Genomic DNA, 144,179 nt, shown 5'->3' on the forward strand with positions numbered 1-144,179 from the left:
CTCTCATCAAACAGGTTTGAGATTCTTACTCCCAGTGAGGGCGGGAGCGGGGACTGCAGGGAGGATGAGCAACCTGGCCACAGCACCGTGGAACAGGGGGCCATTCAAGAGGGGGGAGTAAAAAGAAATGTTGTAGTGGTAGGGGATAGTATCGTTAGGGGGATAGATAGGGTTCTCTGCAGTCGAGAGCGTGAGTCCCGAAGGCTGTGTTGCCTGCCCGGTGCCAGGGTTAAGGACATCTCCTCTGGGCTGGAATGAAACTTGGAGTAGGAGGGGGAGGATCCAGTTGTCGTGGTCCATGTTGGTACAAACGACGTAGATAGGACAAGGAATGAGGTTCTGTTAAGGGAGTATGAACAGCTAGGTGTCAAATTAAAAAACAGAACCTCAAGGGTAATAGAGCCACGAGCGAATTTGACTAGGATAAATAAAATTAGAGAGTTAAATGCGTGGCTCAAAGACTGGTGTGGGAGAAATGGGTTTTGCTTCTTGGGACACTGGCACCAGTACTGGGACAGGAGGGAGCTGTTCCATTGGGACAGACTTCACTTGGCCAGTGCTGGGACTAGAATCCTGGTGAATCATATAACGAGGGCTGTAGAGAGGACTTTAAACTAATTAGTGGGGGGGGAGGTTTCTAGAGAGCAAATAATAAAAATGACAATGGAGAAGGTCATAGACTTAGGTAGCAGTGGGAGAATTAAAAAACAGAGTGTGTCAGGAAGGGACAGAAGGTATGGAGTAAAAGGTAAAGTAGTAAAAGGGGAAAAAGCAGGAATTAAGTGTCATAAAACATATTTGAAAGTTCTTTATCTGAATGCACGTAGCATTCGTAACAAAATGGACAAGTTAATGGCACAAATAACTACATATGGGTATGATCTTGTGGCCCTTACAGAAACATGGCTGCAGGGTGACCATGACTGGGAATTAAACATACCAGGTTATTTAACAATCAAGAAGGACAGGCAGGAAGGAAGGGGAGGTGGGGTGGCTATGTTAATAAAGGAAGGAATCACTGTAATACAGAGAAATGATGTTGGGTCAAAGGATCAGGATAGTGAAACAGTTTGGGTGGAGATAAGGAATAATAAGGGAAAAAACACTAGTGGGCGTAGTCTATAGGCCTCCAAACAGTTGTAACTCTGTTGGACGGAGTATTAATCAGGAAATAGTTGAGGCTTGTAATAAGGGAACAGCTATAATTATGGGGGATTTTAACTATCATATTAACTGGACAAATCAAATTGGGCAGGGCTGCCTTGAGGATGAGTTCATTGAGTGTATTAGGGATGGGTTTCTTGAGCAGTATGTAACTGAACCGACCAGGGGGCAAGCAACCTTAGATTTGGTCCTGTGTAATGAGTCAGGATTAATTAAAAATGTCCTAGTAAAGGATCCCCTTGGAATGAGTGACCATAACATGGTTGAATTCCATATTCAATTAGAGGGTGAGAAGGTTGGATCTCAAACAAGCGTGCTGAGCTTGAATAAAGGAGACTATGAAGGTACGAGAGCGGAATTGATTAGAGTGGATTGGGAAAATATATTAAAGGGTAAGACGGTACATGATCAGTGGTGTACATTTAAGGAGTTATGTTACAACTTCCAAAAAAAATATATTCCACTGAGGAAAAAAGGGTGTAAAAGAAAAGATAGCCATCCGTGGCTAAGTAAAGTAATTAAGGATAGTATCCGACTAAAAACAAGGGCATATAAGGTAGCCAAATCTAGTGGGAGGATAGAAGGTTGGGAAGTCTTTAAAAGCTAGCAAAGAATAACAAAAAGATTGATTAAGAAAGGGAAGATAGATTATGAAAGTAAATTAGCAAAAAATATAAAAACAGATAGCAAAATTTTCTATAGTTATATAAAAAGAAAAAGGGTGGCTAAAGTAAATGTTGGTCCCTTAGAGGATGAGACCGGGAAATTAATGGTGGGAAACATGGAGATGGCAAAAACGCTGAACAAATATTTTGTATCAGTCTTTACGCTAGAGGACACTAAGAATATCCCAACACTGGAGAAACAGGGGGCTCTAGGAGGTGAGGAGCTAAATATGATTAAAATCACTAAGGAAGTGGTACTTGGTAAAATAATGGGACTCAAGGTGGATAAATCCCCTGGACCTGATGGCTTACATCCTAGGGTCTTGAGGGAAGTGGCAGGAGGGATTGTGGATGCATTGGTAATAATTTTCCAAAACTCCCTGGACTCCGCAAAGGTCCCAGCAGATTGGAAAACTGCTAATTTAACACCCTTAATTAAAAAGGGTAGTAGTCAGAAGGCTGGAAACTATAGACCTGTTAGCCTAACGTCTGTGGTTGGTAAAATTTTAGAGTCCATTATTAAGGAGACAGTAACGGGACATTTGGATAAACATAATTTAATAGGACAAAGTCAGCATGGTTTTATGAAGGGGAAGTCATGTTTGACAAATTTGCTGGAGTTCTTTGGGGAAGTAACATACAGGGTGGATAAAGGGGAACCAGTGGACGTAATGTATTTAGACTTCCAAAAGGCATTTGACAAGGTGCCACACAAAAGATTATTGCTCAAGATAAAAAATCACGGGATTGGGGGTAATATTCTGGCATGGGTGGAAGATTGGCTATCTAACAGAAAGCAGAGAGTTGGGATAAATGGTTCATTCTCAGACTGGCAATCAGTAACTAGTGGTGTTCCGCAGGGGTCAGTGCTGGGTCCCCAACTCTTTACAATCTATATAAATGATTTGGAGGAGGGGACCGAGTGTAACATATCCAAGTTTGCAGATGATACAAAGATGGGAGGGAAAGTAGTGAGTGAGGAGGACATAAAAAACCTGCAAAGGGACATAGACAGGCTAAGTAAGTGGGCAGAGATTTGGCAGATGGAATACAATTCTGGAAAGTGTGAGGTCATGCACTTTGGCAGGAAAAATCATAGAGCAAGTTATTATCTTAATGGCAAGAAACTGGAAAGTACTGTAGTACAAAGGGATCTGGGGGTCCTGGCGCACGAAACTCAAAAAGTTAGTATGCAGATGCAGCAAGTGATCAAGACGGCCAATTGAATGTTGGCTTTTATTGCTAGGGGAATAGAATATAAAAACAGGGAGGTATTGTTGCAGTTGTACAAGGTATTGGTGAGACTGCACCTGGAATACTGCATACAGTTTTGGTGTCCATACTTAAGAAAAGACATACTTGCTCTCGAGTCAGTACAAAGAAGGTTCACTCGGTTAATCCCGGGGATGAGGGGGTGGACATATGAGGAGAGGTTGAGTAGATTGGGACTGTACTCATTGGAGTTCAGAAGAATGAGAGGCGATCTTATTGAAACATAAGATTCTGAAGGGGCTTGATCGGGTGGATGCGGGGAGGATGTTCCCGATGATGGGTGAAACTAGAACTAGGGGGCATAGTCTTAGAATAAGGGGCTGCTCTTTCAAAACTGAGATGAGGAGGAACTACTTCACTCAGAGGGTGGTAGGTCCATGGAATATGCTGCCCCAAAAAGCTGTAGAAGCTACATCATTACATAAATTTAAAACAGAAATAGACAGTTTCCTAGAAGTAAAGGGAATTAAGGGTTACGGGGAGCGGGCAGGAATTTGGACATGAGTCTAGGTTCGGATCGGCCATGGCCCTGTGGGTAGCGGAGCGGGCCCAGGGGCCGTGTAGCCTGATCCTGCTCCTATTTCATGTGTCTAATTCTGTTAGATTCAGGAGATAGTTCTGTGATAGTAGATTGGCAGTTAGGATCAGATGAACCATGATCTTATTGAATGGCGGAGCAGGCTCGAGGGGCCGATTGGCCTACTCCTGCTCCTATTTCTTATGTTCTTATGTTCTTATTTCTTATGTTCTTATGTTCGAACCAGCTGGGTTTTTACAATAATCCAGTATTTTCACGGTCACCATGACTGATACTAGCTTCTTTCTTTTAATTCCAGATTTATTTAATGATTTTGAATTTAACCTCCTTAACTATCATGAGTGGGGTTTGAATTCATGTCACTGGATCATTAGTCCAGGCCTCATGATTACTCATCCAGTAACATAGCCACTATGCTACCATACCCAATTACCAGAGCATAATTGTACACCAGAACCATCTGTCATTGCACATATAAAACATCTCATCATCTGATAGTTCTTACTTGTGTTGTTGGTTGTTGATCAGCTGTTGCTGTGAAAATGAGAGGAGAGGCAATGATAGAGAATGTCAGAATTACACAATGCAGCACATACACACACACACGCATACATGCACACACACACACATACACACACGGACACACACACACACACACACACACACACACACACACAGATCAGTAGAACCTGACTGGAAATCAAATGATTTTGAACAAAATTACCTGCAAATATATGTTTATATTAAGTTTGTTTTAATTATCCAGCAATAATGATCAATGTAAATTAATGCAATTTAAGCTCCCTTACCATATATTGCATTGGCTCCACTGTGATTTCTGTAATAAGCGAGATGATATTTGAATTTAAAATTATGCACATTATGTTCTGAATAATCATCAATTCTATAGGAGTTAACATTCCCAGTACCTTTTCAGCCTCAGGATAACTGAAAGGAAAAGAAGAAAATTAATATCATTGTGAAATAATAACTTTGTGATGCTATTTCTTATTAAAATATCCAAGAATTGACCTTTGATGCATAAATGCATAGAGAGGACGGGAAGTTATTCTGGACAATATGTATCATAATGGATTATGGATATTTCCTCCTATTATTATTTCTGGTGAAATTGTAAGGGTATCCTAAAATAGTTGATTATAATAACACGCGATTCTGATTGAACTGGAACAGTTGACTAGCTGCATGAAAGCATTCAGTATATTGCTACTCATAGTGGCCAGAGTAATTCCCCTGCACTGTAGTGAAAGTGTAATATTTAAACAGGTTACCAGTGTGTTTTGTAAAGATACAGACCTTTGTTTTGCCAGATCAGTCGAATTGTAAGAATGATGATGGTTATAACCAGCAGCACCAGCGCACCTCCCAGTACAAGTCCCAGCTTAATATCCTCTCTCTTGTCATTCTGCTTTCTGCCTGAAATAAGGAGTTGAAGGCAGTATTATTAAATCTAAATCTGAAGACACTGAGGAAATGCGATTTTGCTTGCATTAAAACAAATAATAATAATAATAATAATAATCAACTTTATTGTCATTGTTAGTGCACAAGTGCAGTACAACGAAATGTAGGCTTGCGGCTCCCGAGAGTGTACATTTAGATTAAGACATTTAAACATTCAGCATACATTTGGCTTGTAATACATTAACATAAACATAATAAAGTGCATTGGCAGATGTGCAGGCTTTAGAGTTTATTTGTGGAGTTCAGTAGGATGACAGCCCTGGGAAAGAAGCTGTTCCTAAATCTGGTCGTACGGGTGCGAATGCATCTGTAGCGTCTCCCAGATGGCAGGGGGCGAACAGACTGTGGCTGGGGTGGGTAGGGTCTTTGATGATGGTCCGTGACCTCCGTAAACAGCGTTTCTGGTATATGTGCTCTATGGTCGGTAGCCGGGTGCCGGTAATGCGTTGGGCAGTTTTGACTACCCGCTGCAGGGCTTTCCGGTCATAGTAGCTACAGCTGCCATACCACACTGTGATACAGTTCATCAGGATGCTCTCTATTGTGCAGCGGTAAAAGTTAGAGAGGATCAGGGGTGACAGGTTACATCCCTTCAGCCTCCTTAGGAAATATAGGCGCTGCTGGGCCTTCTTCACCAAAGAGGAGGTATTGAGGGACCAGGAGAGGTCTTCCGTGATGTGGACTCCGAGGAACTTAAAGCTGTCCACCCTATCCACCACAGCCCCATGGATGTGGATGGGGGTGTGACTTCTGCCTTTAGCATGATTGTAAAAAGAAATATTACAATGGAAAGAGAATGATTGCTATGCTATTGTGCTACTATTGGCACTTCAATGAAAATAAGGACAATTTCAAGAAGCTTCCCTCAACCTCTATTGATTTTGTGCCATGTTCTCATTGCACTGAGCTCTCGATATTTCATTTTAATGGCGATTCTTCTACATTGAGCCCAGGGGGTGAAATTGGCTATTTGACCCTAAGCGGCATCACAACCCTGCTCAGCCAAGGCTTCTTCGGCAGCACCTCCCAAACCCGCTACCTCTACCACACATCTTCCTGACTTGGAAATATATCGGCCGTTCTTTTATTGTCGCTGGGTCAAAATCCTAGAACTCCCTAACAGCACTGTGGGAGCACCTTCACCGCACGTACTGCAGCGGTTCAAGAAGGCGGCTCACCAACACCTTCTCAAGGAGAATTAGTGATGGGTAATAAATGCTGGCCCACATCCCGGAACAAATATTTAAAGAAGTAGACACTTTGGGCAAGTGCATGATGGCAACACAGGAGGTATCGCATTGGACACCTGCTACAGACTGAGCCCCATATTCATTTCCACTGACTTGAATGGAACGGAATATCCGTCAAGCGGTATCGGGCAGCCGGTGCCAATCCGCCTGTTTTACGTCCAATTTCATCCCCTGATGCCAACAGAAGTACAAGCAACTTCCAGGAGGAAAATATTTGAGAATGAGGAGGGGGAGCGACTTGAGAAGGTATTCCCCATCCCCGATGCCCAGTATGCTGGGGTCAGCTAGCCAACCACAGTCCTGAAATTGAACCTGGAATAGAAAATTAGAACACGTGCTTTGTAAACGATTATATTTTAAGTTGCTACTTACGCCTCACTTCCAATTTGGTGCCATTTCCGTCTGTCGCTCGTACTCCCATTAAGGTTATCTGGCAGTAATAGGTGTCTGCGTCTTTCTCAGTCAAGTTGGAGATTTTAATGAAAACTATATTGCTGCCAAAGGACTCGTGGTCTGATTTCTGCAGCCGTCCTATATAAAACGGACTATCGTCCAGTTTGTACCCATTTGGTTTACCCCGTGTCCAGAGAGCTGAGCCGATGGAAGATAGATTTCCTTCAGAAGCCACGGCACAGTTCAGTGTCACCGACTCCCCCTCTGTCGCATTTATAAAGGGAGGGAACTGGTAAACGATGATGTTCGTCATCCCACCTGCTGAAAGGTAAAGCGGATAAGTCCTACACTCCACTGATCAGCATTTTTATTGGTAAAGGTAATTCTCATTCCACATGATATAGATTGATGCGCTATCAATTACTCATAAAAGACGGAGAGTTAGGAGAGTAACTAAAAGGCTTTTATTAGCAAAGAACAGAGCATGCCTCTCGTGGTTGACTGGGTTCCAAGAAGGCAGGGGCTGCAGAGCAATCACCTTTATACCTGGGCCTGTGGGTGGAGCCAGGGGCGGAGCCAGCAGAGACATGCTGAGGCATGAATAGGTACAACAGTGTGCAACAACAACAACAACGGTGAACAACAATAACAGTGGTTTACCACATTCACCCTTTGTTTAAAATTGAGTCCGGCGGGGTGAAGTGTACTAAAGGTTCGTGTAAGTAAGTCTATCAGGTGGCCTTGTATGCCGTCCTGATCGTTGTGGTGGCGGCGGTGATGGTGCAGCATCCAACGTTGAATCTGGCGTCTCATTGAGTGGTTGGGTGGTCAATGACGGGTCCTGGGGCTGCGGCATGCCGTCTAGCGGGGTTGGGTTGTGGGTAGTGGTGGATGGCAATGGTAGTGTTTCAGGGGCACCCGAAGGTGCGAGGTCTCGTATGGAGACTGTGTCCTCCCGCCCGTCCGGGTACGCTACGTAAGCGTACTGGGGGTAGGCGTGGGTAGTGGTGGGTGGCGAGGGAGGTGTTTCGGGAGCACCCGAAGGTGCGAGGTCTCGTATGGAGACTGTGTCCTCCCGCCCGTCCGGGTACACCACGTAAGCATACTGAGGGTTGGCATGGAGGAGGCTCACCCTCTCGACCAGGGGGTCTGTCTTATGGGACCTCACATGCTTCCGCAGTAGGACGGGTCCTGGAGAAGTCAGCCATGTCGGTAACGAGATCCCCGATGTGGACTTCGTGGGGAAGGAGAACATTCTCTCGTGAGGGGTAGCATTGGTGGCTGTACAGAGCAGTGACCGAATGGAATGGAGCGCCGCAGGGAGGACTTCCTGCCAGCGAGAGGTCGGAAGGCCCTTAGATTTCAAGTTTAAAAGGACTGCCTTCCAGACCGTCGCGTTCTCCCTTTCCACCTGGCCATTCCCCCGGGTGTTGTAGCTGGTGGTCCTGCTTGTAGCAATGCCTCTCGCGAGCAGGTACTGCCGAAGTTCATCGCTCATAAAGGATGAGCCCCTGTTGCTATGAATATAGCTAGGGAAACCGAACAAGGCAAAGAGGTCATTCAGACATTTAATGACCGTGGTACTGGTCATGTCTGAGCAAGGGATGGCAAACGGGAAACGGGAGTACTTGTCAATTATGTTGAGGAAGTACACATTGCGGTCGGAGGAGGGGAGGGGCCCTTTAAAATTGACGCTCAGCCGTTCAAAGGGGCGCGTGGCTTTGATCAGGCTTGCTCTGTCTGGCCTATAAAAATGCGGTTTGCACTCGGCACAGATTTGGCAGTTCCTGGTCATGGTCCTGACCTCCTTGATGGAGTAGGGCAAGTTACGGGATTTGATGAAGTGAAAAAACCTGGTGACCCCCGGGTGGCAGAGGTCATTGTGGAGGGTCTTCAGTCTATCAACCTGCGCGTTGGCGCATGTACCACGTGATAGGGCATCTGGGGGCTCATTGAGTTTCCCGGGCCGGTACAAGATATCGTAATTGTAGGTGGAGAGTTCGATTCTCCACCTCAAGATCTTGTCGTTCTTGATTTTGCCCCTCTGCTTATATTAAACATAAAAGCTACTGAACGCTGGTCAGTGAGCAGGGTAAATCGTTTTCCGGCCAGGTAATGCCTCCAATGTCGCACAGCTTCCACAATGGCCTGGGCCTCCTTTTCGACAGAGGAGTGTCGAATCTCGGGGCCCTGGAGGGTCCTTGAGAAAAAGGCCACGGGTCTCCCCGCCTGGTTAAGGGTTGCAGCTAGGGCAAAGTCGGATGCGTCGCTTTCCACTTGGAAAGTGATGGACTCATCCACTGCGTGCATCGTGGCCCTTGCAATATCTCTTTTTATGAGAGTGAAGGCTGCACAGGCCTCTGCTGCCAGGGGGAAGGAGGTGGACTTGATGAGGGGTCTGGCTTTGTCCGCATAGTTGGGCACCCACTGAGCATAGTACGAGAAAAACCCTAGGCATCTCTTCAGTGCTTTTTGGCAGTGGGGGAGGGGGAGCTCCATAAGGGGGCACATCCTGTCGGGGTCGGGGCCAATGACTCCGTTCTCCACTACACAGCCAAGGATGGCAAGGCACATGGTACGAAACATACACTTGTCCTTGTTGTATGTTAGGTTCAGCCGCTGGGCCGTACGGAGGAATTTCTCTAGATTAACATCATGGTCCTGCTGGTTGTGGCCGCAGATGGTGACGTTGTCTAGATAGGGGAAAGTGGCCTGGAGCGCGTTCTGGTCAACCATCCGGTCCATCTCCCGTTGGAAGACTGAAACCCCGTTGGTGACGCCGAAGGGAACTCTGAGGAAGTGGTAGAGACGACCGTCAGCTTCAAAAGCCGTGTACTGGCGGTCCTTAGCCCTGATGGGGAGCTGGTGGTATGCCGACTTCAGATCAATCGTCGAGAACACCCGGTATTGTGCTATCTGATTGACCATGTCAGATATGCGGGGGAGTGGGTATGCATCTAGCTGGGTGTAACGATTGATCGTCTGGCTGTCGTCAATAACTAGGCGCTGTTTTTCGCCAGTCTTCACTACCACCACTTGTGCTCGCCATGGGCTGGTGCTACTTTCAATAATCCCTTCCTTCAGGAGTCTCGCTACCTCGGATTTAATGAAGCTACTATCCCCGGCACTGTAACGCCTGCTTTTGGTAGCGATGGGCTTACAGTCGCGGGTGAGGTTAGCGAACAAGGAGGGGGGGGGACTTTAAGGGTGGAGAGGCTGCAAATGGTGCGCGGCGGGTGATTTAAAAGCTGCTGGCTGCAGACTGTGAGTGGGGGGAGGGGTCCGTCGTACGCTAATGTGACACTCTTAAGGTGGCACTGAAAATCCAACCCCAGTAGAATGGCAGCGCAGAGATGTGGCATGACCAGAAGTTTAAAATTTTTGTATTCTGTGCCCCGTACTGAAAGGGTCACTACACAGTAGCCAACGGCGTCCGCTGACTGGGCTTTGGAAGCCAAAGAGATCCGATGGCGCGTCGGCAGGACCGGGAGAGAGTAATTGCGCACCGTGTCGGGGTGGATAAAGCTCTCTGTGCTCCCGCTGTCAAAAAGGCAGGTAGTGGCGCGGCCGTTTACCGTAATGTCCATCATGGACCTGGACAGTTGATGAGGGAGAGATTGGTCCAGCGTCACGGAGGCCAGCGTATGGCCGAGCGAGTCGATGTGGTCGTCAGATGAGGCGGTGGTTGAGTCCGGGTCCCCTGTGGTTGAAGTTGGAGACGTCCAAGATGGCAGACAAAATGGCAGCGCCCATGATCCCGATCCCCATGCGGCTGGGGGAGCCCAAGATGGCGGACAAGATGGCTGCCCCCACGGTTCGCACGCGGCGCTGCTGGCGTTAGCGGTTTTACCTTTGCAGGCGCTGACATAGTGTCCTTTCTTCCCGCAGCCAGAGCAGGTAGCGTTTCTCGCCGGGCAGCGTGCTCTGGGGTGTTTTGCCTGGCCACAAAAATAGCATTTCTGTACCTTGGACATCGCAGCAGCAGTTGAAGGTGGCGGTCCCATGACCCAAGGTTGTGGCGTCCACGTTGCGGAGCGGTTAGGGGAGAAGGCGTCCATATTCCTGTGGGCCGCGTCGAGCGAGAGCGCGAGGGACACTGCCTTTCTCAGGTCCATTTCTCCCTTTTCCAACAGTCTCTGCCGGGAGTAGTCGGACCTTAGACCCGCAACGAAAGCATCTCGGATCAGTCCCTCCGTGTGTGCTGTGGCTGATACTTCTTTGCAATCGCAGTCTCGGCCGAGTATCCGTAGTGCCCGTAGGAAGGCCTCCACCGATTCCCCGGGCTGCTGTCTGCGGGATCTTAAGAGGTGCCTGGCATAGACCGTATTTACCGGGCATGCGTATTGCCCTTTTAGCAGATCGATAGCCGCCGCATAGGTCGTCGCGTCCTGGAATATTGTATCAACTTGGTGGCTCACCTTTGAGGCCAGGATTTCCAGCTTGTTTTCGTCCAGGGTCACAGTTGAGGCTTGCAGGTAGGCCTCGAAGCAACGCAGCCAATGCGCGAATTTGGTAGCCGAACCCGATTCTTGGGGGTCTAGGTCCAGGCATGTTGGTCTGAGGGCTCGCAGCAGCTCCTGCTGCTCAGCGTTTGGTGCAGCAGCCTGCCGCTCAGCGTTTGTTGTCGACATTTTGTTTTTGCTAATAAAATTGATGCGCTATCAATTACTCATAAAAGACGGAGAGTTAGGAGAGTAACTAAAAGGCTTTTGTTAGCAAAGAACAGAGCATGCCTCTCGTGGTTGACTGGGTTCCAAGAAGGCAGGGGGCTGCAGAGCAATCACCTTTATACCTGGGCCTGTGGGTGGAGCCAGGGGCGGAGCCAGCAGAGATATGTTGAGGCATGCATAGGTACAACAGTGTGCAACAACAACAACAACGGTGAACAACAATAACAGTGGTTTACCACATAGATACAGAGATAAAAAGTAAAGCAGCGAACACTGGAACCATGAAACACACTATATACACACACAGAAAGTGCTACACATATATAGCAAGTCAGCCAGGGTCGGAAAGGGAAAGACAGGCTAATGCTTGGCAGTGCTGCTCCGCCCCACTCCCTCCACTACCACTTGCCCAGAGTCACTCAGCAGCGGGGACTACACAACTGCCACAAAAAATCAAGAGCTGAACTAACACAATCCGATGGCAGATCGATTAGCTGAGTGATAGGACATCCATAGTTCCATTGTCCTCTTTCATTCAACAACTGTTTCGTAATTGCAGTTGTTTTCTACCAAAGTGGGACAAGAAGAGAGTATTGGGAGGAAAAAGAGTGAGAGAGCAATAGTAATAGGGGATTCTATTGTAAGGGGAATAGATAGGTGTTTCTGTGGCCGCAAACGTGACTCCAGGATAGTATGTTGCCTCCCTGGTGCAAGGGTCAAGGATGTCTCAGAGCAGCTGCAGAACATTTTGGAAGGGGAGGGTGAACATCCAGTTGTCGTGGTGCATATAGGTACCAACGTTATAGGTAAAAAAGGGGATGAGGTCCTAAAAGCTGAATATAGGGAGTTAGGAGATAAATTAAAAAATATGGCCTCAAAGGTAGTAATCTCAGGATTGCTACCAGTGCCAAGTGCTAGTCAGAGTAGAAATAGAAGGATATTTCAGATGAATATGTGGCTAGAGGAATGGTGCAAGGGGGAGGGATTCAAATTGCTGGGACATTGGAACCGGTTCTGGGGGAGGTGGGACCAGTACAACCAGACGGTTTGCACCTGGGCAGGACCGGGACCAATGCCCTAGGGGGAATGTTTGCTAGTGCTCCGGGGGAGGGTTTAAACTAAAATGGCAGGGGGTTGGGAACCTAAGCAGGGAGACCTCACAGCGTCGGCGGGAATCTCGAGCGGCAGAGCGGGGCTATAAAAGGCCCCAGAGACCAGGTAAGGCCTCATAGCATTGGCGGGAATCTCGAGCGGCAGAGTGGGGCTATAAAAGGCCCCAGAGACCAGGTAAGGCCTCACAGCGTCGGCAGGAATCTCGAGCGGCAGAGCGGGGATATAAAAGGCCCCAGAGACCAGGTAAGGCCTCACAGCATCGGCGGGAATCTCGAGCGGCAGAGCAGGGCTATAAAAGGCCCCAGAGACCAGGTAAGGCCTCACAGCGTCGGCGGGAATCTCGAGCGGCAGAGCGGGGCTATAAAAGGCCCCAGAGACCAGGTAAGGCCTCACAGCGTCGGCGGGAATCTCGAGCGGCAGAGCGGGGCTATAGAAGTCCCAGAGACCAGGTAAGGCGTACCAGTCTCCGAACTCAGAACTCAGAGGGAAGGAGAGAGGTAAAAAGTAATCCAAGTGTGACGTCACCAGAAAGCGGGTAAGTGATTGGTTGGTAAGTATTTCTCCCTTTTTAAGCTTAAATCTCTTTGGTTTATAGTTTCTAAGGTGTGATATTCACCATCTAGAATCGGGTCAGAGGGTATTTAAGAATAATATTAATAAATTTAATTAATTACATAGAATGGGAGATCAGGTGATGTGTTGCTGCTGCAATATGTGGGAGCTGGTGGACACCATTGATGCTCACGGTGATCACATTTGCAGTAAGTGTTGGCTGCTCGAGGAATTCCGGCTCCATGTTGAAGAGCTGGAGTCCGAGCTTCAAACACTGAGACACATCAAGGAGGGGGAGAGTTACCTGGACTTTGTGTATCATGAGGTCTTCACACCAATTAGATTAATTAATTCAGATGTAGTCCGTGGCCAGGGTCAGGATGGTGTGACTAGAAGTGAGGCAGGTACGGAGATCCAGGAGGTAGTGTTGGAGGAGCCGCAGCCCTTGCACTTGTCCAACAGGTTCGAGGCACTTACTCCCTGTGAGGATGGGAACAGGGACTGTGGGGAGGATGAGCAACCTGGCCACAGCACCGTGGAGTGGGGGGCCATTCAAGTGGGGGGAGTTAAAAGAAATGTTGTAGTGGTAGGGGATAGTATCGTTAGGGGGATAGATAGAGTTCTTTGCAGCCGAGAGCGAGAGTCCCGAAGGCTTTGTTGCCTGCCCGGTGCCAGGGTTAAGGACATCTCCTCTGGACTGGAGAGAAACTTGGAGTGGGAGGGGGAGGATCCAGTTGTCGTGGTCCATGTTGGTACCAACGACATAGATAGGACAAGGAAGGAGGTTCTGCTGAGGGAGTTTGAGCAGCTAGGGGCCAAGTTAAAAAGCAGAACCACAAGGGTAATAATCTCTGGATTATTACCTGAGCCACGAGTGAATTTGACTAGGACAAATAAAATTAGAGAGTTAAATGCATGGCTCAAAGACTGGTGTGGGAGAAATGAGTTTTGCTTCCTGGGACACTGGCACCAGTACTGGGGCAGGAGGGAGCTGGTCCATTGGGATGGGCTTCACTTGGCCAGTGCTGGGACTAGAGTCCTGGTGGATCATATAACTAGGGCTGTAGAGAGGGCTTTAAACTAACTAGTGGGGGGGAGGTTCCTAGAGAGCAAATAATAAAAATGCCAACAGAGAAGGTCATAGACTTAGGTAGCAGTGGGGAAATTAAAAACCAGAGCGTGTCAGGAAGGGGCAGAAGGTATGGAGTAAAAGGTAAAGTAATAAAAAGGGCAAAAGCAGGAACTAAGTGTCACAAAACATATTTGAAAGTTCTCTATCTGAATGCACGTAGCATTCGTAACAAAATAGATGAGTTAATAGCACAAATAACTACAAATGGTAATGATCTTGTGGCCATTACAGAAACATGGCTGCAGGGTGACAATGCCTGGGAATTAAACATACCAGGTTATTTAACGATCAGGAAGGACAGGCAGGAAGGAAGGGGAGGTGGGGTGGCTATGTTAATAAAGGAAGGAATCATTGTAATACAGAGAAATGATATTGGGTCAAAAGATCAGGATAATGAAACAGATTGGGTGGAGGTAAGGAATAATAAGGGGAAAAAAACACTACTGGGCATAGTCTATAGGCCTCCGAACAGTGGCAACTCTGTTGGACGGAGTATCAATCAGGAAATAGTTGAGGCTTGTAATAAGGGAACATCTATAATTATGGGGGATTTTAACTATCATATTAATTGGACAAATCAAATTGGGCAGGGCTGCCTTGAGGATGAGTTCATTGAGTGTATTAGGGATGGGTTTCTTGAGCAGTATGTAACTGAACCGACCAGGGGGCAAGCAACCTTAGATCTGGTCCTGTGTAACGAGACAGGATTAATTAAAAATGTCCTAGTAAAGGATCCCATTGGAATGAGTGACCATAACATGGTTGAATTCCATATTCAATTAGAGGGTGAGAAGGTTGGATCTCAAACAAGCGTGCTGAACTTGAATAAAGGAAACTATGAAGGTATGAGAGCGGAATTGAGTCGAGTGGATTGGGAAAATAGATTAAAGGGTAAGACGATACATGATCAGTGGTGTACATTTAAGGAGTTATTTTACAACTTCCAAAAAAAATATATTCCACTGAGAAGAAAAGGGTGTAAAAGAAAAGACAGCCATCCGTGGCTAAGTAAAGAAATAAAGGATAGTATTCGACTAAAAACAAGGGCATATAAGGTAGCCAAATCTAGTGGGATGATAGAGGATTGGGAAAACTTTAAAAGACAGCAAAAAATAACAAAAAGATTGATTAAGAAAGGGAAGATAGATTATGAAAGTAAATTAGCAAAAAATATAAAAACAGATAGTAAGAGTTTTTATAGTTATATAAAAAGAAAAAGGGTGGCTAAAGTAAATGTTGGTCCCTTAGAGGATGAGACCGGGAAATTAATGGTGGGAAATATGGAGATGGCAAAAACACTGAATGAATATTTTATATCAGTCTTTACAGTAGAAGACACTAAGAATATCCCAACACTGGACAAACAGGGGGCTATGGGGGGGAGGAGCTAAACACGATCAAAATCACTAAGGAAGTGGTACTCGGTAAAATAATGGGACTCAAGGCGGATAAATCACCTGGACCTGATGGCTTACATCCTAGGGTCTTGAGGGAAGTGGCGGTAGGGATTGTGGATGCATTGGTAATAATTTTCCAAAACTCCCTGGACTCGGCAAAGGTCCCGGCAGACTGGAAAACTGCTAATGTAACACCCTTATTTAAAAAGGGCAGTAGACAGAAGGCTGGAAACTATAGACCGGTTAGCCTAACATCTGTGGTAGGTAAAATTTTGGAGTCCATTATTAAGGAGACAGTAACAGGACATTTGGATAATCATCATTTAATAGGACAAAGTCAGCATGGTTTTATGAAGGGGAAGTCATGTTTGACAAATTTGCTGGAGTTCTTTGAGGAAGTAACATATAGGGTGGATAAAGGGGAACCAGTGGACGTAGTGTATTTAGACTTCCAAAAGGCATTTGACAAGGTGCCACACAAAAGATTATTGCTTAAGATAAAAAATCACGGGATTGGGGGTAATATTCTGGCATGGATAGAGGATTGGCTATCTAACAGAAGGCAGAGAGTTGGGATAAATGGTTCATTCTCAGACTGGCAATTAGTAACTAGTGGTGTTCCGCAGGGGTCAGTGCTGGGTCCCCAACTCTTTACAATCTATATTAATGATTTGGAGGAGGGGACCGAGTGTAACATATCAAAGTTTGCAGATGATACTAAGATGGGAGGGACAGTAGTGAGTGAGGAGGACATAAAAAACCTGCAAGGGGACATAGGCAGGCTAAGTAAGTGGGCAGAGATTTGGCAGATGGAATACAATACTGGAAAGTGTGAGGTTATGCACTTTGGCAGGAAAAATCGTAGAGCAAGTTATTATCTTAATGGCAAGAAACTGGAAAGTACTGAAGTACAAAGGGATCTGGGGGTCCTGGTGCACGAAACTCAAAAGGTTAGTATGCAGGTGCAGCAAGCGAATAAGAAGGCCAATGGAATGTTGGCTTTCATTGCTAGGGGGATAGAATATAAAAATAGGGAGGTATTGCTTCAGTTGTACAAGGTATTGGTGAGACCGCACCTGGAATATTGCATACAGTTTTGGTGTCCATACTTAAGAAAGGACATACTTGCTCTCGAGTCAGTACAAAGAAAGTTCACTCGGTTAATCCCGGGGATGAGGGGATGGACATATGAGGAGAGGTTGAGTAGATTGGGACTGTACTCATTGGAGTTCAGAAGAATGAGAGGCGATCTTATTGAAACATATAAGATTGTGAAGGGGTTGGATCAGATGGATGCGGGGAGGATGTTCCCAATGATGGGTGAAACTAGAACTAGGGGGCATAGTCTTAGAATAAGGGGCTGCTCTTTCAAAACTGAGATGAGGAGGAACTACTTCACTCAGAGGGTGGTAGGTCCATGGAATATGCTGCCCCAAAAAGCTGTAGAAGCTGCATCATTACATAAATTTAAAACAGAAATAGACAGTTTCCTAGAAGTAAAGGGAATTAAGGATTACGGGGAGCGGACAGGAATTTGGATATGAGTCTAGGTTCGGATCGGTCATGGCCCTGTGGGTAGCGGAGTGGGCCCAGGGGCCGTGTAGCCTGATCCTGCTCCTATTTCATGTGTCTAATTCTGTTAGATTCAGGAGATGGTTCTGTGATAGTGGATTGGCGGTTAGGATCAGATCAGCCATGATCTTATTGAATGGCGCAGCAGGCTCGAGGGGCCGATTGGCCTACTCCTGCTCCTATTTCTTATGTTCTTATGAAAGGCAAACAAGGATAGAAGCAAAAGACAGGAAGGAGAAAAACAAAGCTGGCAGTCAGAGAAATCAAGGGTTTAAATCAAACATGGCCACAGTAAATAATAATTCTAAATGTGTAAGAGTGTTAAAAAAACAAGCCTGAAGGCTTTGTGTCTTAATGCGAGGAACATTTGTAATAGGGTGGATGAATTCGCTGCCCAAATAGAGGTCAACGGATATGATATGATTGAGATTACGGAAACATGGCTCCAGGGTGACCAAGGCTGGGAACTCAACATCCAGGGGTATTCAATATTCAGGAAAGATAGCCAAAAAGGAAAAGGAGGTGGGGTAGCATTGCTGATTCAAGAGGGGATTAACACAATTGAAAGGAATGATATTAGCTCTGATGATGTGGAATCTGTATGGGTAGAATTGAGAAATACCAAGGGGCAGAAAACATTAGTGGGAGTGGTATACAGACCTCCAAACAGTAATGCAGAGGTTGGGGATGGCATTAAAAGGGAAATTAGAGATGCGTGCAATAAGGGCACAGCAGTTATCATGGGTGACTTTAATCTACATATAGATTGGGCTAACCAAATTAGTAACCGTACTGTGGAGGAGGAATTCCTGGAGTGTATACGGGATGGTTTCCTGGAACAATATGTCGAGGATCCAACTAGAGACCAGGCCACCTTAGACTGGGTATTATGTAATGAGAAAGGATTAATTAGCAATCTTGTTGTGTGAGGCCCCTTGGGTTGGAGCGATCATAAAATGATAGAATTCTTCATTAAGGTGGAGAGTGAAGTAGCTGACTCAGAGACTTGGGTCCTGAATATAAATAAAGGAAACTATGATGGTCATAGAGTCATAGAGTAATACAGCACGGATAGAGGCCCTTCGGCCCATCGTGTCCGCGCCGGCCATCAAGCCCTGTCTAATCTAATCCCATATTCCAGCATTTGGCCCGTAGCCTTGTATGCTATGGCATTTCAAGTGCACATCCAAATGCTTCTTAAATGTTGTGAGGGTTTCTGCCTCCACAACCCTTTCAGGCAGTGAGTTCCAGACTCCAACCACCCTCTGGGTGAAAAAGTTCTTTCTCAAATCCCCTCTAAACCTCCCGCCCTTTACCTTGAATCTATGCCCCCTAGTTATTGACCCCTCTACTAAGGGAAAAAGCTCCTCAGCATCCATCCTATCTATGCCCCTCATAATTTTGTACACCTCAATCATGTCCCCCCTCAGCCTCCTCAGCTCCAAGGAAAACAAACCCAACCTGCCCAGTCTCTCTTCATAGCTGAAGCGCTCCAGCCCTGGTAACATCCTGGTGAACCTCCTCTGCACCCTCTCTAACGCGATCACATCCTTCCTGTAGTGTGGCGACCAGAACTGCACACAATATTCCAGCTGTGGCCTAACCAGTGTTTTATACAGCTCCATCATAACCTCCTTGCTCTTATATTCAATGCCTCGGCTAATGAAGGCAAGTATCCCATATGCCTTTTTTACCACCTTATCCACCTGTTCCGCCGCCTTCAGGGATCTGTGTACTTGCACACCCAGATCCCTCTGACCCTCCGTCTTGCCTAGGGTCTTTCCATTCATTGTGTATTCCTTTGCCTTGTTAGTCCCCCCAAAGTGCATCACCTCGCACTTTTCCGGGTTAAATTCCATTTGCCACTGTTCCGCCCATCTGACCAACCCATCTATATCGTCCTGCAGACTGAGGCTACCCTCCTCGCTATTTACCACCCTACCAATTTTTGTATCATCCGCGAACTTACTGATCATACCCTTTACATTCATATCCAAGTCATTAATGTAGACCACAAACAGCAAGGGACCCAGCACCGATCCCTGTGGTACCCCACTGGCCACAGGCTTCCAGTCACAAAAACAACCTTCGACCATCACCCTCTGCCTTCTGCCACTAAGCCAGTTTTGTATCCAATGTGCCAAGGCACCCTGGATTCCATGGGCTCTTACCTTCTTGACCAGTCTCCTGTGCGGGACTTTATCGAAGGCCTTACTGAAATCCATGTATACCACATCCACTGCGTTACCCTCATCCACACACCTAGTCACCCCCTCAAAAAATTCAATCAAATTAGTCAGACATGATCTTCCCTTGACAAAGCCATGTTGACTATCCCTGATTAATCCTTGCCTCTCCAAGTGGAGACAAATTTTGTCCCTCAGGATTTTTTCCAATAATTTTCCTACCACTGATGTTAGGCTCACTGGCCTGTAGTTCCCCGGTTTTTCCCTACTACCCTTCTTGAATAATGGTACTACATTAGCGGTTCTCCAGTCCTCTGGCACATCCCCTGTGGCCAGAGAGGTCCTGAATATATGTGTTAGAGCCCCCGCAATCTCCTCCTTTGCCTCACACAGCAGCCTGGGATACATTTCATCCGGGCCTGGGGATTTATCCATTTTTAGGCCAGCTAAAACCGCCAATACCTCCTCCCGCTCGATGTTAATATGTTCGAGCATATCACAGTCCCCCCGCCCTATTTCTATGTCTACATCGTCCTTCTCCATAGTGAAAACAGATGCAAAAAATTCATTTAGAACCCCTCCTACATCTTCCGGCTCCACACACAGATTGCCACTTTTGTCCCTAATGGGCCCTATTTTTTCCCCAGTTATCCTCTTACCCTTAATATACTTATAAAACATCTTCGGATTTTCCTTTATTTTGCTTGCCAGTGTTATTTCATGGCCCCTCCTTGATCTCCTAATTTCTTTTTTAAGTATCCCCCTGCACTTTTTGTACTCCTCTAGGGCTTCCTCCGTCTTTAGCCTTTTGTATCTACCAAAAGCCCTCCTTTTTTTCCTAATCCATTCTCGTATATCCCCTGACATCCAAGGTTCCCTGTGGTTTTTGGAACCACCCTTGACCTTTACGGGAACATGTTGCCATTGTATGATCTCAATCTCCCTTCTGAAAGCCTCCCATTGCTCCGATGCAGATTTTCCTACAAGTAGCTGATCCCAGTCCATTTTGGCCAGATCCTGCCTTATCCTATTAAAATCGGCCTTCCCCCAATTTAGAACCTTTATTTCCGGCCCATCCCTGTCCTTTTCCATGGCCACCTTAAATCTTACCATATTATGGTCACTATCACCAAAGTGCTCACCTATTAGCACTTTTTCCACTTGGCCGGCCACATTCCCTAGAATTAGGTCCAGTACCGCCCCCTCTCTTGTAGGACTTTCTACATGCTGGCTCAAAAAGCTCTCCTGGATGCACTTTAAGAATTCTACACCCTCTGAGCCTTTCACACTCTGACTATCCCAGTTAATATTGGGGAAGTTGAAATCCCCCATTATTATTACCCTATTATTTGCACATTTCTCTGAGATTTGCCTACATATCTGTTCCTCTATCTCCCCCTGACTGTTTGGAGGCCTATAGTACACTCCCAGCAAAGTGCTTGCCCCCTTTTTGTTTTTAAGCTCCACCCATATGGCCTCATTAGAGGACCCTGCTAATATATCATCCCTCCTTACTGCAGTAATTGACTCCTTAATTAATATTGCGACACCCCCTCCTCTTATACCTCCCCCTCTGTCTCGCCTGAAGATTCTGTACCCCGGAATATTGAGCTGCCAGTCTTGCCCTTCCCTCAACCATGTCTCCGTGATAGCAACAATATCATACTCCCATGTGTTTATCAACACCTTCATTTCATCCACCTTATTCGCAAGACTCCTTGCATTAAAATAGATGCCATCCAGCCTTGCCCTTATATATTTGCCCTGTCTACCAAGCTGACTTGTTTTTTTCTCTATAATTGGCAGCACATCCCCCCCTATTTCAGCTCCCCTCTGTATCCCATCCCCCTGCCAAGTTAGTTTAAGCCCCCCCCAACAGTGCTAGCAAACCTCCCCGCAAGGATATTTGTCCCGCTCTGGTTCAGGTGCAACCCGTCCGACTTGTACAAGTCCCACCTTTCCCAGAAGCAGGCCCAGTGATCCAGGAAAGTAAAACCCTCCCCCCTACACCAACTCTTTAGCCACGCATTCATCTGCTCTATCCTCCCATTCCTATACTTACTAGCACATGGCACTGGGAGTAATCCAGAGATTACAACCTTTGAGGTCCTGCTCTTTAATCTGTTACCTAGCTCCCTAAATTCTTGATGCAGGACCTCATCCCTCTTTTTACCTATGTCGTTGGTACCAATGTGGACCACGACCATTGGCTGTTCACCCTCCCCCTCCAGAATGCCCTGCAGCCGCTCAGTGACATCCTTGACCCTGGCACCAGGGAGGCAACAAACCATCCTGGATTCACGTCTACGGCCACAGAAACGCCTATCTGTTCCCCTTACTATAGAATCCCCTACCACTATTGCTCTCCCACTCTTTTTCCCCCCTTCCTGGGCAGCAGGAGCACCCCCAGTGCCAGGAAGTTGGCTGCTGCTGCCTTCCCCTGGTGAGTCATCCCCCTCAACAGTATCCAAAGCGGTATACTTGTTTGAAAGGGGGATGCCCGCAGGGGTTCCCTGCACTACCTGCCTGCCTTTGTTGCTCCGCCTGATGGTCACCCCCTGTGCTGCCCTGCCCTGAGGCGTGAACAACTCGCTAAACGTGCTATCCACGAGCCTCTCAGCATCGTGCATGCTCCAAAATTCATCCACCTGCAGCTCGAGCGCCGCAATGCGGTCTGCAAGTAGCTGCAGCTGGATGCATTTCCCGCACACATGGTCGTCAGGGACACTGGCAGCTTCCCTGATTTCCCACATGGAGCAAGAGGAGCAGAACACGGGTCTGAGCTCTCCTCCCATGACTTACTCCTTTAATTAATTAAAAAATTTATTCAATACCCCAGTTACAGGTATACTCTAGGGCGCTTTATTTACCAACTGTCCCCACTACACCACAGAAATGTAACACCACAGAATTCAAGCTTGTATTGAAAAGAGAGAAATACTCACCAACCAATCACTTACCTGCTCCCTGGTGACGTCACACTTGGATTACTTTTTACCTCTCTCCTCTGCTGTTGATTTGGTATGCCTCTGCCTTGGCGCCGGTTTTTATACCGGGCTCACCTCCTCCGCTGCTGCTCTCCCCCGAACTGGTCGGGCCTCTGCCTTGGCGCTGGTTTTTATACCGGGCTCACCTCCTCCGCTGCTGCTCTCCCCCGAACTGGTCGGGCCTCTTCCTTGGCACCGGTTTTTATACCGGGCTCACCTCCTCCGCTGCTGCTCTCCCCCGAACTGGTCGGGCCTCTGCCTTGGCGCCGGTTTTTATACCGGGCTCACCTCCTCCGCTGCTGCTCTCCCCCGAACTGGTCGGGCCTCTGCCTTGGCGCCGGTTTTTATACCGGGCTCACCTCCTCCGCTGCTGCTCTCCCCCGAACTGGTCGGGCCTCTGCCTTGGCGCCGGTTTTTATACCGGGCTCACCTCCTCCGCTGCTGCTCTCCCCCGAACTGGTATGAGGTGCGAGTTGGGTAGGATTGATTGGGGAATGTTACTCAAAGGGTTGATGGTGGATAGGCATGGCAAACATTCAAAGATCACATGGATGAACTACAGAATTTGTTCATCCCTGTTTGGCATAAAAATAAAACAAAAAAGGTGACTCAATCATGGCTAACAAGGGAAATTAGGGATACCATAAGATCCAAGGAGAGGACATATAAATTGGCCAGAAAAAGCAGTAAACCCGAAGATTGCGAGCAGTTTAGGATTCAGCAAAGGAGGACAAAGGGATTAATTAAGAGGGGGAATATAGAGTATGAGAGTAAGCTTGCAGGGAACATAAAAACTGACTGTAAAAGCTTTTATAGATATGTGAAGAGAAAAAGATTGGTGAAGTCAAGCGTAGGTCCCTTGCAGTCAGAATCAGGGGAATTTATAATGGGGAACAAAGAAATGGCAGACCAATTAAATACATACTTTGGTTCTGTCTTCACAAAGGAGGACACAAACAACCTCCCAGAGATGTTGGGGAACATAGGGTCTAATGAGAGGGAGGAACTGAAAGAAATCAGTATTTGTAGAGAAATGGTGTTCGGGAAATTGAAGTGATTGAAGGCGGATAAATCCCCAGGGCCTGATAATCTACATCCTAGGGTACATAACGAAGTGGCCCTAGAAATAGTAGATGCATTGCTGGTCATCTTCCAAAATTCGATAGACTCTGGAACAGTTCCCATGGATTGGAGGGTAGCTAATGTTACCCCACTATTCAAAAAGGGTGGTAGAGAGAAAGCGGGGAATTATAGACTGGTAAGCCTGACATTGGTAGTGGGGAAAATGCTATAGTCCATTATAAAAGATGTAATAGCAGAGCACTTGGAAAGCACTGGCAAGATCGGACAAAGTCAACATGGATTTACAAAAGGTAAATCGTGCTTGACTAATCTACTGGAATTTTTTGAGGATGTAACTGGTAGAATAGATAAGGGAGAACCAGTGGATGTGGTGTATTTGGACTTTCAGAAGGCTTTTGATAAGGTCCCGCATAAGAGATTAGCGTGTAAAGTTAAGGCACATGGGATTGGGGGCAAGGTGCTGACTTGGATAGAGAACTGGTTGGCAGACAGGAAACAAAGTGTTGGAATAAACGGGTCTTTTTCCGAGTGGCAGGCAGTGACTAGTGGGTTACCACAGGGATCAGTCTTAGGACCCCAGCTATTCACAATATATATAAATGAACTAGACGAGGGAACTAGATGTAATATCTCCAAGTTTGCAGACAACACAAAGCTGGGTGGGCGTGTGTGCTGTGAGGAGGATGCCAAGAAACTCCAGTATGATTTGGACAGGTTGCGTGATTGGACAGATGCAGGCAGATGCAGTATAATGTGGATAAATGCGAGGTTATCCACTTTGGTGGCAAAAACAGGAAGGCAGATTATTATCTGAACAGCAATAAAATGGGAGAAGGGGAAGTGCAACAAGACCTGGGTGTCTTTGTGCAGCAGTCGCTGAAGGCAAGCATGCAGGTGCAGCAAGTGGTTAAGAAGGCAAATGGTATGTTGGCCTTTGTAGCGAGAGGGTTCGAGTACAGGAACAAGGATGTCTTGCTGCATTTGTACAGGGCCTTGGTGAGACCACACCTTGAGCATTGTGTGCAGTTTTGGTCGCTTTATCTGAGGAAGGATATGCTTGCCATGGAGGGAGTGCAGCGAAGATTCACCAGACTGTTACCTGGGATGGCAGAAATGATGTATGAGGAGAGATTGGGTCGATTGGGCTTATACTCATTGGAGTTTAGAAGAATGAGAGGGGATGTCATTGAAACGTATAAAATTCTAACAGGACTAGACAGACTAGATGTAGGAAGGATGCTCCCAATGGCGGGGGAGTCCAGAACCAGGGGCCACAGTCTAAGGATAAGGGGTAAGCCATTTAGGAATGAGATTAGGAGGAATTTCTTCAATCAGAGAGTGGTGAACCTGTGGAATTCTCTACCACAGAGGGCAGTGGAGGCCAGTTCATTAAATGTATCCAAGAAGGAGTTGGATATATTTCTTAAGGCTAAAGGGATCAAGGGAAATGGGAAGAAAGCAGGGACAGGGTACTGAATTTGGATGATCAGCCATAATCTCATTGAATGGCGGAGCAGGCTCGAGGGGCCAAATGGCCTACTCCTGCTCCTATCTTCTATGTTTCTATGTTTCTATGTGAGTCAGACAGACAGGAGAACAGAAAGGAGCAATGTAGAGAAGCAGAGTGAAGGGCCGAGAAAAAGGAATCGGAGCGAATGCTGAGACACCAATGAGTGAAGGTGGTTGAGGATCAGAGCGTGGAATTGAGAAAGGGATAGCAGGAGAGAAACAACAAGGCAGGGGGAAGGAAAGGGGAGAGGATGAGAAAGGATGAGAAAAAGGGGGAGAAGCCGTGAGATAGCTACAGGCAGTAGTACAACATTATTATTTTAATTTGGAGTCTGAACAACGCGGAAGATGAACGACTTGTTCTGAGACTGAGAAGTGGCCATTATTTGGATGCAATCAACTGGATTGGGAGAAAGATCCTGGTTTGGCGAGAACATTTTGTGGTGCATCTCAAGGAAAAGGCTCATATTGTGGGGATGTTGGCTGATGACTGCACGGTGTCCAGTTCCATTTTCAGCTCCCCAGATAATGAAGCAGCCCCTGCCCGCCTGCAGCAAGACCCGGAGAAATTCCAGGCTTGGGCTGATAAGTGGCAAGTAACATTCGCGCCACACAAGTGCCAGCACCGCCCACATCCCGTAAATGAATAAAAAAATCCGATTACGCAATAATAATCACACTTGCATTGATAAGAAAAGCTGAATTTGTACAGCGCCCTGCCATACCATCGCAACATATCAAAATGCTTTCAGTTACTTTCTGGAGCACAACCACTGTTGTTATGAAAGCGGGTGTAGCAGTCGCTTGCTGCCAGGAACCTCCAACAGACGGCTGAAATCGAATCAAGAGTTTCGCCTGGAATCTACCACTCCCGCCCTAACTTCGGCAGGAAAAATATACAGCCGATCTTCCACCAGCATTGAAGGTGGCAGGGCAGGTGAAGACAGCGGATACAAAAGCATGCGGGACCTGGGCTTCAGAAGTAGAGGCATAGAGACAAAAGCAAGGAAGCTATGATGAACATTTATAAAACACTGGTTCGCCTTCAACTGGAGTATTGTGTCCAATTCTGGGCACAACACTTTAGGAAGGATGTGAAGGCCTTAGACTGGGTGCAGAAAAGATTTACAAGAATGGTTCCACGGGTAAGGGACTTCAGTTATGTGGATAGACTGGAGAAGTTGGGGTTGTTCTCCTTAGAGCAAAGAAGGGTGAGAGGAGATCTGATCGAGCTGTTCAAATTCATGAGGGGTCTAGACAGAGTAGATAGAGAGAAACTGTTCCCATTGGCGGAAGGGTCGAGAACCAGAGGACACAGATTTAAGGTGATTGGCAAAAGAACTAAAGACATGAGGATTTTTTTTTATGGCGCGAGTGGTTAGGATCTGGAATGCAGTGCCTGAAAGGGTGGCGGAGGCAGACTCAATCGTGGCTTTCAAAAGGGAATTGGATAATTACCTGAAGGAAAAAATGCAGGGCTACGGTGAAAGGGCGGGGGAGTGGGACTAGCTGAAGTGCTCTTGCAGAGAGCCGGCACGGGCTCGATGGGCCGAATGGCCTCCTTCTGTGCTGTAACCATTCGATGATTCTATGATTCTAAAGCTACGGCGGGAGATCGGGAGAACCTGGCGGAAATTTTGCCCCATTTGCGCTCAAGTCTAGAACATAGTGTAACTGTGCTTAGAGGAGGATGGACCGGTGCTAAGCACAGTTGCACCGCGATTTCATAGTTAGTGCGACAATTGTAAGTAAGCTGCAGAAATAAAACATGTTAACAGACGGCACCCATTAGCGTTTTTTGTGGTCACCTCAAATTAAATAATTTCCAATTCGAAACTGGAAAAAAAGTTCAGTTTCTGCAAAAGGTACAATTTAAATCGACCCTGTTCTCTAGCCCGTGGACGTTATCCGTAACGGGCATAAACCAATTAACTCACCCGTGCATGTTGCAAAGAGAATCAGCTGCATTAAGGTGAGCTGTTGAGTTAACAGCATCTTCGGTGCACACGCGGAGAGGTTGGAAAAATGAGTCCAGGGGCGAGCAAAGTTAGAAAGGAGAGCGGCGTCGTCAGCACCAGCCACATAGAGGGTGAATGGAATTATTTTGCGGTCTCCATGCTGACAACACAGGATGCACACACTTCAGTGTTACACAGAATTAAATGGTGTTCGTCTTTAAAGCCGCATTTTTTGTTCTAGCGTTCGGGAATTGTATAAAAAAATACAGTGTTGATGGTGTCTGATAAGTACACAGCAGAAGAAATGAGAGTCTGGTCGCTAGTACCAAGTATACTTGCTGCACTAACCGCGATTCTAATCTTAGACTGCAGATACAACCTCCCCCCAAACTGCATCTTGCTCAGTGACGTTTGCCTTGAAGATGAAGAAAGTTGAGGAAAGAGACGATTAGTTGGTTTGCAGACTAGTTGGTCCTGCTAATAGTTGATCTGCTAATCCTGGTTCTGTGAATTCAGCAACAGTTGTGAGCAAGGTAACACTTATGACGGTCTGCTGGGGCAAGTCACCGCCATGTGTCAGCCGTGAACCATCTAGACAGGAACCCAGCTCCTGTACAGCAGTGCATAACTGTGGCAACTTTCCACCACTTCACTCCAAACCAAGAGGCAGATGGAATCATGTTGGATGGTGAGACCTGCTGTCGATTTTTTTTTCTTATAATACTCCTGTGAGGCGTCATGGGACGTTTTACTACTTTAAAGGCACTATATAAATACAAGTTGTTGTTGTCTGAATACAAATCAGTTACTGAGTATGGTAATTTTTAAAAATTCGTTTATGGGATGTGGGCATCGCTGTCAAGGCCTGCATTTATTGCCCATCCCTAATTGCCCTTGAGAAGGTGGTGGTGAGCCGCCTTCTTGAACCGCTGCAGTCCGTGTGGTGAAGGTACTCCCACAGTGCTGTTAGGGAGGGAGTTCCAGGATTTTGACCCAGCGACGGTGAAGGAACGGATGATATATTTCTAAGTTAGGATGGTATATGATTTGGAGGGTTACTTGGGGGGTGGTGGTGTTCCCACGTGCCTGCTGCCCACGTCCTTCTAGGTGGAAGAGGTCGCGGGTTTGGGAGGTGCTGCCGAAGAAGCCTTGGCGAATTGCTACAGTTCATTTTGTAGACGGTGCCCACTGCAGCCACAGTACGCTGGTGGTGGAGGGAGTGAATGTTTAAGGTGGTGGATGGGGTGCCAATCAAGCGGGCTGCTTTGTCCTGGATGGTGCCGAGCTTCTTGAGTGTTGTTGGAACTGCACTCATCCAGGCAAGTGGAGAGTAATTCATCACACTCCTGACTTGTGCCTTGTAGATGGTGGAAAGGCTTTGGGGAGTCAGGTGAGACACTCGCCACAGAATTGACCTGCTCTTGTAATCACAGAGAAATCAATATGAGCCATTCTTTGTCGTTTTCTGCAGGCACAGTCGATCTCCAGAACCCAATCGCTTATCTTACTTCTGTTTATCGATCTACCTTGATACAGACGGACGGATGATTGACACGTATAATTCAGTTGTAAGTTGTCAATCCTTTGTTTCCCTGTGTATATCTAAGCAGTAAAGCACACCTACAGCTCGCATGCAAAGCTACTAGCCAAAGGTATAGAGCAATTCATGATCACTCACCCGTCTGTTGGTGTCTGGACGCACAATTTAAATTTGCCAATCTTTTGTTATATTGTTAAGCTGCCGAGTACATGAATTTTCTGTATTCCTGTTTAAAAAACACCCGCAACTGAAACGCATGCAAATTTTCAGTAAAAACAGTATATTTTATGGTGTACTTTGGGTCAGCAGCTTGTTAGGAGAGCAGTGAGAAAAGATGTAATCACCAGACTCTGATTCTGATGTCGTTTCCCGAGAATGACGGACAAAAGTCTCCACTAACTGCGGTATATAAGGGTCCTATTGAAATTAACTTAGACAGTGCCTACAGAATAGCGCTGCCTATAGTTTAATATATAGGAACAGAACATTTACAATCACATTGAAATGCTGCATTAAAATAACTGATGTGAGGAAATGTACCCTGGTGTGCAGTTCCCAGGTTGGGGTTAAGACATTGCCACCAGTTAGTGACATTGTTCTAATTTCCAATGTACATGAATGAACGGTGCAGCAAAATAGATCTCATTCGGCAAAAACTGCTGATCTATATCTAATTACACAACTTGGTAATTTGTGAATTAGAATGCACAATATTGCAAGAGGAGAGAGTGAAACATCTGTCAATTCAGACAAATATGATGTAGCGAATTTTCGGGAAAAAACAGGCACTATAATAAAACTACTATTCTCAGTGGAGTAGTAGAGGACCAGAGCCATCTAAGAATAAAGATGCACCGTTTGTTTTAAAAAGCTAGAGCTGTATTAAACCATTAAACGGATGTCTGATTCTGGGATTTTTATATACTGAATAAAAATCTGTGATGAATCTGTACAAGCCTTTGGTTAGGAAACAGTTAGAGTGCTGAATCCAACGTCGAGTATAACTATAGGGAAAGAATGCTGAAGTAATGGAAAAGTTGCATCTGAGGTTCATGGGATTGTATATGGAATAAAACGATATACTCATGATGCGAGATTAAAAGCGGCTTGCATTCACCGGGGTAGAGAATATTAAGGGCGTTCTTAAAAACATGGGAGAAGGTTTTTTTTTTCAAGCAAAGTGTTATTGCGATGGTGAATGAGCGACCACACGTACATCTTGAAGCAAAGCCAATGTCACCATTCAGGAGAACTTTGTTGTACCGCTTGAAGAAACAATGAAAAAACAAACCTGTATTTAGAGAGAGCCACGTTAGGTCTTCTTAGGACATCCCAAAATGATTCACAATCAATTAATTATTTTTTGAAGTGCAATCATTGCTGTTATGAATTTCCACATAGTGAGGTCCCATTAATATGCGTCCGAATATACATCAGATCTGTTTCTGATGATGTCAGTTCGGGGATGAATGTTGGCCTGAGCCTAGAACAATGTAGTACTTTGCTGACGTGTCAGCCTAGATTATGGGTTTAATTCCTGCAATGGTTCTTGAACCTACAAAGAGTGGTATTCATTCAGGCGAAGAAACACATTATTAATGGGACAATCAGTTGGATTAGAGAAGATAGCTGTAATGTGGAACTGTCACTGGCGCAGGCATGGGAGACCAAATGGCCTTATTTTCCATTGCAATTTCTACAATTCTATGGAAAGAAGCAACGTCAACTGATGAACGTTTCCTGATAATTAAGATCTTGATGCCTGGGACCATTTTCGTTGCTTGGCTCTGTACTTTATCAAGGGAATAATTCAATAAGATCATGGCTGATCTTGGGCTCAAAGCCACTTCCCCGCCCGCTCCCCATAACCCTTCATTCCCTTATCTTGCAAAAATCTGTCTATCTCCACCTTAAATGTATTTATTGACCCAGCCTCCACGGCTCTCTGGGGCAGAGAATTCCACAGATTTACGACACTCTGAGAGAAGAAATTCCTCCTCATCTCAGTTCTAAAGGGGCGACCCTTTATTCTTTACGGCTTCAGGAATAGCTACTCAAAAATATGGAATAAATGGGAACTGTTCAAAAATATGGAATGGGGAATGAAGGAATTGAAATGAATGAATGGTTTTCATTTCCAAATTCTGTGCAATTAACAAGAATCTGGATCAGCTCTTGCATCACTGCTAGCGGCGGGGTGCGGTAGTGTGGTGGGTGTGTTGCTGGACTAGTAACCCAAAGGTCGGGAATAACAATTTCAGACAATGTGAGTTCAAATCACACTGTGGCAAAGTCAGACTTTGTATCCATTTTTTTAAACATCTGAAAATATAAAAGGTAGTATTAGTAAAAGTGACTATGAACCCAATTCTTTCACCAATGCCCTTCATGGAACGAGTCCTTACCTGGTTCAAATCCCACCATGAAGAATTTGAAGTCAGTTTTTTGTTCAATCTGAAAATAAAAATGTATCAGTAAAAGTGAGCTTGAAGCTGTTGTCATGCAGAAAAACCCAACTGGTTCACGAAAGTCCATTAGGAAATGAGTCCTTACCTGGCCTGGTCGATATATGACTCCAGCCCCACTCCAACGTGACACTTAACTGTGCTCTGAAATATCCTAACAAGCCACTCAGTTGTATCAAGCGACTACATTGCAGCAGGTCTATCACCACCCTCTCAAGGCAACCAGGGATGGGCACTAAAGGCGACGCCTGCATCCCGAGAATGATTTTTTGAGTTGCAGGTAGCAGAACTTGGTGTCTAATTGTATTTAGTTAGAGTTGATCTCTTTCGGTTTGATACTTTCTGGCTGATAGTGGGTTCAATGAGCGGAGAAAATTAGGAGTATTATAAATAACTAACACCCCCAGCAGAGCAGAGCCTGCACAGACTCGGTGTCAATGTGAGCTCAGTCACGTAATGCGGTAAATTAACCGCACGCACACGGCTCGGATTACAAGGCTTGCAGATATAAATAAGTTAGTGTGTGAGAAATACGTGAGAATCTAAACATCACCAACATTTCAATTCAGTCAAGTCGCTGGTCAACACGTTTGAAGATAAGCTGCCTTTACTGGATTTGTCCTGAAGTGGGACCAATTGTGAACGCAATATGATATTCACGATAAATTTCATTTCATTATTTTTAGTTATCTTTTCACCAACTTATATACAGATACCTATTTCGATACGCATTTGTATTTGCATCCACGGATGGAAATTTGCCGGCAAGATATTCACGATTTCCGTTAACCAACCCACTGGAAGTGAAATATTTGAGCGCAGAATCATTAAAAAAAAACTAGAAATTTACAACACAGAAGGAGGCCATTCGGCCCATCCTGTCCGTGCCGCCCGACAAAGAGCTATCCAGCCTAATCCCACTTTCTAGCACTTGGTCCGTAGCCTTGTAGGTTGCAGCACTTCAAGTGCATATCCAAGTACTTTTTAAAATGTGATGAGGGTTTCTGCCTCTACCACCCTTTAAGGCAGTGAGTTCCAGACCCCCACCACCCTCTGGGTGAACAAAGTTCTCCTCAACTCCCCTCTAATCCTTCTACCAATTACAGGTACCTGAATACATCACAACTGGGATGTTTCTGTTAAATTGGCAGAAAGAAATTTAACTGGACCAGCAACATAAATACCGTGGCAACAAGAGCAGGTCAGAGGCTGGGTATTCTGCGGCGAATGTCTCACCTCCTGACTCCCCAAAACCTTTCCACCATCTACAAGGAGTGTGATGAATTACTCTCCACTTGCCTGGATGAATGCAGCTCCAACAACACTCAGGAAGCTCGACACCATCCAGGACCAAGCAGCCCGCTTGATTGACACCCCATCCACCACCTTAACCATTCACTCCCTCCACCACCGGCGTACCGTGGTTGCAGTGTGTACCATCTACAAGATGCACTGCAGCAACTCGCCAAGACTTCTTCGGCAGCATCTCCCAACCCCGTGAACTCTTCCACCTAGAAGGACAAGGGCAGCAGACACAGGGGAACACCACCACCTCCAAGTTCCCCTCCAAGTCACACACCATCCTGACCTAGAAGTATATCACTGATCCTTCATCGTCGCTGGGTCAAAATCCTGGAACTCTCTCCCTAACAGCACTGTGGGAGTACCTTCACCACACGGACTGCAGTGGTTCAAGAAGGCGGCTCACCACCACCTTCTCAAGGGCAACTAGGGATGGGCAATAAATGTTGGCCTTGCCAGTGACGCCCACATCCCATATGCAAATTAAAAAAAAAGCATGTCAGTTTTGGGGGGGGGGGGGGGGTGACAAAGTGTTTTATTCCACGTCGCCAAATGTTAACCACACCCATATTAGCTTTCTAAAATGTAGGATGCAAATCGACTAGAAGAAGAATCATATTAGGCCGACTGACCAATACATGAAATCGCAGGAGTGTCACGTTCATTCGAGCTGGTAAAGTTCTGCATCGCTGAAATATTATACAGATTTCCGAATTCCCCGTTGCATTACGTTTAAATCAAACATTAAACTATGGAAATGGAAACTAGTTTTTGAGCCCTACCTTGACATGTTCTTTATTCGCTCAGAATCCTTGGTCCCTTTTGGCTGCAGCGCCACTCTCCAAAGCTGCATGTGCAATCGGGTGCAACTTTACCGCTGCTGACACTGTGAGGAGGGAGCGCCGAGTTATTGATCGCAGTCTCCGTTAAATAACAAGAAGGAGATCGAAATGGAAGTCCGAAGACCAATACATGTCTGACCACTGAGTGATGTTTCTACACTGGAGCACGCTCTGTACATGTTATGATCTCATTTTCAATGCAGTTTTTAAAAAAAGTTGACTGTTGATTTTATCACGGTGATCACTTTTGAATGCGCTCCAGTTCGTGTAAGGTCGAAGATGGGAGGCCGACCAGGATCTGCATCTCCCCACCTTCACCATGGTCCTTCCTTCCTCCGTTTCCCAGCCCTCAAGCACCCCCAATTTTTTTTGTTCATGGGATGGTGGGTGTCACTGTCAATGCTGGCATTTATTACCCATCCCTAATTGCCTTTGAGAAGGTGGTGGTGAGCTGCCTTCTTGAACCGCAGAGGACAGTTAAGGGTCAACCACTTTGCCGTGGGTCTGGAGACACATATTGGCCGTACTGGGTAAGGACGGCAGATTTCCTTCTCTAAAGGACATTAGTGAACCAAATGGGTTTTCACGACGGTCCGCTCGTTAACCATTAACTGATACTAGCTTTTTTAATCCAGATTTATTTAATTAACTGAATTTTAAATTCCATAGCTGCCGTGGTGGGATTTGAACTTCCATGTTTCTGGATCATTCATCCTGGCGGCTGGATTGGTTAGTCTAGTAATATCACCACTACGCTACCGTACCCCCTACTCAGCGTCAGTACCCATATCTGCTCACTTGCTCTGCCCCTGACTTCTACCCTCAACTATTATTCACTCGCCCTCTCCACACTTCATCCAATCAGCTTCATCCCTTTCCATGCACTCCTCGGCCCATCGCCCTCGCTCTGCCCCTCAGGCCCAGCCCAATGTCCACCTCAGATCCCATCACCTTCCCTTCACCAGCCTCGGAGTAAAGCCCCACTCCCTTGGCCCCCCTGTCCCGCCAGCAGCGTAACGTGAAAGTCCTCCATTCCTCTCCAGTCCCTCGAGGAGTCCCTTCTTCATCGGCGTGGTACCCAGCTCTGGGAGTAAACAATTTGGTTATTAAAAGGCCTAAAGCGCTTCCATTAGAACACAGTGCTATAAACACTTCGGGAAAAGAACGGAGGAGAATCACCAGGGGAGACGCGGGCATACAAGGGGGAGGAAGCGCGCAAAGACAGACATGTCACGGGCGAAGGACACGGGGAAGGGCAGGGCAGAAGGAAGTTACTTTGATGCAGGGATTTTTAGAAGAGGCGGAATGCCGGTGAAACCTCAGAATATGGAGCAGTGGCGCCACCTTGTGGAGGGTCCGCCTATTACTGCAGCGTGACTGGCAAAACCTGGCGCAGGACTTTGCATTTTCTATTGACAAAAAACTGGTACAAAAAAAGGTGGGACAGAAAATACCGCGATTCTGAGCATAGTGTGCACTTAACCCACTGTATTATAGATAGCTATACCAGCAGGATTTCACAGGTAGGTTACTTAATTTTTCACAGTATCTCAAAATAAAGAAGCAAAGACAATTTAAAAAATAGTGCAACTAAATTTAGAGAGCTTATCAAACTCATAGGCAACTGGACAGTAGAGGACAGATTCAATTCAGTATTGATAAGTTTAAAGCAATTATTGTGGATCAAGAAACTAAAGGAAGGAACATTTGTTAGATTCTACAATGGTACAGCACGATATTCAGGAAATAGATCTAGGCATTATAGAATGGATAAATCTTTGAAATCAAAAGCAAAAGTTTTAACTACAGTGATAAAAAGGGCAAATACTAGGTTGTAGTAGCAGAAAGACGGAGTGTAATTCTAAAGATCTGTATTATTGTATAAGGAACTGGCCATAGCTTATGCAGTGCTGCATGAAGTTCTTTACATCGGATTACATAGGATATACGGCACAGAAACAGGCCATTCGGCCAAACTAATCCATGCCGGCGTTTATGCTCCACCCGAGCCTCCTCCCGCCTTTCCTCACCTAACTCTATCAGCGTGACCCTCTATTCCCTTCTCCCTCATATGCTTGTCTAGCCTCCCCTTAAATGCATCGATACTATTCTCCTCAACCACTCCCTGTGGTAGCGAGTTCCACATTCTCACCACTCTCTGGGTAAAGAAGTTTCTTCTGAATTCCCTATTGGATTTCTTGGTGACTATCTTATATTGATGGCCTCTAGTTATGCTCTTCCCCACAAGTGGAAACACTCTCTCTGTATCCAGTCTATCAAAATCTTTCATAATTTTAAAGACCTCCATTAGGTCACCCCTCAGCTGCCTTTTTTCAAAAGAAAAGAGACCCAGCCTGTTCATCCTTCGCATTTCTGGTATCATCCTTGGAAATCTTCTCTGCACCCTCTCCAGTGCCTCTATATCTTTTTTTATAATATGGCGACAAGAACTGTACTCAGTACTCTAAGTGTGATCTAACCAAGCTTCGATACAAGTTTAGCATAACTTCCCTACCTTTCAATTCTATACCTCTAGAAATAAACCCTAGTGCTTGTTATGCTTTTTTTTATGGCTTTGCTAACCTGTGTCGCAACTTTTAGAGATTTTTGTACTTGTACTCCGAGATCCCTTTGTTCCTCTACCCCACCTAGACTTGCACCCTCCAAGTGAGAAGTGACCTCCCTATTCTTCCTACCAAAATGTAATACCTCACATTTATCTGTGTTGAACTTCATTTGACAATTATTTGCCCATTCTGCAAGTTTATTAATGTCCTCCTGTAATTTGTTGAAGTCCTCCACCCAATCTGGTGTCATCTGCAAATTTAGAAATTGTGTTTTTGATTCCAAAGTCTAATGATCATTCTGATTATCTAACCACAATAAAGATAATGGCCCAGAAATTCGGGTCTCCACGGGTTAGTACGCACGGGGTACTCACCCATAGGCCCAATGGAAGTGCCAGTTTCATGCATGCACTGCGCATGCGCAGGAAACCGGCACTTCCGTTCCCCTGAAAGAAGGGGTTCACAGCTGGAACGCATGCGCAGTAGAGGCTGCGCATGCGCCTCAAACTTGCGTTTTTTTTCCAGGTTTTCCCTGGAAGGTAAGTCTGCAGAAGTTAGACATTTAAAAATCAGTTGCAAAGCCTGCTTTTTACAAGGTAAGTGGTGAATTAATTAAAATTAAAACATTTTTTCCGCAGGTTTATTATTTTTAAATACTTTAAAGAAAGGTAAGTTTATTTTTAGCCCCGTTAGAAAATAAAATTATTTTTTTCAAAAATTTTAAATTATTGTTTAAAATAGGTATTTCGTGTAATTTATAGTTTATTTGAAAAATTCGTTTTTAAAACATTTATTTGAAGATTTAGTGATGTTTTGGGGCTTATAGTAATTATAGGTTTGACAGCTCTTCCTGTCAAACTTATGAATGAAGCATTTCCTGCTACCATTGGCTCCCCATGGCCCACGTGACCCCAGGGGATGCATCGAACTAACTGCGCCCCTGGGATACGCAAGCACCACACACCGGCAGTTGGAGGAGGCCCAGGATCAGAATTCCACGGGGCCCACAGCTCAACGGCCGGCTCGCAAGGTAAGTGCAGGTCGGAGGCTTGCACCCGCGGGAAGCCCCCGACCCGAACTTCTGGGTCATGGCGGAGCAGGCTCGAGGGGGCCAAGTGGCCTATTCCTGCTCCTATTTCTGATGTTCTTATGTTTTGCAATCTTAAACATTAAGTCCACTCATACAATCCCTTCCTGTGCAGCGGCAGACACAGTTCATGTATCGGCCTGCGGTGTTTTAAGACTGTGGCGCCGGCTCCCCTCACCGGAGGTGTTATAACACAAGGGAGAAGATGTGTGTTTCCACTGAAATCACAATCACAGACCTGCTTGTGACGCAAGTGAATGAATCTCGGCTTACATTGCACTTCATGCAGCAGCAGCAGGTTGGGTCGAGCAGACCCCGAAAGCAGCCTTGCCAGTTATTGGATGAACTGCTGGCTTGTGCATTGTAAACAGGGTTCTTCCAGACTGGGGCTCTGATCCCAGCCATGTGCCTCAGGCGTTGCAGCTTACATAGGATTACATAGAATGTACAGCACAGAAACAGGCCATTCGGCCCAACCAGCCCATGCGCAATTCCAGCCTCCACTCCTTTTCCCTCATCTAACGCTATCAGCATAGCCCTCCATTCCACTCTCCCTCATACGCTTATCTAGCCTCCCATTAATTGCATTTAGACATAGGAACATGGGAACACAGGAACAGGAGTCAGCCATTCAGCCCCTCGAGCCTGTTCCACCATTCAACGAGATCATGGCTGATCTGCGACCTAACTCCATCTACCCGCCTTTGGCCCATATCCCTCAATAGCTTTGGTTAACAGAAAGCTATGAATCTCTGATTTAAAATTAACAATTGACCCAGCATCAATTGCCATTTGCGGAAGAGAACTCCAAACTTCTACCACCCTTTGTGTGTTGGAGTGTTTCCGAACTTCACTCCTGAAAGGTCTGGCTCTAATTTTTAGACTATGTCCCCTAGTCCTAGAATCCCCAGCCAGCGGAGATAGTTTCTCTCTACCTACCATATCTGTTCCCCTTAATATCGTGAAAACTTCGATCAGCTCAACACTTAACCTTCTAAATTCCAGGGTATACAATCCTAATTTGTGTAACGATAGCAAAGGGTTCACCCGAAACGTTGACTCTATTTTCTCTCCACGGATGTTGCCTGGCCTGCTGAGTTTTTCCAGCATTTTTTGTTGTTATTCCTAATTTGTGTAATCTCTCTTCGTAACTTAACCCCTGGAGTCCGGGTATCATTCTGGTAAACCTACGCTGCACTCCCTCCAAGGCCAATATTTCCATCCTAAGGTGTGGTGCCCAGAACTGCCCACAGTACTCCAGGTGTGGTCTAACCAGGGCTTTGTATAGCTGCAGCATAACTTCTACTCCCTTGTATTATAGTCCTCTAGATATAAAGGCCAGCATTCCATTAGACTTTTTGATTATTTGCTGTACCTGTTCATGACATTTTAATGATCTATGTACCTGAACTCCGTAGACGATTCGCTTCAACCACTCCCTGTGGTAGCGAGTTCCATATTCGCACCACTCTCTGGGTAAAGGTGTCCCTTCTGGATTCCCTATTGAATTTCTTGGTGACTGTCTTATATTGATGGCCTCCAGTTTTACTCTGCCCCACAATTGGAAACACTCTGTGTGTCTACTCTATCAAAACCTTTCATAATGTTAAAGACCTCTATTAGGTCACCCCTCAGTCTTCTGTTTTTCAAGAGAAAAGTGATTCAGTCTGTACATCCTTTCCTGATTGGAACAACCTCGCATTTCATGGCTGCAGTATAAATACGCCATAAGCGGCCATATAAATGGATGGCTAGCCCGACCTTATTAATTAATTGCCACAATGGCCCGCAAACTTCACAGGCTCTGTGACTGCGCCTTGAGTCACGTCGGAGGCGACCGAACTACGGGTGCCACAGACGGGGTGATCTGCTAAGACACCCGCAGCTAAATAAGAAGCGTCACAATACGCGATAAAGATTCATACATTTGCAGCATTGCAACAAACTAAATTCCCCGGTGAACACAATTAAAATGGAACTATTTTTATATAGGCGCCATTCTCGAAAAACAATGAATTTCGCACCTTTTACTTTATCGGTACTAATGTTGGGATGATTATAAATTTGTAGGTTATCGTTTGACAGACGTGGAATGCAATACGGTCGGGTTCCAAATAAAAGCGCCTTTACTTTATAGGAGATCAGAGAGTGAGTCTCGCCGAATTCCAGTTTGCGAATTCACAACTGCAGTCGAGGGAGAGTCAGTGCCACTGAACTGAGCCGTGAATTAAGGCGGAAAAGTGCTGAGCGATCGGCGCTCCCCGTGGACACGAGGTGAAAGAAACGCTGGTGATTTGGGCAAAAGTCTGATTTCTAAAGGGCGGCTGGAAAACTCGGACATCAGTTCATTTAACAAGGTGAGAATTTTCTTTAAATCTCCGACCTGACGGAGTCTCAGACGCTCAGGTGGACTTCAAAGATCCCAGGGCCACTGTTGGAAGAAGAGCAGGGGAGTTCTCCCCGGTGTCCTGGGCTAACATTTATCCTCAACCAAGATCACTAAATCAACAGATGATCTGGTCATTATCACATTGCTGTTTGTGGGAGCTTGCTGTGCGCAAATTGGCGGCCGCATTTCCAACATTACAACAGCGACTACACTTCAAAAAGTGCTTCATTGGCTGTGAAGCGCTTTGGGACATCCTGAGGAGATGAAAAGCGCTTTTGAAATGCAAATCTTTCTTTTCTTTTCAGTGGGTAAAGTTGCTGGGAAAGGGATGGGGAAACGACAATGCAACCAGACAGCAAGCGAGGCGCATTAGGTAACTGGATTTTTCATATAGCTAATTCTGTTTTTATTTTGATGTGTGTGCGTGTGTGTGCGTGTGTGCATGTGTGTGTGCATGTGTGTTTGTATATGTATATAATACGTATGTTGATTTGAACATGCTAACCGGCTACAAACCTGTCGTTGTGGATCGAATGCCGGTTATAGAACCCGCCCAATTTTCAGTTCATTTTATGGTAAATATCGGTGCAATGGAACCCTGAAGCAGAGCAGCCGAATCCATAATCATTTCCTTCTCTCTGAACGTATCATTGCTAAGTAGAAAAAGTGTTTTCTTAGAGCCCCAAGTAAATACTGACATCAGTCGGTCATCTTTGGAAGAAGAAACATAGAAACACAGAAGATAGGAGCAGGAGTAGGCCATTCGGCCCTTCGAGCCTGCTCCGCCATTCAAAGAGATCATGGCTGATCATCCAAACCCTAGCACCCTGTCCCTACACCGACAGCCATCCCACCCAAGCCCTATACCCGTAACCCTGTAACCCCACGTATTTAATCCCCCGTAACACTAAGGGTCAATTTTTATCATCGCCAATCAACCTAACCCGCACATCTTTTTAATTTAATTTAAAACAATTTAGCTCCTGTTCTGTGGGAAGCACAGAGGTTTCTGGCAATTGTAATGGCAATACTCGCATGAGATGGCAGTGGCAAACTAACTATGTGCCTTTGTAAAGTGTGTGTGTGTCAATAGGTCACCCTTCTGAGTATGCTTCCTGTAATTGTACGGTTTAATTCATCATCGGGGACTCCTAGGAATTCGACGGGGCAAATACGCTCATAAGGAATTGTTCAGTTCAATATTTCTATCAAAATGGCTCAGGAAGTCTTTGAACAGATGCGTAAGAATCCATTAGTAACCCTTAGGACATTCAGCCTCCGATCTTCAGATAAGCATTCTCCAAGGTGGCCTCCGAGACACACGACAACACAAAATCATCGAGCAGAAACTGATAGCCACGTTCCGCACTCATGAGGACGGCCTCAACCGGGATCTTGGGTTCATGTCACGCTACATGTAACCCCACCAGACGTAGAGTCATCCAGACTCGAGTCATCGTTGGTTTCTTCTCTCTACACGGATGCGGCCGGACCTTCTGTGATTTCCAGCAAAAAATAGGTTTTTGTTTGTTTTTTGATTTTCATACAGACCCCAGCATCTGCAACATTTGACCCCTTGTGACCCCACCTCATTGTTCTTTGATGTAATGTTTTCCTGACTGACCTGTTTGGATACCATTCACACCTTTGATTGCTGTGATTATCTCTCTGCCGAGGTGTGATAAAGGGCAGTTAGAAAGATTACCTGTAATCATCTGGCATTATTCTCTGACTATATATGCTGTGCCTATGTGCATCTCTCCACTTCACCTGACGAAGGAGCAGCGCTCCGAAAGCTTGTGATTTCAAATAAAGCTGTTGGACTATAACCTGGTGTTGTGTGACTTCTCACATTTGTCCACCCCAGTCCAACACCAGATCTCCACATCTTAGTAACCCTGACCAATGCTTTCAAGATGTCGATACACAGTAGGGACCAGTGGAAATCGACCCATATTATTAAACCAGAATTATTGAAATGATTTTAATGGCATTTTTCACCACTTCTGTGAGGCGGAAAACATGTATCTGACTCCGATTGTTGGGTTAGATTTTACCTTTGCGTGCTCGTGTTAAACGGGTGATAGCCAATTGGCAGCCCACACTTTCCATCTCTCCTGATGTTGGTTTCCATTGACATGACCCATTTGGCCAAACCGCATAAAGTCAAGATCTATTCCAAAGCCAAGATCTACCCCCCCCCCATCTGATGTCAGGAAGTATATTTCTTAAAAGGTTAAGTAGTAGGCTAAACTGTGAGCTCTCCCCCCTCTTGTATTGTAGCCAATAGAACCGAAGACATGGGACAGGCGGTAAGAGAATTTTGTTAGTTTCGAACTTTCTAATTGAGAAACCAAGGTTAAAAAGAACAAGGGACAGGATGAGGCAAATCAAGTAATAATTAGACGAGGCCAGTCTTGTGTTGTAAAAGCCCGTAGAATGCGGGAAGATGGAGGGAGCTATTAGAAGTTCCACATTTTTGAAAACTTGGAGAAGAATGAGACAGTAGAGGAGAGAAGCAACAGCGTATAGCAGTGGCCTAATGGATAAGGCACTGACATCCTAAGCCAGGGATTGTGGGTTCGAATCCCATCTGGGGCAGTGTAGCATTTTAGTGGCTCAGTGTGTCGCAATCTCACCTCTCGCTCAGAAGGCCCCATTCCAGAAACTTGAGCACCAAATGCCGAGGCCGATGCTCCCGTACAGTACTGAGGGAGTGCTGCACTGTGGAGGTAGAATCATAGAATGGTTACAGCACGAACGAAGGCCATTCGGCCCATCGAGCCCGTGCCAGCTCTCTGTAAAAGCACTTCAGCTCGTCCCTTCCCCCGTAGCCCTGCAACTCCCTTTTGAAAGCCGTGATTGAATCTGCCTCCACCACCCTTTCAGGCAGTGCATTCCAGATCCTACCCACTCGCTGTGTAAAAAAGATTTTTCTTATGTCGCCTTTGGTTCTTTTGCCAATCACCTTAAATCTATGTGCTCTGCTTTTCGACCCTTCTGCCAATGGGAACAGTTTCTCTCTATCTACCCTGTCCAGACCCCTCCTGATTTTGCAATCATGGGTTTAACGTCTTTCGGATGAGACATTAAACCCAGGCCCCATCTGTCTCTCAGGTGGACATAAAAGATCCCATGGCACTATTTCAAAGAAGAACTGGGGAGTTATCCCCATGTCCTGGCCAATAATTTATCCCTTAACCAACATCACTAAAAAAAACAGATTATCTATCTAGTCATTATCACATTTGTGGGACCTTGCTGTGCGAAAATTGGTTGCCACGTTTGCGACATTACAACAGTGACTGCACTTCAAAAAGTACTTCATTGGCTGTAAAGCGCTTTGGGACATTAGGCGGTCGTGAACAGCGCTTTTTAAAAGCAAGTTTTTCTTTTTTAATGTCAATACAATGAATATTACGCAAACTAAGTTTGTATTCCCTAGCATTTAAAACGTTAAGGGATGATCTGATCGAAGTTTTCAGGATATTAAGGGGAACAGAGGGTAGATAGAGAGAAACTATTTCCGCTGGTTGGGGGTTCTAGAGCCAAACCTTTCAGGAGTGCAATTAGGAAAAACCTCAACAGACAAAGGGTGGTAGAGGTTTGGAACTCTCTTCTGCAAATGACAATTGATGCTCAATTGTTAATTATAAATCGGAGATTGATAGCTTTCTGGTAACCAAAGGTATTAAGGGATATGGGCCAAAGGCCATATGGTGTTAGGTCACAGACCAGCCATGATCTCATTGAATAGCGGAACAAGCTCAAGGGGCTGAAAGGTCTGCTCCTGTTCACATGTTCCGATGAAACTCTGAGTCTGCTGCCTAGATTTTTGTGCTTAAGTTTCTGGAGCAGGACCAACAAACAATCTTCTGACCCAGCGGTGAGAGTGCGACCGATTGAGCCACGGCTGACCTAAAAGCTTACCTCACCCGCGCTGGGACTCAAACCCAGAATCCCTGGCTTATCAGTTAGGCCACTGGGGCGATTATACGCATCGACCACTCTCCTCCACTCTCTCATTCTTCTCCAAGTTTTCAAGTACAAAATAACGAAAACTATTTCGACTGGATACCTAAAATTACAGGGAGGAATATAGCAACTAACAGAGCATTCAAAAAAGTAATCAGAACCTGAATACGTTTTGTTTGACGTTACAGTAATAACTTGTTAATTCCTTACTTTAAAGTAGAAAATAGCTAGGTTTTGGTCGGTAACACGAACGTCACAATGCATCAATATCAGATTAATTAAATTCTGTGGCTTTGTGTTTTTCTGAATGATTTATAGGATAATATTAATAAACAACAGCAGGTTAATATGCTGGCCAGTTTATAGCGTTAAATGGGCCAAATTAATTCGCTATTGGCCGTCAGCAGAGTTTCAAATGTACAACTGCTTGGAAATTTAATCAGTGCATATGTGTACTGAGGCCAAGTTATAAATAGCTGCATAAGTAAAAAGAAAAAGAATGCAACTCTGAAACAGAACCAAAAATGTTTGCAAACAGACAGCAGGCCAGTGACAGGAGGTGAACTTGAATCTGGGCAGGGGTGAAAAACAGGCGATGGTGGATCAGCCGCCCGTTATACTCCCCGCTGGATTATCCTTTCCAATGCTCGGGAGGCAAGTTGAAAATCTACCCCATAAATAGGTATTTCACATCATTCTGATCACGAACACTAGGCTGCCCTTGCAAAATTGTAAAGGTTATTGTTACAAGTACACAATACATGATTTTAAGTGTTACTTGCTCTTTGACCTCTAGTTACAAACAGCTGTCTCGTCGAACGAAGCTGACAATCGGCGTGATGTAGATTTGATCTAAATGTTAAATTATACATTACCGGGCTATCTTGCAATAATTTAAAATAAGTTGATCGAATAGTTAAATGAATGAAAATGTCTTCCTGTTTTTAAAGGATTCGATGCTGGGAGATCAGGTTACTTACAATGAACTTGAGAGGTTGAATCCTGCTCAAATCTACAAACAGTTAGTTGCACACCGGGAATAGTACCAGCACCCCTTCGAACAATGACTGCACCGACTAAAGTTCCATTTACAATTTCAGCGAGTAATGGTGTCTGCATCTATTGCTCCCTGTGGCAATGCACTCCACTCTCCAACAACCTTCTGCACCAGAACATTTCTCCCAACCTCTCTTGGTGACAATTTTAAATTGACGAGCCCTCGCCACTGAAACCACAACCGGTGGAAAGTCTTTTCCTATTTACCCTAGCAATACCCTACATGTTTTTTTTATAAAAACCTTTATTAAATCGATTCCTAACCATGTCAACTAGCCAATGGAAGGGAATATCGTGCCAGGCCTACAATGGACATAGAAACATAGAAAAACATAGAAACATAGGGGCAGGAGTCGGCCATTCGGCCATTCGAGCCTGCTCCGCCATTCAATATGATCATGGCTGATCCTCTATCTCAATACCATATTCCCGCTCTCTCCCCATGCCCCTTGATGACTTTTGTGTCTAGAAATCTATCTATCTCCTTCTTAAATATATTCAGTGACTTGGCCTCCACAGCCTTGTGTGGTAGAGAATTCCACAGGTTCACAACCCTCTGAGTGAAGAAATTTCTCCTCATCTCAGTCCTAAATGTCCTACCCCGTATCTTGAGATTGTGACCCCTCGTTCTAGAGCCCCCAGCCAGGGGAAACATCCTCCCTGCATCCAGCCTGTCTAGCCCTGTCAGAATTTTATACTTTTCAATGAGATCCCCTCTCATTCTTCTATACTCTAGTGAACTCTAGACGAACAATTCTATATCGTCTGTTGTGTACAATCGCTATAAATTCAACTTACCCCCATTGAATGATGAATTAATGTTCACTTGACATTGTTCAGCGTGTATACAATAATCACCAACACAAGGTGAATGGAATGGACTATACACGCGGCTAGTCTGAACTAGTGAACTTGACTGGATTCTCATACTTTTTAAAACAGCTTCACAGCCTCATTACTACAATATAAATAACCTCGGGGACCCCACGTTGAATTATAGTTTATCGGCTCAACATAGGATTGTTTATGGTAACCTCACTAAACCCGTTTTATTGAGGCCCATGCCATTTCAATAGAAACGCGCACAGATTGAACACGGCCTGCAAACCGTGATTAAAATAAATCGAAATACATCATTCTTGAATTATTTATTCACTCGATGGCTGCACCATGTGACCCACCTGTTCCCAAATTATATCGGTAATGGTGACTATTTGTCATTATTGGACTTTGTCTTTGAAACGGGCTTGAGTAAGTTGAGCCACCTTTTAGAATTCTCCTAGCTAGTTGGTGGAGTGGGTAACCACAAGTACCTTTTTGTTGCACCAATAAAGGACAAAGGCGGGTGATGCTAATGTTGCTCGAAGTTGCGACATAGACCATAAAATACACAAACCAAGCACTGGGGTTTATTTCTAGAGGAATAGAATTGAAAAGTAGGAAAGTTATGCTAAACTTGTGTCGAACCTTGGTTACACCACACTTGGAGTGCTGCGTACAATTCTGGTCGTCATAGTATAAAAAGGATATAGAGGCCCCGGAGAGGGTGCAGAGAAGATTTACAAGGATGATTCCAGAAATGCGAGGGTATACATATCAGGAAAGGATGAACAGGCTGGGTCTCTTTCTATTGAAATAAGAAGGCTGTGGGGTGAGCTAATAGAAGTTTTAAAATTATGAAAGGTTTTTGATAGAGTTGATATACAGAGAATGTTTCCACTTGTGGGGAAGAGCATAACTAAAGGCCATCAATATAAGATAGTCACCAAGAAATCCAATAGGGAATTCAGAAGAAGCTTCTTTACCCAGAGAGTGGTGAGAGTGTGGAACTCGCTACCACAGGGAGTGGTTGAAGCGAATAGTACAGACGCATTTAAGGGGAGGCTAGACAAGCATATGAGGGAGAAGGGAATAGATGGTTATACTGATAGATTTAGATGAGGAAAGATGGGGGAGGATCATGTGGAGCATAAACACCATCATGGACTGGTTGGGCTGAATGGCCTGTTTCTGGGCCGTATTTCCTATGTAATCCTATGTATTCTTAATGGAAGGAAGCAGGAGGCAAATGCAACCAAATGGGCAACTATTCTCCACCCCTGGACACAAAGCACACTGTGGCTTTATATTATAGAATTAGTACAACACGGACATTCAAGTGAATTATTTACGTGGCATTATTATAAATTTACAAAATGTATGGTCAAATAAGATATGTTGGCATTAAAACAGAAAATGCTGGAAATACTGGCAGAGGTTATGGTCAGAAACTGTTGAACTGGAAGTTACTGAAAACATCCACTATAAGCCATTCTGAGGGGGGAGGGTGAACAGCCAGAGGCCATGTCCCATATCGGTACCAATGACATTGGTAGAAAGAGGGATGAGGTCCTGCAGGCAGATTTAGGGAGCTAGGAAAGAGATTAAAAAGCATGACCTCAAAGGTAGTAATCTCGGGATAACTCCTGGTGCCACGTGCTAGTGAGTACAGGAATAGGAGGATAGAGCAGTTGAATACGAGGCTAGAGAGATAGTGCAGAAGGGAGGGCTTGAGATTCCTGAGGCATTGGGACCGTTTCTGGGGGAGTTGGGACCTGTACAAGCCTCACATGTTGCACGTTAACAGGACCGGCAACAATATCCTTGGGGCGGGGTGGGGGTCGGGGGTGGGGGGCGGGTGGGGTGGATGGCAGACTGCTAGTGCTGTTGGGGAGAGTTTAAACTAGCTTGGCAGGGGAATGGGAACCTGAGAGTAGATTCAGTAGGGAGAGAAGAAAAGCTGGAAATGGAAGGCAGAAAATTAGTAAGCAAGTTTGGAAGGCAGAGGAAACAAAGGCTAGAAAATAGACAACAAGGGACCTTGGCAGTGCTAAATGGTATATACTTCAAGACAAGGAGTCTATGAAATAAATCAGATGAGCTGAGGGCACAGATACCTGCCCAGGAATGTCCTATCCTCAAAAAGCAGGACAAATCTAATCTGTCCAATTACCGCCCCATCAGTCTGCTCTCAATCATCAGCAAAGTGATGGAAGGTGGCATCAACAGTGCTCTCAAGCGGCACTTACTCACCAATAACCTGCTCACTGATGCCCAGTTTGGGTTCGGCCATTATCATTAGGCTCCTGGCTTCATTACAGCCTTGGTTCAAATATGGACAAAGGAGCTGAATTTCAGAGGTGAGGTGAGAGTGACTGCCCTTGACATCAAGGCAGCATTTGACCGGGTTTAGTATCAAGGTGTCCTAGTAAAACTGATGTCAATGGGAATCGGGGGGAAAACTCTCCACTGGCTGGAGTCATACCGAGTGCAAAGGAAGATGGTTGTGGTGGTTGACAGTCAATCATTACATTCCCAGGACTTTGCCGCAGGAGTTCTTCAGGGCAGTATCCTAGGCGCAACCATCTTCAGCTGCTTCATCAATGACCTTTCCTCCAACAGAAGGTCTGAAATGGGGATGTTCATTGATGACTGCACAGTGTTCAGCGCCATTCATAACTCCTCAGATAATGAAGCAGTCCATGCTCGCATGTAACAAGACCTGGACGGCGTTTAGGCTTGGGCTGATATGTGGCAGTTAACATTCACGCCAAACTTGTGCCAGGCAATGACTATCTCCAACAAGCGAGCAGCAGAGAGCAGCGAGGAGGAGCCCGGCTTAAAAACCGGCGGCAGTTGCGAGGCCCGACCACTCGGAGCAGCAGAGAGCAGCGAGGAGGAGCCCGGCTTAAAAACCGGCGGCAGTTGCGAGGCCCGACCACTCGGAGCAGCAGAGAGCAGCGAGGAGGAGCCCGGCTTAAAAACCGGCGGCAGTTGCGAGGCCCGACCACTCGGAGCAGCAGAGAGCAGCGAGGAGGAGCCCGGCTTAAAAACCGGCGGCAGTTGCGAGGCCCGACCACTCGGAGCAGCAGAGAGCAGCGAGGAGGAGCCCGGCTTAAAAACCGGCGGCAGTTGCGAGGCCCGACCACTCGGAGCAGCAGAGAGCAGCGAGGAGGAGCCCGGCTTAAAAACCGGCGGCAGTTGCGAGGCCCGACCACTCGGAGCAGCAGAGAGCAGCGAGGAGGAGCCCGGCTTAAAAACCGGCGGCAGTTGCGAGGCGTACCAAATCAACAGCAGAGGAGAGGGGTAAATAGTAATCAGTGTGTGACGTCACCAGGGAGCAGCTGGTGCAGTCGGGAGAGCAGGAGGCCAGTAACTCTTATATAGGTGGAGCTGTTGCTAAACCCGAAACACTACAGTGTAGTGTCTCCCACCCTTCCACCTCCTCTAACCTTTTAGGGGTTAGGGGAAGTTGAAAAGGTAGGTTCAATTTATTTTATTTCAGGAGCCTAACCTAGGTGGAAAAGGTTCCAGGACAGGAGGCGGCAGTGAAAATACAACACCAGAAAACAGGTAGGTGACTGGTTGGTGAGTACTTTCACAAACTTATTCTAAGTAGAATTCAATAATTAAGCTAAATCGTAGTAAATAAAAAGGTATTGTAAGGGTTAAGTCATGGAAGGGCAGCTCAGACCCGTGTCATGCTCCTCCTGTGCCATGTGGGAAATCAGGGACACTGTCCCTGACAACTATGTGTGCAAGAAGTGTGTCCAGCTGCAGCTCCTAGCAGACCGCATGGCGGCGCTGGAGCTGCGAATGGACTCACTCTGGAGCATACGCGATGCTGAGGATGTTGTGGATAGCACATTCAGTGAGTTGGTCACACCGCAGGTAAAGGCTAGCTCAGACAGTAAATGGGTGACCAAAAGGCAGGGTAAAGGCAGGAAGGTAGTGCAGGAGTCACCTGCGGTCATCTCCCTCCAAAACAGGTTTACCGTTTTGGGTACTGTTGGGGGAGATGACTTATCAGGGGAAGGCACCAGCAGCCAGGTTCAGGGCACCATGACTGGCTCTGCTGCACAGAAGGGCGGGAAAAAGAGGGATAGGGCTATAGTGATAGGGGATTCAATTGTAAGGGGGATAGATAGGAGTTTCTGTGGCCGAGACCGAGACTCCAAGATGGTATGTTGCCTCCCTGGTGCAAGGGTCAAGGATGTCTCGGAGCGGGTGCAGAGCATTCTGAAGGGGGAGGGGGATCAGCCAGTTGTCGTGGTACATGTAGGTACCAACGATGTAGGTAAAAAGAGGGAGGAGGTCCTACAAGCTGAATTTAGGGAGTTAGGAGCTAAATTGAAAAGTAGGACCTCAAAGGTAGTAATCTCTGGATTGCTACCAGTGCCACGAGCTAATAAGTTTAGAGAGAGTAAGATAGATAAGCTAAATACGTGGCTTGAGCAGTGGTGCAAGGGAGAGGGATTTAAATTCTTGAGGCATTGGAACCAGTACTTGGGGAGGAGTGACCTGTACCAAGGGGACGGTCTACACCTGAACTGTGAGGGAGCCGATGTCCTCGGGGTAATATTTTCTAGGGCGGTTCGGGAGGATTTAAACTAATTTGGCAGGGGGATGGGAACCTAGGTAGTGGAAAAGAGGGAAGTCATATGAAGTCAGAAATAGATGGTAGAAAGGTGAGAAGCAATAAGCAAAGGAGAGAAACACAAAGGGCCAAACTAATTCATAATGAGAGTGTGAAAAAAGCAAGCCTGAAGGCTTTGTATCTTAATGCTAGAAGCATTAGGAACAAGGTGGATGAATTAGTTGTGGAAATAGAGGTAAACAAGTATGATTTGATTGGGATTACAGAAACGTGGCTGCAGGGTGGGCAAGGCTGGGAACTTAACATCCAGGGATATACAATATTTAGGAAGGATCGGCAAAAAGGTAGGGGAGGTGGGGTAGCATTGCTGGTAAAGGAGGGGATTAATGCAATGGAAAGGAAGGATATTAACTCGGATGAAACAGAATCTGTATGGGTAGAAATGAGAAATAGCAAGGGGAGGAAAACGTTAGTGGGTGTGATATATAGGCCTCCAAATAGTAATATGGAGGTGAGGGAAGGCATAAAAAGGGAAATTAGAGAAGCGTGCGATAAGAGCACAGCTGTCATCATGGGTGACTTTAATTTACATATTGATTGGACTACCCAAATTAGTAAAAATTCTGAGGAGGAGGAATTCCTGGAATGTTTTCGGGACGGTTATCTGGACCAATATGTCGAGGAGCCGACTCGAGATCAGGCCATTTTAGACTGGGTATTGTGCAATGAGAAGGGACTTATCAGCAATCTTCTTGTACGAGGCCCCTTGGGTCAGAGCGATCATAATATGATCGAGCTCTCAGTCGAGATGGAGAGTGAGGAAATTGAATCAGAGACTAAGGTCCAGAACTTAAATAAAGGGAATTACGAGGGTATGAGACGGGAATTGGGTAAGATTGATTGGGTGGTGTTTCTGGGGGGATTGACAGTGGATAGACAATGGCAAGCATTCAAAGATAGAATGGAAGAATTCCAGAACATGTTTATACCGGTTTGGCATAAAAATAAACCTAAAAAGGTGACTCAACCGTGGATAACGAGGGAAATTAGGGACAGCATAAAATCAAAAAAAAGGGCATATCAACTGGCAAAAAAAAGCACCAGACCGGAAGATTGGGGGCAGTACAGGATACAGCAAAAGAGGACAAAGGGATTAATCAGGAAGGGGAAAATAGAATACGAAAGTAAACTTGCAGCAAACATAAAGACAGACTGCAAAAGCTTTTATCGGTATATCAGGAGGAAAAGACTGGTAAAATCCCAAGTCGGTCCCTTGCAGTCCGATTCGGGAGAATATATAATGGAGAATAAGGAAATGGCAGACCAATTAAACTCATACTTTGGTTCTGTATTCACAAAGGAGGACACAAATAACCTCCCAGGAATATCGGCAAACATAGGGACTAATGAGAGGGAGGAGCTGACAGAAATTAGTATCTCTAGGGATATGGTGTTGGGTAAGTTGAGGGGACTGAAGGCCGACAAATCCCCGGGGCCTGATAAACTACATCCTAGGGTACTTAAGGAGGTGGCCCTGGAGATAGCAGATGCTCTAAGGATCATCTTCCGGAACTCCATTGACTCGGGAACAGTACCCGTGGATTGGAGGGTAGCTAATGTTACCCCAATATTTAAAAAGGGGGGTAGAGAGAAAGCAGGGAATTATAGACCAGTAAGCCTTACATCGGTTGTGGGCAAAATGCTAGAGTCCATTATTAAGGATAAAATAGCGGAGCACTTGACAAATGGGGAAAGGATCGGACAGAGTCAACATGGATTTACAAAGGGTAAATCGTGTTTGACTAATCTGCTGGAATTTTTTGAGGAAGTAACTGGTAAAATAGATGGGGGAGAGCCAGTGGATGTGGTGTACCTTGACTTCCAGAAAGCCTTCGATAAGGTTCCACACAAAAGATTATCATGCAAAATTAAGGCTCATGGGATTGGGGGCAAAGTATTAACGTGGATAGAGAACTGGCTGGCGGATAGAAAACAGAGAGTTGGAATAAACGGCTCGTTTTCGGAGTGGCAGGCAGTGACCAGCGGGGTGCCACAAGGATCTGTCCTGGGACCCCAGCTGTTCACAATATATATAAATGATCTGGATCAGGGAATTGGATGCAATATTTCCAAATTCGCTGACGACACTAAACTAGGAGGAGGGGTGGGCTCTGATGAGGATGTCAGGAGGCTACAGTGCGATTTGGACAGGTTGGGGGAATGGGCGGATACGTGGCAGATGCACTATAATGTGGATAAATGCGAGGTTATCCACTTTGGGGGTAAAAACAGGAGGGTAGATTATTATCTAAATGGCAATAGATTGGGAGATGGGGAAGTGCAGAGGGACCTGGGTGTTCTTGTGCACCAGTCACTGAAGGAGAGCATGCAGGTGCAACAGGCGATTAAGAAGGCAAATGGTATGTTGGCCTTCATATCAAGGGGGTTCGAGTATAGGAATAGGGATACCTTACTACAGCTGTACAAGGTGCTGGTGAGACCGCATCTGGAGTATTGTGTACAGTTTTGGTCGCCCCATCTGCGGAAGGATGTTCTTGCCATGGAAAGAGTGCAACGGCGATTCACCAGGCTGATACCTGGAATGGCGGGAATGACCTACGAAGAGAGATTAAATAGTTTGGGCTTGTACTCACTGGAGTTTAGAAGATTGAGAGGGGATCTCATCGAAACATATAAAATTATGGCAGGCCTGGACAGGCTGAATTCAGAGAGAATGTTTCCAATGGCCGGGGAGCACAGAACCAGGGGCCACAGTCTAAAAATAGCGGGCAAATCATTTAAAACAGAGATGAGGAAGAATTTCTTCACTCAAAGAGTGGTGAGCCTGTGGAATTCCCTGCCACAGAGGGCTGTGAAGGCTAATTCAATAAATATTTTCAAGAGAGAATTGGATATATTTCTGAAGGCTAAGGGGATTAAGGGTTACGGAGAAAAGGCGGGGACGGGGTACTGAACTGGTAAGATCAGCTATGATCTCAGACGAAGATCAGCCATGATCTCATTGAATGGCGGAGCAGGCTCGAAGGGCCGAATGGCCTACTCCTGTTCCTATCTCTATGTTTCTATGTCTAAGCACCACCCCTTGACATTCAATGGTATTACCATCGCCGAATCCCCACCAATCAATATCCTGGGGGTCACTATTGACCAGAAACTTATCTGGACCAGCCACATAAATACTGTGGCAAATAGAGCAGGTCAGAGAGCTAGGCAACAGTTCATCGAATAGCTCGCAGCCCATGGTCTCTGGAACCTCTCAGACACAGGCGACGTCGTCTTCATTCTGTTCCTTTACTTTCGCAGTAGTTCTGTGGGAAGTTATTCTTTTAGTATCGGGGTTTTAAACCTTTTCTTATGAACAGATCTTTTGGCCAGTGTCCATGTAATGTCTTTAACAAAATCACCTTTTTTCATAGACTCTAATGGTTAAAATACCATTGTCATTCAGACTAAGGGTAGCATCTTGGCCACGTCTGGCTCCGGTAATTTTCAGACAACGCTACCCTGTTTCATTGTTATGCTGTTTATAGTTCTTCACCCTATTGGAATTTATCTTATCTCTCTTATTCTATCTTCCCTGGTACAAGCAGCATATTGCCTGATACCAAGGGGCCCGTGTCAGAGCTGTCTCCCATACCTTGACGGTGTTCAGACTATCTCACTTTGATCTCCCAAGTGGATACTTTAACTCCCAAGATCTCTCTCACTTTACAACTTTTACATTAATTATCTTTCAAATATCTTTGCAATTAGTTTTGTTAAGCGAACTCTAATTCCTACTTAGCATTATAATATGTTATTAGTATTATAATATGTGATTTAACAACTTGACCTTCACTCGCAGTGTGTGGCTGTTTGCTATCTGAGCTTAGTCAAAACTGCTTTTTAACCGTCTTGTGGCTACATTCGAACAGTCTTTAGCATTTCCATACTCACAGAGAATCATGGGTAAGATTAATAGGTCAATGGCTACACTTGAATTTATACGTATATGATTCCCATCTACTAAGATTCTCTAATACCAGTCTTTCGTACACTCTCAAACCCACTAGCAAATTCTATCATATTGTGATCACTGTTAGCTAGCTGTTCCCTCACGTTTAGATTATTGACTAATTCAGTTTCTTTATTCATTACTAAATCTAAGATGGCTAGCTTCTCGTTAGTTCAAGAACATATTGTTCTAGATAACTTTCCAGAATACACTGAAGAAATTCGCTGCCTTTGGGATTCGAGCTTTTTTGCTTTGTCCAGTCTGTGTGAAAATTAAAATCCCCCATTATAACTACCCTGTTCTTGCAATAGACTTTTCTGATCTCCTCGCTTATGTATCCTGCTGCTTTATCACTGCTATCTGGAGGTCTATGAACAACTCCTGTCCAGCTTGTAGCCAGCTCTCAGTGACGGCCACAACGTCAGGTTTGTTTAACTGAATTTGCGCTTCTAATTCACTTGTTTTATTTCTTATGCTACATGCATTAGCGTATAGAACTTCTAATTTGGGAAAAGACCATTTCCTGCCCTTATGCCCTGATGTTTTCAACACATGTTGTAACATCACATTCCTTTTTATCACTTCTGCTGTATTTTGAACAGTTAGTTTGTTAATATTTCCTATATTTTTTCTGAACTTGAAGTATGTATATTACTTCTGACACTATTGATGACCTGGACTTTGCTCTCATCACTTTATAAAATATTTTAAATCTTTAGGCTATTTTTATTTCTGTCTGAGCCCTCCTCCCCCCCAAGCAACAACGTCTGCTAAATTGTAGTGTTGAATGTAAAGACATCACAGTTTATTACTGTGGATAAAGTGGATATTTACCAACTGCACCCGTTTATAAATCCACTTTAGTACCATTATAGTAGGACCCTCAAGGTTTCTTATCAGAAGGACTTCTACGCCTTTTATTCACAATATGGCCACAGGGTGGAGTAAGGTTTAGCCTCGCGAAGGTTCTGTTTTAACCCATTCAATGTCCTTTCTCAGATACCAAGACAGATTAGGCGGGGAGAGGGGGGTGTGGGGGAGGGGGGAGGAGGGTGATGGTTCAGCCATGGCAGTTACCTCCGAAAGCAAATGCGAGCACTCCTGTCTCTTCTGAAAAAACACTCAGACTGAATGATTTCTACTTATAAATAGTGGATAATCAAATTTTATTAGTTAAAAGCAGACAAATTCCGGTTAGCTCAAATGTAAATTGATAAATGAGGAAAGATTTCAGCAGTTCAACAGTACTAGCGAAAACTGAACTCATTCTGGTGTCAGGGCGGAGGGGGTGGGGAAAGGGGCTGTGGTGCAAAGGTAACTAACATAAGAACATGAGAACTATAAGATTTCCAGCATCCGCAGTATTTCGCTTTTGTAAGAACATAAGACGTAGGAGCAGGAGTAGGTCATTTGACCTCTCGAGACTACACCGCCATTCAATAAGATCATGGCTGATCTGATCTTGGCCTCAACTCCACTTCCCTGCCCGCTGCCCATAACCTTTGACTCCCTTACCATTCAAAAATCTGTCTATCTCAATCTGAAATGTATTCAATGACCCAGCCTCCACAGCTCTATGGGGAAGAGAATTCCAAAGATTCACGACCCTCTGAGAGAAGAAATTCCTCCTCATTTCAAAAGGGTGCCCCCTTATTCTGAAATTATGCCCCCTAGTTCTAAATTCCCCCACGAGTATCATAAGATTTAGATTAGCAATGGAGAGGAGCAAGGAACAATCTAGAGTGGAACTTCTAAAGTGGAATATGGCTTACTTCAACGGGATGTGAAAGGGTCTAGCCAGGGTAAAATGGAACCAAAGACTGACAGGAAAAACCATAACAGAGCAATGGGTGATCTTTACGGAGGAGATTTTCCAAGTACAGGCTAGGAGCATACCAACAAGAGTGAAGGGAAAGGGAACAAAAGCAATGGTTCCTTGGATGACGAAGGAGATAGAGAAGATGATGAAACAAAAAAGAGGGTTTATGCTGCATGTCAGGAGAATTCTTCAAGGGAGAACCAAACCAAGTACAACAAGTTGAGAGGTGATGTAAAGATGAAAATAAGATTGGCAAAGAGAGAATATGAGAGTAGAGTGGCGGTTAACACAAAAGGGAACCAAAAAATCTTCTACCGGCATGTAAACTGTAAGCGGGTAGAAAGAGGCCGGGTGGAGCCTATTAGAGACAAAGAAGGTGATATATGCTTAGAGGCACAGGGCAAGGGTAGAATACTCAATGAGTACTTTGTATCGGTGTTTAGTAAGGAGGTGGATGCTGACAAAATATCAGTAGAAGTGGAAAAGGTAGAAGCAATGGAAGGGCTGAAAATTGATAGGATGTACTAGAAAGGCTGGGTATGCTTAGAGTGGACAGGTCCCCTGGTCCAGGTGGCGTGCATCCCAGATTGCTAAGGGAATTGGGGAGGAGATAGCAGAAAGGCTTGCCATATTTTTCCAATCTTCCCTAGATATGGGGTAGGTGCCTGAGGATTGGAAAGTGGCAAATGTGAAATCATTGTTCAAGAAAGGGTGTAAGGACAATCCTAGCAACTACAGGCTGGTCAGTTTAACATCAGTGGTGGGTAAAGTTTTAGAAACAATAATCAAAAAAAAATTAACAGGCACTTGGAGAGGTTTAAGCTAATTAAGGAGAGCGAACGCGGCTCTGCAAAAGGCAAATTGTGTTTGACTAATCTAATTGAATTTTTTGATGAAGTAACAGGGAGAATTGATGAAGGGAATGTAATGAGTGTTGTCTACATCGATTTTAGGAAGGCATTTGATAAAGTACCACATAGAAGGCTGGTTACCAAATTATAGGGGACCCTCGGTCCACTTATAGAAGTGACTGGTCACATTGAATCTGAGAAAATGTCAAGTGCAAAATTGAAATATTTGTGACTCATACTTGAGAGAAGAGCTATGGTAAATCTGGCACACAGAGCTAAGAAGATTAAATATTTTAATGTGCATAACAAACGGGAACCAGTTAATAGTAAGTAGCATATTTACATTTTGGGACACATTTTTCCTGACAACTATCTGTTACCGACAATGTAAACACACCGAGAATATTTCTTAATTCCTATTTCTAGGAATACGGCAAACACATTTTAAGAACGCATATGTAGGATCAGGGTTTTGAGGCCTTTCAGATTTCTTCTCACAACTTCATCTGATGGTGGCGTACTCCACATGATGTACCTGCATGTCCATTCTCCTCGTCTTCCCCTCTTGGTTTCTGTTCACTTTGGTGTAATGCAGGGAAACTGCCTCGTCACTGCCATGATTGGAATGTACATAATAATTATTGCAATCGGATTTAAATTATTTTAAATTCCGAACGCATATAAATACAACACCACCAATTTGCATATTTATTGTGTACTTAAAGCAGAAAAACGTTCCAAGGCACTTGAGCGATGAGTAATCAGAAAAAGGACACAGAGTTAAAACTAGATGTTGGAGATAAAGTCTGACAGCATAAGGAGGGGTCGAGATATGTGGTGGATGAGTAGAGCGGTAATTAGCATAAATATGGAAGCTGAATTCATAGATTCGATGATGCCAACTCGGAGAAGGATATAGACGAGGGAGCAAAGGATGGATCCTTTGGAGGCTCCCAAGCTAATGGCTGTGGGTGGAAAATATGCCGTTTCTGGAGATGCTCTGGTTCAAATTAGTAGCATTAATTTACAGCTAAGCAAAAGCAGTGCCATGGAGTTGGGCAATAGATACGAGACATTGGAGGGGTATTGTGTGTTTGGTGTTTAAAAGTTTACAGAGAGGACATGCAGAACAAGGATGGATAACATACCATGGCCACAGTAGCAGGGAATGCCACTTGGTCAGGGTCGTTTCAGTGTTGTGGCAGAGGCAGAAACCTGATCCGAAGGGAAATGGGTACATATCTGGGAGGCGATAGCACTCTAAGAACCTTGGAGGGGAAAGGAAGGTTCAAGATATGACATTACCTGGATAGGACAGACAGGTCAAAGATACCCTGCAGCAGCTCAGCAAGGCTTTTTCAATAGCATCTCCCAAACCCGTGACAAGGGCAGTAGGCGCATGGGAACAGCACGACATCCAAGTTCCCCTCCAAGTCACACACCATCCTGACGTGGAAATATATCGCCATTCCTGGGCCAAAACATTGGAACTCCCTACTTAACAGCACTGTGGGAATGCCTTCACCACATGGACTGCAACCGTTCAAGAAGGTAGCATCTCACCCACACCTTCTCAAGGACAATTAGGAATGGGCAATAAATGCTGGCTTTGCCAGCGACGCCCACATCCTGTGAATTTATAAAAAAAAGGTGGGATCTTGAAAACGGGTAAAGGCTGCAGCTTTGAAAGGCAGGTCGGCAGCCCCTGTGTAAATTTACCCATTCACAATATTGGCCGTTGGGTGATCAGTGGCTTGATGGGAAAGAGGTTCAAGGGAACAGAAAGTAGGTCTCATGGATGAGATAAATTTGGAGGGGATTTGAGGATAAGGGCAGATACTAGTGAGAAGCCAAGTTTCAGGACAATGGTGGCGAGGGAACTGGGGGACATTTGTCTTAGTGGACAAGGGGAAGACAGAAGCAGCGAGGCAGCTGAATAGGTGATCTCTATCTTCGAGAGCAAGAAATACGTGAGTTCCTCGCACTGATTGTTAGAGATGAGAGAGACGGTGGTCAAAGTTGTTTAAGGTAGTAGAGAAAATGAGCCTGCTGTTTTTGCTACCTTCCAGGATGGTCCTAGAGCAGCGGACGGTTGCTGCAGAGGAAAGCGAAGCTTGGAAGAGATTAATGCGGCTTACCAGATTTGGGAATGGGTGGCTTATCCGGTTGGGTGCCCCTTGGACTGAAAGAAGCGAAGATGGGGGTCATACGAGGGGGATGAACTTGAATGAGTTATTGTTACGATTGTACTGGGAAGAATAGTACCAAATGCTATCCATTGTGGGAATCCAGTATTTCCAGGTCAGCTATAATTTAATAGGCTGCAGGATGAATTTTCCTCTATGCTGCTTGTACAACGGCTCTACACACAAAGCTCAGGAAAAAAAACCTTACACTCCATATCTGAACTTTTCTACTCTCGCATCTTATGACATCTGTGACTGAGATTATCAATTTAATACCAAATTGTGTTTTTTGGGACGGTTTTGGTGCTGTGGTTTGATGTCCATTGGGAAGTTTTGAAGCATTACAGCCAACAGAGAGAGGAGCCTCTCAGCCCACTCTGGAGTGGAATTCAGGTCTTAATGCAGGTGGCACCGCATCTGCTTATACACTAATTTTAATTGTCATTATATATCTGGTTTCATTTTATTGGCAATTATAAGCACATCTGTAAAACATACGTAACAGGGGAAAACCTTCACAAGCACATATAAGATATTGAACATACATATCGAACAGAGCCATTCCATTGCCGTAGATAGCGAATTAATTTTTTTATTCATTCACGGGATGTGGAAATTGCTGGCAAGGCCAGCATTGATTGTTCATCCCCCATTGCCTTCGAGAAGGTGGTGGTGAACCACCTTCTTGAATACAACCGAGTAGCTTGCGAGGTTATCGCAGTGGGCTGTTATGTGTCAACCACATTGCTGTGGGTCTGGAGTCACAAAGGCCAGACATTCTTCCCCAAAGGACATTAGTGAACCAGATGGGTTTTTATGACAATCCAGTATTTTCATGGTCACCATGACTGAAATGATCTTCTTTCATTTCCAGATTTATTTAACGATTTTGAATTTAAATTCCTCAATTGCCATAGTGGGATTTGAACTCATGTCTCATTGAACATTAGCCCAGAGTCTCTGAATTACTAGTCCAGTAACACAACCACGATGCTACCGTAGCCAATTACCATAGATTTATTGTACACCTGAACCATCTGCCATTGCACATCTCATCATCTGATAGTTCTTACTTGTGTTGTTGGCTGTAGATCGGCTGTTGCTGTGAAAATGAGAGGAGAGACAATGATAGAGAATGTGTCAGAATTACACAATGCAACACACACACACACATAAACACTTACACACACTTACAAACATACATACTCAGATAGACATACACACACACCTACAAATATTTTTTTTAATCCGCTTTATGCAATGTGGGCGTCGCTGGCAAGGCCAGCCTTTATTGCCCATCCCTAACGCCCCTTGAGAAGGTGGTGGTGAGCCGCATTCTTCAACCGCTGCAGTCCTTGTGGTGATTGTAATCTCACGGTGCTGTTAGGTAGGGAGTTCCAGGATTCTGACCCAGCGACGATGAAGGATCTGCGATATCGTTCACAGTCAGGAATGTGTGTGACTTGGAGCGCAACTTGGAGGTGGTGGTGTTCCCATTCGTCTGCTGCCCTCATCCTTCTAGGTGGTAGAGGTCGTGGGTTTGGGCGGTGGCCACAAAACAACCTTGGCAAGTTGCTGCAGTGCATCTTGTAGACGGTACTCACTGCAGCCACGGTACGCTGGTGGTGGAGGGAGTGAATGTTTAAGGTGGTGGATGGGGGGCCAATCAAGCGGGCTGCTTTGTCCTTGATGGTGTCGAGCTTCTTGAGTGTTGTTGGAGCTGCACTCATCCAGGCAAGTGGATAGTATTTCATCACACTCCTGACTTGTGCCTTGTAGATGGTGGCACAGACACACACACACACACACACACACACACACACACACACACACATCAGTAGAAGCTGACTGGAAATCAAATGATTATGAATAAAATAATTTGCAAATGTATTTTTATATTTAGTTTGTTTTAATTAACCAGCAAGAATGATCAATGTAAATTAATGCAATTAAAGCTCCCTTACCATATATTATATTGGCTCCACTGTGATTTCTGTAATAAGCGAGATGATATTTTAATTTAAAATTATGCACATTATGTTCTGAATAATTATCAATTCTACAGGAGTTAACATTCCCCGTACCTTTTCAGCCTCTGGATAACTGAAAGGAAAAGAAGAAAATTAATATCATTGTTGTAAAATAATGACTTTGTGATGCTATTTCTTATTAAAATGTTGTAGGTTTGACCTTTGATACATAAATGAATAGCGAGGATAGGAAGTTATTCTGGACAATATGTGCATCGGTATCACAATGGATTATGGATATTCCCTCCTTTTATTATTTCTGGTGAAATCGTAAGGGTGTCCTAAAATAGTTGATCATAATAACCCGATTCCGGTTGCACTGGAATAGTTGTCTTGCTCCACGAAAGCATTCACTATGTTGCTACTCATAGTGGCCAGAATAATAGCCCCGCACTGTAGTGAAAGTGTAATATTTAAACAGGTTACCAGTGTGTTTTGTAAAGAAACAGACCTTTGTTTTGCCAGATCAGAATTATGATGGTTATACCCAGCAACGCCAGCGCACCTCTCAGTACAAGTTGCAGCATAACGCCCTCTCTCTTTTCATTCTGTATTCTGCCTGAAGACGCTGAGGAAAAACGATTTTGCTTGCATTAAAACAAATAGCATGATTGTTAAAAGGAGTATTACAATGGGAGGAGAATGATTGCTCGGCTATTGCGCTACTATTGGCACTTCAATGATAATAAGGACAATTTCAAGAAGCTTCCCCCAACCTCTATTGATCTTGTCATGTTCTCATTGCACTGAGCTCCCAATATAACATTTTAATGGCGATTCTTCAAAGTTGAGCCCAGATGGTGTGATTAGCTATTTAATATAAGCGGCATCACAACCCTGCTCAGCCAAGGCATCTTCAGCAGCACCTCTCAAACCCGCAACCTCTACCACCTAGAGGGACAAGGGCAGCAGGCGCATGGGAGCAGCACCACCTCCAAGTTCCCCTCCAAGTCACACACACCATCCTAACTTGGAAATATATCAGCCGTTCCTTCATCGTTGCTGGGTCAAAATCCTGGAACTCCCGCGGACTGCAGCGGTTCAAGAAGGTGGCTCACCACCACCTTCTCAAGGACAATTAGGGATGGGCAATAAATGCTGGCCCACATCCCGGAACAAATACATGAAAAAGTTGACACCTTGGGCAAGGGCGTGATGGCAACACAGGAGGCAAGGCATCGGACACCTGTTATAGACTCAGCCCCATGTTCATTTCCACTGACTTGAATGGAACGGAATATCCGGCAAGCGGTATAACGGGCAGCCGACACAAATCCACCTGTTTTACGTCCAATTTCATCGCCTGATGCCCACAGAAGTACAATCAATTTCCAGGAGGATTATATATGAGAATGAGGAGGGGGAGCGAGATGAGATGGTATTCCCCATCCCCGGTGCCCAGTATGCTGGGGTCAGCTAGCCACTCACAGTCCTGAAATTGAACCAGGGATCGCCCTGCTCTGTGTGAATAGAAAATTAGAACACGTGCTTTGTACACGATTATATTTAAAGTTGCTACTTACGTCTCACTTCCAATTTGGTGCCATTTCCGGCTCTCACTCCTACTCCCATTAAGGCTATCCGGCAGTAATAGGTGTCTGCGTCTTTCTCAGTCAAGTTGGAGATTTTTATGAAAATTATATTGTTGGCAAACGACTCGCGGTCCGATGTCTGCAGCCGTCCTATATAAAACGGACTATCGTCCAATATGTACCCATTTGGTTTACCCCGTGTCCAGAGAGCTGAGCCGATCGAAGGCATCTTTCTTTCAGAAGCCACGGCACAGTTCAGTGTCACAGACTCCCCCTCTGTCGCATTTATAAAGGGAGGGAACTGGTAAACGGTGATGTTCGTCGTCCCACCTGCTGAAAGGTAAAGCGGATAAGTACCACACTCCATTGATCGGCATTTTTGTCGGTAAAGGTAATTCTCATTCCACATGATATAGATACAGACATTAAAAGTAAAGCAGCGAACACTGGAACCGTGAAACACACTATATATACACACAGAAAGTGCTACAAATATAGAACAAGTCAGCCAGGGTCGGAAAGCGAAAGACAGGCTAATAGTTGGCTGTCCTGCTCCGCCTCGCTGCCCCCACTACCACTTGCCCAGCGTCACCCAGCAGCGGGCAATACACACCAGCCGCAGAAAATGAAGAGCTGAACTAATACAATCCGATTGCAGATCGATTACCTGAGCAATAGGATATCCATAGTTCCATTGTCCTCTTTCATTCAACAACTGTTTGGTAATTGCAGTTGCTTTCTACCAAAGCGGGACAAGGAGAGAGTGTTGTGAGTCAGACAGACAGGAGAACAGAAAGGAGCAATGTAGAGAAACAGAGTGAAGGGCCGAGAAAAAGGAATCGGAGCGAATGTTGAGACACCAATGAGAGAAGGTGGTTGAGGATCAGAGCGTGGAATTGAGAAAGGAATAGCAGGAGAGAAACAACAAGGCAGAGGGAAGGAAAGGGGAGAGGATGAGAAAGGATGAGAAAATGGGGGCGAAGCTGTGAGATAGCTACAGGCAGTAGTACAACATTATTGCTTTAATTTGGAGTCTGAACAACGCGGAAGATGAACGACTTGTTCTGAGACTGAGAAGTGGCCATTATTCGGAAGCAATCAACCAGATTGGGAGAAAGATCCTGGTTTGGCGAGAACATTTTGTGGAGCATCTCAAGGAAAAGACTCATACTGTGGGGATGTTGGCTGATGACTGCATGGTGCTCAGTTCCATTCGCAGCTCCCCAGATAATGAAGCAGCCCCTGCCCGCCTGCAGCAAGACCCGGAGAAATTCCAGGCTTGGGCTGATAAGTGGCAAGTAACATTCGCGCCACACAAGTGTCAGCGCCGCCCACATCCCGTGAATGAATTAAAAAACCCGATTGTGCAATAATAATCACACTTGCATTGATAAGAAAGGCTGAATTTGTACAGCGCCCTGCCATATCGTCGCAACATATCAAAATGCTTTCAGTTACTTTCTGGAGCACAACCACTGTTGTTATGAAAGCAGGTGTAGCAGTCGCTTGCTGCCAGGAACCTCCAATAGACGGCTGAAATCGAATCAAGAGTTTCGCCTGGAATCTACCATCTCCCGCCCTAACTTCGGCGGGAAAAAAATACAGCCGATCTTCCACCAGCATTGAAGGTGGCAGGGCTGGTTCAGACAGCGGATACAAAAGCATGCGGGACCTGGGCTTCAGAAGTAGATGCATAGAGTACAAAAACAAGGAAGTTATGATTAACCTTTATAAAACACTGTTTCGGCCACAACTGGAGTATTGTGTCCAATTCTGGGCACCGCACTTTAGGAAGGATGTGAAGGCCTTAGAGAGTTTGCACATTCTCCCCGTGTTTGCGTGGGTTTTCTCCGGGTGCTCCGGTTTCCTCCCATCCCCGTGTTTGCGTGGGTTTTCTCCGGGTGATCCGGTTTCCTCCCACAGTCCAAAGATGTGCGGGTTAGGTTGATTGGCTATGATAAATTGACCCTTAGTGTTAGGGGGATTAAATACGTGGGGTTACAGGGATCGGGTGGGATATGTGTTGGTGTAGGGGTTACGGGGATCGGGTGGGATGTGTGTCGGTGCAGGCTCGATGGGCCGAAATGGCCTCTATCTGCACTGTGGGGTTTCTGTGATTCTGTGAGGCTGCAGAAAAGATTTACGAGAATGTTTCCAGGGATGAGGGACTTCAGTTACGTGGATAGGCTGGAGAAGCTGGGATTGTTCTCCTTAGAGCAGAAAAGGGTGAGAGGAGATTTGCTCGAGGTGTTCAAATACATGAGGGGTATAATCAGAGAAACTGTTCCCCTTTGCGGAAGGGTCGAGAACCAGAGGACACAGATTTAAGGTGATTGGCAAAAGAACCAAAGACATGAGGAATTTTTTTCTTTTGCGCAGCGAGTGGTTAGGATCTGGAATGCACTGTCTGAAAGGGTGGTGGAGGCAGACTCAATCGTGGCTTTCAAAAGGGAGTTGGATAAGTACCTGAAGGGAAAAAATGCAGGGCTACAGGGAAAGGGCGGGGGAGAGGGACTAGCTGAAGTGCTCTTGCAGAGAGCCGGCACGGGCTCGATGGGCCGAATGGCCTCCTTCTGTGCTGTAACCATTCGATGATTCTATGATTCTAAAGCTACGGCGGGAGATCGGGAGAACCTGGCGGAAATTTTGCCCCATTTGCGCTCAAGTCTAGAACATAGTGTAACTGTGCTTAGAGGAGGATGGACCGGTGCTAAGCACAGTTGCACCGCGATTTCATAGTTAGTGCGACAATTGTAAGTAAGCTGCAGAAATAAAACATGTTAACATCGGCACTCATTAGCGTTTTTTGTGGTTACCTCAAATTAAATCATTTCCAATTCGAAACTGGAAAAAAAAGTCCAGTTTCTGCAAAAGTTACAATTTAAATCGACCCTGTTCTCTAGCCTGTGGACGTTATCCGTAACGGTTATAAACCAATTAACTCACCCGTGCATGTTGCAAAGAGAATCAGCTGCATTAAGGTGAGCTGTTGAGTTAACAGCATCTTCGGTGCACACGCGGAGAGGTTGGAAAAAATGACTCCAGGGGCGAGCAAAGTTAGAAAGGAGAGCGGCGTCGTCAGCACCAGCCACATAAAGGGCGAATGGAATTATCTTGTGGTCTCCATGTTGACAACACAGGATGCATACACCTCAGTGTTACACAGAATTAAATGGTGTTCGTCTTTAAAGCCGCATTTTTGCTTCTAGCGTTCGGGATTTGTATAAAAAAATACAGCGTTGATGCTGTCTGATAAGTACACAGCAGAAGAAATGAAAGTCTGGTCGCTAGTACCAAGTATCCTTGCTGCACTAACCGCGGTTCTAATCTTAGACTGCAGATACAACCTACCCCCAAACTGCATCTTGCTCAGTGACGTTTGCCTTGAGGGTGAAGAAAGTTGAGGAAAGAATCGACTAGTTGGTTTGCAGACTAGTTGGTCCTGCTAATAGTTGATTCTGCTAATCCTGGTTCTGTGAATTCAGCAACAGTTGTGAGCAAGGTAACACTTATGGTGGTCTGCTGGGGCAAGCTACCGCCATGTGTCAGCCGTGAACCATCTAGACAGGAACCCAGCTCCTGTACAGCAGTGCATAACTGTGGCAACTTTCCACCACTTCACTCCAAACCCAGAGGCAGATGGAGTCATATTGGATGCTGAGACGAGCTGTCGATTTTTTTTTGCCTGATAATACTCCTGTGAAGCGCATTGGGACGTTTAACTACGTTAAAGGCACTATAGAAATAAAAGTTGTTGTTGTCTGAATACAAATCAGCTACTGAGTATGGTGTTTTTTAAAATTCGTTCATGGGATGTGGGCGTCGCTGTCAAGGCCAGCATTTATTGCCCATCCCTAATTGCCCTTGTGAAGGTGGTGGTGAGCTGCCTTCTTGAACCCCTGCAGTCCGTGTGGTGAAGGTACTCCCACAGTGCTGGGAGTTCCAGGATTTTGACCCAGCGACGATGAAGGAACGGACGATATATTTCCAAGTCAGGATGGTGTGTGATTTGGAGGGTTTCTTGGGGGTGGTGGTGTTCCTGTGCGCCTGCTGCCCTTGTCCTTCTAGGTGGAAGATTTTGGGAAGTGCTGCCGAAGAAGCCTTGGCGAATTGCTACAGTTCATTTTGTAGACAGTACCCACTGCAGCCACAGTACGCTGGTGGTGGAGGGGGTGAATGTTTAAGGGGTGGGGTGCCAATCAAGCGGGCTGCTTTGTCCTGGATGGTGTCGAGCTTCTTGAGTGTTGTTGGAGCTGCACTCATCCAGGCAAGTGGAGAGTATTCCATCACACTCGTTACTTGAGCCTTGTAGATGGTGGAAAGGTTTTGGGGAGTCAGGAGGTGAAACTCTCGCCACAGAATACCTAGCCTATGACCTGCTCTTGTAATAATCACAGAGAAATCAATATGAGCCATTCTTTGTCGTTTTCTGATGGCACAGCCGATCTCCAGAACCCAATCGCTTATCTTACTTCTGTTTATCGATCTACCTTGATACAGACGGACGGATGATTGACACGTATAATTCAGTTGTAAGTTGTCAATCCTTTGTTCCCCTGTGTATATCTAAGCAATAATGCACACCTACAGCTCGCATGCAAAGCTACTAGTCAAAGGTATAGAGCAATTCATGATCACTCACCCGCCTGTTGGTGTCTGGACGCACAATTTAAATTTGCCAATCTTTTGTTCTATTGTTATGCTGCCGAGTAGATGAATTTTCTGTATTCCTGTTTAAAAAACACCCGCAACTGAAACGCATGCAAATTTTCAGTAAAAACAGTATATTTTATGGTGTACTTTGGGTCAGCAGCTTGTTAGGAGAGCAGTGAGAAAAGGTGTAATCACCAGACTCTGATTCTGATGTCGTTTCCCGAGAATGACGGACAAAAGTCTCCACTAACTGCGGTATATAAGGGTCCTATTGAAATTAACTTAGACAGTGCCCACAGAATAGCGCTGCCTATAGTTTAATATATAGGAACAGCAAATTGACAATCACATTGAAATGCTTCATTAAATTAACCGATGTGAGAAAATGTACCCTGGTGTGTAGTTCCCAGGTTGGGTTTAAGACATTGCCACCAGTTAGTGACATTTGCAATGTACATGAATGAACGGTGCAGCAAAATAGAACTCATTCTGCTAAAACTGCTGATCTATATCTAATTGCACACCTTGGCAAATTGTGAAAGAGAATGCACAATATTGCAAGAGGAGAGAGTGAAACATCTGTCAATTCAGACAAATATGATGTAGCTAACTTTCGGGAAAAAACAGGCAATATAATAAAACTACTATTCTCAGTGGAGTAGTAGAGGACCAGAGCCATCTAAGAATAAAGATACGCCGTTTGTTTTAAAAAGCTAGAGCTGTATTAAACCATTAAACGGATGTCTGATTCTGGGCTTTTCATATACTGAATAAAAATCTGTGATAAATCTGTACAAGGCTTTGGTTAGGAAACAATTAGAATGCTGAGTCCAACGTCGAGTATAACTTTACAGAAAGAATGCTGAAGTAATGGAAAAGTTGCATCTGAGATTCATGGGATTGTATATGGAATGAAACGATATACTCATGATGCGAGATTAAAAGCGGCTTGCATTCACCGGGGTAGAGAATATTAAGGGGGTTCTTAAAAACATGGGAGAATGGTTTGTTTTTTTACAAGCAAAGTGTTATTGCGATGGTGAATGAGCGACCACACGTACATCTTGAAGAAAAGCCAATGTTACCATTCAGGAGAACTTTGTTGTACCGCTTGAAGAAACAATGAAAAAACAAACCTGTATTTAGAGAGAGCCATGTTAGGTCTTCTTAGGACATCCCAAAATGATTCACAATCAATTAATTATTTTTTGAAGTGCAATCGTTGCTGTTATGAATTTCCACATGGTGAGGTCTCATTAATATGCATCCGAATATACATCAGATCTGTTTTTTGATGATATCAGTTCGGAGATGAATGTTGGCCTGAGCCTAGAACAATGCAGCACTTTGCTGACGTGTCAGCCTAGATTATGGGTTTAATTCCTGCAGTGGTTCTTGAACCTACAAAGAGTGGTATTAATTAAGGTGAAGAAACACATTATTAACGGGAGCATCAGTGGGATTAGAGAATTAGCTGTAATGTGGAACTGTCACTGGCGCAGGCATGAGAGACCAAATGGCCTTATTTTCCACTGTAATTTCTACAATTCTATTGAAAGAAACAACGTCAACTGATGAACATTTCCTGATAATTAAGATCTTGATGCCTGGGACCATTTTCGTTGCTTGGCTCTGTACTTTATCAAGGGTATAATATCTTTATTGTGGTTAGATAATCAGAATAATCATTAGACTTTGGAATCAAAAACACAATTTCTAAATTTGCAGATGACACCAGATTGGGTGGGGATACTCAATACTGAGGAGGACTGCAACAAATTACAGGAGGACATTAATACACTTGCAGAATGGGCAAATCATTTGCAAATGAAGTTCAACACAGATAAATGTGAGGTATTACATTTTAGTAGGAAGAATAGGGAGGTCACTTATTACTTGGAGCTGCAAGTCTAGGTGGGGTAAAGGAACAAATGGAGCTCAGAGTACAAATACACAAATCTCTAAAAGTTGTGACACAGGTTAACAAGGCCATAAAAAAAGCAAACCAAGTACTAGGGTTTATTTCTAGAAGTATAGAATTGAAAAGTAGGGAAGTTATGCTAAACCTGTATTGGTTAGACCACACTTAGAGTACTGTGTACAGTTCTGGTCGCCATATTATGAAAATGATATAGAGGCACTGGAGAGGGAGCAGAGAAGATTTCCAAGGATGATACCAGAAATGCGAGGGTATACATAGCAGGAAAGGATGAACAGGCTGGGTCTCTTTTCTTTTGAAAAAGGAAGGCTCAGTGGTGACCTAATGGAGGTCTTTAAAATTCTGAAATGTTTTGATAGAGTGGATACAGAGAGAATGTTTCCTCTTGTGGGGAAGAGCATAACTAGAGGCCATCAATATAAGATAGTCACCAAGAAATCCAATAGGGAATTCAGAAGAAACTTCGTTACCCAAAGAGTGGTGAGAATGTGGAACTCGCTACCACAGGGAGTGGTTGAAGCGAATAGTATCGATGCATTTAAGGGGAGGCTGGACAAGCATATGAGGGAGAAGGGAATAGAGGGTTAAGCTGATAGATTTAGATGAGGAAAGACGGGAGGAGGCTCGTGTGGTGCATAAACGCTGCCACGGACTGGTTGGGCCGAATGGCCTGTTTCTGTGCCGTATATCCTATGTAATCCTATGTAAAGAACTTCATGCAGCACTGCCTAAGCTATGGCCAGTTCCTTATACAATAATACAGATCTTTAGAATTACACTCCGTCTTTCTGCTACTACAACCTAGTATTTGCCCTTTTTATCACTGTAGTTAAAGCTTTTGCTTTTGATTTCATAGATTTATCCATTCTATAATGCCTAGATCTATTTCCTGAATATCGTGCTCTACCATTGTAGGATCTAACAAATGTTCCTTCCTTTAGTTTCTTGATCCACAGTAATTGCTTTACACCTATCAATACTGAATTGAATCTGTCCTATGCCGTCCAGTTGCCTATGAGTTTGATGAGCTCTCTAAAGTTAGTTGCACTATTTTTAAAATTGTCTTTGCTGCCTTATTTTGATATACTGCGAAAGATCAAGTAACCTACCAGTGAAATCCTGCTGGTATAGCTATCTATAATACAGTGGGTTAAGTGCACACTATGCTCAGAATCGCGGTATTTTCTGTTCCACCTTTTTTTGTACCAGTTTTTTGTCAACAGACAATGCAAAAGTCCTGTGCCAGGTTTTGCCAGTCACGCTGCAGTAATAGGCGGACCCTCCACAAGGTGGCGCCACTGCTCCTCATTCTGAGGTTTCACCGGCATTCCGCCTCTTCTAAAAATCCCTGCATTAAAGTGACTTCCTTCTGCCCTGCCCTTCCCCGTGTCCTTCGGCCGTGACATGTCTGTCTTTGCGCGCTTCCTCCCCCTTGTATGCCCGCGTCTCCCCTGGTGATTCTCCTCCGCTCTTTTCCCGAAGTGTTTATAGCACTGTGTTCTAATGGAAGCGCTTTAAGCCTTTTAATAACCAAATTCTTCACTCCCAGAGCTGGGTAACACGCCGATGAAGAAGGGACTCCTCGAGGGGCTGGAGAGGAATGGAGGACTTTCATGTTACGCTGCTGGCGGGTGAGGGGGGCCAAGGGAGTGGGGCTTTACTCCGAGGCTGGTGAAGGGTAGGTGATGGGATCTGAGCAGGACATTGGGCTGGGCCTGAGGGGCAGAGCGAGGGCGATGGGCCGAGGAGTGTATGGAAAGGGTTGAAGCTGATTGGATGATGTGTGGAGAGGGCGAGTGAATAATAGTTGAGGTTAGCAAGTGACCGGATATGGGTACTGACGCTGAGTAGGGGGTACGGCAGCGTAGTGGTGATATTACTCGACCAGCAGCCCAACGGCGGGGATCCAGAAGTATAAAAGTTCAAATCCCACCACAGCAGCTGTGAATTTAACATTCAGTTAATTAAATAAATCTGGATTTAAAAAACTTGCATCAGTTAATGGTTAACAAGCGGACTGTCGTAAAAACCCATTTGGTTCACTAATGTCCTTTAGAGAAGGAAACCTGCCCTCCTTACCCAGTACGGCCAATATGTGTCTCCAGACCCACAGCAAAGTGGTTGACCCTTAACTGTCCTCTGCGGTTCAAGAAGGCAGCTCACCACCACCTTCTCAAAGGGAATTAGGGATGGGTGACACCCACCATCCCATGAACAAAAAAAATTGGGTGTGCTTGAGGGCTGGGAAACGGAGGAAAGAAGGACCATTTGAAGGTGGGGAGATGCAGCACCTGGTCGGCCTCCCATCTTCGACCTTACACGAACTGGAGCGCATTCAAAAGTGATCACCGTGATAAAATCAACAGTCTACTTTTTTTTTAAACTGCATTGAAAATGAGATCATAAAATGTACAGAGCGTGCTCCAGTGTAGAAACATCACTCAGTGGTCAGACATGCATTGGTCTTCGGACTTCCATTTTGATCTCCTTCTTGTTATTTAATGGAGACTGCGATCAATAACTCGGCGCTCCCTCCTCACAGTGTCAGCAGCGGTAAAGTTGCACCCGATTGCACATGCAGCTTTGGAGAGTGGCGCTGCAGCCGAAAGGGACCAAGGATTCGGAGCGCATAAAGAACTTGTCAAGGTAGGGCTCAAAAACGAGTTTCCATTTCCATAGTTTAATTTTTGATTTAAACGTAATGCAACGGGCAATTTGGAAATCTGTATAATATTTCAGCGATGCAGAACTTTACCAGCTCGAATGAACGTGACACTCCTGCGATTTCATGTATTGGTCAGTCGGCGTAATGTGATTCTTCTTCTAGTCGATTTGCATCCTACATTTTAGAAAGTAATATGGGTGTGGTTAATATTTGGCGACGTGGAATAAAACACTTTGACATCCCCCCGTACCAAAAAAACGGACACTTTGCCCATCCCTAAGTGCCCTTGAGAAGGTAGTGGTGAACCGCCGTCTTGAACCGCTGCAGTCCGTGTGGTGAAGGTGCTCCCACAGTGCTGTTAAGGAGAGAGTTACAGGATTTTGACACAACGACGATGAAGGATCGGTGATATACTTCTAAGTCAGGATGGTGCGTGACTTGGAGGGGAACTTGGAGGTGGTGGTGTTCCCTTGCGTCTGCTGCCCTTGTCCTTCTAGGTGGAAGAGGTCACGGGTTTGGGAGATGCTGCAGAAGAAGTCTTGGCAAGTTGCTGCAGTGCATCTTGTAGATGGTACACACTGCAGCCACGGTACGCCGGTGGTGGAGGGAGTGAATGTTTAAGGTGGTGGATGGGGTGTCCTGGATGGCGTCGAGCTTCCTGAGTGTTGTTGGAGCTGCACTCTTCCAGGCAAGGGAAGAGTAATTCATCACACTCCTGAATATGTGCCTTGTAGATGGTGGAAAGTTTTTGGGCAGTCAGGAGGTGAGACATTCGCTGCAGAATACCCAGCCTCTGACCTGCACTTTGTAATGTATATAGCTTTAAGGGGGGGAACTATGTTTTACAGCTCACGTATACTGCAGTACCAGCAGTGACCACACCTGTCTATAACACTGAGTAGTAATCTGTACAGATCAGTTGCAGTGCGAGCCATGTTGAGTAAACACCTGCTGTACCATTCTCCACAGTCTGTGTCTCATTATACACGGACGTAACATTGGCGACGAGGCAGGTTCGAACCTACCTGCAACTCTGCATCACCTCCCGGGGATTCGTTCCTGGAGATCAGTGGATTGGAGGTCAAGGCCAGAGACTCGGGCGTCGACCACGGGCAACCGCCTAGTCATCCAGCAGAGACTCGAGAATTGCGGGGGAGGCTGATGAGAGCCAGGCTTGGCTTTCCAGTCGAGGTGATCCAGCGAAACGGGCTGGCAACATGTAGTGCGCAGACCCTTCCTGGACAGCGGCGGGCTGGAGCCCGACCGAGCGGCACAGCAAAGGGCTGAGCAGCGTCGACGGGGGACAGAGAGAGAGGGCAGAGCGCACAGGGCGCAGCTGGTGTTCAGGGGCCGAGCAGCGTCGGAGAGAAGGAGAGAGAGATGCGCAGAAACCTGCGAGGCGCCGCCATTTCCACGAGGACTGCCGAGAGCGGAGATGGCAGCAGCGCAGGAGAAGTGCGTGAAACCTACAGGGCACCGCCATTGCCATGAGAACCGCCGGGAGCAGCGTCGGCAGCAGCGGAGGAGGAAGGAAAGCACGGGAGACGCCATTTTAAGCCATTGGGAGATGCCATTTTAAACCACACCCAAAATGCCGAAGAGTGGCAGTATCACCGCATTTGACAATGAAGTCGAAGATTGGACTACATATGTCGAACGAATAGAGGTGTACTGCAAGGCAAATGTGGTGTCAGATGACAAGAAAGCGTCGGTATTGTTAAATTTAATGGGTGCAAAGACGTATGGTTTATTACGAAATCTAGTAACCCCAACGAAGCCAATGGAAAAGAGTTTTGAAGACATAGTAATGATACTAAAGGAACATTTAAACCCCACACCGCTGCTGATAGCAGAAAGATTCAAGTTTCACAAATGGAACCAGCATAAGGATGAAAGCAATGCTGATTATTTAACAGAATTGCGCAAACGATCGAAATACTGCCAGTTTGGAGCAGGACTGGCAGATACCTTAAGGGACAAGTTTGTGTGTGGGCTTCAAAGTGAAGGAACCCAGAAACGGCTTTTATCTGAAAAGGACCTTACGCTGGAAAAGGCTTTCAGCATTGCGGTATCATATGAAGCAGCAGCACGGGGCACTGCAGAGATACAACAGAGACCACAAGAATATGGCACAAACGAAATGTCATATGGAACAGAGAAGTGCTATCGCTGTGGCAGAACAACACACGACCAGAATGATTGCTAGTTCAAAGACAAAGTGTGACTGTCTGTGTGGAGTTTGCACATTCTCCCCGTGTTTGCGTGGGTTTCCTCCGGGTGCTCCGGTTTCCTCCCACAGTCCAAAGATGTGCAGGATAGGATGATTGGCTATGATAAATTGACCCTTAGTGTTAGGGGGATTAAATACGTGGGGTTACGGGGATAGGGTGGGATATATGTTGGTGTAGGGGTTACGGGGATTGGGTGGGATATGTGTCGGTGCAGGCTCGATGGGCCGAAATGGCCTCTATCTGCATTGTGGGGTTTCTGTGATTCTGTGATTCTGTGAGTCTGCAGGTCGGGAAAGAAAACCAGCAATAAGAAACCGACCAAGGGAAAGTACAAGAAGGTACATAAGATAACGGAGAATAGTTCAGATGAACAGAAGGGTGATAACGACGCCGAAAGCAGGGAACTGAGTTGTCTGAAACTACATAAAGTGATCACAACGGAGGATCACTGAACCATTTGGGTCACTCTCAAGATAGCAGGAGTCCAGGTAAAGATGGAATTGGACACAGGATCAGCCCTAACAGTCATAAACCGACGGGACTACGAGCGGCTTTTCTCACACATACCCTTGAGAGACACAAAAATTATTTTGAAGACGTACACGGGGCAAAACGTCTACCCCAAAGGAAAAATAAGGGTGACCGTTATATATAACAATGAGGAAACACCAAATCTAGACCTGTATGTATTGCAAGATGGAGGACCACCATTACTGGGACGTGAATGGATCCAGAAAATACAACTGGATTGGCATTCCATACAGGCACTGACTGTGGCTGACAAAAAGGATGACGACATCACACCTGGGCGACTGTCAAAGATACTAACTGACATGAAAGAAGTGTTCCAGCAAGGACTCGGAACACCAAAAGGCATGACAGCAACAATTAAAATTGAAGAAAACGCAAGCCCAAAATTTTTTAAGGCCAGACCTTATGCGATCCGCCCAGCCGTCGAAGCAGAGCTGGAGAGTCTGGAACGTTCAGGTGTACTGTCCAAGGTAGACTGGAGTGAGTGGGCTACACCCATCGTCCCTGTGATGAAAAAGTCGTTGAGCAGCACACCTGGGGAACCAAGGAAGGTTCGCATCTGTGGGGGCTTTAAGGTATCAGTGAACCCGGTCCTTCGTACCGTACAATATCCACTTCCGCGGATTGAACATATTTTCGCCTCGCTGTCTGGAGGGAAACGCTTCACTAAGATTGATCTGGCCCAGGCGTATCTGCAAATGGAGGCAGAAGAAGCATCAAAAAAATACCTCACAATCAACACCCATAAAGGTCTCTACCAATACAACCGGCTGGTATTCGGGATAGCATCAGCTCCGGCTATTTGGCAGAGGGCAATGGAACAAGTCCTGCAAGGTATCCCAGGGACCCAGTGTTATTTGGACGACACCCTGGTCACGGGCGAAAATGACAGTGATCACCTTGACAACCTGGAGCAGGTGCTCACTAGATTGCAGGAATATGGGCTCCGAGCTAACCGCCCCAAATGCGAGTTTTTTTAGAAAACGAATCTCGTATTGTGGCCACATTATCGATAAAGAGGGGTTACATAAGTCACCACAGAAGATTGAGGCAGTAGTCAAGGCTCCAGCACCGGAAAATTTGTCACAACTGAGGTCGTTCCTCGGGCTGGTAAACTACTACCATAAGTTCTTGCCAAATTTGTCTACAATTCTACATCCAATGAACACCTTACTGCAAACTGGGGTGCCATGGAAGTGGAGTGACGAATGTAGATGAGCTTTCCAGAAGAGCAAAACACTAATCATATCGAAAGAGGTATTGTCCCATTACAACCCAGCATTACCAGTTCAGTTGGCATGTGATGCGTCACCCTATGGCATTGGAGCGGTGCTGTCGCACAAAGGCTCAGAGAGACCAATAGCCTTTGCGTCACGATCACTAACCTCAGCCGAGCGTAACTATGCCCGGATTGACAGGGAGGCCCTCAGCCTAGTGTGGGGAGTGAAAAAGTTCAATAACTATCTGCACGGGCAGAAATTCACCTTGCTGACTGATCACCAGCCTCTTGTCTCCATTTTTAATCCGAAGAAGGGCGTTCCGGTGATGACTGCGCAATGACTACAAAGATGGTCACTTTTTCTAGGGGTGCACCACTATGAGATTGAATATAACGGCACAAAACAGCATGGAAATGCTGATGAGCTATCACGCCTGCCACTGCCGACTGCGGAGGAAGCACCAGCAGTGGATCCTGTCGAAATATTTCATTCGACTACTGTTGAATACCTACCGGTAACTAACGCTTGTATCGAAAAGGAAACCCGAAATGACCCAACACTGTCTCGGGTATATGATTTGACGGTGAAGGGATGGCCAGCACATGGCGACTCACTGTTGCCAGCATTCTCGACAAGGAGAGAACAGCTGTCAGTGTGCCGGGGGACCTTGATGTGTGGATCCCGAGTGGTAATTCCACCCAAGTTAAGGGATAGAGTGCTCAATGAGCTTCATGAGGGTCATCTGGTAGGGGTAAAAATGAAAAGCCTAGCCAGGGCTTATGTGTGGTGGCGGAATCGATAAACAAATCGAGGACCTGACGAAGAGCTGCTCAGGATGCCAGAAAGTCCAAAATGTACCACCACAGGCCCCTCTACACCCATGGGAGTGGCCCTCATCTCCATGGCAATGGGTGCATATTGATTTTGCTGGTCCATTCATGGACTCAATGTTTTTAATAGCTGTGGATGCGCACTCGAAATGGCCTGAGGTCATCAAAATGTCCTCCACCACCACAGAGAAAACTACTGCAGTCCTACGGACCATTTTTGCCAGGAAAGGCTTGCCAGAACAGATTTGCTCTGACAACGGACCACAGTTTGTGTCCGAAGAGTTCCAGAGGTTTTTGAAGAAGAATGGGGTAAGGCATTACACATCCGCCCCGTATCATCCAGCCACAAATGGATTGGCTGAGAGGTTGGTACAAACCTTTAAGAAGGCAATAAAGGCTATGTACAATGACAACATTCCGCTGCAGCACAAGGTGGACAATTTCCTGTTCGCCTACCGGAATGCGACACATGCAGTCACCAACCAGGCCCCAGCCATGATGTTCTTTAACCGAAGGTTAAGATCTCGCCTGGATTTGCTCAGACCAAACATACGAAGAGATGTTGAGAGTAAGCAATTCCAGCACATCCATGAGAAGCCAACAAGGTGCTTCAATGTAGGGCAACCAGTCTTGGCCCGCGACTACTGAACAGAAAAATGGCAGTCAGGAACGATATGCACATGGCATGGGCCACTAATGTACACAGTGGACGTTGCGGAGAGCATCGTGAGACACCATGCTGACCAGATCCTAAAGTCACAGGAACAAGTCAACCCCATGCCTCGCCCATACGTACCTGGTGATGAACCCGACATACAGGTCGCAACTACCCCAGAAACAGTAGCATCGGAAGCTGATGAACCAACCGACGACAGGGGGCCAGAATCGCCTCCATACCAAGAGCAAGACACTCGGGAAAGGCACTATCCAGAAAGGATCAGGAAGCCTCCCCAAAGACTGAATATATAAATAGGCTATTTTCAGCTAATGTTGCATGTTAAAAGTGTTAATTGTAATTAGTTTGATATTTAATTGTTAAATGAGTGTTATGGTGCTGTTAATCTAAAAGGGGAGGAATTGTAATGTATATACCTTTAAGGGGGGAACTATGTTTTACAGCTCATGTATACTGCAGTACCGGCAGTGACCACACCTGTATATAACACTGAGTAGTAATCTGGACAGATCAGTTGCAGTGTGAGCTACGTTGAGTAAACACCTGTTGTACCATTCTCCGCAGTCTGTGTCTCATTATACACAGACGTAACACTCTTGTTGCCACAGTATTTATGTGGCTGGCCCAGTTAAATTTCTTTGTGCCAATTTAATGGAAAAAACCCAGTTGTGATATATTCAGGTACCTGTAATTGGTAGAAGGATTAGAGGGGAGTTGAGGAGAACTTTGTTCACCCAGAGGGTGGTGGGGGTCTGGAACTCGTTGCCTTAAAGGGTGGTAGAGGCAGAAACCCACATCACATTTTAAAAAGCACTTGGCTATGCACGACAAGGCTACGGACCAAGATCTAGAAAGTGGGATTAGACTGGATAGCCCTTTGTCGGCCGGCATGGTCAGGATGGGCTGAATGGCCTCCTTCTGTGCTGTAAACTTTTAGTTTTTTTTAATGATTCTGCGCTCAAATATCATTGTATTTCACTTGCAGCGGGCTGGTTAACGGAAATCGTGAATATGTTGCCGGCAAATTTCCATCTGTGCATGCAAATACAAATGTGTGTGGAAATAGGTATCTGTATATAAGTTGGTGAAAAGATAACTAAAATAATGAAATGAAATTTATTGTGAATATCGTATTGCGTTCACAATTGGTCCCACTTCAGGACAAGTCCAGTAAAGGCAGCTTATCTTGAAACGTGTTGAGCAATGAATTGACTGAATTGAAATGTTGGTGATGTTTAGATTCTCACGTACTTCTCAGACATTAACTTATTTATGTCTGCAAACCTTGTAAACCGAGCCGTGTGCATGCGGTTAATTTACCGCGTTACGTGCCTGAGCTCACATTGACACCGAGTCTGTGCAGGCTCTGCTCTGCTGGGGATGTTAGTTATTTATAATACTCTTAATTTTCTCTGCTCATTGAAACCACTATCAGCCGGAAAGTATCAAACCGAAAGAGCTCAACTATTACTAAATACAATTGTACACCAAGTTCTGCTACCTGCAACTCAAAAAATCATTCCTGGGATGCAGGCGTTGCCTTTAGTGCCCATCCTTGGTTGCCTTGAGAGGGTGGTGATAGACCTGCTCATTGACCTGCTGCAATGTAGTAACTTGATATAACTGAGTGGCTTGTTCGGGTACTTCAGAGCAGTTAAGTGTCACGTTGGAGTGGGGCTGGAGTCATATATCGACCAGGCCAGGTATGGCCTCATTTCCTCAAGGACTGTCGTGTGCCAGTTGTTTTTTTTTATGACAACAGTTTCAAGCTCACTTTTATTGATGCATTTTTATTTTCAGATTGAACAAAAAACTGAATTCAGATTCTTCATGGTGGGATTTGAACCAGGTAAGGACTCCTTTCATGAAGGACATTGATGAATTGTACAAGTCGGATGGGTTGCACCTGAACCAGAGCGGGACAAATATCCTTGTGGGGAGGTTTGCTAGCACTGTTCGGGAGTGTTTAAACTAAAATGGCAGGGGGTTGGGAACCTGAGCAGGGAGACAGAGGAAAGGAAAACAGGGATAAAAGCAAAAGATAGCAAGGAGAAAAATAAAAGTGGCAGTCAGCGAAATCAACGGTTTAAATCAAACATGGCCACAGTAAATAATAATTCTAATAGGTCTAAGAGCATTAAAAAAACAAGCCTGGAGGCTTTGTGTCTTAATGCGAGGAGCATTTGTAATAAGGTGGATGAATTGGCTGCGCAAATAGAGGTAAACGAATATGATTTGGTTGGGATTACGGAAACATGGCTCAAGGAAGGCCAAGACTGGGAACTCAACTTCCAGGGGTACTCGATATTCAGGAAAGATAGGCAAAAAGGAAATGGAGGTGGGGTAGCATTACTGGTTAAAGAAGGGATTAATACAATTGCAATGAAGGATAGTAGCTCTGATGATGTGGAATCTGTATGGGTAGAACTGAGAAATACTTAGGGGAAAAAAACATTAGTGGGAGTGTTTTATAGACCTCCAAACAGTAAGGCGGAGGTTGGGGATGGCATTAAAAGGGAAATTAAAGAAGCGTACAATAAGGGCACAGCTGTCATCATGGGTGACTTTAATCTACATATAGATTGGGCCAACCAAATTAGTAACAATAATGTGGAGGCGGAATTCCTGGAGTGTTTACGGGATGGTTTCCTGGACCAATATGTCGAGGAACCAACCAGAGATCAGGCCATCTTAGACTGGGTATTATGTACCAAGAAAGGATTAATTAGCAATCTTGTTGTACGAGGCCCCTTGGGTTGGAGCGATCACAATATGATCGAATTCTTCATTAAGATGGAGAATGAAGTAGCTGACTCAGAGACAAGGGTCCTCAGTTTAAATAAAGGAAACTACGATGGTCTGAGGAGCGAGTTGGGTAGGATTGATTGGGGAATGGCACTCAAAGGGTTGACGGTGGATGGGCAATGGCAAACATTCAAAGACCAAATGGATGAGCTACAGAATTTGTTCGTCCCAGTTTGGCATAATAATAAAACAAAAAAGTGACTCAACCATGGCTAGCAAGGGAAATTAGGGATAGCATAAGATCCAAGGAGAGGACATATAAATTGGCTAGAAAAAGCAATAATTCTGAGGATTGGGAGCAGTTTAGCAGTCAACAAAGGACGACAAAGAGATTAATTAAGAAAGGGAAAATAGAATATGAGAGTAAGCTATCAGGGAACATAAAAACTGACTGTAAAAGCTTTTATAGATATGTGAAGAGAAAAAGATTCGTGAAGTCAAGCGTAGGTGCCTTACAGTCAGAATCAGCGGAATTTATAATGGGAAACAAGGAAATGGCACACCAACTAAGTACATACTTTGGTTCTCTCTTCACAAAGGAGGACACAAATAACGACCCAGAGATGCCGGGGAACATAGGGTCTAATGAGAGGGAGGAACTGAAAGAAATCAGTATTTGTAGGGAAATGGTGTTAGGAAAATTGATGGGACTGAAGGCCGATAAATCCCCAGGGCCTGATGGTCTACATCCCAGGGTACTTAAGGAAGTGGCCCGAGAGTTAGTAAATGCATTGCTGGTCATCTTCCAGAACTCGATAGACTCTGGAACAGTACCCATGGATTGGAGGGTAGCTAATGTTACCGCACTATTCAAAAAAGGTGGTAGAGAAAAAGCAGGGAATTATAGACCAGTAAGCCTGACATCGGTAGTGGGGAAAATGCTAGAGTCTATTATAAAAGAAGTAATAGCAGAGCACTTGGAAAGCAGTGACAGGATCAGACAAAGTCAACATGGATTTACAAAAGGTAAATCATGCTTGACTAATCTACTGGAATTTTTTGAGGATGTAACTGGTAAAATAGTTAAGGGAGAACCAGTGGATGTGGTGTATTTGGACTTTCAGAAGGCTTTCGATAAGGTCGCACATAAGAGATTAGCGTGCAAAATTAAGACACATGGGATTGGGGGCAAGGTATTGACTTGGATAGAGAACTCATTGGCGGACAGAAAGCAAAAAGTTGGAATAAACGGGTCATTTTCCGAGTGGCAGGCAGTGACTAGTGGGGTACCGCAAGGGTCGGTCCTAGGACCCCAGCTGTTCACAATATATATTAATGATCTGGACGAGGGAATTGGATGTAAGATCTCCAAATTTGCAGATGACACAAAGCTGGGTGGGAGGGTAAGCTGTGAGGAGGATTTCGTGAAACTCCAGTACGATTTGGACAAGTTGGGTGATTGGGCAGAAACATGGCAAATGCACTATAATGTGAATAAATGTGAGGTTATCCACTTTGGTGGCAAAAACAGGAAGGCAGATTATTATTTGAATGGCAATAGATTGGGAGCAGGGGAAGTGCAAAGAGACTTGGGTGTTATTGTGCACCAGTCGCTGGAGGTAAGCATGCAGGTGCAGCAGGCCGTTAAGAAGACAAATGGTATGTTGGCCTTCGTAGCAAGAGGGTTCGAGTACAAGAACAGGGATGTCTTGCTGCAGTTGTACAGGGCCTTGGTGAGACCACACCTTGAGTATTGTGCGCAGTTTTGGTCGCCTTACCTGAGGAAGGACGTTCTTGCCATGGAGGGAGTGCAGCGAAGATTCACCAGGCTGATACCTGGGATGGCAGGAATGACGTATGAGGAGAGATTGTGTCGATTGGGCTTATACTCACTGGAGTTTAGAAGATTGAGAGGGGAACTCATCGAAACCTATAAAATTCTGTCAGGTCTGGAAAGACTAGATGCAGAAAGGATGTTTCTGATGGCCGGGGAGTCCAGAACCAGGGGTCATAGTCTAAGGATAAGGGGTAAGCCATTTAGGACTGAAATGAGGAGGAATTTCTTCACCCAGAGAGTGGTGAACCTGTGGAATTCTCTGCCACAGAGGGTGGTGGAGGCCAATTCATTAAATATATTCAAGAAAGAGTTGGATATATTTCTTGAGGCAAAAGGGATCAAGGGATCAAGGGATATGGGGAGAAGACAGGGACAGGGTACTGAATTTGGATGATCAGCCTTGATCTCATTGAATGGTGGAGCAGGCTCGAAGGGCCAAATGGCCTACTCCTGCTCCTATCTTCTGTGTTTCTATGTTTCTATGTAATTGGGTTCATAGTCACTTTTACTGATACTACCGTTTATATTTTCAGATGTTTAAAAAAGTGGATATAAAGTATCTCTTTGCCACAGTGTGATTTAAACTCACATTGTCTGAAATTGTTATCCCAAACTTTGGGTTAATAGTCCAGCAACATAACCACCACACTACCGTACCTCGCTGCTAGCAATGATGGGAGAGCTTACCCCTTATCCTTAGACTATGACCCCTGGTTCTGGACTCCCTGGCCATCAGAAACATCCTTTCTGCATCTAGCCTGTCCAGACCTGACAGAATTTTATAGGTTTCGATGAGATCCCCTCTCAATCTTCTAAACTCCAGTGAGTATAAGCCCAATCGACACAATCTCTCCTTGTTAAGTGCACAGAATTTGGAAATAAAAACCATTCGTTCATTTTAATTCCTTCATTTCCCATTCCATATTTTTGAACATTTCCCATTTATTCCATATTTTTGAACAGCTCTTCCTAAAGCCCTAAAGAATAAAGGGTCGCCTTTTAGAACTGAGATGAGGAGGAATTTCTTCTCTCAGAGGGTCGTAAATCTGTAGAATTCTCTGCCCCAGAGAGCCGTGGACACTGGGTGATTAAATACATTTAAGTAGACAGATTTTTGCAAGATAAGGGAGTGAAGGCTTATGTGGAGCGGGCAGGAAAGTGGCTTTGAGCCCAAGATCAGCCATGATCTTATTGCATGGCGGAGCAGGCTCGAGGGGCCAAGTGGCCTATTCCTGCTCCTATTTCTTATGTTCTTATGTTTCGCAATCTTAAGCATTCAGTCCAAACACACAATTCTTTCCTGTGCAGCGGCAGAAACAGTTCATGTAACGGCCTGCGGTGTTTTAATACTGTGGTGCCGGCTCCCCTCACCGTAGGTGCTATAACACAAGGGAGAAGATGTGTGTTTCTCCTGAAATCACAACCATAGACCTGCTTGTGACGCAAGTGAACGTATCTCGGTTTACATTGCACATCATGCAGCATCAGCAGGTTGGGTTGAGCAGGCCCCGAAATCAGCCTCACCGGTTATTGGATGGACTGCTGGCTTGTGCATTGTAAACAGGGTTCTTCCAGACTGGGACTCTGATCCCAGCTATGTGCCTCAGGCGTTGCAGCTTTCAAAGGATTACATAGAATGTACAGCACAGAAACAGGCCATTCGGCCCAACCAGCCCATGCGCTACTCGAGCCTCCTCCCATCTTTCCTCATCTAATCTATCAGCATAGCCCTCCATTCCACTCTCCCTGATATGCTTATCTAGCCTCCCATTAATTGCGTTAGACATAGGAACATGGGAAGACAGGAACAGGAGTCAGCCATTCAGCCCCTCGAGCCTGTTGCACCATTCAATGAGATCGTGGCTGATCTGTGACCCAACTCCATCTACCCGCCTTTGGCCCATATTCCTCAATACCTTTGGTTAACAGAAAGCTATCAATCTCCGATTTAAAATTAACAATTGACCCAGCATCAATTGCCATTTGTGGAAGAGAGCTCCAAACTTCTACCATCCTTTGTGTGTTAGAGTGTTTCCGAGCTTCACTCCTGAAAGGACTGGCTCTAATTTTTAGAGTATGTCCTCTAGTCCTAGAATCCCCAGCCAGTGGATATGGTTTCTCTCTATCTACCATATCTGGTCCCCTTAATATCATGAAAACTTCGATCATCTCATCCCTTGACCTTCTAAATTCTAGGGAATACAACCCTAGTTTGTGTAATCTCTCCTCATAACTTAACCCCTGGAGTCTGGGTATCATTCTGGTACACCTATGCTGCACTCCCTCCAAGGCCAATATTTCCGTCCTAAGGTGTGGAACCCAGAACTGCTCACAGTACTCCAGGTGTGGTCTAAACAGGGCTTTGTATAGCGGCAGCAAAACTTCTACCCCCTTGTATTCTAGTCCTCTAGATAGAAAGTCCAGCCTTCCATTAGCGTTTTTGATTATTTTCTGTACCTGTTCATGACATTTTAATGATCTGTTTACTTGAACTCCATAGACGATTCACTTCAATCATTCCCTGTGGTGGCGAGTTTCATATTCGCACCACTCTCTGGGTAAAGGTGTCCCTTCTCGATTCCCTATTGAATTTCTTGGTGACTATCTTATATTGATGGCCTCTAGTTTTACTCTGCCCCACAATTGGAAACACTCTGTGTGTCTACTCTAACAAAACCTTTTGTAATGTTAAAGACCTCTATTAGGTCACCCGTCAGTCTTCTGTTTTTCAAGAGAAAAGTGATTAAGCCTGTTCATCTTTTCCTGATAGCCATGGTGTGGAGATGCCAGTGTTGGACTGGGGTGGACAAATGTAAGAAGTCACACAACACCAGGTTATAGTCCAACAGTTTTATTTGAAATCAGAAGCTTTCAGAGCGCTGATCCTTCGTCAGGTGAAGTGGAGAGATGCATAAAGACACAGCTTCTATAGTCAGAGAATAATGCCAGATGATTACAGGTAATCTTTCTAACTGCCATTTATCACACCTCGGCAGAGAGATAATCACAGCAATCAAAGGTGTGAATGGTGTCCAAACAGGTTAGTCAGGAAAACATTACATCAAAGAACAATGAGGTGGCGTCACAAGGGGTCAAATGTTGCAGATGCTGGGGTCTGTATGAAAAACAAAAAACAGACAAAAAAACATTTTTTTTGCTGGAAATCACAGCAGGTTCGGCCGCATCTGTGCAGAGAGAACAAGCCAATTATGACTCGAGTCTGGATGTGAGGGGGGCATCTTTTAACTGGTTTAAGGTAATTTACCTGGTCTTGCAGCCTTTGCCTGCACTCTGACCAATTCCAATCTTTTACCTGGTTTACGGTAATTCACCTGGTCAGGTAGCCTGCTGCTATACTGTAAACCAATTTCCAATAAACCAATTTTCAAACAGCGGTTTCGAATCGCTACCCCACCTTCCAGTTATGACTGAAGGACTTATAATTAATGATATTAAAACGGACACGTGGTTTGGATGAGAGAAAAAATCAAGTTTTATTAACTAAATGAACTACAATCAAATTATAAACTATACCACACGAACACAGTAATTACAGTAAAATTGCTTAAATGGGGGAATGCAGATGGTAAAAACGAGGGATTAAATGGCTACAATGTTAATTAAACAATCTTAGCAATATCCCTTTAATTACCATCCCCTAACTCCTTACTAGGTTGCTTTGCTGAGGAGTCAGAAACTCTGCTCACATGTGGTCCAACGAAGTGAGAGGGAGAGAGAGAGAGAAGCTCACCTGTGGTCCGAGGAAGTAAAAAAACAGAACGATAGCTTCTCAGGACCTATCTTATATACCTGATGAGCCCCCTGCTGTTTGCCTGTCTGGAAAATTCACGCCCAAAATGTTCCCATACACAGAAGAAACACTGATGATTGGTTGATTCAAAGTGGTTGGAATGGGTTAGTGTGTCTGCACTGTGGGGCCGAAATGTTCCCGCCCACATCCGGAGCTCACCTGGGCTAAAACAAAAGGGAATGCAACAGCCCTATTGTCCAGAATGATGGGTGATTTAAACCCATTCAATGCTTAAACTGTTCCCATTCAAAATCCGTTCCATGGTTTTAGTCTATCATTGTCTGTGAATGCTTTGAATGGCTGTGTAAACAGAAGCAGTTAAAATAGATTGTCCTGCGGTTATTCTCAAGTGGGCTAATCTCTTAAGTAAATAAGCAACTTCAAGTGCTTCTGAAGGGAACCTCCCTTTGATTGGCAGGTCTGAATCACAGCCACTTTTTCACACAGACAACTCGAGTTGCTTCTTTGTCCTTTTGCCATGCTTCTTCTGCCATTTTAAAGCCTTTTGTGATTGCCCAAACACCAGGGAACAATTATTCATAAAAGTACTGTCTTAAGGTGTGTGAATATTTCCACGAATTCCTCAATTCCATTGTTGTCCATGCCATTTTCAGAACACTCTGCAATTTGCACAGTTCGAAACTCAAAGGGTACCATTTTAATCTTAAAGTCCTGGTGTTGAGACAATTCAGGTCACGCAATTCTTCATCCACGATGTGGACCAATATTTTTCAATCTTCAGGGAAATAGGGGATTTTGCGAAACCCCTACAGATGACCCTACATCAGGTGGCGTTACATGTAGCGTGACATGAACCCAAATCCCGGTTGAGGCCATCCTCATGAGTGCGGAACTTGGCTATCAGTTTCTGCTCTACGATTTTGCGTTGGCGTGTGTCTCGAAGGCTGCCTTGGAGAATGCATACCCGAAGATCGGAGGCTGAATGTCCTTGACTGCTGAAGTGTTCCCCGACTGGGAGGGAACACTCCTGCCTGGCGATTGTTGCATGGTGTCCATTCATCCATTGTCGCAGTGTCTGCATGGTCTCGCCGATGTACCATGCTCCAGGGCATCCTTTCCTGCAACATATGAGGTAGACAACGTTGGCCGAGTCACATGAGTATGTACCATGTACCTGGTGGGTGGTATCCTCATGTGTGATGATGGTATCTGTGTTGATGATTTGGCATGTCTTGCAGAGGTTGCCGTGGCAGGGTTGTGTGGTGTTGTGGTCGCTGTTCTCCTGAAAGCTGGGTAATTTGCTGCGAACGATGTTCTGTTTGATGTTAGGCGGCTGTTTGAAGGTGAGTAGTGGAGGCATGGGGATGGCCTTAGCGAGGTGTTTGTCGTCATCGATGACATGTTGAAGGCTGTGAAGAACATGGCATAGTTTCTCCGCTCCGGGGAAGTACTGGACGATGAAGGGTACTCTGTTGGTTGTGTCCCGTGTTTGTCTTCTGAGGAGGTCTATGCAATTTTTTGCTGTGGCCCGTCGGAACTGTCGATCGACGAGTCGAGCGTCATATCCCGTTCTTACGAGGGCATCTTTCAGCGTCTGTAGGTGTCCATCACGTTCCTCCTCATCTGAGCAGATCCTGTGTATTTGCAGGGCTTCTCCATAGGGGATGGCTTCTTTAACGTGGTTAGTGTGGAAGCTGGAGAACCTAACCACGTTAAAGAAGCCATCCCCTATGGACAAGCCCTGTGAATACACAGGATCTGCTCAGACGAGGAGGAATGCGATGGATACCTACAGATGCTGAAAGATGCACTCGTCAGAACAGGATATGACACTCGACTTATCGATCGACAGTTCCGACGGGCCACAGCAAAAAATCGCATAGACCTCCTCAGAAGACAAACACGGGACACAACCATCAGTGTACCCTTCGTCGTCCAGTACTTCCCTGGAGCAGAGAAACTACGCCATGTTCTTCGCAGCCTTCAATATGTCATCGATGACAACGAACACCTCGCTAAGGCCATCCCCACACCTCCACTACTCGACTTCAAACAGCCGCCTAACCTCAAACAGACCATCGTTCGCAGCAAATTACCCAGCTTTCAGGAGAACAGCGACCACGGCACCACTCAACCCTGCCACGGCAACCTCTGCAAGACATGGTAGATGATCAACACAGATACCATCATCACACATGAGGGCACCACCCACCAGGTACATGCTACTTACTCATGTGACTCGGCCAACATTGTCTACCTCATACTTTGCAGGAAAGAATGCCCCGGAGCATGGTACATCGGCGAGACCATGCAGACACTGCGACAATGGATGAACAGACACCGCACAAGAATCGCTAGGCAGGAGTGTTCCCTCCCAGTCGGGGAACACTTCAGCAGTCAAGGACATTCAGCCTCCGATCTTCAGGTAAGCATTCTCCAAGGCGGCCTTTGAGACACACGACAACGCAAAGTCGTAGAGCAGAAACTGATAGTCAAGTTCCGCACTCATGAGGATGGCCTCAACCAGGATCTTGGGTTCATGTCACGCTACATGTAATGCCACCTGACGTAGGGTCATCCAGACTCGAGCCGTCATTGCCTTGTTCTCTCTACACAGATGCGGCCGGACCTGCTGTGATTTCCAGCAAAAAAAATGTTTTTTTGTCTGTTTTTTGTTTTTCATACAGACCCCAGCATCTGCAACATTTGACCCCTTGTGACCCCACCTCATTGTTCTTTGATGTAATGTTTTCCTGACTAACCTGTTTGGATACCATTCACACCTTTGATTGCTGTGATTATCTCTCTGCCGAGGTGTGATAAATGGCAGTTAGAAAGATTACCTGTAATCATCTGGCATTATTCTCTGACTATATAAGCTGTGTCTTTATGCATTTCTCCACTTCACCTGACGAAGGAGCAGCGCTCCGAAAGCTTGTGATTTCAAATAAAACTGTTGGACTATAACCTGGTGTTGTGTGACTTCTTCCATTTTTTCCTGATAGGTACCACCTCGCATTTCATAGCTGCAGTATAAATATGCCATAAGCGGCCATATAAATGGATGGCTAGCCTGATCTTCTTAATTAATTGCCACAATGGCCCGCCAACAATTCCCCAATGAACACAATTAAAAGTGAACTATTTTATATAGGCTCCACTCATGAAAACCAATTAATTTCGCACCTTTTACTTTATTGGTACTAATGTTGGGATGATAATAAATTTGTAGGTTATCGTTTGTTTGACTTGGTCGGGTTCCAAATAAAAGCGCCTTTAGTTTATAGGAGATCAGAGAGTGAGTCTCGCGAATTCCAGTTTGCGAATTCACAACTGCAGTAGAGGGAGAGTCAGTGCCAGTGAACTGAGCCGTGAAATAAGGCGGAAAAGGGCTCACCGATCGGCGGTCCCCGTGGACACGAGGTGATAGAAACGCTGGTGATTTGGGCAAAAGTCTGATTTCTAAATTGCGGCTGGAAATCTCGGACATCAGTTCATTTAACAAGGTGAGAATTTTCATTAAAATCTCCGACCTGACGGAGTCTCAGACGCTCAGGTGGACTTAAAAGATCCCAGGCCCACTGTTGGAAGAAGAGCAGGGGAGTTCTCCCCGGTGTCCTGGGCTAACATTTATCCTCAACCAACATCACTAAATCAGCAGATGATCTGGTCATTATCACATTGCTGCTTGTGGGAGCTTGCTGTGCGCAAACTGGCGGCCGCATTTCCAGCATTACAACAGCGTCTCCACTTCAAAAAGTGCCTCATTGGCTGTAAAGTGCTTTGGGACATCCTGAGATGAAAAGCGCTATATAAATGCAAATCTTTCTTTTCTTTTCAGTGCGTAAAGTTGCTGGGAAAGGGATGGGGAGACGACAATGCAACCAGACAGCAAGTGAGGCGCATTAGGTAACTGGATTTTTCATATTTCTGTTTTTATTCTGATGTGTGTGTGCGTGTTTGTGTGTTCATGTGTGTGCATGTGTGTGTGTGCATGTGTGTTTGTGTATATATGTATATAATATGTATGTTGATTTCAACATGCTATCACGCTACAAACCTGTCGTTGCGGATCGAGTGCCAGTTATAAAACCCGCCCAATTTTCATTTCATTTTATGGTAAATATCGGTGCAATGGAGCCCTGAAGCAGAGCAGGCGAATCCATAACCATTTCCTTCTCCTGAACGTATCGTTGCTAAGTAGAAAAAGGTGTTTTCTTAGAGCCCCAAGTAAATACTGACATCAGTCGGTCATCTTTGGAAGAGGAAGTAAGCAAACAACTTAACTCCTGTTCTGTGGGAAGCACAGAGGTTTCTGGCAGTTGTAGTCGCAATACTCGCATGCAGATGGCAGTGGCAAACTATGTGCATTTGTAAAGTGTGTGTGTGTATGTGTGTGTGTGTGTGTCAATAGGTCATATTTCTGAGTATGCGTCCTGTAATTGTATGGTTCAATTCACCATCGGGGAATCCTAAGAATTTGACGGGGCAAATAAGCTCATAAGGAGTTGTTCAGTTCAATATTTCTATCAATTCTTTGAACAGATGCTTAAGAATCCCCTAGTAACCCTGACCAATGCTTTCAAGATGTCGATACACAGTAGGGACCAGAGGAAATCGACCCATATTATTAAACCAGAATTATTGAAATTATTTTAATGGCATTTTTTCACAACTTCTGTGAGGCGGAAAACATATATCTGACTCCGATTGTCGGGTTAGATTTTAACTTTGCGCGCTCGTGTTAAACGGGCGATAGCCAATTGGTAGCCCGCTTTCCATCTCTCCCGATGTTGGTTTCCATTGACATGACCCGTTTGGCGAAACCGCACAAAGTCAAGATCTATTCCAAAGACAAAATCTACCCCCCCCCCTCATCTGATGTCAGGAAGTATATTTCTTAAAAGGTTAAGTAGTAGGTTGAACTGTGAGCTCTGCCCCCTCTTGTATTGTAGCCCATAGAACCGAAGACATGGGACAGGCGGTAAGAAAATTTTGTTAGTTTCTAACTTTCTAACTGAGAAACCAAGGTTAAAAGAAGCAAGGGACAGGATGAGGCAAATCAAATAATAATTAGACGAGGCCAATCTTGTGCTTTAAAAGCCCGAATAATACGGGAAGACAGAGGAAGCTATTAGAAGTACCACATTTTTGAAAACTTGGAGAATCATGAGATAGTAGAGGAGAGGAACGTGGGCGTGTGGTAGCCCCAGTGGCCTAATGGATAAGGCTGCGGATTGTGGGTTCGAATCCCATCTGGGGTGGTGTAACGTTTTAGTGTCAGCCGTGGCTCAGTGTGTATCATTCTCACTTCTCGGTCAGAAGGCCCCATTCCAGAAACTTGACACAAAATGCCTAGGCTGATGCTCCAGTGCAGTACTGAGGGAGTGCTGCGCTGTGGAGGTAGAGTCATAGAATGGTTACAGTACGAAAGAAGGCGATTCGGCCCATCGAGCCCGTGCCAGCTCTCTGTAAGAGCACTTCAGCTGGTCCCTTCCCCCGTAGCCCTGCAAATTTCTTTCCTTCAGATACTTATCCAACTCCCTTTTGAAAGCCATGATTGAATCTGCCTCCATCACTCTTTCAGGCAGTGCATTCCAGATCCTACCCACTCACTGCGTAAAAAAGATTTTTCTTACGTCGCCTTTGCTTCTTATGCCAATCACCTTAAATCTATGTGCTCTGGTTTTCGACCCTTCTGCCAATAGGAACAGTTTCTCTCTATCTACCCTGTCCAGACCCCTCATGATTTTGCAATCATGGGTTTAACGTCTTTCGGATGAGACGTTAAACCCAGGCCCCGTCTGTCCTCTCAGGAGGACATAAAAGATCCCATGGCACTATTTTCAAGAAGAACTGGGGAGTTCTCCCCGGTGTTCTGGCCAATAATTTATCCCTCAACCAACATCACAACAAAAAACAGATTATCTATCTAGTCATTTGTGGCACCTTGCTGTGCGAAAATTGGGCCACGTTTGCTACATTACAACAGTGACTGCACTTCAAAAAGTACTTCATTGGCTGTAAAGCGCTTTGGGACATCACGGGGTCGTGAACAGCGCGTTTTAAATGCACATTTTTCTTTTTTAATTTCAATACAATGATTATTACACAAACTAATGTTGTATTCCCTAGCATTTAAAACGTTAAGGGATGATCTGATCGAAGTTTTCAGGATATTAAGGGGAACAGAGGGTAGATAGAGAGAAACTATTTCCGCTGGTTGGGGGTTCCAGAGCCAAACCTTTCAGGAATGCAATTAGGAAAAACTTCAACAGACAAAGGGTGGTAGAGGTTTGGAACTCTCTTCTGCAAATGACAATTTCTGGAGCGGGACCAACAAACAATTTTCTGACCCAGAGGTGAGAGTGCGAACGATTGAGCCACGGCTGACCTCAAATTTTACCTCATCCCAGCTGGAACTCGAACCCAGAAATCTTGGTTTAGAAAGCTAGTGTTTTATCCATTAGGCCACCGGGGCCACTATATGTACTGACCACTCTCCTCCACTCTCTCATTCTTCTCCAAGTTTACAAGTACAAAGTAACGACAACTATTTCGACTGGATACCTAAAATTACAGGGAGGAATATAGCAACTAACAGAGCGTTTAAAAGAGTAATCTGAACCTGAATACGTTTTGTTTGACGTTACAGTAATAACTTCTTAATTCCTTACTTTAAAGTAGAAAATAGCTAGGTTTTGGTCGGTAACACGAACGTCACAATGCATCAATATCAGATTAATTAAATTCTGTGGCTTTGTGTTTTTCTGAATGATTTATAGGATAATATTAATATACAACAGCAGGTTAATATGCTGGCCAGTTTATAGTGTTAAATGGGCTAAATGAATTCGCTATTGGCCGTCAGCAGGGTTTCAAATGTACAACTGCTTGGAAATTTAATCAGCGCATATGTGCACTAAGCCCAAGTTATAAATAACAGCATAAGTGGAAAGAAGAAGAATGCAACTCTGAAACAGAACCAAAACAAATTGCAAACACACAGCAGGCCAGTGTCACGAGGCGAAATTGAACTTGGGCATGGTTGAAAAACGGGCGGTGGTGGATCAGCCGCCCGTTATACCCGCGCTGGATTATCCTTTACAATGCTCGGGAGGCAAGTTAGAAATCTACCTCATAAATAGATATTTCACATCATTCTGATCACGAACACTAGGCTGCCCTTACAAAATTGTAAAGGTTATTGTTACAAGTACACAATACATGATTGTAAGCGTTACTTGCTCTTTGACCTCGAGTTACAAACAGCTGTCTCGTCGAACGAAGCTGACAATCGGCGTGATGTAGATTTTATCTAAATGTTAAATTATACATTACCGGGCTATCTTGCAATAACTTAAAATAAGTTGTTCGAAAAGTTAAATGAATGAAAATGTCTTCATGTTTTTAAAGGATTCGATGCTGGGACATCAGGTTGCTTACAATGAACTGGTGAGAGGTTGAATCCTACGTAAACCTACAGTCAGTTGTACATCGGGAATAGTACCAGCACCCCTTCAAACAATGACTGCGCCGACTAAAGTTCCATTCACAATTTCAGCGAGTAATGGTGTCTGCATCTATTGCTCCCTGTGGCAATGCACTCCACTCTGCAACAATTTTCTGCACCAGAACATTTCTCCCAGCCTCTCTTGGTGACAATTTTAAATTGACGAGCCCTCGCCACTGAAACCACAACCGACGGAAAGTATTTTCCTATTTACCCTAGCAATACCCTACATAGTTTTTCAAAAACCTTTATTAAATCGATTCCTAACCTTGTCAACTAGCCAGAGGAAGGGAATATCCGGCCGGGCCTACAATGGTCATAAAGACATAGAAAAACATAGAAAAATATGAGCAGGAGTAGGCCATTCGGCCCGTCGAGCCTGCTCTGCCATTCAATATGATCAAAGCTGATCCTCTATCTCAATACCATATTCCTGCTCTTTCCCCATACCCCTTGATGCATGTTGTGTCTAGAAATCTATCTAACTCCTTCTGAAATATATTCAGTGACTTGGCCTCCACAGCCTTCTGTGGTAGAGAATTCTACAGGTTCACAACCCTCTGAGTGAAGAAATTTCTCCTGATGTCAGTCCTAAACGTCCTACCCTGTATCCTGAGACATGGGACCCCTCGTTCTAGACCCCCCAGCCAGGGAGAACATCTTCCCTGCATCCAGTCTGTCTAACCCTGTCAGAATTTTATACGTTTCAATGAGATCCCCTCTCATTCTTCTAAACTCTAGTGAACTCTAGATGATCAATTCTATATCGTCTATTATACACAATCACTATAAATTCAATTTGCCCCCGTTGAATGATGAATTAATGTTCACTTGACATTTTTCAGCGCGTATACAATAATCACCAACACAAGACATAAGATGAACAGAATGGTCTCCACACCTGGCAAGTCTGAACTCGTTTTCTTGACTAGGTTCTCATACTTTTTAAAACAGCTTCGCAGCCTCATTACTACAAAATAATTAACCTTGGGGAGCCCATGTTGAATGATAGTTTATCAGCTCAACATAGGTTTGTTTACGATAACCTCATTATGAAGGGATAATTACAAGTCCTAGCCATGTCTCGGGCTACCCCAGATCAGGCGTATTCCCCAGATGTTCACCTTCTACTTAAGTTCGAGATAGCCGAATTGCATAAGATGCTTAAATGGGTCCAAAGGTTCAGGCTATCTCTCCCTAAAGGAAAGGAATGACTGAAGATGTTACCATCCTCCAGATAGCACTTTTAATGAGTTTAACTAGACTGTAACCTTCTGGATATTATGTGGGTCCGGAATACCCCCCAGAATTCTGCAACTCCTTACAAAAGAGTGTACAGAAATTGGGTTTGCGAGTTTATACAGAAATACTCTTTGAGACAATTCTAAAAATATATAGTTTTCTTTAAGAGCCGACATTCAGTTAATAGCTGTTAAATCAGTCGCAACATTAACAATTCAAAATACAAATAGCTTACACTTCTTATTTCTCAGAGATCCTTATTCTCAAATCTTTACTTCGTTACATTTCTACATTTCTTACTTATTTCTAAATCCAGATTATCCACCAAAATCAATTACTTTGATTACCCGAGACTCAAAGTTAAAAACTTACAGATGGTGTCTGTAAAGTTGAGAAATGCTTGGCCCGTTCAACGAGTTCTGACTTTCTGTTTGAAACGCTCTTATTTTTATACCCTTTTTGCAGTGGTTCATTCTTTGAAGTTCTCTGCTGATGTCAGCTAATTCTCTTTTTTGAATGCTTTCTATCTTACTGTCAATTCAACTATTGCATGCATAATTATGTCTCTACCTTTAGGTGTTCCAAAACCCATCATAAAAACAATATGACAGCAATGGTTTCTGCTTGATGCCATTCTTATAAAATTCTTTCACTAGTTCTTAATATTGGCTTTACTGGTTTTAGCAGACGTGGAGTCTCATTACTGCTCCAAGTTCAATACAAACACAATGTAATTGCTTGGTGCATCTATTCAAGTCATATCTTCAAAGTGTTTTTGTTGGTATCATATTTACTATGTATATATTAAAGACACTTTGACTGAGTGTTTACTTGTTTTCTGGCCATCTCGATTGGTTGCATATTTAATCGTGTTTCCTGTCTTCCAAGTTTAAAATAAAAACTATTTGACCAGCAGGTGATTCTTTTACTTGATGTCATCTCTTCAAAGGCACGTGCCTCTTTTAATGTTTGTGTTTCTGTTCAACATGTTAGATTATAACACCTTAAACTGGGTCTTCCATTGTGTTATTCCCAAACTCCTGACCTTTTGGAAGCGCCAAACTGCCATTTCAATAGGGTAATTATTTTAGTATATTTAACTAATTCCCATTTCAAAGCTTGTTTGGTTATTACAACTTTGTTATCAAATCATCCCATCTCAGAAGCCCGTGTCTCCGAGGCTTTCCAGACTTTTAAACCCAGTTTCTCGTGTATTAAGAATGTCAGAAATCTGCATAGGATGGTGTATTTTTCTGAGTTATGGCTTATTCCCTCACAATTGAACCCATTGTATTGAGGCCCATACCACGGGCTTGGGCGAGCTGATCCACTTTTTAAAAATCTCCTGGCTAGTTGGTGGAGTGGGTAACCACAAGAACTCTTTGTTGCACCAATAAAGGACAAAGGCAGGTGATTCTAACATTGCTAAATGTTGCGACACAGGCCATAAAAGGCAAAACAAGCACTAGGGTTTATTTCTAGAGGGATAGAATTGAAAAGTTGTGAAGTTATGCAGAACTTGTATCGAACATTGTTGAGACCACACTTGGAGTAATGTGTACAGTTCTGGTCACCATATTCTAAAAAGGATATAGAGGCACTGGACATGGTGCAGAGAAGGTTTACAAGGAAGATTTAGAAATTTAGAAATTCTACACTGTATTCCAATATCCAGGTCATTTATATAATTTTTAAAAATGTATGCAATATTCCGAGACATGCAAAATTAGGGCAGTAATATTATGGGATTTCAAATTCCCTAATATTAACTGGCATAAAATTAGTGTGAAAGGTAAAGAGGGAGCAGAATTCTTAAAATGCATTTAGGAGAACTTTCTTAGCCAGTACGTAGCAAGCCCAACAAGAGAGGGCGTCATCCTGGACCTTGTTTTAAGAAATGAAGTTGGGCATGTGGAAAGGGTATCAGTGGGAGAGCATATTGGTGGTATTGATCATAATTCAGTTAGATTTAGCGTAGTTATGGAAATGGATAAGGTTTGACCAGGAGTAAAAGTTCTCAATTGGGGAAAAGCTAATTTTACTAAGCTGAGATGTGATTTAGCCAAAGTGGACTGGAGACAGAAACTTGAAAGTAAATCAGTGTCGGAGCAGTGGGAGGCATTCAAGGAGCAGATAGTATGTGTGTTCTGCCTTATAATTGCAGGAGTTACGTGTTGTTGCGGCCAGCAGGTGGCAGTAAATGGAAATGGCCAGTAGGGTCACTCAACAGGAAGTAGTATAATGATAGCAAAACAAAGAGGCCACACCAGCATGGAGCGTGCTGCAAGTTAATCTGTTGTAATCCTACATTGTTACGCCTTTGAAAGCATTGCCTGTGAGTTCAATGGTTTCATTACATATTCATGTTTAAATGTTAGTTATATCTCATGTATGTAACAAGGTGCATTTCTTTCTTTTTTCTTTCTCAGTTTTACTCCAACCCAATGCAACTGATTTGTATTGTTTCATTGACCTCATGCAAGTCTGGCATTATTAAACACTGGAGCTTGGACGCTACATCCTGACTCCCATGTTGTTATTGAAAGGAGTTTGGCTGGCTGTCTAACTGTGTACAGACACATACATGTAGGGAGGATGGTACAGTAAAAAGGCACATCGTCAGCTGGCGCAACAAGCAACAGTGGCAGTGCAGCATGGTGCAGCCATGGACGGCAAGAGCTTCCAAGATGAGCAGAGATCTGTGACCAGCTCAAGAAGTACACGCTCATCTAGATCATCAACAGCCAGTGTCGCAGCAGCTATAGCATGTGCTAAAGCTAAAGCGGCACAGGCTCGCGTGACCTTTGCTAAAAAGGAACTGGCTGTGAAGAAAGAGAAGGTCCGACTACAAGCAGAGGCTGCTACATTGGACGCCACGCTGGAGGCACTACACATTGAGAAAGAAGCAGCTGCCGCTACTGCTGAGGCGGAGATATGGGAAGTGGCACTAGAAGCAGTGGTGGGAGAGCACCGCAGCATTGCTCGTCCTGCATCACCTCAAAGCGCTGAGAGGCGGACAAGCAACTATGTCCAGGAGCAGGCTAGGATAAGCACAGACATCTCCTCCTTCCCAAACTTTGAACCATTGCACGAGAACACGGAATCACCATCACCAGCCCAACATGAGGTCACTCAGGTGAATCATTCATGCTACACTGATGACGACCCCTTCCTTGTTATTGATGACTGGTCACACGAAGGAGAATTTGCAACGCTCCCGAAGAAACCCGTGCCTCAATCCGCCGCTCCCAACCACTTGGAAGTTACTCATGCCAAAATTCCACACATCAAAAAAGAACCCTTTTCAAAGGCTAGAACAGGTCACCGGGCATGGCAGTAGTCTCCCATCCAATTGCAGCCCTTCCAATGCGATCATACTCTAGCAACCCATGCACAGACTCCTAATATGACAGGCATTGCCCAATATTTGGCACGTAGAGAACTTGTATTCACAGGTCTCACAAAATTAGATGACAAGCCAGAGAGTTTTAGAGCATGGCAGTCATTCTTCCTTAATGCCACTGGCGGCTTGAGCCTGAGTGCTAGTGAGGAGTTGGATTTATTGTCATCATGGCTGGGCAAAGAATCGTCAGAACATGCCCGTAGGATCCGGTTTGTGTACACAAATGACCCAAGCACAGCCCTTAGAATGGTCTGGGCAAGACTCAGGGGCCTAGAAATTCAGTATAGCCACTTTTGGGGCGGTAAAGTCGGGCGGGCGCTAAAGTTTGCGCCCACCGGAAAGTGGAGGCCACTTCACCGATATTCAGTAGCTTTGGCCAAGGAGTTTGCTCGAGCGCTAAAACTGGCGTTGCACCCCTATCTTTAGGCGCTAAGCCGGCGGTGCAGACTGATACCGCCAAGGCCGGGCGCAGCGCAGGTGCGGTCATGTTTTGATTGACAGCAGACACCCTGGCGCCGGCCAGCTCTTAAAGGGGGAAGGGTCGACTTGGTCTGCTGCCACGCCCTGGATACTGCAGCCCTCCAGCTAGGCCTAAACACTGCTGCTGGAGAGAAATAGCGCCAGCAACGATGCAGAGGGCCCATGAGCGAGCGCAGCGCTTCTCTGCCCATGATTTGAAGGTGCTGCTTAGGGGTTTGGAGAAGAGAAGAGATATCTTGTGCCCGGACAGTGGCAAGAAGGCTCCCAAGAGGCTGTACAGGAGAGCCTGGAGGGAAATCGCCCAGAGGGTCACAGGCAACAGCGATGTCCCCAGGACCAGTGACCAATGCCGGAAAAAGTTTAACGACCTCACTCGGTTGGTCAGGGTGAGTACCCTTTCCATTGTCCTCCTCATCCTTGCATGTGCACCTCACATTATGGGCAAAGGGACCTCAAAGGCCTAATGGCCAGCCCTCCTCCAGCAGCTATGGCACTGGCATGAACATCAATAGCACTTTCTGCACTTTACACACTGGCCAAGCTATTCGACCATGGGAGGCAGTGCACACAACAACAGGGCACCACACTGGCCAACCTATTCGACCATGGGAGGCAGTGCACACAACAACAGGGCACCACACTGGCCAAGCTATTCCACCATGGGAGGCACTGCACACAACAACAGGGCACCACACTGGCCAAGCTATTCCACCATGGGAGGCAGTGCACACAACAACAGGGCACCACACTGTACTTAGAGGCCGTCCTTTCTCTTGCAGGCCAAGCTGGCCCAGAATCTGAAGAGCCGGACTGTCACCGGGGGAGGCCGTGCCCAGTTCCAGGAGCTCAGTGACCTGGAGGAGCGCGTGGGTCGACTCATGGGTGCCCGGGTGATTGGCCCCGTTGCAATTGGAGATGCCGACCCTGTGCTGGGCCCCAATGGTAAGGACATGAGTGTTTGGACCTCTCTCGTTCCCCTTGCACTTCAGATCTACATCCTTTGCCACTGTCCGACCAATGCGCATAATGCCACCACTCATGCCTCCCTCGCTGATGCCCTGTCCTCACTCTAAAGCTACTCTTGTGCCTTCCTGCTTTCAGCTGGTGAGGAGGAGGTCCCTGAGGCTGCGAGTGTCAGTCCCTCGGAAGAGGAGGATGACGAGGAGCAAGAGGAAGGCGGCACATCGGGGGAACCCTCATCCACGCCAGGGGATGGCAATGGAGGGGACACGTCTTGCCTGGAGGAGAGCCAGGGGGAAGTGTTGCAGGGGGGTGTAGCTCCTGTGCCCAGTGGCGTCCAGCCACGCGGGAAGGGTCGGGCAGCTTGGCGGCCTTCTCCCCAGAGGGAGAGTCCGGCCTCCAGTCCGGAGACGGTCCTCGCCCAGAAGGTGCGCCTCCTTGATCAAATGTCCGCGGACTCGGATCATCGGCACACCGAGTTCATGGGGGTTGTGGGACGGTTGCCTGAGGCCATTGAGTCCCTGGCTCATAGTGTGGCCGATTTCGGGGCCTCACAGGCCAGGGGTTTAGAAGAACTCGCGGCAGCACAGGCCAGGGGTCACGAACAATTCGGGGCAGCACAGGCCAGGGGTCACGAAGAATTCAGGGCATCACAGGACGCGAGTCGGACCGATTTCAGGGCAGCACAGGCAGCGAGTGCAGAGTTGATGAGTGGTGCCGTGCAGTCACTGGCTGGTCTGATGCGGGCACAGACCAGGGCAGTATGGGCACTCACTGCTGCCACACTCGCTGTGTCATGCACGCATCGCCAGGGCACCCGCCGCGCTGCTGCAGCACAGCGGTCTGGGCTTCACCAGATTGCTGCGCTTGCTGCAGTGCCAGCCCGGCCGACTGCCAGTGTCTCTGGTGACCAGCGAGCGCCTGGCATCAGCCAGCTTGCCCCCATTGTTGCAGCCGCCACTGCCACTCCCCCAGCAAAGCTGCAACGAGCTGCTGGAGAGACTGATGCTGCCCAGCCACAGCTGCAGCAGTCAGCAGCCGGCCCCTCCAGGGCCGGAGCTCATCTAGGCCGACCCCCAAGGGCATCTGCTGTCACGCATTGTGCCCCTCAGGAGCCTTCCCCCAGCCTTGCAACACCCACAGGGCCCAGGTTGAGGCGGAGCAGCAGGTCGGCCAGGGGCCGGAAAAGCCTGGACAAGGACTCGCCCTCTTGGCACACAAAGTAGAGTGTGTTGCCAAATGTTTTTTTATATGGGGGTGTTTGTGTTCTATATGGGGGGGGTTTATTTTGGTAAGGCCGAAGATGAAGGCAAATGTTTTGTTACATGGGGGTGTTTGTGTTCTGTATGGGGGGGTTTGTCTTTGTAAGGCCGAGGATGAAGGCCATTTGGATGGACAAGTTTTGTTATTCCTCCCCAGGTTGTGGGAGTGAGATATGTTTTTGACTGATTTTTGGGGGTCTTGTCTGTTTTTGGGTTTCATGTGGGAAGGGCCCTGAGTTTGTTAAATAAAGCTTTTTATTTATTCAGCTTGTCCATGTGTGATGTTTCAAGTGGTTGTTGCATTAACCGGCTGAGGGCTTGCGGAGCAGCTGCATTCAGGTGCATTCATTGCCACAAGCCATTCCCTGACAGGGGGCCTAGAAGTGTCGTTCAATAAGCTGCCGACGGACGGCCCTTGGACGTTGTGGCTCCCTCCTGGGCTGGTACTCCTCCTCCTCCTCCTCCTCCTCCTCATGGTCCTCCTGCTCGTCCTCCTGAGGTGGTGGTCCAACGTGAGGTGGCAGTGCCTGAGTCCTGCGGATAGCCAGGTTGTGCAGCATGCAGCAAACAACCACGACCTGGGAGACTCTATCCGGCGAATGCTGTAGAGATCCGCCGGAACGATCCAGGCAGTGGAACCGTTGCTTGAGGACGCCAATTGTTTGCTCTATGATGTTCCTTGTGGCTTGATGGCTTTCGTTGTATGCCTCCTCAGCAGGGGTCCTGGGCGTGCGGAGCGGGGTCATGAGCCATGTACACAAAGGATAGCCTTTGTCCCCGATAAGCCATCCTCTTGGGGGAGGCTGTGCCTGGAACATGTCAGCCACAGTAGTCTGGCGCAGGATAAATGCATCGTGGCTGCTTCCTGGAAAGCGGGCATTGACAGCTAGGATGCGCTGCCTGTGGTCACACACCAGCTGTACATTGAGGGAATGGTAGCCCTTCCGGTTGTGGTAATCCTTGGCATTGTTGATAGGTGCCCGCATAGCCACATGCGTGCAGTCAATGGCGCCCTGCACCATGGGGAAGTCGGCGATCCTCGCAAATCTGACTGCACACTGCTCCTGCCTCTCTAGGGTCATGGGGAAGGAGATGAATTGGTGTCTCCTTGCGAAAAGGGCATTGGTGACCTGCCGGATGCAGCGATGCACGGCGAACTGGGAGATGTTCGCTATGTCCCCAGCAGCGGCTTGGAAGGAGCCGCTTGCATAAAAGTTCAGAGCCACCGTGACCTTCACTTCCACCGACAGAGACGTCCTGCACATCAGCTGTGGACGCAGATCTCTGTGAAGCAGCTGGCAGATCTCTGCAACCACCTCCCTTCTGAAGCGCAGCCTCTTAACACAATGCGCGGCAGTCATGGTGAGATAGGACACCTGCTGGTGGTATTCCCTGAGTGGGTAAGGCCTACGTTGCCGACGCCTGATGGCCCCTCTGCGTCTAGGCATGGCTGCCCCTCTCACACAGCGTCTGCGAGCCCTTCGCACATAATGCTGGAACTGAGGGTTGGAACCCCATGCAGCCCCCATAATATACTGGCAAACAGTGAAATCACAATGAGACAAATTTGCAAGCTCTGGCCAGAAGCCAAAAATACCTCTCCTATGTTGGCCCAATTCAGTAAGGTCTCTTCCTTGGTCTCTGTCCAGAAATCCGTAGCACTAAAGTCATTGCAGCAAAATGGCTGCCCTTTATAGTTCAGTCTAAGTGCCCTTTAATTAGCGCTCCCCGAGGCCCGCAGGGCCTCTGCTGCATTCCACTTCACAGTTCTTAACAGCGCCATGCCCACATTGGGCGGGCGCCGCTGAAGTTCCGGTTTGGGGCGCACAAACGGCGTTGCACGATGAAATGACATCATAAGCTGCGCGCGCAGCTGAGCGGGCACAAACACTTTGCGCCGGCGCTAAATGTCAACTGAAGTTGGGCGTAGGCGCAGATCGGTCTGCGCCTGGGCGCTAAGTGCCTAGCGCTCGAAATCTACCCCTCTTATGGCGCTAACGGCTGGCGAACGCAACTGAATTTCTAGGCCAGGGTGTGTTACTGTGCTCCTGAGGTGATAGAGAAAGCCCTCTTCAGTAAGCTGGAAAACTTTCCTAAAATAGGTAACAGAGACTACCTTAAGCTTAGAGAACTTGGAGACCTTTTAATGGAGTTACTGGCAGCCAAAACAGACGGATACTTACCTGGGTTCTCCTATTTAGATACTGCTCGCAGCATCAACCCAATAGTGGAGAAGTTGCCCCACCCTCTCCAAGAGAAATGGATCAACGTAGGCTCAAAATTCAAAGAAGATAACCACATGTGGTTTCCCCCATTTTCCTTCTTTGTGAACTTTATCTGCAGAGAGGCCCGAATTAGAAATGATCCAGGTTTTGCCCTGTCCAGCTACTGTAGTGGACCCTCAAAGTATGAGAAACCCATGTCAAAGTACGTAGGCACAAGAATGCCTATATCTGTGCATAATACGGATGTCACTGCAAAGACCGACATCAGCATAGATGCAGCAAAGAATGAAGACGATCCCGGAAAACACTGCCCCATCCACCATAAGCCTCATCTGCTCGCAAAATGTAGAGGCTTCAGAAACAAGACCACAGATGAACGCAGAGCCTACCTCAAAGATAATGGGATATGTTTCATGTGTTGCGCCTCCATTTCCCACACTGAAATAGACTGTAGGATAGCGTTGAGCTGCAGGGAGGTGAGAGTGACCGCCACAGCAAAGCTGTGCACCCAGATCCCACCCCCACAACGGAAAAGCCATCCATCAAAGACTCTGAGCCCGGAGATGAGAGAAAGGGAACCCTTACCACTGCACCAACGGTGAGCTCCATATGCACTGAGGTGTGTGGCCAAGGCCTCACAGGACGATCGTGTTCCAAAATATGCCTTGTAAGAGTCTACCCACAAGGACAGCGCGACCACTCAGTTAACATGTACACAATACTCGATGACCAAAGTAACCGGTCACTCACACGGTCAGACTTTTTTGACATATTTGGCATCGAGAGGAGCCCAGCCCCTTACTCACTGAAAACCTGTGCTGGACTCTTGGAGATGGCAGGAAGGAAAGCAGATGGGTTCTGTGCCGAGGCAGTGAGTGAAGGGGTGAGTATAGACTTACCACCACTGACAGAGTGCAGTGAAATCCCGAACAACCGATCGGAGATACCAATGCCTGAGACAGCACTTCACCATGCCCACCTAAAGCCCATAGCATCATGCATCCCAGCATTGGATCCAAAGGCCCAGATTCTCCTCCTGCTCGGGAGAGATGTGGTGAGGGTGCGTAAGGTGAGAGAGCAAATTAACGGACCACACGATGCCCCCTTAGCCCAAAGACTCAACTTAGGCTGGGTGCTCGTGGGAGAAGTGTGCCTAGGCCAAGGTCACAAGCCCAACATAAGCACCTTTAAGACCAACGTGCTAGAAAGCGGTCGACCCTCTTTCCTCACTCCCTGCTCAAGTCACATCCACCTGAAAGAGAGAGAGAGCTACGGCGGGGAGCAACAAGGTGATTTCTCTCACACAGCATGGGGGTGCTTGGCTGACACCAGAGCTGTCGACAAACTGGAGCACACCGTGTTTGAAAAGACAAAAGATGACAACAAAGGTGCTCTCTCCTTCGAAGACGAAGCTTTCATGAATATTATGGGGAAAGAATTTCACAAAGATGAGGTTAACAGCTGGGTTGCGCCTCTCCCCTTCAAGGTACCCCAGCTTCTTCTGCCTAACAATCGTGATCAGGCACTGTCACGCCTCGCATCACTGTGGTGCACATTAGATAGAAAGCCCAAAATGAAGTAACAGTTCATTGCCTTCATGGAAAAGGTTTCCGAGAGTAACCATGCTGAATTAGCACCTCCACTCAAAGAAGGAGAAGAGTGCTGGTATCTTCCGATTTTTGGAGTTTATCACCCCCAGAAGCCTAGTCAAATAAGAGTAGTTTTCGACTCCAGCGTTCAGCACTGTGGCATCTCACTCAACAACGTTCTGCTCACGGGTCCAGACCTAAACAACACCCTCCTTGGCGTGCTGATTCGCTTTAGGAAAGAGCTCATAGCAGTAAACGCAGACATACAACAGATGTTCTATTGCTTTGTGGTGAGAGAGGACCATAGGAACTATCTGAGGTTCTTCTGGTATCGTGACAACTACATGTCAAAGGACATCACTGAATACAGGATGCGGGTCCACGTTTTTGATAACAACCCCTCCCCTGCAGTCTCCATCTATGGGCTCAGAAGTGCAGCCAAAGAGGGAGAACACGAGCATGGAACAGACACAAGACAGTTTGTGGAGCGACATTTTTATGTTGATGACGGCCTCATATCCTTACCTTCAGAAGCAGAAGCCATCAACCTGCTAAAGCGAACTCAAGCTTTATTAGCACAGTCCAACCTGAGGCTGCACAAAATTGCCTCAAAGAGTGTAGCAGTGATGAAGGCCTTCCCAGCTGAGGATCTTGCCAAGGGCATTAAAGACTTAGACCTCAGTGACGAAACCATACCAGCCCAGCTAAGCCTTGGTTTACATTGGGAAATTGAATCTTACACCTTCACCTTTGCAGTGTCTGTAGGTGACAAGCCATTTACACGCCGTGGAGTGCTGTCAACGGTCAACTCACTGTTTGACCCTCTCGGCATGGTGGCGCCCGTGACTATTCAGGGAAGAGCCCTACTATGAGAGCTCTGCACAGACATGAGCGACTGGGACTCTCCACTCCCCGAAGGCAGGTTAACAGAATGGGAGACATGGAGAAATTCTCTCAAAAATCTAAAAAATCTTCATATCCCACGCACCTACTCACCAGAAACACTCTCCAAATCCAAACGCACTGAGTTGTGTGTATTCTCAGATGCATCCGAGAAAGCTATTGGCACGGTAGCCTACCTGATATCCCTGGATGATGAGGGCCAAAGCAACGTGGGATTTGTCCTGGGAAAAGCGAAGTTGACACCTCGGCCAGAGCCCAACCATACCACGCCTGGAGTTATGCGCTGCAGTATTAACGGTGGAGAAGGCGGATCTCATCCTGGATGAGACAGATTTCAAGCTTGATGCAGTGAAATTCTACTGTGACAGCAAAGTTGTGCTCGGTTACATTTCCAGTGAGTCAAAGAGATTCTTCATATATGTACACAACAGAGTTCAGCGAATAAGACAATCAACATGCCCCAACCAATGGCACTATGTGTCCTCAGAGCTGAATCCATCTGACCTCGCCACCAGGTCAGTGCCTGCCTTCCTGCTCTCCAGTACAATGTGCTTTACCGGGCCAGCTTTCTTACACAAACCTGACCAAGCTGAACATACGGCACAAGAATCATAGAAACATAGAAGATAGGAGCAGGAGTAGGCCATTCGGCCCTTCGAGCCTGCTCCGCCATTCAATGAGATCATGGTTGATCATCCAAATTCAGTACCCTGTCCCTGCCTTCTCCCCATATCCCTTGATCCCTTTAGCCTTAAGAAATATATCCAACTCTTTCTTGAATATATTTAATGAACTGGCCTCCACTGCCCTCTGTGGCAGAGAATTCCACAGGTTCACCACTCTCTGGGTGAAGAAATTCCTCCTCATTTCAGTCCTAAATGGCTTACCCCTTATCCTTAGACTATGACCCCTGGTTCTGGGCTCCCCGGCCATCAGAAACATCCTTCCTGCATCCAGTCTGTCCAGGCCTGACAGAATTTTATAGGTTTCGATGAGATCCCCTCTCAATCTTCTAAACTCCAGTGAGTATAAGCCCAATCGACACAATCTCTCCTCATACGTCATTCCTGCCATCCCAGGTATCAGCCTGGTGAATCTTCGCTGCACACCTTCCATGGCAAGTACGTCCTTCCTCAGGTAAGACGACCAAAACTGCAAACAATACTCAAGGTGCGGTCTCACCAAGGCCCTGTACAACTGTAGCAAGACATCCTTGTTCTTGTACTCGAACCCTCTTGCTACGAAGGCCTACATACCATTTGCCTTCTTAACCGCCTGCTGCACCTGCATGCTTACCTTCAGCGACTGGTGCACAAGAACACCCAGGTCTCTTTGCACTTCCCCTTCACCCAATCTATTGCCATTCAAATAATAATCTGCCTTCCTGTTTTTGCCACCAAAGTGGATAACCTCACATTTATTCACATTATAGTGCATTTGCCCTGTTTCTGCCCAGTCACACAACCTGTCCAAATCGTACTGGAGTTTCACGACATCCTCCTCACAGCATACCCTCCCACCCAGCTTTGCGTCATCTGCAAATTTGGAGATATTACATCCAATTCCCTCATCCAGATCGTTAATATATATTGTGAACAGCTGGGGTCATAGGACCGATCCTTGCGGTACCCCACTAGTCACTGCCTGCCACTCGGAAAATGACCCATTTATTCCAATTCTTTGCTTTCTGTCCACCAATCAGTTCTCTTTCCAAGTCAATACCTTGCCCCCAATCCCATGTGCCTTAATTTTGCACGCTAATGTCTTATGCGGGACCTTATCGAAAGCCTTCTGAAAGTCCAAATACACCACATCCACTGGTTCTCCCTTATCTATTTTACCAGTTACATCCTCAAAAAATTCCAGTAGGATTAGTCAAGCCTGATTTACCTTTTGTAAATCCATATTGACTTTGCCCGATCCAGTCACTGCTTTCCAAGTGCTCTGCTATTACATCTTTTATAATGGACTCTAGCATTTTCCCCACTACCGATGTCAGGCTTACCGGTCTATAATTCCCCGCTTTTTCTCTACCACCTTTTTTGAATAGTGGGGTAACATTAGCTACCCTCCAATCCATGGGTACTGTTCCAGAGTCTATCGAGTTCTGGAAGATGACCAGCAATGCATCGTCTATTTCTTGGGCCACTTACTTAAGTACCCTGGGATGTAGATTATCAGGCCCTGGGGATTTATTGGCCTTCAGTCCCATCAATTATCCTAACACCATTTCCCTACAAATACTGATTTATTTCAGTTCCAACCTTTCATCAGACCCTATGTTCCCCGACATCTCTGGGAGGTTATTTGTGTCCTCCATTTTGAAGACAGAACCAAAATATGTATTTTGTTGGTCTGCCATTTCTTTGTTCCCCATTATAAATTCCCCTGATTCTGACTGCAAGGGACCTACGCTTGACTTCACCAATCTTTTTCTCTTCACATATCTATAAAAGTTTTTACAGTCAGTTTTTATGTTCCCTGAAAGCTTACTCTCATATTCTATTTTCCCTTTCTTAATTAATCCCTTTGTCCTCCTTTGTTGAATCCTAAACTGCTCCCAATCCTCAGGATTATTGCTTTTTCTGGCCAATTTTTATGTCCTCTCCTTGGATCTTATGCTATCCCTAATTTCCCTTGTTAGCCACGGTTGAGTCACCTTTTTTGTTTTATTTTTATGCTAAACTGGGATGAACAAATTCTGTAGCTCATCCATTTGGTCTTTGAATGTTTGCCATTGCCTATCCACCGTCAACCCTTTGAGTGCCATTCCCCAATCAATCCTACCCAACTCGCTCCTCAGACCATCGTAGTTTCCTTTACTTAAATTGAGGACACTAGTCTCTGAGTGAACTACATCATTCTCCAACTTAATGAAGAATTCGATCATATTAAGATCGCTCCGACCCAAGGGGCCTCGTACAACAAGATTGCTAATTAATCCTTTCTCGTTACATAATACCCAGTCTAAGATGGCCTGATCTCTGGTTGGTTCCTTGACATATTGGTCCAGGAAAGCATCCCATAAACACTCCAGGAATTCCTCCTCCACAGTATTGTTACTAATTTGGCTAGCCCAATCTGTATGTAGTTTAAAGTCACCCATGATGACTGCTGTGCCCTTATTGCACTCTTCTTTAAATTCCCTTTTAATGGCATCCCCAACCTCCGCCTTACTGTTTGCAGGTCTATATACCACTCCCACAAAGCTTTTTCCCCCTTAGTATTTCTCAATTCTACCCATACAGATTCCACCTCATCAGAGCTAATATCCTTCATTACAATTGTGTTAATCCCTTCTTTAACCAGTAATGCTACCCCACCTCCCTTTCCTTTTTGTCTATCTTTCCCGAATAGCGAACACTTCTGGATGTTGAGTTCCCAGTCTTGGCCATCCTTGAGCCACGTTTCTGTAATCCCAACCAAATCATGTTCATTTACCTCTATTTGCACAACCAATTCAACCACCTTATTACAAATGCTCGTCGCATTAAGACACAAAGCCTTCAGGTTTTTTTTTTTAACGCTCTTAGACCTATTAGAATCATTATTTACTGTGGCCATGTTTGATTTAAACCGTTGATTTCTCTGACTGCCACTTTTGTTTTTCTCCTTCCTATCTTTTGCTTTTATCCTTGTTTCCCTTTCCTCTGTCTCACTGCTCAGGTTCCCAACCCCCTGCCATTTTAGTTTAAACCCTCCCCCACAGCACTAGCAAACACTCCCACTAGGACATTGGTCCCGGCCCTGCCCAGGTGCAAACCATCCAGTTTGAACTGGTCCCACCTCCCCCAGAACCGGTTCCAATGCCCCAGGAACTTAAATCCCTCTCCCTGGCACCATTCCTCTAGCCACGTATTCAATAGAAGTATCCTTCTATTGCTACTCTGACCAGCACGTGGCAGTGGTAACAATCCTGAGATTACTACCTTTGAGGTCCTGTTTTTTAATTTATCTCCTAACTCCCTATATTCCGCTTTTAGGACCTCATCCCGCTTTTTACCTATATCGTTGGTGCCTATATGCACCATGACAACTGGCTGTTCACCCTCCCCTTCCAAGATGTTCTGCAGCTGCTCGGAGACATCCTTGACCCTTGCACCAGGGAGGAAACACTCCTTCCTGGAGTCTCGTTTGTGGCCGCAGAAACGCTCATCTATTCCCCTTACAATTGAATCCCCTATTACTATAGCTCTACCCCTCTTTTTCCTCCCATTCTGTGCAGCAGAGGCACCCCTGGTGCCAGGAAGTTGGCTGCTGCTGCCTTCCTCTGATAAGCCATCCCCCCCAACAGTACCCAAAGTGGTGTATCTGTTGGAGAGGGGGATGGCCACAGGGGACTCCTGCACTACCTGCCTGCAACTAGTGCTCTGTCTGTTGGTCACCCGTTCCCATTCTTCCTGCCCAACCTCTACCTGCAGTGTGTCCAACTCCCTAAGCGTGCTATTCACGATGTCCTGAGCATCATGAACACTCCAGTATGCATCCAATCGCAGCTCCAGCGGCGCAATGCGGTCTGTCAGTAGCTGCAGCTGGATGCACTTCCTGCACATGTAGTTGTCAGGGACACAGGAAGTGTCCCTGAGTTCCCACATATCGCAGGAGGAGCATATCACGGGGCCCGGCTGTCCTGCCATGACTTACCCTTTAATTAACTGAATTTAAATTAAATCAATCAATCCCACTATTACACTACAGTTAACGGGTTTACTAACAGTCCCTGCTACACCAGAGAGACCTTAGAAACTATAAACCACAGAGTTAAAGTTTAAAAAAAGAGAAAGAGAAATACTCACCAACCAATCACTTATCTGCTTCCTGGTGACATCACACTTTGATTACTTTTTACCTCTCTCCCCTGCTGTTGAATTGGTAAACCTCGCTGCTGCCGCCGCTTTTTAACTGCCGCCGATGCTCAGTGTTCCCATGCAGGTCCGCTCTAGTCGGGCTGCTCCTCACTCACTGCTGCTGATTTTAAACTGCTGCCGATGCTCAGTGTCCCCACGCAGGTCCGCTCTTGTCAGGCCGCTCCTCACTCACTGCCGCCGATTTTAAACTGCCGCCGATGCTCAGTGTTCCCATGCAGGTCTGCTCTTATTCAAGCTCGTCAGCCCAGAACTAGATGTGAAGGCCACTGTTCAAGGGACAGTCAAAAAGTTCTTCAGACCCATCTCAGAGGTCGTACTCCTCTTACCTAAGGAGGACTGAGTGTTATTGATTCCACAGTTCTGTATGTTTTATAAGTAGTGGTGTGGGGGACTACGGTCTCCCACGTAAAGAAATAGGCAACACAGCGAGCTACAAGAAATAGGTCTTTAATCCAACTCTCACAATACAGTACTGAATTCGTGAAGCCCGCGAACCTGTGATGACTCACGGATTGGTCACCTGCTGGAACCTGATTGGTTTTCCTTCTCTCAGCAGCAGGCAAGTCTGAACGTGCCTTATTCCTCTCAGCTTGCAACTGTCTTGCGGGGGGAGGGGAATACAGCAGTTAAAAGGGGATTATACAGGTTTATCTACATACACACAGTGTTTCCCCAATGTGGCAACGCCACATACGCCCCCACAGAATCCTCATTAACTGTAAAAGTCAGTCTCTGCGGAGGTTTGACCAAGTGGCCGTAGCGGCTGTAGTAGCCATCTGGCGTGTGAGGAGGGCTGTCTGGGAGGTCGGCCGGTTGGTTTGTCGGCTGGTCTGGCGGCTGGTCTGCCGGTGGGCTGGCTGGACGGGCTGCCGGCGAAGGTGGGGCGGCGGCCATGAAGTAAGGTTCTGGCGTGTCTTGGTCCTCTTGTGGGGCGGCCGCCAACACGGGAGGTCTGCCCCGCCGTGGGGGAAGAGCTGGCCGAAACGGGAAGCTGAGGTCCAGGTGCGCCGGTTTGAGGCGGTCTACTGAAATAAGGTCCGGCTTCCCGCTGACGTCGATAAGAAAAGCTTTGTCCCCCGTCTCCAATACTGGGAAGGGGCCGGTGTATGGTGCCTGCAGCGGGACTCTGTGAGCGTCCCGGTGCACGAAGATGAACTCCGCATGTCGTAAGTCTCGAGGCACGTAGGATGGCTGCAGGCCGTGTTGCGAAGTGGGCACTGGACGGAATTGCTGGGCCACATCCTGGTGCAGGGAAAGCTGCCTGGCGGCCGACCACGACTCCGTTGTCAGGGGGAGGAAGTCGCCTTGTACTCTGAGCGGTTGGCCGTAGACCATCTCGGCCGCAGAGATGTGGAGGTCCTCTTTGGGCGTGGTGCGCAATCCCAGGAAAACCCAGGGTAGTTTGTCGATGCAGCTGGTGTCGGCCAGGCTGGCGTGGAGGGAGGCTTTCATAGAACGATGAAAGCGCTCGCAGAGCCCGTTGCCCTGCGGGTGGTAGGCTGTTGTCCTGTGCAACTTGGTGCCGAGGCCGGCGGTGATGGCATTCCACAAGTGGGAGGTGAACTGGGGGCCTCTGTCGGAGGATATGTCGGTCGGCATGCCGAACCGGGCCACCCATGTCGAGACGAATGCTCGCGTGACGTCGGTCGTGGTGGTGGAGGCGAGGGGAACCACCTCGGGCCATCTGGTGGTGCGGTCGACGATCGTGAGCGTGTGTGTGAAACCGTGCGACGGCGGCAAAGGGCCTACCAGATCGACGTGGACGTGGTCGAAACGCCTCTCGGGCACCGGGAAACACTCCAATGGTGCCTTGGTGTGCTGCTGGACCTTAGCGCGCTGACACGGCACGCATATGTTGGTCCAGTCTCTCACATCCGTGTGGAGTCCAGGCCAGACGAACTTGGCGGACATAAGTTTCTGAGACGCACGCATCCCTGGATGTGAGAGGCCGTGGATGATGTCGAAAACTCGCTTGCGCCAGGCGGATGGAACGACCGGCCTAGGTGAGGGGACTGAGACGTCGCACAGGAGGGTTGTGCTGGCTGCGTGGAAGTGGATGTCGGCCAGGGTGAGGCTGGTAGTTGACGTCCTGAGGGCCTGGATCTCCGCGTCAGCGGCCTGGTCTCTCGCCATGCTGGCGTAGTCGACGCCCAGGTGCACTGCATGGAGCGAGGGTCTTGAGAGGCAGTCGGCCACCAAATTTTCCTTGCCGGCGATGTGGCGGATGTCCGTGGTGAACTCCGAGATGAAGTTGAGTTGGCGCTGTTGGTGCGCGGACCAGGGTTCGGTTACTTTGGCCATGGCAAAAGTGAACGGCTTGTGGTCCACGAATGCAGTGAACGGCCGGCCTTCCAGGAGGAAATGGAAGTGCCGGATTGCCAGGAAGAGGGCCAGGAGCTCTCTGTCGAACGTGCTGTAGGCCTGCTCGTTCCTGCGCAGCTGTCGGCTGAAAAATGCCAGTGGCTGCCACGCGCCTTAGGCCCACTGTTGTTGGATGGCACTGACGGCGTAATCCGAGGCATCCGTGGTGAGGGCGGTGTTGGTGCCCAGGATGGGGTGGGCCAGTAGTGTGGCGTTGGCCAAGGCGCTTTTGGTCTGGTGGAAGGCTGTCGCCATCTCGCTGGACCAGGTGAGTTGCTCTTTGCCCGTTTTGCCCCTGGTGGCTTCGTAGAGGGGGCGCATGAGTGCGGCAGCCTTGGGCACGAACCAGTGATAGAAATTGACCATCCCCAAAAATTCCTGCAGCGCCTTGAGCGAGGTGGGCTGGGGAAAGTCCGCCACCACCTGCACCTTGGAAGGTAGGGGAATGGCTCCCCTTGGCGAGATTCTGTGGCTGAGAAAGTCAATTTGGGCTGCTGCGAACTGGCATTTGGCCGGGTTGACGATTAGCCCGTGTTGGCTGAGGCACTGGAAAAGGGAGCGCAAATGCACGATGTGCTCAGCCTTGCTGGTGCTGGCCACGAGGATATCATCCAGATAGACGAACAGGAAGCTCAGGTCCCGTAGGACGGAGTCCATGAGCCGTTGGAAGGCCTGTGCGGTGTTCTTAAGCCCGAAGGGCATGCGCAGGAACTCGAACAGTCCAAAGGGGGTGATGACCGCTGTCTTCTGGACGTCTGCGCGGTGGACGGGGACCTGATGGTAGCCGCGAATCAGGTCGACCTTGGAAAAATGGACTTTCCTGCTAGGTGTGCCGAGAAGTCTTGGATGTGTGGAATGGGGTATCTATCGGGCATGGTGGTGTCGCTGAGCCGTCTGTAGTCGCCGCAGGGGCACCAGCCACCGCCCGGCTTGGGCACAATGTGGAGGGGGGACGACCAAGAGCTGTTCGAGCGGCGGATGATGCCCAGTTTTTCCATCATGGCGAATTCTTCCTTGGCCACCGCCATCTTGGCTGGGTCCAGGCGTCTGGCACGAGCGAACACTGGTGGTCCCGTAGTGGTGATGTGGTGCTCGACCCCATGCTTGGCTGCCGCGGCTGAGAAGGTCGGTTGTGTGAGCCTCGGGAAATCTGTGAGTAGGCGGGCGTAGTCGTCATGCGCCCGGGCGGACCAGGACCCGACGAGGGCCGGGCTGTTGCTCTGCTGGCAGGCCAGTGAAGTGAAAGTTGCTGCATCGATCAGGCGCCTGTCGCGGACATCAACCAGGAGTCCATGGGCGCAAAGAAAATCGGCGCCCAGCAAGGGTTGTGCCACCGAGGCCGTCACGAAATCCCACGTAAATCGCTGGCCGTTGAAACAAACCTCGGCCCGTCGCTTTCCAAAAGTAGCGATGGCTGCGCCATTTGCCGCCACGAGGGGTGGGCCGCTGTGGCCTGCCTGGATGTCGAGCTAGGAGGCAGGAATTATGCTGCATTGGGCTCCGGTGTCGCAAAGAAATCTGCGCCCTGAAAGAGAGCCGGTTATGTACAGCAGTTTATCTGTGGTGCTGATGGCCATCGTGGCGGTGGGGGTGCGGTCGAGCGGGCCTAGGCGGCGGTGCGGGGCTGGTGCATTGGGCCGGGCGGCCATCTTGGTTTGATTGAAAGAGCAGGGTGCTCTGCAGCGTTGGGCCTTGTGGCTGAAACGTGCGTGGTAGTGGCATAGTTCTGCGGCCTGGTGTGGCGGCGCGTGCTCGGTGATGTCGGGGAGCCTCGCGGCTGCACAGCCGAGTAGGGCGACGGAGAATAACTTTGTCCGTGGCGGCTGCCAGTTGTACGCAGTCCGTGACTGGGGACCCCGCGAGGGCAGTCTGTACCTGCTGAGGAAGCAGGCTGAGGAAAAGGGCCCGAAACAAGAAGCACTGCGGTTCAGAGCCCAGGAGCTCATCAACTGGGTCGGGGTAGAATCTCCGAGGTCTGGTAGTGAGAGAAGCTTGCGGGCCCTCTCATCCCTGGACAGGCCATAAGCCTGCAGCAAGCGGCCCTTAATGGTTGAGTACTTGCCGGTCTGTGGTGGGTTCCCCAGCAGGTAGAGAACTTCGGCGGCGGTAGAGCTTGCTAGTGCTGAAACTACGTGGAGGTACCTTTCTTCATCGTCTTGAACCCTGCGAAGGGTGAATTGCGCCTCCGAGTGCGCGAACCAAGCTGGTGCTTGGTGTTCCCAGAAGGTGGGGAGCTTCAAGGACGCGGCGCCGGCCAACATCAGGCTGCTGCTGGTTGCCATCGGGTCGTTGCTGGCCTCTGTAGGGCTGCGTGAGTTGGGGGCTTCAGCCGCCGATGTTTGGGGTCACCAATGTAGGGGACAATGGTCTCCCGCGTAAAGAAATAGGCAACACAGCGAGCTACAAGAAATAGGTCTTTACTCCAACTCTCACAATACAGTACTGAATTCGTGAAGCCCGCGAACCTGTGATGACTCACGGATTGGTCACCTGCTGGAACCTGATTGGTTTTCCTTCTCTCAGCAGCAGGCAAGTCTGAACGTGCCTTATTCCTCTCAGCTTGCAACTGTCTTGCGGGGGGAGGGGAATACAGCAGTTAAAAGGGGATTATACAGGTTTATCTACATACACACAGTGTTTCCCCAATGTGGCAACGCCACATACGCCCCCACAGAACCCTCATTAACTGTAAAAGTCAGTCTCTGCGGAGGTTTGACCAAGTGGCCGTAGCGGCTGTAGTAGCCATCTGGCGTGTGAGGAGGGCTGTCTGGGAGGTCGGCCGGTTGGTTTGTCGGCTGGTCTGGCGGCTGGTCTGCCGGTGGGCTGGCTGGACGGGCTGCCGGCGAAGGTGGGGCGGCGGCCATGAAGTAAGGTTCTGGCGTGTCTTGGTCCTCTTGTGGGGCGGCCGCCAACGCGGGAGGTCTGCCCCGCCGTGGGGGAAGAGCTGGCCGAAACGGGAAGCTGAGGTCCAGGTGCGCCGGTTTGAGGTGGTCTACTGAAATAAGGTCCGGCTTCCCGCCGACGTCGATAAGAAAAGCTTTGTCCCCCGTCTCCAATACTGGGAAGGGGCCGGTGTATGGTGCCTGCAGCGGGACTCTGTGCGCGTCCCGGCGCACGAAGATGAACTCCGCATGTCGTAAGTCTCGAGGCACGTAGGATGGCTGCAGGCCGTGTTGCGAAGTGGGCACTGGACGGAATTGCTGGGCCACATCCTGGTGCAGGGAAAGCTGCCTGGCGGCCGACCACGACTCCGTTGTCAGGGGGAGGAAGTCGCCTGGTACTCTGAGCGGTTGGCCGTAGACCATCTCGGCCGCAGAGATGTGGAGGTCCTCTTTGGGCGCGGTGCGCAATCCCAGGAGGACCCAGGGTAGTTTGTCGATGCAGCTGGTGTCGGCCAGGCTGGCGTGGAGGGTGGCTTTCATAGAATGATGAAAGCGCTCGCAGAGCCCGTTGACCTGCGGGTGGTAGGCTGTTGTCCTGTGCAACTTGGTGCCGAGGCCGGCGGTGATGGCATTCCACAAGTGGGAGGTGAACTGGGGGCCTCTGTCAGAGGATATGTCGGTCGGCATGCCGAACCGGGCCACCCATGTCGAGATGAATGCTCGCGCGACGTCGGTCATGGTGGTGGAGGCGAGGGGAACCACCTCAGGCCATCTGGTGGTGCGGTCGATGATCGTGAGCATGTGTGTGAAACCGTGCGACGGCGGCAAAGGGCCTACCAGATCGACGTGGACGTGGTCGAAACGCCTCTCGGGCACCGGGAAACACTCCAATGGTGCCTTGGTGTGCTGCTGGACCTTAGCACACTGACACGGCACACATATGTTGGTCCAGTCTCTCACATCCGTGTGGAGTCCAGGCCAGACGAACTTGGCGGACATAAGTTTCTGAGACGCACGCATCCCTGGATGTGAGAGGCCGTGGATGATGTTGAAAACTCGCTTGCGCCAGGCGGATGGAACGACCGGCCTAGGCGAGGGGACTGAGACGTCGCAGAGGAGGGTTGTGCTGGCTGCGTGGAAGTGGATGTCGGCCAGGGTGAGGCTGGTAGTTGACGTCCTGAGGGCCTGGATCTCCGCGTCGGCGGCCTGGTCTCTCGCCATGCTGGCGTAGTCGACGCCCAGGTGCACCGCATGGAGCGAGGGTCTTGAGAGGCAGTCGGCCACCAAATTTTCCTTGCCGGTGACGTGGCGGATGTCCGTGGTGAACTCCGAGATGAAGTTGAGTTGGCGCTGTTGGTGCGCGGACCAGGGTTCGGTTACTTTGGCCATGGCAAAAGTGAACGGCTTGTGGTCCACGAATGCAGTGAACGGCCGGCCTTCCAGGAGGAAATGGAAGTGCCGGATTGCCAGGAAGAGGGCCAGGAGCTCTCTGTCGAACGTGCTGTAGGCCTGCTCGTTCCTGCGCAGCTGTCGGCTGAAAAATGCCAGTGGCTGCCACGCGCCTTAGGCCCACTGTTGTTGGATGGCGCTGACGGCGTAATCCGAGGCATCCGTGGTGAGGGCGGTGTTGGTGCCCAGGATGGGGTGGGCCAGTAGTGTGGCGTTGGCCAAGGCGCTTTTGGTCTGGTGGAAGGCTGTCGCCATCTCGCTGGACCAGGTGAGTTGCTCTTTGCCCGTTTTGCCCCTGGTGGCTTCGTAGAGGGGGCGCATGAGTGCGGCAGCCTTGGGCACGAACCAGTGATAGAAATTGACCATCCCCAAAAATTCCTGCAGCGCCTTGAGCGAGGTGGGCTGGGGAAAGTCCGCCACCGCCTGCAACTTGGAAGGTAGGGGAATGGCTCCCCTTGGCGAGATTCTGTGGCTGAGAAAGTCAATTTGGGCTGCTCCGAACTGGCATTTGGCCGGGTTGACGATTAGCCCGTGTTGGCTGAGGCACTGGAAAAGGGAGCGCAAATGCACGATGTGCTCAGCCTTGCTGGTGCTGGCCACGAGGATATCATCCAGATAGATGAACAGGAAGCTCAGGTCCCGTAGGATGGAGTCCATGAGCCGTTGGAAGGCCTGTGCGGTGTTCTTAAGCCCGAAGGGCATGCGCAGGAACTCGAACAGTCCAAAGGGGGTGATGACCGCTGTCTTCTGGACGTCTGCGCGGTGGACGGGGACCTGATGGTAGCTGCGAATCAGGTCGACCTTGGAAAAGATGGACTTTCCTGCTAGGTGTGCCGAGAAGTCTTGGATGTGCGGAATGGGGTATCTATCGGGCATGGTGGTGTCGCTGAGCCGTCTGTAGTCGCCGCAGGGGCACCAGCCACCGCCCGGCTTGGGCACAATGTGGAGGGGGGACGACCAAGGGCTGTTCGAGCGGCGGATGATGCCCAGTTTTTCCATCATGGCGAATTCTTCCTTGGCCACCGCCATCTTGGCTGGGTCCAGGCGTCTGGCACGAGTGAACACTGGTGGTCCCGTAGTGGTGATGTGGTGCTCGACCCCATGCTTGGCTGCCGCGGCTGAGAAGGTCGGTTGTGTGAGCCTCGGGAAATCTGTGAGTAGGCGGGCGTAGTCGTCATGCGCCCGGGTGGACCAGGACCCGACGAGGGCCGGGCTGTTGCTCTGCTGGCAGGCCAGTGAAGTGAAAGTTGCTGCATCGATCAGGCGCCTGTCGCGGACATCAACCAGGAGTCCGTGGGCGCAAAGAAAATCGGCGCCCAGCAAGGGATGTGCCACCGAGGCCGTCACGAAATCCCACGTAAATCGCTGGCCGTTGAAACAAACCTCGGCCCGTCGCTTTCCGAAAGTAGCGATGGCTGCGCCATTTGCCGCCACGAGGGGTGGGCCGCTGCAGCCTGCCTGGATGTCGAGCTGGGAGGCAGGAATTATGCTGCATTGGGCTCCGGTGTCGCAAAGAAATCTGCGCCCTGAAAGAGAGCCGGTTATGTACAGCAGTTTATCTGCGGCGCTGATGGTCATCGTGGCGGTGAGGGTGCGGTCGAGCGGGCCTAGGCGGCGGTGTGGGGCTGGTGCATTGGGCCGGGCGGCCATCTTGGTTTGATCGAAAGAGCAGGGTGCTCTGCAGCGTTGGGCCTTGTGGCCGAAACGCGCGTGGTAGTGGCATAGTTCTGCGGCCTGGTGTGGCGGCGCGTGCTCGGTGATGTCGGGGAGCCTCGCGGCTGCACAGCCGAGTAGGGCGACGGAGAATAACTTTGTCCGTGGCGGCTGCCAGTTGTACACAGTCCGTGACTGGGGACCCCGCGAGGGCAGTCTGTACCTGCTGAGGAAGCAGGCTGAGGAAAAGGGCCCGAAACAAGAAGCACTGCGGTTCAGAGCCCAGGAGCGCAAGCATCCGGCTCATCAACTGGGTCGGGGTAGAATCTCCGAGGCCTGGTAGTGAGAGAAGCTTGCGGGCCCTCTCATCCCTGGACAGGCCATAAGCCTGCAGCAAGCGGCCCTTAATGGTTGAGTACTTGCCGGTCTGTGGTGGGTTCCCCAGCAGGTAGAGAACTTCGGCGGCGGTAGAGCTTGCTAGTGCTGAGACTACGTGGAGGTACCTTTCTTCATCGTCTTGAACCCTGCGAAGGGTGAATTGCGCCTCCGAGTGCGCGAACCAAGCTGGTGCTTGGTGTTCCCAGAAGGTGGGGAGCTTCAAGGACGCGGCGCCGGCCAACATCAGGCTGCTGCTGGTTGCCATTGGGTCGTTGCTGGCCTCTGTAGGGCTGCGTGAGTCGGGGGCTTCAGCCGCCGACGTTTTGGGTCACCAATGTGGGGGACAATGGTCTCCCGCGTAAAGAAATAGGCAACACAGCGAGCTACAAGAAATAGGTCTTTAGTCCAACTCTCACAATACTGTACTGAATTCGTGAAGCCCGCGAACCTGTGATGACTCACGGATTGGTCACCTGCTGGAACCTGATTGGTTTTCCTTCTCTCAGCAGCAGGCAAGTCTGAACATGCCTTATTCCTCTCAGCTAGCAACTGTCTTGCGGGGGGAGGGGAATACAGCACTTAAAAAGGGATTATACAGGTTTATCTACATACACACAGTGTTTCCCCAATGTGGCAGTGCCACAGTGGCATCTAATAGATGCCAGGCGGGGAGTGTTCTGCCTTATAATTGCAGGAGTTACGTTTTGTTGCCGCCAGCAGGTAGCAGTAAATGGAAATGGCCAGTAGGGTCACTTAACAGGAAGTAGTATAGTGATAGCAAAACAAAAGATCACACCAGCATGGAGCGTGCTGCAAGTTAATCCGCTGTAATCCTACATTGTTACGCCTTCGAAAGCATTGCCTGTGAGTTCAATGGTTTCATTACATATTCATGTTTAAATGTTAGTTATATCTCATGTATGTAACAAGGTGCATTTCTTTCTTTTTTCTTTCTCAGTTTTAGTCCTACCCAATGCAACTGATTTGTATTGTTTCATTGACCTCATGCAAGTGTGGCATCATTAAACACCGGAGCTTGGACGCTACATCCTGACTCCCATGTCGTTATTGAAAGGAGTTTGTCTGGCTGTCTAACTGCCTACAGACACATACACGTAGGGAGGACAGTACAATGTGCCCTTAATAAAAAAGGTTGGGACTAACAAATCTAGAGCTCCCTGGATGTCAAGGGGCATACCGGGATGGATAAAGAAAAAAAGGGAAGCTTAAAACTGTTACCAAGGTCTCAATACTGCAGAAACCCTAGAGGAGTATAAAAAGTGCAGGGGAAACTAAAAGGAAATTAGGCATAAACAAATACTGGCAAGTAAAATCAAGGAAAACCCAAAGATGTTTTATAAATACATTAAGAGCAAGAGAATAACTAAAGTAAGAATAGGGCATATTAGGGACCATAAAGTTAACCTGTATGTGGAGGTGGAAGACATGGGTATGGTTCTTAATGAATACTTTGTGTCTGTTTTCCAAAAAGAGAGGGGCGATGCAGAAATTACAATCAGGGAGGAGATGTGTGAAATATTAGATGAAATAAACATGGTGAAAGAGGAAGTATCAAGGGGTTAAGCATCTTTGAAAGTGGTAATCCACAGACCCGGATGAAATGTGTCCCAGACTGTTAAGTAAAGTAAGAGAGGAAATAGCAGAGGCTCTGACCATCAATTTCCAATCCTCTCCGGCTACAGCTGTGGTGCCAGGTGACTGGAGTGCTGCTAACGTGGTACCCTTGTTTAAAAAGGGAGAATGGGATAGACCGAGTAATTACAGGCCAGTCAGCCTAACCTCAGTGGTGGGAAAATTATTGGAAATACTTCAAGGACTAGGGGGCATAGTCTAAAAATTAAAGCCAGATCTTTCTGGAGTGAAATTAGGAAACACTTCTACACAGAAAGGGTGGTAGAATTTTGGAACTCACTTCCACAAACAGCAATTGATGCTGGATCAATTGTTAATTTTAAATCAGAGAGTGATAGATTTTTGATAACCAATGGTATTAAGGGATATGGGCAAAATGTGGGTATATGGACATGCGTCAAAGATCAGCCACGAACTCACTGGAGGCCAGTGCCCTTTTCATTAGCCCACTGGGTCCACGATATGTATGCTCCACACCTGGAGACAAAGCACTATATGGCTTTATATTATAGATTTAGTTCAACACAGGCGTTCAAGCAAATTATATATGTGGCATTCTTATACATTTAGGAATTGTACGGACAAGTAAGACATTTTGGCATTAAACAGAAAATGCTGGAAATACTGGCAGATGTTAGGTCTAAAGTTAATGAACTCGAAGTTACTGAAAAGTAGACAACCACAGTGCAGAGGAGTTCAAAAATTTCAGACCATAACCTCTGCCACTAATTTTTCACATAGCTGCTGTTGATGATTCTTTGATTCCCATTTACAGCTTTCTTTAATTGTCTCATTATCATCTCCTTTTACCTTGCACCATCATCCCTTTTGTCTTTTAATCTCTCCCGCCTTCTACCCTATTCCCTTTTCTTCTTTCCTCCCTGCCCCCCTTTCCCTGCCCCTACACTTGTTAAAATCGGTTACATCACTAACGTTTTCCAGTTCTGAAAAAGGGTCAACGACCTGGAATGTTAACTCTGTTTCTCTCTCCACAGATGCTGCCTGACCTGCTGAGCATTTCCACCATTTTCTGTTTTTATTTCAGATTTTCCAGCATCCGCAGCGTTTTGCTTTAGAAGAAATGTTGGCAAAGGTATATATATATCGCAAGTAGAGAAAATTCTGTTTCAGTCAGCAGATGACTGAGAAAGATTAGTATTTCAAATGGCAATGCATAACACTGTTTTAAGTTTAGTGTTCATCAACAATGTTAGGGGCTGCTTCTTGCTGCCTGTTAAACTTTTTGGGCTAGTACTATTTAACCAAGGCTAACATAATTCGAATAACAATAGAAAAAACCATTGTCAGGAAACCATAAGCGATTTATAGGTATCAGTTCTGTTTATTGATATTGTTACATAACTGATCACCTGCCTCGCTTCTATCGTTGAAACAGGAAGTAACAGATATCGAGTTGTACCTGACTAAGCACTAGCATGAACAAACACATGCTTCCACTGCACGGCAATTGGGATGCACCCACCAGTCAGCGAATCTCTGAAATCCACAAAGATGTATGGAATCCAACAATAACACATTGCTGCATTGAATTTATCAGTTCGTCCACGTTGAATTATAGTTTATTGGCTCAACATAGTTGTGTTTATGGTAACCTCATTAAACCCATTGTATTGAGGCCCATGCCACTCCAATAGAAACGCGCACAGATTGAACACGGTCTGCACACCATGATTAAATAAATCGAAATGCATCATTCTTTAGTTATTTATTCACTCGATGGTTGCACGTGAATTCCATCCAGGAGCTGAGTTGAGAAACAAATCACGGCCACTTCGCAGCCTTGCTTTAAAAGGAAGCGGAATTTTGCTGAAATAACAACAAAAAACGCTCTCTCTATGTTTCTAAGAAAAACTCAGCAGGCCAGGCAACATCCGTGGAGAGAGAAATAGAGTCAACATTTCAGGTCGAAGACCCTTCGTCAGGACTGTTTTGCTGTTGGATTGCAATCTCCCAATTCACTGCAGCGACCCACCATTTCCCAAATTATATCGGTAATGGTGACTATTTGTCATTATTGGATTTCCTCTTCGAAAAGGGCTTGAGCGAGCTGATCCACTTTTTGAAAATCTCCTGGCTAGTTGGTGGAGTGGGTAACCACAAGAACTTTTTGTTGCACCAATAAAGGACAAAGGCGGGTGATTTTAACGTTGCTAAATGTTGCGATGCAGGCCATAAAAAGCAAACCAAGCACTAGTGTTTATTTCTAGAGAGATATAATTGAAAGTTGGGCAGTTATGCTGAACTTGCATCGAACCTTGTTTAGACCACACTTGGAGTACTGTGTACATTTCTGGTCGCCATATTAAAAAAAGGATATAGAGGCACTGGATATGGTGCAGAGAAGGTTTACACGGATGATTTGGAAGTTCAGAAATTCGACTCTGTATTCCAATATCCAGGTCATTTCTATATTTCAATAAAAGCAAAACAATGTAGTCAACTTCCGAGATGTGCAAAATTAGGGCAGTAATAGTATGGGATTTCAAATTTCCTAAAATTAACTGGGATACAATTAGTGTGAAGAGTATAGAGGGAGCAGAATTCTTAAAATGCATTCAGGAGAACTTTCTTAGCCAGTACATAGCAAGCCGAACAAGAGAGGGCATCGTTCTGTTCCTAGTTTTAGGGAATGAAGCTGGGCAGGTGGAAAGGGTATCAGTGGGAGAGCATATTGGCAGTATTGATCTTAATTCAGTTAGATTTAGCGTAGTTATGGAAAAGGACAAGGTTAGACCAGGAATAAAAGTTCTCAATTGGGGAAAAGCTAACTTAACTAAACTGAGATGTGATTTAGCCAGAGTGGACTGGAGACAGAAACGTGAAAGTAAACCAGTGTCAGAGCAGTAGGAGGCATTCAGGGAGGAGACAGTATGTTCCCATAATGAAAAAGGTTGGGACTAACAAATCTAGAGCTCCCTGGATGTCAAGGGGCATACTGGGAATTATAAAGAACAAAGGGGAAGCTTATGTCTGTTAACGAGGGCTCAATACTGCAGAAACCCTAGAGGAGTATAGAAAGTGCAGGGGGAAATTAAATGGAAATTAGGCATAAACAAATAATGGCAAGTAAAATCAAGAAAAACCCAAAGATGTTTTATAAATACATTAAGAGCAAGAGGATAACTAAAGTAAGAGTAGGGCCTATTAGGGACCATAAAGGTAACCCGTGTGTGGAGGTAGAAGACATGGGTATGGTTCTTAAGGAATACTTTGTGTCTGTTTTCACAAAAGAGAGGAACGATGCAGAAAGTACAATCAGGGAGAAAGAGTGTGAAATATTAGATGAATTAAACATAGTGAAATAGGAAGTATTAAGTAGCAAGAAGAGGAAGGGTTAAGCATCTTTGAAAGTGGATAAATCCCCAGGCCCGGATGAAATGTATCCCAGACTGTGAAGAGAAGTAAGATAGGAAATAGCAAAGGCTCTGACCATCATTTTCCAATACTCTCGGACTACAGGTGTGGTACTGGAGGACTGGAGGACAGCTAACGTGGTACCATTGTTTAAAAAGGGAGAAAGGGATAGACTGATTAATTACAGGCCAGTCAGCCTAACTTCGGTGGTGGGAATATTATTGGAAAAATTCTAATGCTAGGGGGCATAGTCTAAAAATTAGAGCTGGACCTTACAGGAGTGGAATTCGGAAAAACTTCTACACACAAAGGATGGTAGAAGTTTGGAACTCTCTTCCACAAATGGCAATTGATGCTGGATCAATTGTTAATTTTAAATCGGAGATTAATAGATTTTTGTTAACCAAAGGGATTAAGGGATATGGGCCACATGTGGGTATATGGAGTTAGGTCAAAGATCAGCCACGATCTCATTGAATGGTGGAACAGGCTCGAGCAGCTGAGAAGCTGACTCCTGTTCTATATGTTCCTGTGAAACTCTGAATCTGCTGCCGAGATTTTGGTGTTCACGTTTCTGGAGTGGGGCTAACAGCCTTCCGATCCAGATGAGAGAGTGCTCCCCATTGACAGTAAAATTTCACATCACCCCAGCTGGGACTGGAATCCAGAATGCCTCGCTTAGGAAGCCAGTGCCTTATTCATTAGAGCACTGGGGCCACAATATTAATCTTCCACACTTGGACACAAAACACTGTATGGCTTTATATTACACATTTAGTTCAACACGGGCGTTCAAGCGAATTATTTATGTGGCATTCTTATAGATTTATAAATTGTACGAACAAATAAGACATTTTGGCATTAAAACAGGAGATACTGGAAATACTGGCAGAGGTTAGGTCTGAAGTTAATGAACTTAAAGTTACTGAAAAGTAGACAACCACGGAGGAGATCCACAATTCCATTCCATAACCTCTGCAGCTGTTGATGATTCTACCATTCCCATTTACAGCTTTCTTTACTTGTCCCATTACCATCTCCTGTTGCCTGCACCATCATCCCTTTTGTCTTTTCATCTCTCCCGCCTTCCACCCTATCACAGACCTTCCCTTTTATTCAGTCCTCCCCTCCTCGCTTTCCCTGCCCCTACACTTGCTTAAAATCGGTTACATCTCTAACTTTTTCCAGTTCTGACTGAAGGTCAACATAGAAATATAGAAGATAGGAGCAGGAGTAGGCCATTCGGCTCCTCGAGCCTGCTCTGCCATTCAATGAGATCATGGCTGATCATCCAAATTCAGTACCCTGTCCCTTCCGTCTCCCCATATCCCTTAATCCCTTTAGCCTTAAGAAATACATCCAACTCCTTCTTGAATATATTTAATGAACTTGCCTCCACCGCCCTCTGTGGCAGAGAATTCCACAGGTTCACCACTCTCTGGGTGAAGAAATTCCTCCTCATCACAGTCCTAAATGGCTTACCCCTTATCCTTAGACTATGACCCCTGGTTCTGGACTCCCTGGCCATCGGGAACATCCTTCCTGCATCTAGTCTGTCCAGGCCTGACAGAATTTTATAGGTTTCGATGAGATCCCCTCTCAATCTTCTAAACTCCAGTGAGTATAAGCCCAATCGACACAATCTCTCCTCATACGTCATTCCTGCCATCCCAGGTATCAGCCTGGTGAATCTTCGCTGCACTCCTTCCATGGCAAGAACATCCTTCCATGGCAAGATCATCCTTCCTCAGATAAGGCAACCAAAACTGCGCACAATACTCAAGGTGCGGTCTCACCAAGGCCCTGTACAACTGCAGCAAGACATCCTTGTTCCTGTACTCGAACCCTCTTGCTACGAAGGCCAACATACCATTTGCCTTCTTAACCGCCTGCTGCACCTGCATGCTTACCTTGTCAACGACCTGAAACGTTAACTCTGTTTCTCTCTCCACAGATGCTGCCTGACCTGCTGAGCATTTCCAGCGTTTTTCTGTTTTTATTTCAGATTTCTAGCATCCGCAGAATTTTGCTTTTGAAGAAATTTTGGCAACGGTATATATATATATCGCAAGCAGAGAAAATTCTGTTTCAGCCAGCAGCTGACAAAGAAAGATTAGTATTTCGAATAGCAATGCATAATTTTGTCTTAAGTTTGCTGTTCATCAACAATGTTAGGGACTGCTTCTTACCGCCTGCTAAACTTTCTGGGCTAGTAGTATATAACTTGGGCTAACCTAATTCGAATAACAATATAAAAAATACATTGTTAGCGAACCATAAGCGATTGATAGGTATCAATTATTTTTGTTAATATTGTTACATAACTGATCATCTGCCTCACTTCTAATGTTGAAACAATGGCCCAGATTTTCTGATCGCAGGCCTCCTGTGGGCTCCTGGGGGGTGCAATGTTCCGCTGCTGGGCCTCTCCAAACTGCCACGTATCCCAGAGGCGCAGGCAGTTCGCAGCCTCCCTGGGACCACGTGGGCCATGGGGAGCCAATCAAAGAAGGGAATCTCCCTTCATATATTTCACAGGAAGAGCTCTCAATTATATGAATGCAAATCACCCCCAAAACATAGTAAAACTTCAAATAAATTTTTAAAAAATCACATTTTTAAAAAGACTTGAAATTACACATATTTGAAACAAAAATTTACATTTTTGAAAAGAGTAATATAAGTTTTTAACGGGGCTAAAAATAAACTTAACTTTCTTTCAGACCGCAAGGATCGGTCCTAGGACCCCAGCTGTTCACAATATATATTAATGATCTGGACGAGGGAATTGAATGTAATATCTCCAAATTTGCAGATGACACAAAGCTGGGTGGGAGGGTTGTTAAGTCTGTGTGTTATATCGAGAATTAATACACAGACCACAAGAGTAAACTTTAACAGGTCTTTACTAGTTGAAGGTCAGGGTGGAACTGCCCAATAAATCATTACACAGCACTTATATACCGGTGTGGTCACCACCGGTATTACAGTATACAGCAGCCAAGATAAAGTAGTGCAACCCTTAAAATAGTTCTCTTAAAGGTGGAACGGTTACATACACTACAATCCTCCCTTTTTAGGTTAACAGTATATATTCCCATTAAACATAACATCATAACATATATATACAACTTCATGTAAAAACAGTTCACAGATGCAGTCTCTCTGGAGGCTTCCTGACTCGGTCCGGATAACGCCTCGGTGGTGTAGTAGTTTTCGGTGGTGTAGTAGGTTCTTTTGGCAAGGTCAATTCGGCTTGAATGTCAGTGTCGGGTTCATCTGGTTCCAGTACCACCGGATCGGAGGTAGATACTATGGGTATCTCTGCTTCATGATTAGGCGTATAGAGTTGTGGTGTAGATTGTCCCTTTTCGGATGACGCTATGATCTGGTCAGCATGGCACCTTATTATGCTTTCACCAATGTCCACGGTATACATCAGCGGTCCTAGTCGTGTGCAAATAGTTCCAGGCTGCCATTTCTCGGTACGGTAGTCCCGGGCCAAAACTTGTTGACCTATCTGGAAAGTTCTAGTTGGCCTTTCATTCATGCCTTGAAATTGCCGGTTCTCTATGTCCCTTCTGATGTTTGGCTTGATCAAGTCCAGCCGGCATCTTAGTCTTCTATTGAAAAACATCATGGCGGGAGTTTGGTTTGTGACCGCATGTGTTGCATTCCTGTACGCCAACAAGAAGTTATCTACCTTATGTTGTAGATTTATGTCTTCATTACCCATGGCCTTTATGGCCTTCTTGAAGGTCTGGACAAACCTTTCAGCTAATCCATTGGTGGCGGGATGGTATGGGGCGGATGTGTAGTGCTTAACCCCATTGTTTTTTAAGAACTTCCTGAATTCTTCGGACACAAATTGCGGTCCATTATCAGAACAGATCTGTTCCGGCAGCCCATTCCTGGCAAATATGGTCCTTAATACTGTGATGGTTTTTTCCGTGGTGGTGGAGGACATCTTTATTACCTCCGGCCACTTGGAGTGTGCATCCACCGCGATTAAGAACATTGAGTCCATAAATGGACCAGCAAAGTCGATATGTACCCTTTGCCATGGAGATGAGGGCCACTCCCATGGATGCAGAGGAGCTTGTGGTGGGGCGTTTTGGACCTTCTGGCATCCTAGACAGCTCTTGGTCATTTCTTCGATGTCTCCATCGATACCTGGCCACCACACGAACGCTCTGGCTAGGTTCTTCATTTTCACTCCACCCAGATGCCCCTCGTGAAGCTCCTTTAGCACTTTATGCTGGAGTTTGGGTGGAATCACCACTCTGGATCCACACATCAAAGTTCCCCGGCACACTGACAGCTGTTCTCTTCTTTGCGAAAATGCTGGCAACAGTGGTTCACCATGTGCTGGCCATCCCTTCACCGTTAAATCGTAGACTCGTGAGAGAGTCGGGTCATTTCTTGTTTCCTTTTCGATCGTAGAATTTGTTACTGGTAGACATTCCACTATGGTTGAGTGGAACATCTCCACTGGGTCCACTGTAGGCGCCTCTTCTACCGTTGGCAATGGTAGGCGTGATAAACCGTCAGCATTCCCATGCTGTTTTGATCCTTTGTATTCTATGTCATATTGGTGTGCCCCTAGGAAAAGGGACCACCTCTGTAGCCTTTGTGCTGTCATAATGGAAACGCCCTTTTTAGGGTTGAATATGGATACCAACGGCTGGTGGTCTGTCAGCAGTGTAAACTTCTGGCCCTGCAGGTAATGATTAAACTTCTTTACTCTCCACACCAGGCTGAGAGCCTCCCTATCTATCTGAGCATAGTTGCACTCAGCGGAGGTCAATGATCTGGATGCAAATACGACTGGCCTTTCCGAGCCATTTGGCAACTTGTGTGAGAGTACTGCTCCAATACCATAAGGAGAAGCATCACAAGCTAAACGAATAGGTAGCATTGGGTTGAAGTGAGCCAACACTTCCTCTGAGGTGATCAATGTCTTGCTTTTGCGAAAGGCCTTCTTACAGTCCTCGCTCCACTTCCATGGTACTTCTTTCTGCAAAAGAGCATTCAGTGGGTGCAGCACCGTGGATAGATTTGGCAGAAACTTATGGTAATAGTTAATCAACCCTAGGAACGATCTCAACTGGGATACATTTTCCAGAGCAGGAGCCTTCACAACGGCTTCGATCTTGTCAGGTGACTTGTGCAGCCCCTCCTGGTCAATGACATGACCACAGTACGAGATCCGTTTCTGAAAGGACTCACATTTCTGGCGATTAACTCGAAGGCCATATTCCTTCAACCTGGTGAGCACCAGTTTCAAATTTGCGAGGTGTTCCTCATCGTCAACTCCTGTAATCAGGATATCGTCCAAGTAACATTGAGTGCTTGGAATTCCCTGTAATACCTGCTCCATGGCCCTCTGCCAAATTGCCGGAGCCGAAGCCACTCCAAAAACCAGTCTATTATATCGATACAAGCCTCTGTGCGTGCTGATTGTGAGATACTGGCGCGACTCTTCCTCAACTTCCATCTGTAAGTACGCTTGCGCCAGGTCTATCTTGGTGAAGCGTTACCCGCCAGACAATGAAGCAAAGATATCCTCAATCCGCGGAAGCAGATATTGCACCGTGTGAAGCACCGAATTAACTGTGATCTTGAAGTCTCCACAGATACGGACCTTCCCCGGTTCCCCTGGCTTGTTACTCGATGAGCGCTTTATGACGGGAACAATGGGCGTGGCCCACTCACTCCAGTCCACCTTAGACAGTACTCCTGAATGTTCCAGCCCTTCCAGCTCAGCTTCCACAGCAGGTCGTATCGCATACGGTACCGGTCTGGCTTTGAAAAATTTTGGGTTTGCATGTTCTGCAATCTTGATTGTTGCCTTAATTCCTCTCAGTGTTCCCAGTCCCTGTTGGAACACCTCTTTAGCCTCATCCAATATTCTGGACAATCGTTCAGGTTTGACATCTTTTTTTCCGGAATCTACCGTTATCGCGTTTAGGGAGTGCCAGTCCATATTTATTTTCCTGGTCCACTCCCGTCCCAGAAGTGGTGGACCTCCCTCAGGTAGTACATATAAGTCCATTCCTTGGTGTTCTTTGCCCTTGTGTATCACCTTGACTTTTATCTTTCCGATGGGGTATACTTTTTGCCCCGTGTATGTCTGCAATACTATCTCCGTATCCCGTAGGGGAATATGTTTGAATAACTTTTTGTAATCTTGCTTATTCATGACCGTCAGCGTCGATCCAGTGTCCAATTCCATCTTCACTTGGACTCCTGCTATCTGCAGTGTGACCCAGATAGTTTGTCGGTCAGCTTCCTTACTCACGTTGTGAATTCTCAGACTACCCAGTTCCTTGCTGTTGGAGTCTGAATCCGAATTCTGTTCATCCGAACTCTTCTCAGCCACCTTATGTACCTTTCTGCACTTTTCCTGTGGTGACTTTTTGTTGCTGGTCTTCTTTCCTGACCGGCATACTTTAGCTATGTGACCAAACTTGCCACATTTTCTACATTCCTGGGTTTTAAACCAGCATTGATTCTGATCGTGTGTTGTCTGCCCACAACGATAACATTTCGTTGTACCCAAAGCCATTTGATCTACGCTGAGTACCGCTGCCTTCAGCTGCATTTCCGCAGTGCCTCTCGCTGTGGCTTTGTGCGATGCTGCAATAGAGACAGCCTTATCCAGTGTAAGATCATTCTCTTCAAGCAGCCGCTTTTGTGTTCCTTCTTTCGACAATCCACACACGAATTTGTCTCTCAGTGCCTCTCTCAGGCTTTCCCCAAACTGGCAGTATTTCGCTAGCTTACGCAGTTCAATTAAATACTCCGCATTGCTTTCCTCTTTCAGTTGCGTTCTCGCATAAAATTTAAATCATTCCGCTAACATCAGCGGTGTGGGGTTCAAATGATTTTTCAGAACAGCAACAATTTTAGCGAAAGTCTGATCCGCCGGTTTAGCTGGTGATAGAAGATGCTTCAATAGCCCGTATGTCTTCGCACCCATTGAGTTTAGTGAGGTTAGTGCTTTATCTTCATCTGATATTTTATTTGCCTTACAATATATTTCTATGCGTTCTACATACATGGCCCAATCTTCAACATCGGGATCGAAATCGTTGATGTTACCACGCTTAGGCATCTTCGCAACCATCTTGAGAAACAAAAGAATTATTATTTTTCTTTTTTCTTTTACAAAATGGCGGTTTCCCGTGCTTGTCTTCTTCCCCCGCCTCCGAAAATGGTGGCTTCCCGCGTTTGCCTTTCTCCCCCGCTGGCTGTAATGGCGATTGCCGTATTGCTGCGCTCGCCCTCCCCCAGCGGTTTTCAAATCGCACCTCCCAGCCCCTCTTGCAGTCCGGTCCTTTCCCCCCGGCTGCGGCTGAGTTCTCTGCGTTTTTTAAAAAAAATTTCTCTCGCGCCTTACACTGACCCGGTCACTGCACCTCGCGGCCTCGGTAGCTGTCCGGCCTTTTTCACCGGTCGCGGTCGAGCTCTCTCTTGACGCTGTTGCATCTCCCAGCCCGCTTGTAGCCCGGTCTCTCACACCGGCTGCCTTTGCAATCACCGCGGCTTCCGTGCCTTACGCTGCCCCAGTCTCAGCCCCTCTGGCCCTGACTTCTGTCCGGCTCTTTTCCCCGGCCGTGGTCGAGTTCTCCGCCCTTATATCCTCCATTTTTTTTATTTTCTCCCCTACTCACAGTCAACGTGGCCGACTTGCTGCTCGTCGCTGATCGGCTTACCTACCACCGTGATAGAAGGAATGATCACTGCCTGTTGCTGATGGAAGGCTTCGTGTCAGAATTCTTCCTTTTCTCTGCAGACCCAAGTCTTCTCTCAGCAGAATGATGAGGGCGGATGCCTCCTCTCAACGCCCGTTAAACTGCCTTGGATGTATCTCTGCCACAGGGTAAGATCATACTCGTCGCCACTGTTAAGTCTGTGTGTTATATCAAGAATTAATACACAGGCCACAAGAGTAAACTTTAACAGGTCTTTACTAGTTGAAGGTCAGGGCAGAACTGCCCAATAAATCATTACACAGCACTTATATACCGGTGTGGTCACCACCGGTATTACAGTATACAGCAGCCAAGATAAAGTAGTGCAACCCTTAAAATAGTTCTCTTAAAGGTGGAACGGTTACATACACTACAGGTAAGCTGTGAGGAGGATGTCGTGAAACTCCAGTACGATTTGGACAGGTTGGGTGATTGGGCAGAAACATGGCAAATACACTATAATGTGGATAAATGTGAGGTTATCCACTTTGGTGGCAAAAACATGAAGGCAGATTGTTATTTGAATGGCAATAGATTGGGAGAAGGGGAAGTGCAAAGAGACCTGGGTGTTATTGTGCACCAGTCGCTGAAGGTAAGCATGCAGGTGCAGCAGGCGGTTAAGAAGGCAAATGGTATGTTGGCCTTCGTAGCAAGAGGGTTCGAGTACAGGAACAAGGATGTCTTGCTACAGTTGTACAGGGCCTTGGTGAGACCGCACCTTGAGTATTGTGTGCAGTTTTGGTCACCTTACCTGAGGAAGGACGTTCTTGCCATGGAGGGAGTGCAGCGAAGATTCACCAGGCTGATACCTGGGATGGCAGGAATGACGTATGAGGAGAGATTGTGTCGATTGGGCTTATACTCACTGGAGTTTAGAAGATTGAGAGTGGATCTCATCGAAACCTATAAAATTCTGTCAGGTCTGGACAGACTAGATGCAGGAAGGATGTTTCGGATGGCCGGGGAGTCCAGAACCAGGGGTCATAGTCTAAGGATAAGGGGTAAGCCATTTACACAGACACAGAATCACACAGAATCTACAGTGCAGATAGAGGCCATTTCGGCCCATCGAGCCTGCACCGACACATATCCCACCCTATCCCCGTAACCCCACGTATTTAATCCCCTAACACTAAGGGTCAATTTATCATAGCCAAATCAACCTAACCTGCACATCTTTGGACTGTGGGAGGAAACCGGAGCACCCGGAGGAAATGAGGAGGAATTTCTTCACCCAGAGAGTGGTGAACCTGTGGAATTCTCTGCCACAGAGGGCGGTGGAGGCCAGTTCATTAAATATATTCAAGAAAGAGTTGGATATATTTCTTGAGGCTAAAGGGATCAAGGGATGTGGGGAGAAGGCAGGGACAGGGTACGGAATTGAATGATCAGCCATGATCTCATTGAATGGCGGAGCAGGCTCGAAGGGCCGAATGGCCTACTCCTGCTCCTATCGTCTATGTTTCTATGTTTAAAGTGTTTTTAAATGATAAATCAGTGGAATTTTTTTTTTTTACTTTTTCAACTCTTATCCTGGTAAAAGCAGCCCTTACGCCTGCTTTTACCAGGTGCAAGAATTGTAAGGGTTTTCTGCGGGCGAGGGTCTCCAAAAAGCGGAAATCTCTCCACCCCCCCCCCCGCCGCCGCAGAGGCCCTGCTCCCGGGCAGCCGGAGGATCTGTCAAGAGCTTTCCTGACAGATCGGAAATGCCAGTTTCCAGCACATGCGCAGTGCATGCCTGAAACCGGCACAGAGCGTACCCACCAGTAGGGATCGGAATAGCTGGCCCAATTAGTAAAGGATGTCGAGGTGTAGCTGACTAAGCAGGAGCGTGACAAAACACGTACTTCCACTGCACAACACTTGGGATTCTGCCACCAATCAGCGATTCTCTGAAATCCACAAAGATGTATTGAAACCAACAAGAACACATTGCTGCATTGAATTTGTCAGTTCGTCCACATTGAATTATAGTTTATTGGCTCAACATAGGGTTCTTTACGGTAACCTCATTAAACCCATTTTATTGCGGCCCATGCCACTCCGATAGAAACGCGCACAGATTGAACACGGTCTGCACACCATGGTTAACATAAATCGAAATACATCATTCTTGACTTATTTATTCACTCAATGGTTGCACGTGAATTCCAAGCAGGAGCTGAGTGGAGAAACAAATCACGGCCACTTTGCTGCCTTGCTTTACAAGGAATCTGAATTTTGCTGTTGGATTGCAATCGCCCAATTCACTGCAGCGACCCACCAGTTCCCAAGCTATATCGGTAATGGTGACTATTTGTCATTACTGGATTTCCTCTTTGAAATGGGCTTGGGCGGGTTGATCCACATTTCACAAATCTCCCAGCTTGTTGGTGGAGTGGGTAACCACAAGAAAATGTTGTTGCACCAATAAAGGACAAAGGCGGGTGCTTATAATGGAAGGAAGCAACGGGCAAATGCAACCAAATGGGCAATTAGTTCCACGTTAACAAAGTTAGAAGACTGAATCTAGAACCATTGGCGGAGATTTCAAAAGTAAATGGAGAGGTTGTCGACTTAGCAGACTGTAAGGGCAAGGCAACGAAAATTGTCTTTCGCAGGAACGTGGAATGGAGGGCGAGTTGAGCTGGTTGAATGCGGCTTCCTCAGCACTGACGTTGTAAACTTTTCATTAAGCCTGTATCTTCGCTGCTCACTTCAGATGCGAAAATGCAACACATTCTCCACCCTGGACACAAAGCACAGTATGGCATTATATTATAGAATTAGTACAACACGGATGTTCAAGTGAATTATTTACGTGGCATTATTATAAATTTAGAAAATGTACGGGGAAATAAGACATTATGGCATTAAACAGAAAAAACGGGAAATACTGGCAGAGGTTATGGTCTGGAAAAGTGGAACTCGAAGTTACTGCAAACATCCCATATAAGCCATTCTGAGGGGGAGGGTGAACAGCCAGAGGTCGTGGTCCATATTGGTACCAACGACATAGGTAGAAAGAGGGATGAGGTCCTGCAGGCAGATTTTAGGGAGGTGGGAAAGAGATTTAAAAGCAGGGCCTCAAATGTAGTAATCTCCGGATTACTCCCGGTGCCACGTGCTAGTGAGTACAGGAATAGGAGGACAGTGCAGATGAATGCGTGGCTGGAGAGATGGTGCAGGAGGGAGGGCTTGAGATTCCTGAGGCATTGGGACCATTTCTGGGGAGATGGGACCTGTACAGGCCGGGCGGGCTGCATCTCAACAGGACCGGGACCAATATCCTCGCAGAGGAGATTGCTAGTGCTTTTGGGGAGGGTTTAAGCTAGCTTGGCAGGGGGATGGGAACCTGAGTTAGATTCCGTCGGGAGAGAAGCAAAGCTGGAAATGGAAGGCAGAAAATTACTAAGCGAGTTTGGAAGGCAACGAAACAAAGGCTAGAAAATAGACAACAAGGGAGTTTGGCAGTGCTAAATGGTATATACTGCAACACAAGGAGTCTAGGGAATAAAGCAGATGAGCCGAGGGCACAGATATAAATGTGGGAGTATTATATTATAGCTATTACTGAGACATGGTTGAAAGAAGGGCAGGAATGGCAGATCAGCATTCCTTATTACACGGTTTTCATACAAGATAGAGAGGGGGATATAACCAGTGGCTGGTCGCAATATTGATTAAAGAAACAATTACAGCAGTGAGAAGGGATGATATCTTAGAAGGATCATCCAACAAGGCCATATGGGGAACTGAAAAGCAAAAAAGGTGCAATCACATTCTGAGAGTGTACTCCAGACCCCCAAACAGTCAGAGGGTGATAGAAGAGCAAATATGTAGGCACAATTCTGAGAAGTGCAAAAATAGTGCAGTAACATTAGGGTATTTCAACTTCCCTATTATTAACTGTGATAAATTTAGTGTGATAAGTATAGAAGGAGCAGAATTCTTAAAATGCATTCAGGAGAACTTTTTTTGCCAGTACGTAGCAAACCAACAAGAGAGGTGGCGGTTCTGGATGAAGGTTTAGGGAATGAAGCTGGGCTGGTGGAAAGGGTATCAGTGGGAGAGCATATTGGTGGTAGTGATCATAATTCAGTTAAATTTAGCGTAGTTATGGAAAAGGACAAGGTTAGACCAGGAAAAAAAGTTCTCAATTGGGGAACAGCTAATTTTACTAAGCTGAGATGTGAATTAGCCAAAGTAGACTGGGACAGAAACTTGAAAGTAAATCAGTGTCAGAGCAGTGGGAGGCATTCAAGGAGGAGATAGTGAGGGTTCAGAGCAAGTATGTCCCCTTAAAGAAAAAGGGTGGGACTAACAAATCTACCACTCCCTGGATGTCAAGGGACATATAGGGAAGGATAAAGAAAAAAAGGGAATCTTAAGACTGATTCCGTAGGGTCAATTCTGCAGAAATCATAGAGGATTATAGAAAGTGCAGGGTGGATATTAAAATGGAAATTATGCAAGCAAAGAGAGGGCATGACCAAATAGTGGCAAATAAATTCAAGGAAAATCCAAAGATGTTTTATAAATGCATGAAGAGCAAGAGGATATCTAACGTAAGAGTAGGGCCTATTAGGGACCATAAAGGTATCCTGTTTGTGGAGACGGAAGATATGGGTATGGTTCTTAATGCATACTTTGTGTCTGCTTTCACAAAAGAAAGGGATGATGCAAAAAGTACAATCAGGGAGGAAGAGTGTGAAATATTAAATGAAATAAACATAGTGAGAGAGGAGGTGTTAAGGGGTTTAGCTTCTTTGAAAGTGGATATATCCCCAGGCCCGGATGAAATGTATCCCAGACTGTTAAGAGAAGTAAAAGAGGAAGTAGCAGAGGCTCTGACCATCATTTTCCAATCCTCTTGTGCTACAGGTGTGGTGACAGAAGACTGGAGGACTGCTAAAGTGGTACCATTGTTTAAAATGGGAGAAAAGGATAGACTGAATAATTACAGGCCAGTCAGCCTAACATCGGTGGTGGGAAAATTATTGAAGGGGGGCATATTTAAACTTTAATCTGAATCTTTCAGGAGTGAAATTAGGAAAAACTTCTACACACAAAGGGTATTAGAAGTTTGGAACTCTCTCCCGCAAACTGCAATTGATGCTGGATCAATTGTTAATTTTATATCAGAGATTGATAGATTTTTGTTAACCAATGGTATTAAGGGATATGGGCCAAAGCTGGGTATATGGACTGAGGTCAAATATCAGCCATGAACTCATTGAATAGTGGAACAGGCTCGAGGGGCTGTAACTCTGAATCAACTGCCGAGAGTTTTGGGCTCAAGTTTCTGGAGTGGGACTAACAGCCTTCTGACTCAGAAATGAGAGTGTTACCCAGTGAGCCACGGCTGACACTAAAATCTCACATCACCCGAACTGGGATTCGAACCCAGAATCCCTGGCTTAGGAAGCCAGTGCCTTATCTATTAGGCCACTGTGGCCACTATATGAATGTTACACCCCTTGTCACAAAGTGCTGTATGGTTCTATATTATAGATTTCGTTCAAGTGAATTATTTACGTGGCATTCTTATAGATTTCGAAATTGTACGGACAAATATGACATTTTGGCATTAAAACAGAAAATACTGGAAATACTGGCAGAGGTTAGTTCTAAAGTTAATGACCTCGAATTAACTGAAAAGTAGACAACCACAGTGCGGAGGAGATCAACAATTCCATTCCATAGCCTCTGCAGCTGTTGATGATTCAGCCATTCCCATTTACAGCTTTCTTTACTTGTCCCATTACCATCTCCTTGTGCCTTGCACCATCATTCCTTTTGTCTTTTAATCTCTTCCACCTTATAAGGTTTAGAATGTCTTAATTTTGTAGTTTATAGTTGCTAAGGTCTCTGTTGCGTAATGGGGAGTGCTGGTAAACAAGGGCACTTGAGCATATCATTTAATTGTAGTCTAATTACTGGTCTTTTTTTGATTTAATTTAATTTAATTTAATTAAAGGTTATGTCATGGCAGCACAGCTCGGCCCAGTGGCATGCTCCTCCTGCATGTGGGACATCAGGGACACTTCCTGTGTCGCTGACAATGATATGTGTGGGAAGAGTATCCAGCTGCAGCTACTGGCAGACCGCATTGCAGCGATGGAGCTGCGAATGGATACATACTGGAGCATTCACGATGCTGAGCACATCGTGGATAGCATGTTTAGGGAGTTGGTTACACCACTGGTAAAGGCTGCACAGGCAAGAAGGAAATGGGTGACCGCCAGGCCGAGTAGTATGCACAGCCAGGTAGTGCAGGGGTCCCCTGAGGCCATCCCCCTGTTCATCAGATATACCGCTTTGGATATTGTTGAGGGAGTTGGCTTATCGGGGGAAGGCAGCAGCAGCCAACTTCAAGGCACCATGGGTGCTGCACAGGATGGGAGGATTAGAGCGGGAGAGCTATTGTGATAGGCGATTCTATTGTAAGGGGAATAGATAGGCCTTTCTGTGGCCGCTACGAGACACCAGGATGGCATGTTGCCTCCCTGGTGCAAGGGTCAAGGATGTCTCTGAGCGGCTGCAGGGCATTCTGGAGAGGGAGGGTGATCAGCTAGTTGTCGTTGTGCATATAGGTACCAATGATATAGGTATAAAATGGGATGAGGTCCTAAAAGCTGAATATAAGGAGTTAGGAAGTATATTAAAAAATAGGACCTCAAAGGTAGTAATCTCAGGATTGCTACCAGTGCCACGTGCTAGTCAGAGTAGAAATAGAAGGATATTTCAGATGAATATGTGGCAAGAGGAATGGTGCAAAGCAGAGGGATTCAAAGTCCTGGGACATTGGAACCGGTTCTGGGGGAGGGGGAACCAGTACAAACTGGATGGTTTGCACCTGGGCAGGACCGGGACCGATGTCCTAGGAGGAGGGTTTGCTAGTGCTCTTGGGGGGGGTTTAAGTTAAAATGGCAGAGGGTTGGGAACCTGTGCAGGGAGACACAGGAAAGGGAAGCAAGGAAAGAAGCAAAAGACAGGAAGGAGAAAAGCAAAAGTGGAAGGCAGAGAAATCAAGGGTGTAAATCAAACAAGGCCACAGTAAATAATAATTCAAAAAGGACTAAGAGAGTTAAAAAAACAAGCCTGACGGCATTGTGTCTTAATGCAAGGAGCATTCATAAAAGGTGGATGAATTAGCTGCACAAATAGATGTAAATGGATATGATATAATTGGGATTATGGAGTCATGGCTCCAGGGTGACCAAGGCTGGGAATTCAACATCTGGGGTATTCAATATTCAGGGAGGACAGGCAAAAAGGTTAGGAGGTGTGGTAACATTGCTGGTTAAAGAGGAAATTAACACAATAGTAAGGAAGGATATTAGATCTGATGATGTGAAATCTGTATGGTTAGAACTGAGAAATAACAAGGGGCAGAAAACGTTAGTGGGAATTGTATACAGACCCCTAAACAGTATTGCTGCTGTTGGGGATGGCATTAAACGGGAAATTAGAGACACTTGCAATAAGGACACAGCAGTTATCATGGGAAATTAGAGACACTTGCAATAAGGGCACAGCAGTTATCATGGGTGACTTCAATCTACATATAGATTGGGCTAACCAAGTTAGTAACAATACTGTGGAGTACGAATTCCTAGAATGTATACAGGATGGTTTCTTGGAGCAATATGTCGAGGAACCAACTAGAGATCAGGCCATCTTAGACTGGGTATTATGTAATGAGAAAGGATTAATTAGCAATCTTGTTGTGCGAGGTCCCTTGGGGAGGAGTGATCATAATATGATAGAATTCTTCATTAAGATGGAGTGTGAAGTCGTTGACTCAGAGACTACAGTCCTGCATTTAGATCAAGGAAACTACGATGGTATGAGGTGCGAGTTGGGTAGGATTGATTGGGGAATGTTACTCAAATGGTTGACGGTGGATAGGAAATGGCAAATATTCAAAGATCACATGGATGAACTATAGAATTTGTTCATCCCTGTTTGGCATAAAAATAAAACAAAAAAGGTGACTCAACCATGGCTAACAAGGGAAATTAGGGATAGCATAAGATCCAAGGAGAAGACATATAAATTGGCCAGAAAAAGCAGTAAACCTGAGGTTTGGGAGCAGTTTAGATTTCAGCAAAGGAGGACAGAGGGATTAATTAAGAGGGTGAAAATAAAGTATGAGAGTAAGCTTGCAGGGAACATAAAAACTGTCTGTAAAAGCTTTTATAGATATGTGTAGAGAAAAAGATTGGTGAAGTCAAGCGTAGGTCCCTTGCAGTCAGAATCAGGGGAATTTATAATGGGGAACAAGGAATGGCCGACCAATTAAATACATTCTTTGGTTCTGTCTTCACAAAGGAGGACACAAATAATCTTCCAGAGATGTCAGGGAGCATAGGGTCTAATGAGAAGGAGGAACTGAATGAAATCAGTATTTGTAGGGAAATGGTGTTAGGGAAATTGACGGGATTGAAGGCCGAAAAATCCCCAGGGCCTGATAATCTAAATCCTAGGGTACTTAAAGAAGTGGCCCTAGAAATATTAGATGCATTGCTGGTCATCTTCCAAAATTCCATAGATTCTGGAACAGTTCCCATGGATTGGAGGGTAGCTAATGTTACCCCATTATTCAAAAAAGGTGGTAGAGAGAAAACGGGGAAATATAGACCAGTAAGCCTGACATCGGTAGTGGGGAAAATGCTAGAGTCCATTATAAAAGATGTAATAGCAGAGTACTTGGAAAACAGTGACAGGATCGAACAAAGTTAACATGGATTTACAAAAGGTAAATCCTGCTTGACGAATCTACTGGAATTTTTTGAGGATGTAACTGGTAGAATAGATAATGGAGAACCAGTGGATGCGGTGTTTTTGGACTTTCAGAAGTCTTTCGATAAGGTCCCACATAAGAGATTATCGTGTAAAGATAAGGCACATGGGACTGGGGGCAAGGTACTGACTTGGATAAAGAACTGGTTGGCAGACAGGAAGCAGAGAGTTGGAATAAATGGGTCTTTTTCCGAGTGGCAGACAGTGACTAGTGCGGTACCACAGGGATCGGTCCTAGGACCTCAACTATTCACAATATATATAAATGATCTAGACGAAGGAACTAGATGTAATATCTCCAAGTTTGCAGATGACAGAAAGCTGGTTGGGCGTGTGTGCTGTGAGGCGGATGCCGAGAAACTCCAGTAGGATTTGGACAGGTTGGGTGATTGGGCAGAAGCATAGCAGATGCAGTATAATGTGGATAAATGCGAGGTTATCCACTTTGGTGGCAAAAGCAGGAAGGCAGATTATTATCTGAATGGCAATAGATTTGGAGATGGGGAAGTGTAATGAGACCTGGGTGTCCTTGTGCACCAATCGCTGAAGGTAAGCATGCAGGTGCAGCAGGCAGTTAAGAAGGCAAATGGTATGCTGGCCTTTATAGCGAGAGGGTTCAAGTACAAAACAAGGATGTCTTGCTGCAGTTGTACAGGGCCTTGGTGAGACCATAGCTTGAGTATTGTGTGCAGTTTTGGTCGTCTTATCTGAGGAAGGATGTTCTTGCCATGGAGGGAATTCAGCGAAAATTCACCAGACTGATACTTGGGATGGTAGGAATGACGTATTAGGAGAGATTAGGTCGATTGGGCTTGTACTCACTGGAGTTCAGATGAATGAGAGGGGATCTCATTGAAACTTATAAAATTCTAACAGGACTGGACAGACTGGATGCAGGAAGGATGTTCCTGATGGCCAGAGATTCCAGAACCAGGGGTCACAGTCTAAAGATAAGGGGTAAGCCATTTACGACAGAGATGAGGAGGAATTTCTTCAACTAGAGAGTGGTGAACCTGTGGAATTCTGTACCACAGAAGGCAGTAGAGGCCAATTCATTAAATATATTCAAGAAGGAGTTGGATATATTTCTTAAGGTTAAAGGGATCAGGGGATATGGGGAGAAAGCAGGGACAGGGTACTGAATTTGGATGATCAGCCATGATCTCATTGAATGGGGGAGCAGGCTCGAGCGGCCGAATGTCCTACTCCTGCTCCTATCTTCTATGTTTCTAATTTAATTTTTGAAATTTTCAGCTGAACCCCAGCCTCAACAGCATTTTGGGTGGAGAGAGTTCCAGATTTCCACTGCCCTTTGTGTGAAGAAGTGCTTCTTCACATGACCCCTGAACGGCCTGGCTCTAATTTCAAGGTTAAGCCCCCCTTGTTCTGGGCTCCACCACCAGAGGAAATAGATTCTCTCTATCTTCCCAATCAAACGTTTAATTGTCTTGAGAACTTCAATTAGATCAAACCTTAATCTTCTATCCTCGAGGGAATACAAGCCTAGTCTATCCAACCTGTCCTCATAATGTAATCCTTTTAGCCCCGGTGTCATTCTGGTGAATCTACGTGGCACCCTCTCCAAGGCCAATATATCCTTTCTGAGGTGTGGTGCCCAGAACTGAATGCAGTTACTCCAGATGGGGTCTCACCAGAGCGGCGTACAGGGGGAACATAACTTCCACCCCTTTGTATTCCAGCCCCTTTGAGATAAAGGCCAAAATCCCATTAGCCTTTTAAATTATTTTTTGTACCTGTCCATTAGCTTTTAGTGATCTCTATACTTGGACCCCTAAACCTCTCTGCTTATCCATAGTTCCTAGTTTCTTGTTATTATTAAAATGCTCTGATCTATCTTTCTGAAGTCCAACGTGATTGACCTCACACCTTCCCACATTGAACTCCATCTGCCACAGTTTTGCCCACTCACTTAATCTATCAGTATCCCTTTGCAACGTTCTGCTCCCATTGACACTATTTACTGTGCCCCCTAACTTAGTGTCGTCAGCAAACTTAAGTATATGGCTCTCTATTGCTTCATTCAAGTCAGTTATAAATATAGTGAAACGCTGTGGCAGTACTGGTCCCTGGTGGACACCACGAGTCACATCGTGCCCATTTGAGAACATACACTGTTATTCCTACTCTGCTAACCAATTCCATATCCAAGCCAATAGTTTGCCTCCAATTCCATGTACTCTCATTTTTGTTAAGTGGTACCTGTTGAAAGCCTTCTGGAAGTCCATATGACTAACATTCCCTTATTTACCTGGTTAGTTATCTCCTCAAAAAATCCAACTACTTTCTTTAGACTTTACAAATCCATGCTGGCTCTCTCTGATCAGCTCATATTTATCCAAACGCTCAGTCACTCTGTCCCTAATAACAGATTCTAGTAACTTCCCCACAACTGACATTAGACTAATAGGCCTATCATTTCCTAGTTTAGCTCTCTTACCCTTCTTAAGTAGTGGAGTGACATTGGCAATTTTCCAATCCAAGGAGACAATTCCTGAATCATGAGAGTTTTGGATGATCATGACTAGACCATCAAAAATTTCTCAACTACTCACACAGTGTCAGCAGTGGCTCAGGGAAGCTGCTTTGCCTGCCGACCAAAGCCGAATGTTGGGTTTGAGGTGACGGTAAGTGGCCGAGAGGAGGTGGAAAGACTTTTACTCAGTCTGAAAGTTGGCGATAAGTTCTTGGAGGTATCTCTGCTATATTCGGAAGAGGTGGTGGTCTCATTCTTAAACTTGCCTGTTTATATTGAGGACGATGTGCTAATCAAAAATTTGGAGTCGTGGGACATTAATATTTGCTCAGCAATAAAGAGGAGATACTATTCATGAACACGGGTAGCAGATGGAACTCGTTACACAAAGATGCAGTATCCAGAGTGGGTGAAGTCATTACCGTACAGCATGAAATTCGAGACAATGGAAGGAGTGCAGTACTTCCGAGTACTGCACGATAACCAAGTGAAGGTTTGTTATTATTGTCTTGGACATGACCATCTTGTAAGAAACTGTCTAGACTTGTACTGTTATAATTGTGGCGAGTCTGGACACATCACTCAGAGCTGCAAGGCAGAGAGCTGTGGGGTGTGTCACAAAGGCCCCACCCGCTGTGAGTCTGAGGCAGGACGAAGCTGTGAGTGATGAGGAGATGGGAGAAGGAGCAGGAGGCGTGAGTGGAATGTCCGGAGGAGCGGTGCAGTCAGAGGACACAGCTGGTAAATTAAAGGAGAAAAGAACACAGGAAGAGGCAGAAAATTGCAGAGCAGAGAACAGGATGGAGGTGGTGGAAAACACACCAAGTACAGTGGAAACGAACAAAGACAGCAGAGGGCAGCAAGGGTTGAGTGCAGAATCGATCCTTAATACGGTTCTGCTTTCCCTAAAGAATCTGGTGTCCACGGGGTAGAGGAGGCAGGAGCGGCATGCGTGGTAAACGTAAGTGTTCCAAAGAAAGACGGGGAGTTGGATATCTCGGTGAGCAGGAGGGGGCAAGACAAGGAGAGGGTGCCAGAGGCAGGAGCCTTAAAGGGGCAGTAGGACAGGAGCGGTGAGACAAAGACGCCAGAAGGGAGCAATATAAGTGCACCATTGTCCCAGAGAGAGTAGGATCAGGGAGCAAGAGTCAGAGGTGGAAATGAAGTCGAAGGGAGTGGCACTGTTGTAGAAACCGCGATAGCAGGAAGACTCTCTATGGGAGATGATGTATCTGACGGGGAGCAGGATTATGTATCTGACGGGGAGCAGGCACAGAGTGTTACAGAAGAGCTTGAGAGTGAGGAATTAGAGGGGGACAGAGACATGGAAGTGGGGGTTGCGGTGGCATCATGTGGAAAGGGAAAGGTTATTGAGGGGCAGAAGGAGGGAGGAAGGGCAGCTCCTTTGCCCAAACTTAATGCAAGGAAGAGGCTGAAACAGCAGGGAAGATTCAAAGAGGAGGTGAAAAAGAGTTGGAGGCTGCAGGAAAAAGCAACAGCTGACCGAAAAGTTGGGAAGGAGCATGAGAGGAGGGAAGGGCCAGAGATTAAATGATGGGGTGATTATCAGGCATACTTCCCTTCTTCGGAGCAATGATTACATTGGTCTCGATTAATGTGAACGGACTGAGGGGTGAGAAGAAATTGCAACAGTTGTTGCAGGGTTTTAAAGGCATGGACTTGTTGTGTCTGCAAGAAACCTTTTGGGACGAGGATATCCTAGAAAGATTTCAGAAGTTTTGGAAGGGAGAGGTGTTTGCAAGTTGTGCAAACACTAACCGTAGAGGGGTGGCTGTTTTGGTGAGTCCGTCCATAAAAGAGAACGTTGCCTTGTTGGACAAGAACAGT

The 144,179-nt window shown here is 46.3% G+C and overlaps 2 protein-coding genes across 5 annotated transcripts; one reads left to right on the forward strand and one right to left on the reverse strand.

Moving 5' to 3' along the window:
- The first annotated feature begins 27,119 nt into the window (after positions 1-27,119).
- On the forward strand, positions 27,120-94,767 carry LOC147096005 (uncharacterized). 2 transcript variants are annotated; one of them, XR_015074856.1, is made up of 5 exons: positions 27,120-27,614; positions 28,398-28,494; positions 38,867-39,086; positions 39,424-39,491; positions 92,514-94,767. XR_015074856.1 is itself a non-coding variant. In XM_085974971.1 (4 exons), exons 1-4 carry the CDS (start codon positions 27,469-27,471, stop codon positions 92,554-92,556), a joined length of 354 nt encoding a protein of 117 aa, XP_085831097.1. In that variant the 5' UTR covers positions 27,133-27,468; the 3' UTR covers positions 92,557-94,767. The 2 variants fall into 2 exon arrangements, 1 of the variants encoding a protein (XP_085831097.1); XM_085974971.1 differs by lacking the exon at positions 38,867-39,086 and having other exon boundaries at positions 27,133-27,614.
- LOC147096006 (natural cytotoxicity triggering receptor 3-like) lies at positions 56,775-65,197 on the reverse strand. 3 transcript variants are annotated; one of them, XM_085974057.1, is made up of 7 exons: positions 64,945-65,197; positions 61,990-62,331; positions 60,918-61,034; positions 60,521-60,539; positions 60,401-60,429; positions 59,510-59,538; positions 56,775-56,861 (listed from the first exon to the last, which is right to left on the reverse strand). In XM_085974057.1, exons 1-7 carry the CDS (start codon positions 65,090-65,092, stop codon positions 56,859-56,861), a joined length of 687 nt encoding a protein of 228 aa, XP_085830183.1. In that variant the 5' UTR covers positions 65,093-65,197; the 3' UTR covers positions 56,775-56,858. The 3 variants fall into 3 exon arrangements, with proteins under 3 accessions (XP_085830183.1, XP_085830181.1, XP_085830180.1); XM_085974055.1 differs by having other exon boundaries at positions 56,785-56,861; positions 59,447-59,538; positions 61,990-62,328; XM_085974054.1 differs by having other exon boundaries at positions 56,785-56,861; positions 59,447-59,538.
- Positions 94,768-144,179: the final 49,412 nt, after the last annotated feature.

Source organism: Somniosus microcephalus, unplaced genomic scaffold (assembly GCF_052327205.1).
Source record: "Somniosus microcephalus isolate GS21.2 unplaced genomic scaffold, FLI_Smic_1.0 unresolved_chr1, whole genome shotgun sequence".
NCBI classification, from domain to species: Eukaryota; Metazoa; Chordata; class Chondrichthyes; order Squaliformes; family Somniosidae; genus Somniosus; species Somniosus microcephalus.

What these genes read in the sequence shown, in the direction of transcription:
- LOC147096006 (XM_085974054.1), bottom strand. Translation starts at nt 65,092, where the DNA reads ATGTGGCTGGTGCTGACGACGCCGCTCTCCTTTCTAACTTTGCTCGCC. An exon ending in CACCAAATTGGAAGTGAGAC is followed by an intron (nt 61,035 to 61,989) that starts GTAAGTAGCAAC and finishes GTTTTTCCTCAG; the next exon opens with CGTCTTCAGGCAGAATACAG. An exon ending in TGGAGCCAATATAATATATG is followed by an intron (nt 59,539 to 60,400) that starts GTAAGGGAGCTT and finishes TCATTTTCACAG; the next exon opens with CAACAGCCGATCTACAGCCA.
- LOC147096005 (XM_085974971.1), top strand. Translation starts at nt 27,469, where the DNA reads ATGACGGTCTGCTGGGGCAAGTCACCGCCATGTGTCAGCCGTGAACCA. An exon ending in TTGACACGTATAATTCAGTT is followed by an intron (nt 28,495 to 39,423) that starts GTAAGTTGTCAA and finishes TTTTCTTTTCAG; the next exon opens with TGGGTAAAGTTGCTGGGAAA. An exon ending in CAGCAAGCGAGGCGCATTAG is followed by an intron (nt 39,492 to 92,513) that starts GTAACTGGATTT and finishes ATGTTTTTAAAG; the next exon opens with GATTCGATGCTGGGACATCA.